The 144,179-nt window shown below is 44.1% G+C and overlaps 6 protein-coding genes across 9 annotated transcripts; 1 reads left to right on the top strand and 5 right to left on the bottom strand.

The window, feature by feature from the left end:
- Window positions 1–385: 385 nt before the first annotated feature.
- On the bottom strand, window positions 386–2,930 carry irf2bp2a (interferon regulatory factor 2 binding protein 2a). The gene is made up of 2 exons (XM_080849501.1): window positions 1,876–2,930; window positions 386–1,494 (listed from the first exon to the last, which is right to left on the bottom strand). The coding sequence occupies exons 1-2, from the start codon at window positions 2,696–2,698 to the stop codon at window positions 779–781; spliced, it is 1,539 nt and encodes a 512-aa protein (XP_080705627.1). The 5' UTR covers window positions 2,699–2,930; the 3' UTR covers window positions 386–778.
- A 35,134-nt stretch (window positions 2,931–38,064) lies between these two features.
- tomm20a (translocase of outer mitochondrial membrane 20) lies at window positions 38,065–42,326 on the bottom strand. The gene is made up of 6 exons (XM_080849511.1): window positions 42,143–42,326; window positions 41,335–41,381; window positions 41,094–41,175; window positions 39,992–40,134; window positions 39,106–39,160; window positions 38,065–38,820 (listed from the first exon to the last, which is right to left on the bottom strand). Exons 1-5 carry the CDS (start codon window positions 42,264–42,266, stop codon window positions 39,116–39,118), a joined length of 441 nt encoding a protein of 146 aa, XP_080705637.1. The 5' UTR covers window positions 42,267–42,326; the 3' UTR covers window positions 38,065–38,820; window positions 39,106–39,115.
- Window positions 42,327–43,256: 930 nt separating this feature from the next.
- On the bottom strand, window positions 43,257–87,144 carry arid4b (AT-rich interaction domain 4B). 4 transcript variants are annotated; one of them, XM_080849034.1, is made up of 24 exons: window positions 87,006–87,144; window positions 84,566–84,627; window positions 72,924–73,034; window positions 66,650–66,715; window positions 66,090–66,180; window positions 65,479–65,558; window positions 65,116–65,207; window positions 63,120–63,261; window positions 62,021–62,100; window positions 59,960–60,036; window positions 58,839–58,987; window positions 56,441–56,513; window positions 55,888–55,982; window positions 55,676–55,773; window positions 54,597–54,822; window positions 53,713–53,978; window positions 51,249–51,431; window positions 50,267–50,351; window positions 50,019–50,166; window positions 48,424–49,731; window positions 48,113–48,223; window positions 47,236–47,457; window positions 46,729–46,875; window positions 43,257–46,001 (listed from the first exon to the last, which is right to left on the bottom strand). In XM_080849034.1, the coding sequence occupies exons 2-24, from the start codon at window positions 84,569–84,571 to the stop codon at window positions 45,859–45,861; spliced, it is 3,999 nt and encodes a 1,332-aa protein (XP_080705160.1). In that variant the 5' UTR covers window positions 84,572–84,627; window positions 87,006–87,144; the 3' UTR covers window positions 43,257–45,858. The 4 variants fall into 4 exon arrangements, with proteins under 4 accessions (XP_080705160.1, XP_080705161.1, XP_080705162.1 ...); XM_080849035.1 differs by having other exon boundaries at window positions 43,257–45,998; XM_080849036.1 differs by having other exon boundaries at window positions 47,347–47,457.
- A 469-nt stretch (window positions 87,145–87,613) lies between these two features.
- ggps1 (geranylgeranyl diphosphate synthase 1) lies at window positions 87,614–118,645 on the top strand. The gene is made up of 4 exons (XM_080848363.1): window positions 87,614–87,879; window positions 90,451–90,558; window positions 98,876–98,946; window positions 117,456–118,645. Exons 2-4 carry the CDS (start codon window positions 90,486–90,488, stop codon window positions 118,248–118,250), a joined length of 939 nt encoding a protein of 312 aa, XP_080704489.1. The 5' UTR covers window positions 87,614–87,879; window positions 90,451–90,485; the 3' UTR covers window positions 118,251–118,645.
- An 8,207-nt stretch (window positions 118,646–126,852) lies between these two features.
- Window positions 126,853–135,027, bottom strand: b3galnt2 (beta-1,3-N-acetylgalactosaminyltransferase 2). The gene is made up of 12 exons (XM_080849507.1): window positions 134,844–135,027; window positions 133,941–134,064; window positions 133,324–133,424; window positions 131,415–131,611; window positions 130,389–130,484; window positions 129,433–129,543; window positions 129,218–129,296; window positions 128,704–128,887; window positions 128,235–128,360; window positions 127,726–127,885; window positions 127,485–127,541; window positions 126,853–127,121 (listed from the first exon to the last, which is right to left on the bottom strand). Exons 1-12 carry the CDS (start codon window positions 134,947–134,949, stop codon window positions 126,981–126,983), a joined length of 1,482 nt encoding a protein of 493 aa, XP_080705633.1. The 5' UTR covers window positions 134,950–135,027; the 3' UTR covers window positions 126,853–126,980.
- A 3,416-nt stretch (window positions 135,028–138,443) lies between these two features.
- Window positions 138,444–143,729, bottom strand: gng4 (G protein subunit gamma 4; the record flags this gene model as incomplete). Its single annotated transcript, XM_080848911.1, has 2 exons — window positions 138,444–138,572; window positions 143,631–143,729. 2 exons carry the CDS (start codon window positions 143,727–143,729, stop codon window positions 138,444–138,446), a joined length of 228 nt encoding a protein of 75 aa, XP_080705037.1.
- Between the last annotated feature and the right edge of the window lie 450 nt (window positions 143,730–144,179).

Here is a 144,179-nt window from a genome sequence, read left to right as displayed (position 1 = left end):
ATCTGAACAGACACAGCATGATGTAACGTTAAATTATTCAGATGCATGTTTTACTGTACACAATCCATTATAATATAATCCAATTTTGTTGATACAGGGCATCCACGTAATGGTTGGTGAGATTGTTTTTCGTAACAGGCAACACGGTGTAATCTATCTCACGATGCATCGAATAAGACAGGCATGGTGTTGAATATTATAAGTCAACGACTGTACTATAGTCTCCAGCTGACAACCTGGCTGTGTATTGCCTCCCAAATATGTGGATAACGTGCGTCAGGTTTTACAGTTCCACGTCGGTTTGCAGGTCGCCTTGAACAACGTCAGGCTACTAATCCTCGACAAAAAAGCAAGCACAGACAGCAAATTAATACAAGATCAGAAATTGTATTTGGCAATTTTTAAACAAGTGCATACAAGTACAGCTAGAAGCATTTCAGTTTCGCCAAGTGCTCGTAGAGTTGCATTAGTCACATTCTACGTTTAACAGGAACTGCCACCAGACCTAAAAGTACATCAAGAAATTGTTAAACATCGACAGAGGAACGTAGTCCATTATAATGAGTACATACCTTTATCTTCAAAAATATAGAAACACAATGTATTCAAAAAAATCAAAAAATTATACAGCCATGTTTACGAAGTATACACTTCCCTTGTGTCCAATATGTACAAGTCCGTTAGTTTCAGTTTGGATGGTATGTATGGGATATTCATATTTATATATTTATATAGGTTCATACTTTTTCGTATTTCAAAAAAAGATCATATGGTAAAATCAAGGGTCCCTTTCCTTTTTTACTTTCACATCCCCTGCAAGGATGGTGGCTATTTCACCTTGCATGAAAGCCCACGGTACGTTCGAGCCCACCAGTGGACATTTCTCCCCGCTTGGGCAATAAACTTCGCCCGTGGCTCCTTGCTGTTTAATGCTTTCCCGGGAGCACGGGAAGCAGAACTTATGAGAGGGCACCGACGGGCACTGGACGAAGTGCGTGTCCTCCAACCGCTCGTGACACAGCGTGCAGCAGAGGGGTATGCTGCTGGGCACGGAAGAGTCCGGAATGCTTTGAGGATGCCCCTGGTCTATGCCTGGCACATGGGGTGTTCCCGCGCCTGAACCGTCTCTCTGAGGCAGTCTCCTTTGGTTCATGGATGACGGCGAGAGCGGGCTGTTGCTGTTCCTGCGGGTGGTGGAGTGAACTTGGTTGGCGTCCTTCGGCGAGCTGTTTCCCCCTGCGTTATCCGCCGCCAGAATGAGCGCAGCCATCGGAGACTGGCCGTTCTGCCCAGCCTCAGGCGGAGTGGTACGGGAGTGTGGTGATATTGTAGACGGCTGCGAGCCGAAGCTTGGCGGTGGCCCTTGGGGCATCTTCATAGCGTCTGAAGGGGGTGGTAGCCATTGCTGGCCGTCTCCGTTGTGCTTCACGGTTGTGCCCTCATCAGGTTCCGGTGAAGCCTTTCTCTTCATGCTTCTGGGATGTTTCCCCCTGTCTGTGGGATAGACAGGGTTAATGTGTGCGTGTGACAGATGCATAATACAAACAATAACAACAACACTACTTAAAATATACGTGCAAAATAAGTTACAGCAAATTGCAATTGCAACACGTTACGTTATTTTGACCAATTACACAATCTATTCACATCTAATAGAGCTGCATTCACAAGAAAATGCGCCACATGCAAAAGTAGGCTAGAGTTGGCTTTGATCAGCGGAAATATCTGCTGGCACTTTTGATGCCGGGCAGCTGACTCATGATGGTCTCGGCTCATTCAAATGAGAATCTGAATGCAAAGTAAGTGCACCCAACGTCAGATAGTTTAGTCTACTTATGCAATCACATGTTTAGGTTTCTATAAGTATTTCTGTACCTGATTTGGAAGCTGTGGCGCCAGTGTCGTAACCCATCGCCCTTTGTTGCATGACCGTGTGGTCTTTCTTGAACCTGTTGTCGAAAGGGTGAAGACCCATAATATCCCTCACTGTCTTGCCCTTGATCCAGTCATCCGCGCGGTTCTTATGGCTCTCGCTGATGTCTGGCGTCAGGCTGTCAGGTCTGTGCTTGTCTTTCACTTCCCTCTCGTGTTCCGTGCTCGACACAGAAGCTGGTCGCTTGCCGCTGAGCTCGCTGGCGTTAGCCGCTGTTAACGCGGAGGGAAGTCCCATCTGCCCTGGTCTGCCATTGATAGCGTGCACTGGGTTCATGCTCCCATTCACTAAAGGCACTAGATTCGGGGGGACAGCGCTAGTCCTACGAGGGTTAGGACTCTGTCGGTTCAGCTCCGGTGGATCGTCCGGTTTAGGGAATCCATTAGGGACAGGAATGCCATTTGCTTGTCTCCCGGACTGATACTCGGGTCCCAGCCTAGGCGGGCGGTCAGAGAGAGGGTAGCGATCCAGAGGCTGTGGGGGTCGCGAGCCGGAATCTCCTGCCGAATGGTTGATTGACTGAATCTCCTTTCCCGAGTGCTGTGGTTTGCCCGGACCCGGAGACCTACCCTCCTGAAAGCCATGAGCCCTCTTAAGTTGCCGAGCGGTCTCAATCACAAACTCGATTCGATCTGCTCCTTCGTAGTTGACACATCCCCTGCAGACGGGTTCGGTAAAATCCCAAATCATAGCCCACGGCATGCGGGGCAAGTCACATAAATAACATGACTGCCTTCTAGAAGCAGCAACCGCCGCAGACGACATCTCTCTCGCGAAAAACTGAGGAAAATGTCTTCCCAAAACGTCCGTGAATCTACCTCCGTTCCTGAGAAACTAAATACTACAAGTTCCGTTTCAACAGAGCCGTCCTGTGCAGAGAACAGAAACAACAATTAAGTCACAAACAGAACTTCATGGCAGTGTGTACTTTACTACGGCGCGCCTCTATCTATCTCCCTCACTCACTACTACTCGGCTAGCTCAATGTGGAGCAGTGACGTCATCGTCGAACACTAACTTGTGGTTCCAGCTCCAATTCTATTTACTTGATTCTTCGACAGCCCCCTGTTAGCGCATGCTCTGTCAGTTTGCCTCTGCCTCCCTTTTCATTGAATCATTTGAACTGCTGCCAGGACCACGATCAGCTACCTCCGACCGATGTAGAAAAAGCTTGTGTAGGGACTGGATGCGGCGACTTTCTGTCGGAAAAGCTTTTTGTAAGCCTTTTTTCCGTTAGGTTTGATGTACGAATTTAATCTCAAATGTGTTGTTTGGGTAACCATTAGGCTACCTCCCCAGGGAATGGAAAGGGTGAGCTTTTTTATTTGTTGTATTGATTAGAGTTTGTATTAAGAGATGAAACCTGCCAAGTTGTTTTGGGATGTACAACATCTTTCGTAGTGGTGCTGATTTAGCCTACCTAGGCACAGCACGAAGACGTTTAGAGGCAAGCAGTATTCTCGGGATTTTTTTTCGTTATAGTAGGCTAATGCAAACAAAATAGGACGTAGCACATGTCTCGTTTTTAAAGGATATTGGATTGTTGCTTGCAATCGAAACGCTGCACTTCCGATTTTTTAATCCCAAGATTCAGACATCAAAGAGTTAATGCTCCCTGTGGCGTCACCAACACCCTCCTGTTCTCCACGCATGCTCACTAAGTATTCGACTGTAAGTAATTGGCACTTTGAACCTAGTTTAGCATATCCACATTCCAGTCAGTACGGTAGTGCCGCGTCAGACATCATACTGCCCTGAGCTATGTTGTGAAAATCGGCCTTGGTTACCAACCATATGCATGACCCCTAATTTGTCTTACAGCATGCTTACATGAGGAATGTTGGTTGTCTGATTCATAGGATTGTTCATACACGCATCATTATTTCACAGACTAGCATAACTCATTCTTTCATTACACACACTGTCGTTATTCCTTAATGCAGTCCTGTTTCGTACAATAATGTAGGCTATCGAATCGATCGGAAATCCGAGATAATGCATAAAATCCGTCTACCCTAACATTGTCCTACGTCTGCTGACGTTGAAAGAATTGAATATGGGCCAAAATAAAATTGCAGACCAACAGGAAAAGTCGGCAGCCAATCTGATATTTCAATACAGCCTGAAAAGGCAACAACTGTCTACGTAATTTTGACAAGGAACATCTTTAGTTAGCCATAAAAATAAATTATCTTGGTTGGTGCTATGGTAGGCTAGGTCACTCAGCTATTTGTAATGGCCTAAAAAGTCAAAAGTGCAACTCGCTCACTGGTATAGCTTACTTTAACGTGCGCGTCGAATTAAAGTAATGTTTGGGAATAGACCCACAAAGAGTTTTCCACAACACCCTCTTACACTGGACTTCTTCCAGATGCCTTGCCATGTGTCTCCTCGGGTGAGGCCATTCGTCTGAAATCTTTACACAAAAAGCTGTATATGTTTGTACAAGCCATCGTGACGTTCGAAAGAGGAAGCAAGATGTTTAGTCACGCACCCGCAACCCTACCTCGCCCGCCCAACGAACAACAGAGCCCTTGGCACACAGCCAAAGACGATGATCATGCGCATTTGCTGCCTGGCGAAAACAATCTCTTCTCTTAGAAGTGATACAGATTGTTGCCTGTCTATTTTGAACACACTGAAACTACATCTCGACTCCAAAGATATTTTTGCAGCCATTTGATTTGTACGAACAGCCTGAAAACACCGTTTTGATTAGTTGTAGCCTCATTTTGTGCTGTATCCTATTTCCTCGTTCCTAAGTCAGAGGCTAATTTATTGCTAAACCTATTTCAAAAGGTTGCATTTCGGTGTATCATACCTGTTAGATTATGTTTACGACCAAGAGATGTTGGCTACATCGTTCATCACTTTGCAAATTACATTAACCTTGCGTCTTTTAAATGTGCATGATTATTTTAGCAAGGCAGTTCAGGTTCTGATGTAAGACTGGATTATTACGAATGTTTAACACAATCGAGGGCTTTAAGCGGTTAAAACCAATTAAGTTGCCTGTCAGATGGGGATATCCTCTCCATTCCTAACCTTACAAGGCCAGACTAGTCTGTAGATCTAACTCCTTCAGTGACAAAGCAGAAATACCAACTGAAATATGCAATGACACTGTCTGTCAAACAAGATATATGGCGTGCCGCATAAAATGACAAATGAAGACACATGACAACACTGCTGTGTGCGTGTGAAAAACAGTATCCGGGCTTGGTCTACGCGTTCCCCTTAAAACAGTTTTTTTTCACAGAATCGCCGTTGGAGTCGATATATTGAGAATTGCTCTATACATGTCTTTGACCAAGAGTGATATGCCTACTTGCTAAGCACAGTAGCCTATTTCACAAGCGCACCCCAAGACAAAAATGTAAACACAACCCGTCTAGTGTAGTGGAACGTAGGCACGTAGGCCTATAACAATGAAAGGCTGTTGCATTCAACTACTCGGACAAGAAGACAACCGATGGATGAGGCAACAGCAGGAAAGGGTAATGCCGTGCGCGGGGGCCCTGCCACTTAATAAACTGACATTTTTGTACGACTGCCTTCTGAGCGTGCTAAATTTTAGATCGCGGCGCGCCATGTTTTATTCATGACCACCCTTCATCACACATTCCCTCTGAAGTTTTTTTGCATAGGCAGCGCAGCGCTCCAGACCTTATCTTTTGTTTATACCGTCGTTCTCGGGGGCGCACAAGTTTCTGCAGTTATATAACACTCGTTGCAGATATGCATGACGCGTAGGCTACTATTTTTGCACACAGTTAAGAGGGTTTTTTATTTCTAAATATTTTATATGAGTGTAGTATTTATCATTCGCATCAAATATTTTAAGGGGGCAATTATACAGTCTATTATTTTCACTGTTTGCATTTGGATTTATGGCTTTAAATCAGAATGTGACTAAACAAACCGCGCAAACATTTGCCCTTTTTGAATAGTAGCCTACATTATACCAGTGCACACTGAAATTAAAGCCTTGGTGTCCAAAAGTTACTTGTTTGTGTATTTTTTTGATTGTGGATTGCAGTGTTATTTTCTAGTCTATGGTGGCAACTCAGTGACATTGTGTGTTCTTCCCGCTAAGCGCCAGCGGCACAGACAGTCTGTAATAAAGCTTTCCCTCTTCTTGATTGGCTGTGATATTCACAGGAAAAGGTAACCATGGTAACTGCGTGCTTACCAGGATACCCCAAGTGACAAGCAACATCCTGTTTATAGTGTTGCAGTGTTTCTTTTCTTGCGTAACTAGTCTTGATAGAGAAACGTCGAATCACTTTAGATATGTTAAAGTTGTTATTATAGATAACGTATCATAACATGTTTATGCTTTAGCTCGATTGAATATTGATCCACTCCAAAGTCAAGTGTACCTTGTGAGCAAACCATTTCTGTGTTTTTGTTTTTCATTTATATTTAATTACTCCTGTTATCATGATTATTTTTTATGTAACAGAAAGGCAATTATATTAACATTTTAAGAAATGCAAAAAAGTACTTATTACCTTCAAAAGAGAAATTGAGTTACTACGAAAAAATAACCTCCCTTTATGAATTATAGGCTATTTAATAAATGCTTTGCACTATGGAAAAGATATTTTCCACAGTTTCTGTGTCATAATTATAAAATGGTGGAGTTCAGGTAAAATGGAGGGTTTGCGAGGGAGCAGAAATCTGTGCTGGGAGGCTGGAATCTGGGGGCTGGAGGCTGCAGAGGTGATGTCATTGGAGCAGAGCAGAGCCGAGGAGAGCAGCCCAGAGAAAAACAAGCCTCTCTCTCTGTTCAGATCCTCTTTGCAGTCCCAGCAGGGAGGTGGGGGTGGTGGAGGGCGGGGGCTGGCAGGCAGCCACGCTAGGGGCTGCTGGGAAACGGTAAAAGATGCCAAGCAGGCCCCGCCGCCAACATTAGAGGCTCACATCTTTGTTCTCAGAAACCTGGTGTGCTGCCAAAGGCCTCATTTCAGCTCCACAGCATGATTACACTGGATGTAGGCCAACTCCTGAGAGCTCACTCTTCCCCCTCCCTCCCACCCTCTCTCTTTCTCTTTCTCCTCTCCTCTCCCTGTCTCTCTGCTCCCTGCCTTTGCACCCTCCCTTCTCTGTCTTGCCTTCAAAGGCTCTCTGCCAAACATGCAGCTAGTTGCCATGGCTACAGTGAGTGGAATATTACACACAAAAAAGTAAGTAATGAGTCAGGCATGGGTCCAGATGTGCAACTAAGTATATATCTATTTAAAAAATGGGAAAGCACTACCCTTACAAAAACAACATCTGAGGAGGAAGTGTTCCCGGTAGAAGAAGAAAAAGGAACTGGATAATCTTTTGACTGTCACCCTGACCAACAGCTAGACAAAGGGAGTGTTTGAGTAGATCATGTGGCATGCAAACCTTATCAGGCTTGGCTTGCTTTGTAGTGCTGGGACGTTGAAAAACACGAAGTGATGTGGTTTCCTGTCAAAAAACCCTAACAGTCATCTCAGAATACAGTATGCAAGGCAGGCAGGAAGTTACCATTCACAAGCGTATTAGAATATGTGTGGTGAAGGGGTGTGACTGACGTATTCTACAGGAAAGTCCTGTCTAAACTGAAAATTAGTCTGTAGGAGTATCAGCAGCAAGGCTAAAGGGGGGCCGATGACAGATTTACAGAGGCAGTGTTCAAGAATATAAAAATAGATGCAAAAGACATGACAGTGGTCATGGTCAGTGAAATATAACACAAGTTTATTAAAATAAATAAGAAAATGGCTTTAAAGTAACCACAGTCATTTTCATATGGACCATTAAAGATTGGACCTTTCTTCTTCAGGGTATCAGTGGAGGTCAAAATGGTCTGTTTGACCACAAGATTTTCTTAATTTTCTCTTTTAAAGTTTCTCAAGGTAGCCCCCACAGACATTAGGTTGTTATCTGCTGTGGATCACTTAAAATCTGCTGACCAAAGCTACAAAACTACTACTGTAATTCTTTACAGACCATGCATAAATACACTAAGCAATGATTCTGGAACGGTGACACCACTGTGTTGCCATAACATTCTGGATTTTCATGCAGTTGCAATGAAATATAGTTGTGAGGTAATACATTTACATCTGCATTACAGCTCTCAAGGAAACCTGTGCAAGCTTCATCAAATCACCACAGTGGCTGACAATAAATTACAGTTGGCTGTTATTCAAGCAATTTGTGGTTTAACACATCTTTTTTCGAGTTTGTAGTGCTTGAGATACTCTTTGATGAATTTCTGTCATAATGTCCTTACACTAAAATTATTTTTAGGTGACTTATCAGCATGGCTTTTGAAAAATGCTAAAAATAGAAAGACTCAGCATCTCCTAGAGAGCATGCCTGGAATTCATTTAACGGTTTCCGATTAAAAAATAAATAAAAACTTCAGATGACTCAACCCCACCAAAACACACATTATCTAATGTCTGTGACATGCAAACTAAGTACATAAGGCGGCCTACATAAATGCATGCCATATTAAGTGTCTGGGGTTGTGTTGAAAATCATTTCCTGCCACCAGACTGGGGAAGTTAAATATACCCGAGCAGGCTGAGCTTTCACACCGCAGAGGGCAGGTGTGAGAGAGAAGATGACATACACACTCATGCAAATGAGTTGTGGGTGGTAGTCTCATATTTGCACTTTCGTTTCTCGTTTAAGTGGGTCGTCCTCAGCCCAGACACTCAACAGCCGACTCCGCCATTTATTGCTGGCCCAAGGGGACATTTTGTACCATGGATTCCTGCAATATATAGCTCTGAACTAGCCATTGTGGGCTACACATTGAAAGTGTCTGAGTACATACAGAGTCAGACCCCTAAAGGTAACACTGTATTTGGATTGTCCACCTTCAGAGACTTTACAGATGGCTTGAAATTCAAGATCAGTTTCTCTAATTGTTTATTCATGAACATCATCTTAATCAAACCCAACCGCTAACCTTAACCATAAATTGCAGCTAACAGTTTCACCTGATAGTTTGTTTATAACATGAGCTTCTGTAATAGTCAATAGGGGGCTTTAAATTACCTGTATTTACAATAAGTATCACAGCCAGAGAACACACAGAGCACTCAAATGTTGGTGCTGCTCTTTTGACATTTAAAAACAGAATATTCTGGTGTTTATTACCTATACACCAATGTATCTGTTTATTACCTGTACACAGATACTCTGAAAGGTTGCTGACCATGATGACATGAAAAACCTAAGAATAGACAGAATTAAAGTGATTGGGACAGCCGGGTGATACTAATCTCCTAGTCTGAATGAAATGGATTACAGACATAGATTTCCGGACAGAGAGGGGAGAGATAAGAGAGGCTGCTATATCTGAGACAGGGAGAAAATGGACTTATGGATTCTGAGCGCTGCTGTTGAGGATTGTGCTGGGTTTGATGACAACAAGATCTGGACAAGTCCCAAGATCCGTGGTCACATCTCTTATTGCATAGTGTATCCGTCGACTTTCACAGTTGGTGTAATTACTCTGTGATGCGTGGAAACAGACAATCTCTCACACCAAAGTCCAACCCACACATTGCCATCTTTAATCACTGCCTTGTTTTGCTAGTTGCATGCCAAATAGGCTGTGGCATACATTTCCCCCTGTTTGAAAGTGCTCTGTTTCAGTGGAGGGGTCATGAGGTGAGGGCAGCAGTTTGTTATCAGCCTCTCTGCTTCCAGCACACTCTGGTCTAAACGGCTCGACTGCATGGCCTGTAACATTCAACTCTGAGCTGGCAGAGGAGGAAACACACAGAGAGAAAGAGGTAAAGAGAAAGACAGAGAGGAAAAAAGAGAGAGAGCGAGAGCGAAAAGGACACCGGGGCTGTCCCCATGGCAAAGGATATGGCTCTCATCCTTGTCTGTCTACGCTTCACACAGACACTCACTCGCTCACTCTCTCACACTCTCCCTCACTCACTCACTCTCTCACTCCCGAACTTCAAAGCACAGATTTGGGAGATGGATTTTTTTTCAGCAGTGGCAATGGAATTAGTTTGCGAGGGGAGAACTTGAAAGGGAGTCATATGGTGTCTGCTGCACACTCGAGGGCACAGAGAATGTAATCCCCTTCTCTGCGGATGCTCTGTGGCCCGGCAGTCTGCCTCACTGTCAATGTTACGCCTCTGATGATATTTATTTATCATATTTTCAAGCAAATTCCTTTCATCCCCATAATTTCCGAGCTTGCAAGGAAGAAAGTCAAAGTTATAATTTCTGGCATGCACCAAACAGGAAAAATAATCAAAAGAAATAGAGCAGGCTGTATCTTTGAAGGGGCATCAAATATATTTCAGGCAAGAAAAACATGGTATTTTTGCTAAACATGACTGGAATATATTTATGCGTTTTATTCCTGTCAAAATCCTGTCACAGATATAACAGAAAGGTCTATCATTTTAAAGGAAACTAAAACGACATCATTGGTTAATGTATGAACAGGGAAAAAATAATCATCAAAAAAGGTTTCTTGGAAACAGGAAGCACAACATTGTGTTTACCATGTAGCAAAAACATGTTGACACTCTGTAAATCAATTGTAGTGTCATAAACATGATCAAAAGGTTTTATACCTCTATAAATGTTAATGTTCAATATGACTTTATTACTTCAACTGTGCAGTTTCTCAGTTAATAACACATCACTTTGTTTACCAGAGGAGCAGATCTATTCATATTACGGCCAACTGACATTGTGAAATTGCTGCACAGATTCTCTCTCTTTGACAACACAATGCAAATACTGGTTAAACCATTATCTGAGCAGTAAAGTGGGCATCAGTGCTTGTGTACACCCATTGTTACTCATGATATTGCTTCATGTCTATGAGGCTCCCTTTGAAATCGCCCTCATAATCCATGTCAGGTTCACGGTTCAGCGTAGTGTTAACTACATGGATTGGACCTGACAGGTCAGGCAGTGGAGGGAGAGCTCAGCGCATTCATGGCATGTTCCAGATTTTTCCACTCGTATAAATGATGTGAGCTGAGCTGAACTGAAGTGAACTGGCGAGGCCTTGGTGAATCCACATAGCTCAGAGCTTTGATCCCAGCAGAAACTCGACAGAGTGCTTAGTAATAGTTGGGTTTGACCTGCCAGCTGAACGGGAGCCTGTTTTTTCTCTCTCGCTTGCATGCAGTTAGATGTAATAAGGTAAGTATTTGCATATAATAAGACCAGCACTTAGCATAGTCTACCCCCCCCCCCCCCCCCTTCCAGTTTCTCTAACAAGGACATTACCTATCATTGATGACAAAGATGAATAGGTCGACCTTGGTAAGAACAAATCAGCAGTAGCTATGAGCGGAGTGGGAGGGTGTGAAGCTATTTGGTGTAGAAGGGTGGGTGGAGCCAGACATCCTTGAGGTGGATATTGTGTTTAGCCTGACTGGATGCGTTGGCCATGCCCAGGGCCAGACTGAAAGGTCATCAGAGGACTGCCACCAAAGGACAGGCCTCCAGCACCTCATTGTTACACATCCACACATGCACCTGCACACACACACACACACACACACACACACGCAAACATAAAGAAACACACACCCATGCATATGTACACACAGATACATGTACACAGACAAACACATACACACACATATACATGCACACATAAGGACATGCACACCAATGCATATGTACATACAGACACGCACACACAACCTTCCCATGTCCCGTGGTCTGATTACACTTCCACCCATGTCCTTCTATGACTCCTGAGCGCAGTCTTTAATTCCTTTATCACTTTTTTTTTCTCTCCTTCTTCCTCTCAATTCTTCTCCTCCTCGTCATTTTCTTTTGGAGAGCCCTTGGGGAGAATGCTGTTGCCTAACAACAGGGTGAACAAAGTTCAGTCCACGGCCCGGCAGCCTGGCGGATCTCCCATGAGTCAGTTCACAGTTTCCAGGGAGGGAGAGGCAGAGCCAGGATAAATAGGAGCTTTTGTTTGCCATTGTTTTAGAGTTTCTGCATGGTGTATCGATTACGGGCGATGCATAAAAAAGCTGGCGGAACGTACTGAGAATGGGGTGAACTCAGCACATAATAGAGACACAATATGAATTCAGGAAGAGCATTTTGGAAACCTGGTAAATACAATTGTGTGGTAGCATGCCATTAGGCCACCATGTGGTTTAAATTAAACGTATGCCAACGTGCTTCATTTGCAATAAATGCTAAATACATGCAGATGAATGCTGGCTGGATGTTCCCATGCTGAACACTCAATGAGGATTTGTGGGAAAAAAGAAAACAACAACAATTAAAAACAAGTCTCTCTCTCTCTCTCTTGCTCGCTCTCTCTTTCTCTCTCACACCACCAGCGTTTGTGTGTCAAAGGATCGCCTGAGGGGTGGAACGAAGCCTCGACACACATGGCCGCACAGGGCTTCAGTATCAACAAAGTTAAATATTTACCACGCCTTCGCTCAAGTTTACAGAGCAAGTCACCAGATTCGCCGCACAACTGTGCCAGTTTATCTAACCCACTCGACGTGAGCCTTTTGCCCTTCGCCGTGAAGGACACAGAGGCGAACAAAGGACACCTTGTATCACCACCCTTCACTGGCGAGGACCAGCCACACCCTGCATTGCTGCCAAAGTCAGAGAGATAGAGTGGAAGGAAGCAGAAGGAGGTGGTGGTGGAGGAGGAGGAGGAGGAGGAGGAGGTGGTGTTAGACAGATCACCAACACTATACAGCAGATCTCTATCAGGCGAGGCAGTGCAGTGAAGAGTTCAAGAGAAGTTCAACTTCAAATCCATTATTCATGTGACCTAGATGCACCTTTGTGTACTGAAGTAGCTTATCCGGCTCTCAGGGTGATGAAAGTATGAGAGTGCAACTGGGGGGGGTTCCAGCATGGTGATTTGCTCAGTTGACATATCCAATAGAGGAATAATTAGTCTGAACCTTAACTGATTGGTTGTGTGACCTCCTCTTCAAGGAAATGGTGCACTACAGAAATACTGCTCATTTTATATCATAGATTATAACGCAGTAGGTTACATTGCAGCTGGACATTTCCCCACGATTTATGTCTTATTACATGTTCACATTCCGTAGAGAGAGAGAGAGAGAGTCAGCCTCTAATGTCGCCCGCGGCCTGTTAATGTGAAGTGTGCTGTCCTAGTTTAAGGTCTCTCATTTCCTTGTTTAACTATTCCAGGACAGGCTAACTGAAAAGAGATAAGAGTAGCAAAGAGGCGCCAACGAGCTACCTCAAGATTTCCTGGCTTACATACAGGGACGGGTTCTCTCTCTCTTACTCTCTCTCCCTCTCTCTCACACACACACACACACACACACACACACACACACACACACACACACGTGGGAAGACATTCTGAACAGAAACACACAATGACTGACAAAACACTGTGGGAGCTGCTAAATGTCACCAAATGCTGACACTGATTGGGCCGTTAATGAGTGAAGGAAACCCCCTTTAAAACTGACAAAACTGGGTTGTTTTGAGTTCCCCCATATCTGAAAGATTTATCAGATTTTGTGACCACTTCCCGTGGGGCCAGTTGTCATGCGCATCTCTTGGCGTCGGTTAATCTGAGTTGAAACCTTGCCAAAGTTTTGATATTCTTCTGTTCGTGTGTTTGTTTTGAATGTCAAGTCAATCTCAAGACTGCATGGCAAGCAAATTCTGCATTTCACACAAGCAGCAGTCACACTGTAGGTCATTTGTAATGTAAGTTTCTGTGCAGTGAGAGCACGTGGTGTTGCACAGAGGGGGAAAAAGTGGGCCAGCCCTGGAGAGACACGTGATCATGTACAGGGAAGTCCAGAACAAAAATCCCCACCCTTTTCACCGCAGGCCATGTCAGCAACAGTTGACCTCATGGAAACCTAGCTTTGTGATCGTGCAAACATGCAAACCAGCACATTCCCCCTCCCCCTCAGACACACACACACACACACACACACACACACACACACACACACACACACACACACACACACACAACACAATGTGTCAGAGGCTTTCAATGGGCTTGTTTGGAGAGGAAGATAAATACAGAGTGCTGTATGGATACAATGCAAACAAGAGGTTGGGTCAAACATGCACAGAGACTCGCATACTGTCATGGCACATTCACTCACCCCAAACTCTCTTTCTCTCTCTCTCCCTCACACACACACACACACACACACACACACACACACACACACACACACACAAAGATGTTCTCACAAATATCCACCACACACACACACAGACACAAAGATCAACAGACTTGTGCATGAAAGCATCTAGCGTAAGGTGATTCAGACCCGGTGGCTGGGTCAGTCACTCAGGCCCCTGCTGAGTCAGCAGTCCTGGCAGGGCTGGCTTATTGCTGCCTGACTGAAAAAAAGAGAAGGTGCTGGTGCTGGTGGTGATGATGAGGACAGAAAATGGGTGTGAAATGGATCACAGCCCGCCCAGTCACACCACGCCACGCTGCAAACAGTGAGCCTGGTGTCCTTGGAACACAAGACCAGACCAAAAGCGAAGGAGGGATCCCAGGGGAGAAAGAGAGAGAGAGAGAGAAATATTAGCCACCTTTATTGAGTTACTCTCATCTGATAGAGCCGGGGTGTGGCACAGTGTCTAAAAGGACACACACTGTCCTTTGTTCCAGATAATGTAGTTTGCTCTATGTGGGTCTCGTCATCACATGATTTGCAATTCCCTCTCTCCTTATTCTCATTTATTTTTCCAGGCTTCCTGTATGCGTCCGTCAGCACATAGATCCCTGTTTTTGATATGTGAGCGTGTAGGTTATGGCTGTGAATATGTGAGGTTGATCGGTTCCCTTTAGGAGACTGTCACTGGGACTCCTGCTTCCCAGAAACATAACACCACTATGGCCGCCCATTATCAGCTCACTGCTGTGACTCTCCTGCAGCGCCAATTCACATTTCCCAAAACGTCCAGTCAGCGTCCGGGAACCCAACCATCTCCCCCCAACTCACACCCACACACACACACACACACAGACGGACACACGTGTCCATGCGAACCACAAATACTTAGACAGACACACACATACACACACACTGACAGACAGACATGCACACAGATGCGTACACTCAAACACTCATACACAGACAGACACACACACACAGACAGTAATACGCACACACACACCTCTCTGTCTCTCAGTGTCCCAGGGAACCAGAGCAGACGAGAGAAAGATGCCCCGCCAGATTCACAGCCGATCAGATGACCAGAAAGCGAGGGGCCAGAATATGCAGCAGTGCCGCGGCACTGGTGTTCTTTTACAGGCGAACAGACGCCGGGAGCAGCCGCTTTAAATGTTAAAGCACAGAGACCGCGGCGCACAGATGAGCGGGGAAATACGAGAGGCCCCTGGAAAGAAATAGAGAAAGTGAGAGAAAGAAAGAAAAAAAAAAAGTCTGACCGTGGACAAAAGCTTTTAAGTGATGGAGAGCCTGTTTGTCGGTAGAATAGAGGGCTGGGCCGAAGAAGTCCTCTGAAGTGGTCTTAAACAATTCCCCCAAACATCTTCTCCCATAACTCCAGCCTGGGAGACACCTACTTTTAATAAAAGGACGTTCCATTGTTTATACCTTTGGGGGGGTGGGCATGGCATGCAGTTATTTTCTTCCATCATTTTGACAAGCCTGACTGAATACACAACATGACCAGGGATCCACCCCGGCAACCCTAAAATTCCAATAAACTGAGGAATTCTGATGCTCTCATTCAGAAGCACCACAGGTTATTAACTCCCTTCATCAACTCTTTGTGAAGGCATCTGAAAAGGAGTTCAAAAGTCAACAATATGGTATACAATATAGTGTACAATGATCTGCCCCCAACCCCCCCAAAGAGGAAATTGTTGCTTGGCATACGCTCCTGTCTAGCACGCAAATTCCTTCACGAGCTCTGCGAGGTCATTCAGTTTATCAGAGCCCTCCCCCTCCAAGTGCCCCATGGCTGCTCATGAATAAGCTGACGTGTGACGGCTTTGTTCTCCCCGTGGATTTTTAAATCTAAGTCAAACAGAGCACAAGGGAATGCACTGACCCCCCTCCCCCCCCCCACCCCCACCCCCACCAACTCAGCCTCTACCCCCTATAAATACACAGTGTGAGCTGTGCGTGGAACACCACAGATAAGCGCTGCGCTGTGCTATGAGGGCTGGAATGTCCTGGCTGTGGTGAGCAGAAAGGGGAAAGTCCCCTCTGTTTCTGCACCTCCACGCCTCTGAAGATGAATGGTGGCAGCTGTGGCTATGGCAACCTCACACACTTACACACTCACATACACTTACAGTACATACTTACACAAACACACACACACACACACACACACACACACACACACACACACACGAGGCCCCATGTGGAAAACATCTCCATCCTTCCTTCATGCTCTCTCTCAGTGCGGGCACATGATGGCAGCACTTCGATCCCATTCAATTCTCTCCATGGGGTCTCCATGGGGGGTTAACTGCTCTATCTCTAAGCACATGGCAGTGACACAACTAGTTCTTGGCCATGTCAGTTCAAATCAAATGCGGAATGTTTACATCTGCTACCATTGATTATACAGTAAATACGTTGTGAAATGAAACAAAAACACACCACAGTTAAATTTGTATTAGTATTGATTGATTCACATCGATATGAAAGGATTACATGCTAACAACTGGTGAAAAAGTAATATGAAAATATTTGTTCACTGAATTAGCGCATTCTGTCCCAAACAGTTGCGTTGCAGTTTATAAGTTTCAGTTTCGCTTTCAGTATTTCAACGTGAATGAGAGGGAGCACAAGAACTGAGCGTCTAGCAGCGATTATCATATCATAGACATATATTATGCATGTATATGTCTGTGGGCACGATCTCAAGCACGTGCAAAAGTTGTTGTTGTCCAATTTCAATCTAGTTTCGAGAGACACATGCGCGCCCAGTCCAATTCCCAGCGGAATCGAATCGTGTGTCCAGGGGTTTACATCGGAGTCCAGTCGGACTCAAGCTGGACACAATGAATCTAGTTCTGGGGAGTCACATGTGTCCAATATCCAATTTAAATCGGACTGAAATCGGAAATTGGACGCATGTGTCCACACTGTCTGTTTCTCTCTCTCTGGGTGTCTCTTTCTAATTCTATCTATCGTTCTCACTTGCCCTCAGCCCCCCCACATGCCCTGTCCTTATGACTCGCTGCTGAAGGGCAGATGGCGTCAGGCAGTGAACCCCACCCCCACCCCCACCAACCACACACACACACACACACACACACACACACACACCATTCCTGAGCAGACACAGGGCTCTCTGAGTTCAAGAGGAAACCTGAGGGGGGAGCAGAAGCATGGAGCGAGTCAGAGCTGATCTGAGCATGCTCAGTGGAGGTGAGCTGGCGTGCCATGGCTGCTTGCAGGAGAGAAGAGGAGAGGAGAGGAGAGGAGCACTCCCATCTGCTTATGTAGAGAGATGCCCCCCTGGGCCCTTTTCCATTCAGTCTAGTGAGCAGCCAGATCGATGTACACTGCACTCACACACACACAAGCACACACACACTCACACACACACACACACACACACACACACACACATATATACATTAGCACATACAGTCATATGCACAATCACTCTGACACACCCTCCATGCCTACAGTCTTGCAGGATCTCCCCGACCACATTCTGTTCACATGCACAAACGTGGCTTATAGACATGCACTGAGCAGCCTATGGCCTACATTCACACATGGCCACATAAATAAACCCCCCCCCCCCCCACACACACACACACACACGCCCGCACACTCATACAGTGCAAGGCCGATGAGTAACATGGTGACTTATTAGTCATGAAAAACACTTCCCTTCCCCCTCCCCGACCTGCTGAGAGGCATTTAAAGGGAAAGTCTGCTTCTTGCACGCTAGCTAACTGAAAGTACAGTGTCTGTGTGTGTGTCTGTGTGTGTGTGTGTGTCTGTGTGTGTTTGTGTGTTTGTGTGTTTTAGGGTGGGGGTAAGCTAGATAAGTGTGTGTGTCTGTATGTGTAAGTGTGTGAATGTCCGTGACCCTCTCATCTGAAGGCGCGTGTGTGTGAGATTTAAATAGAAAAAAATAATGTTTGTGTGTGTGTCTCTGTGTATGCATGTGTAAGTGAATTTTATGTGTGTAAGTGTGTGTGTATGTGTGTCTATGATCCTCTCATCTGAAGGCACTCTTCAGTCACGCACCTGCGCCACATTCCTTCTCTGTTTATTTTTATACTCGCTGCAAGGTGAAACCCACAGTCAAGATGGTGTGCAAACGGGGTCATCGTGCCAAGAGCACGCAACACACACACACGCCCCTGCGCGCGCACACACACACACACACGTACACACACACACACACACACAGCAGTCTTTAAAAAGCATTTTTCTATTTTCTATAACATTTTCCATGTTTTCTATCACTTTTATCGCGGCACCTCACCCACCCTCCCACTTCAGCCAATGTGCTAGTGCTAACATGGCGTCCGTTGGTCAATCTGGATTGTTCTTGTCTTTGTCACTGTTAACAAACCGTTTATCATTCCTGCCCGTCGGTCTGCGAGAACTTACCAAACAAGGGCATTTCCCTGAACAGGACTTGACAACCATGAAGCATCTCAAATGCAAACCCCTTGTTCAAACTCCTGTTCATGAATTATTTAGGACCACGACGTGTGTTTTTCCTCCCTTTGATTGCTTAGTCTCTAATTGGACGTTTTATTTGCACGAGCACGTCTGTGCCATCTAATATGGAAATGGGTCCTCTTTGATAATTGACTGCGGCCTGTTTTAATCAGCCTGGGTCTTGAGAACCGGGTGTTCAGGAGCTGCAGGGAAAACAAAGACCGCTGTCTACCAAACCCTGCTAAAGTTACCTCACTGAAGAGGTGGTCTGAATGGCACTCTTGTGAATCTCTCAATGCCTCGTAGGTGCTTTTCTAGCCATCTGAAGGGGCCTTGCATCGTGAGCTCTTGGTGATTATGACTTAGTCACAGCATTGGCCCAGAGAGCAAAAAAAAACAGGAAGACAGTCACAAGAGTTTGGTTCCCATTCAATGTGACTTAAATGTGGGTCGCTTCTGGAAGACAACACAACAGAGGGGTGAGTAGACAGGGGCTGGAAAAAATACCCCCCCCCCCCCCCCCCCCATGTATACGAGAATATTTTTGGACTAGTCGGGGGAGATCAGCGAAACTGATGGCATCTAATGGCAAGGACAGGACTTCTATTAAGCTTGCTCTTTCTTTCTCTCCCTCTCTCCTACACACTCCCTCTCTCTCTCTCTCTCTCTCTCTCACACACACACACACACACAGCCTTGTCTTGTCCTTTTTATGCCTTTGCTTCTTTCTATTGCTTTTCTGTCCTTTCTTGTCCTTCATTTGCACTGGCACAGTAAAGGTACGATAGAGGTGAGTCCAATGCTCCATCCCTACCAATAATATAAGCCAGTTAAAGTAATGAGTGGTTTGCATAGGGTCTGTATAAAGGCACCATGTCATTTCCTCTGATGGTTTAAAACATCCTTCTAAATCATTTGTCTGTACATCCCCCTTCCTCTGAGCCACTGATGAGTGCACTAATAGATAATGACCACCATTACATACCATTAGCTAGGGCATATTTTTTCATTGACATTGAATGGGTCTTCACAAGGCTTTGACATGAAAATTGAAATATCAATTTCAATGTGCAACACAGTGCAAACATGCATGATGAATTACTTTCTCTTTTCAGCACATTTCAGCAGAAAATTAGCCAAAAGCTGAATCTGCTTGATATGAAAGTAGAAAGCGAATGCTCTCAACGCAGAAGGAGACCAAAGATAAATGTAATATACTCTAGGTGGTGACATAGAATTCACATTTATTTACCATTTTGAATGTTACTAAGTCTTCTTGCAACTCCATATCTGTGTGTTCTTGGATAAGATGTGTACATCCAATCACTGTGGCCTTTGTGGCTCTTTCGGTCCACAAGCCTTACATTCTGGATTGATGGGGGTTTGTGTGTGGTGGGGAGAGGCTCTGATGGATGGGCATAGAGATTAGTTTAACCTGACACCGTTTAAATGGCAAAGAAGATGGAGCAGGCATGGGGATAAGATTGCACTGATTACTGATATTCCAAAGTCTGTGGAACAACAGCACAGTTTCCTCCCAAACATCTCATCCATCAGCCAATCACGTATGACTAAGAATGACGTTAAAAATAACTTTATACAGCTCTATGGAAAAAATCTCAGAGTGTATGCTTTACTCTGAAAAGCTGCTGCTGTGGCTGTGTTAAAAGACAATGTTCGAGGCTTTCCATGAGCTTTGCGAGCCTGTCGCTGCCGATGGCGAAGCTCCATGTCGAAGGCTGGATGTTCCAGGCAAACAGGGGCCGTGTGGGCGGGCAGCTGCCCAATGTAACTGGGCCGGGTGTAACGTGTGATAGCATTGACGTCAGAGGGAGCGGGTTAAGTGGAGGGGAGTCCCTGAGGCAAACAGACCCTTGAGAAAGCCAGAGCTGCACTTGGTTTCTATGTGAGGGAAAAGTGCAAATGCTGGCCCTGATTCTGATCCGCAGGCCTTTCCTCTGTTCCAAACACAACAGAGACACATCGCCAGAGACCAGATAGAAAACCAGAGGAGTCACTGAGCAAAGAGGCTGCTGATAGAACTATTCATTGACCAAGATCAATAGGTGACTTTATATGCATATTAATTGATATTTCTGTACAAAGCTAAAAAGATAACCCCAGCATGTTTTCATACGCCTCCACTCCATGATCCCTAAGGATGGCAGGCACAAGGTTAACAGTTTTCAGCTTTGCATTACAAGCTCCATTTTGGCAGACACAATCATGACAGCGCAAGTATATGATTGCATGCATATAAGCACAATTTTGCGATGCTCCCCGTCGTTAGGACAGAAAACTATTACATGTATTAGCCTGCCGAGAGAGAGAGCAAGTTTGAATTTGCTGTAGTGAGACCAGCTGCGTCTGTGAATACCAATGAAGACGCTGCTCCTCTCTCAAGCAGGACTGGTAAACCGCGCCCCTCGCCTTAACTTAACTTTTGAATGAGTCAGTGGAGAAGTACTCCCACCCCAACATCCTCCCTCTTCCCTCCAATGGCAACCCAGCATGTGCTCACAGCTCATGTCCTTAACATCATAGCCTATCTGTGAAGCAACAGATGGTAAAAAGAATGACCTCTGATATTCTAAATTAAATCAGACACTAGTTTAAGGTCTGACTATAAGGTCAGTCTGCAGGTAGTCTTTCCATTACAGGAACCATCCTGAAACTTTGCTCATATATAGGTCACAGTGTGGCCTTCTGTGGAAAATCTGATGATTCCACCACACTACCACACTCCTTTCAACTTAGTTTCAGAGTTGGGAACCTGAGGGTTGGACCTGTGTCAGAAAAAGAGGACTGAAAGGCAAGTGGTTGGGTGTGTGTGTGTGTTTGTGTGTGTGTGTGTGCATCAAGAGGAAGGTTCACAGAGAATGAGGGGAGTGTGTGTGTATGTGTGTGTGTGTGTATGTGTATGTATAAGTGTTTGTGTGTGTGTGTGTGTGTGTGAGTGTGTGTGTGAGTGTTTGTGTGTATGTATGAGTGTTTGTGTTTGTGTGTGTGTATGTATGAGTGAGTGTTTGTGTGTGCGTGTGGGTGGTTGCATCAAGAGGAGGGTTCACAGAGAAAGAGGGGTGTGTGTGTGTGTGTATGTATGTGTGTGTGTGCGTGTGCGTGCATGCATGAAGAGGAGGGTTCACAGAGAAAGAGGGGAGTGTGTGTGTGTGTGTAGGCATCAAGAGGAGGGTTCACAGAGAAAGAGGGGAGTGTGTGTGCGTGTGTGTGTGTGTGTGCTTGTGTGTGTGTGTGTGTGTGTGCATCAAGAGGAGGGTTCACAGAGAAAGAGGGGAGTGTGTGTGTCTGCGTGTGTTCCCGCAGAAACAGAAAGGTCACAGTTTAAGCTGATAAATCAGGAGGCCGTCCGGGGCTGCTTCCAGGCCATGCCAGTCAGCTGATGCCTGCAGCTGTGTTGGGAACATCAATTTAAGCCTTGTTCAGCTTCTCCTCCCTCTCCCTTACTTTAGCCCCCACCGTTCCTTCACTCCTCCCTCTCCCTTGCTTCTCTCTCTCCCTCCCTCTGCTCTTTCTCTCCCCCTCTCTGCTGATTTATGAAAGTAGGGCATCTGCCCATAACTGCTGCATCAAAGCACATGGTTGGAGACTCCGGCAGCAGCAGAGGCACTGAGGGGCTCTGTTTACATCAGCCCAGCCCAGCCCAGCACGGCCCAGACGACAGTGCCGCATTGCACAATCGCCAAAGGCAACCACAGTTATATAAAGCCTGGATTCTGTTTGCACTTTATTCTCCACCCTCCACCCTCCCACTCCCTCCTCTCATCTCTACTCGTTTAGACGAACCAAGGCCGTGGCAGACTTGTGTACTACTGAAGAAAGATTTGTGTGCGTCTTTCTCGTGGTGATCGGCGTCCTATTTAGCCGAGCACTGGCAGCCTGCACTGGTCTGGCATCCCAACAGCCTCCTTATTGAAACTCAAACTGTTCTTTTTCGGTTCAAGAGGGTTGCGCATGTGCACACTGTGTTACTCACTCAACCACAGTTGGCAAGCATTTTTGAGGACAGACAGGTCATAATAAGCAAACCCTGAGCTATTTGCTGGCCGCAACCTTTAATTCACAAATATTATTCAGTTATACATGAATAAAACCAGATCGGATTCCATGATCAACTCCGGGGGGGGGGGGGCAGCATATCATTTCTACCTCAGGTTTCAAAAGGCCGGGAGTATTTCAGTCGGCAAAACCATCTGCATAAAATCCCAGATAAGACAGGAAGAATTTAGAGAACATGCAGGTTAAAGTGTTACACTGAGCCGTTATCCATATTGTTAGTGTGTCTTATCAGTTAAGTCATATCAGGCTAACTCCGTCATAGATAATGATGAGGTCAGAAATGTCATTGACCTGAATAACACATTACTCATGAAACATTCTTGAACAGACGCCAAAGACAAATGCATTGTCACAAGGGGTGTATGTTCTGCACAAGTTGTCTTAACCTAATCCTTTCCCTATCCTACACAAACAAAATGCCATTTGCAGGTTGACTGCAAAGAAGTATTACATGTCAACATATCAACATCATGGCCCCAGAGATAACCCGAGCCCACATACACCCGCTGACCTCAAATACTTTTCAGAGTAACATCCATCGCTGAAGGCCAGAGGAGCCCTCTTTGGTCAGGTCAGAGTTCAGGGAAGGAGCACTGCAATCTGCCCGGGCAGGTGTCATTGCTCAATTAGCTTTCTCTACTGTCAGATGGGGGAAAGATGGCCGGCACTGTAATGGTGCTCCTGTTTGGCATGCTGCGTGTCGGTGTCTTTCTCGCTGTATTTGTTTTGCCAGCCTCATCCAAAGTGAACTAGACCAGAGGCTCTTTGTGCTCTGCCCACGGTGATTACTATTCAGAGTCATAAAGGAGAGGAGAGAAATAAGAAGATCAGAGATGCGCTCGCCTTCAATCCTCTGCCTTCCATAAATGTATTCTTGCCTGGAGGAAGGCTTTTTTTCTTGTTGTTTTTCCTTTCTCTTCTTTTTTTGTACACCTCGCACAACCTCAGCGTACATGCCAACAATCTAGCCACACTCTATGTGCACACACACACACACACACACACACACACACACACGCACACACACACACACACACCGCCTCCACCTCTGATTTGCCTGGCCTCATAACTCTGTGGTTACTTGGCAACGTGCTTCTAGTCAGGATCGCCCTGCAGACACACAGCATTTATACTAGAAAATTGATGCATTACTCATTGCTAACTGTGCTACTCTATTCATGAGTTTAATCCCACACTGACAATAAAAGGCTTTTATATCTCACTGTTATCTAACTAAACAGGTCAATAACATTAAGTGTATAACTTAAAAAAAAAGCCTGTGGCCATTACAACTCCTTGGATGTGCCTTGCAGCTATACAGGCCCAGCTACAGTCACCAGTTTCCGACAAGACAAATGTACTCTTCGGTTTTTAAGATGTAAGTAATTCTATAGTAGTAATACACAACCTTTTCAAGGTGGAGGGATTATAGTTCTGATATGCAAGTAATGACATGGAGTTTAAATTGAGGTCATGTGCATGAGATTAAAGAGCAGCATCATGGGCAGATATAAAGAAACCCTCAATCAAAGTAAAGCGCTATACATCACTCTACAACTGAAATCAGGCTGATATAGCCTCTGGTTTCAGCAGGCAGCCGATTTGCTTTAAATGAAAAAAAAATCGAGAACATCTCCACTCCCCATGCCGCTTGGCTGCTCTGTTGTGGTTGTCATGGTGACGTGAGCCCCATCAGCAGAGAGATCAATGGGTTCCATGCTGAATGAGGCACAGGGCAACTCTGCTTCCAGTCCACGTCTCTCTGGCTCGACGTTGGCACATCAATTATTCAGATCCCACTCCTGCCCACAACTCTGAGTGGAAGAGAGAGAAAAAAAAACCTAAATTCTCGGGAACTGCACAACACAGAAGAGCCAAAAAAAAGCCAGAGAGCCAGCCCCTCCATTTCTCATGTTTTGAGTAAGTTGTTTCAGTTGAGTACATCAGTGAGTAATGAGAGATTTGTTGTTGTAGAGTACCTCACCCCACTACAGGGAGAGACAGAGGGTGGACGGGGACCACAAAGGGCACAGTGCATTCTGGGAGAACCCAAAGGACTGTATAAAAAGATCCTGGTGAGGTCATTTCCTGAGTCTTTTCACCTCTCTCTCATCTCACTGTTCCTTTTCAGTTAATCGATGGGAAGACACGGAGGGTGAAATTGACAGCACACAATGACATCAGAGGGAGCTGGTCAATAATATACTGACTGACCTGTAGCACAGAGAGGGATGAAGGTTGGTGGAAGCACACAGACTGAGAAATTGGAAAATGTGATGTGTTAGTGGCAGGTGTTTTTCCTCGGAAATGGAAAATGCCTCTTAGTCTTCATTTGCATGTGGTATTTTGGACAGTGATCTATACAATAGAAAAGCTGAGAAAATGACTCTCTACCAAACAGCACAACAACTTCTGCAGAACCACAGACAGTCAAGTGCTTTCCTCTTCCAGGAACAAGCTCACTGAAATACAGGAAAATAATTTTTAAAAACGAACAAAAATAACTAAGAGGATGTGATTTCGAGTGCTGAAATGGTGCCGGCTGGATATATGATGTCATCATGGGCAGCTCATCTCCAAGGAATTACATCATTGGCTCGTTTTACTTGGCCTCCCTCAAAGCTGGGAAAGCTCTTAAAAGATGACAAGCTGCTGGTCTGGGGAGCCACAGAGAGAGAGAGAGAGAGAGAGAGAGAGAGAGAGAGGGAGGAGGTGGAGGGCTCTAATTCTCAGGAGCACATCCCCATGGCAGCAGAGAGGTTGTGAGCTTTCAGGGCGATTACTTAGCCACAACTGCACGCTTGGTGCTTTATTTTCCACCCCAGCAGAAGATTAACTCCCATCTCTCCCACCATTTTTATTTCATCGCCATAAGAGGCTTGGCCGCCTTAGACGGTTCTCGTGTTGTTTCTGCTGTTTCCATGCGCCCCCCACCACCCTGCTCGCAAACCTGAAATGACCCATTGTGGCCACCATAATAAAGCTGTTTTTAATTACACCATGCATTTTTCATTTGATGTGCAACAGGCTTATTCCGAGCATTCAAAGGGCAAAACAAGTCTTGTTATTATGGATGCTGAATATTGACAATGGCTACTTTCGGAGGGAGATCAGATGAGATGCTGACCAGGATAATGATGTATTTATTAGCTGTGCTGCTCAGTGAATGTAAATGCATTGTGCCGATGTGGGGTGTTTGCCAGACTGCCGAGGATCAAAAGTGCAACGTCAGACCTCTCACACTAAGCTCCCACCTCCGACGAGCACAACAACCTAATTAAGGGGAAACCAAATTTCATTTTTAAGCTTCAGAGCCCCTAGTATGAAATAGAGACATCAAAAGGCTTTTTATATGCAAATGCATTCAGTACTATAGTTTTGGAAATGAACAAAACAGCCCATGTCACGATCTGGCAACATAATTATCATTAGGATAGCTGCAGATGCCTTTGATAATGAAGGTGAAATTCAAGGTGTGTGCAAATGAATTGGACCATCAATATGGAACATTTGTTTTCGTTACCCATACAGTCTTTGAAAGCAACAAAACACACACAAACACATACAAAACACACACACACACACTCACATACACAACACACACACACACACACACTCACATACACACTCCACACTAACACACACATTCAGAACGGTATAGGAATACTTTTGCCATTTGTTCACTAAATCCTTTCATCATGCTGACCTTAAAAACCTTAAGCCTGTCCATTCACAATTCAGTCAGAATCCTGTGACATCCAAAAGGAAAGGGAACATATGTCTTACAGTATTCGCGTGTATGCATATGATTCTCTTTGTGTGTGTGTGTTTGTGTTTGTGATTCATAGGGCTACCAAAGGTTATCCAGAAGTCACAACACAGATAAGGGACAGTCATCTGGTGCTGCACATCAGCAGATCAAGCCCTGAAGCACGCACAGCCAGATTGCAGCATCGCTTAAAGTAGTTTTTAGAGAAAATTTAGTTTTTTTTCCATTCAGGCAGATTCATTCTAAATGCACATACCATACATTGTCATGCATGGTCACCAAGGGGTTAATAAGAGCTTAGTGCCCTTGGCTGAATTACTTGCTAGGCTGGCTGGGAATGGTACCGTTTTAACATCATCCAGTGTTCATATTTGTGGCTTACTTGTTGCACACAAGCATCAGGTTCTTTACTCCTCAGGTTGGCCCGGTTCCGGAAAGATCCACTGCACCAGCCTGCTGCTCTCTGGGTTAGTAGGACGGTTTTGGAGATGTTCTGGGGACAGCAATCTAACAGCTAACTAGCTTTAGCTTGGGTCACATGTACCACTTAGGCCAATGGCATCAGTTCGACCATCACCCAACATTCTCCTCAAGTTACAGCAGAAATTCTTGTAGTACAGAAGAGCTGATTCTTTGAGCCTTGAGAACATGTGCTTAGCATGGCTCCGTCCGCCTATTGCTCTCAGATCAGTTTTCACTAAGATTATAGTCTGGGAACCCTTTTCCCAGAGGGGGTAGCTAAATGCGATGACGTTGAAGTGAAGCATTTGTTTTGATATGTAGTTTCAACAATGGCAGCAGTGCTAGAACTAGATGAAGCATGCAAACAGTAGTAGCAATGTTTGCAAACGAAGAGTTGAAGCCGGAACAAGAAGAATCTGTGAATTTATTCATCAAGGGCAAAGATATTGTTTCCTTCCTATCAACAGGGTTTGGGGAAAGGCTAACACATCAGCTTGCGCCATTAATGGCAAAGTAGGAGGTATAATACCGGTCAATGCCATTAACGGCTAGCCAAAATTAACCTGAAGTCTATGCCCATAAGGATGCAATGACTGGAAACAATTCCCAATGGAACGTGGTCAGACATACGTTCAGGGTACTGATCCTCGTCTCCCACAGGATTCCATTCAAACAGAACAGCCTCTCCTTCAAGACGCCACAACTGTTAGGCGGTTTTACCCAAAGATTGAAATCTCCCCTTTTTTAGAACATCTCTGAGTCTTTCCTGCATCTGGGCTCTTACATCTGAAAGAGGGAGAGAGAAAGTGTGTGCGAGAGAGAATGAAGATAAACAAGAGAGGGGGGGGGGGAGATGGAGAAAGAGAGAGAGAGAGAGTGAGCAGGAAAGGGAAAAGGAAGTTGGCCTAAGAGACGATGATCATCTTAGGTGATAATCTACTGTTACTGAGAATGCACACCAGTTTTGGCAGTGCATTACTGCAATAAAAGAAACGTTCCAAAACTCAGAGCTAAGAGGTCAGTATTCACTAAGGTAAATACTTTCAAGTAAAGTGATGGCAGAGAGTATTTTAGTTTTCCACTGCATAAAGAGCATGAATTATGGAGTGACATCAAAGAAATGTTGATGTATTGGTGTTTCAAGGGGGTGAATTTTGGGGTGTGTGTGTGTTTTCATGCATTTCAGTAGCTAAAGAGTTCCCCTCCCAAGTCAGTGTTTCTCTGAGGTTGTCTTTCCCCCTGATAAACTGCATAGAGGCAAATCTAATTAACAACAACAAAAAAAACATACAAAACACAAATATGCCAAATTATTTCATAGAATTTACAGTCTTTAAACAGTCTTTATATTACCTCCATGAGGCTGTTTCCAAAGAGACCGTCCAGACTAATGGCTGACACTGGGGTTGCTGATGCTATGTGTTGTGTGCAGGGTGCCTCGTGCCGAACGGCCCTTGAGGAAAACAACACAGACCCTAGCAGCTTTGAAGAATACCTAGAGATACGCTCCTTCCACTGCACCTATCCACACTCCAACCACACTCACTCACTCACAGCCTAAAATTAGCCCTCTACTCAGGGCGAGGAAAAACGGATGAGCGGATGGTGCGCGCTATTGTGCGACTGCCAGTGCGCTCTTTTTACTCTTCCCAGAATAAAAGGTGCCTACACAAGATGCCTTGCCCTGGAGCAGTGTTTACTTTGTAGATGGGCCATTGAATATTGTGTGGGCTTGACTTGAGTGTGGAGAGATCTATGTGCTCGCCCACTTCCTTTGGGTTTGTTAGGTGGACTGGGAAAAAAAATAACATTAGTTTAGTGGGTTTCATCAGAAACATGGCTGATCTGTGCACACAACATCATTTTTCGTCACGTAACACAAACACCACCAGAACGCACAACAAATTTGACGTCCCTCTGAGTTAGTTACTGAAGGCTCCTGCAGGCAGTGAAAGCAAAACGGGAATTTGCACGATCCAGTGAAATCCCTCCCAGCACAAGTCAGCCCTGAATGTGTTAGAACATTCACACATTTCCAAAAGCCATCAACAGGAGGCCCCCAGAGGAGTACAGTGTTTCCACCACTGTCTCACACGGAGTGTGTGAGACGTGAATGAGACGTAAATGAGACGTGAATGAAACGCTCCAGCCCTGCTCTTCTCGGCTGTCAGCAGCGAGGCCGCATTTGCATGCCTTCCCAGACGTGGAAGCGATCTCTGAGAAGAGCCCAATCCCTAGACCAATCAGGTTGTTTTTCATCTCCCCTGGCGACTCACTGGCCCTTGGGTGTGTGTGTGTGTGTGTGTGTGTGTGTGTGTGTGTGTGTGTGGGGATAAATATGCATGGGCGTGCCAATCAAGCGGCCCAACAATAGCTTGGCATGGTTGCTGAGGCACGGCCCCCCGAAACCACAACGCCCGCATTCATCTGCTAACAATCATCCATTCATGCATCCAGCGGGCCTCCGCCTCGCCCTGGTCACCCAAGTCTGACTGCCTCAATGGAGGCCTGCAACCCGACACTGCCGTGCCCTCCGTCACATGGCCCTGGGTCTTTCACTCCCGGACACAAACGAGGAGGCAAGAGGGAGGGATCCGTTTTCCACAGAGCACCCTGTCCACCCTGTAGAGCTCGCAGAAGGATGACCCTCATTGAAAGGATGCATTAGAACAGGCTGAATGGAATCTGAAACCGTCCCCGTACAGTACCGCTCTATTTTCCACGTTCCGCCCATTTTTAAATATGCTAGCCTACTATAAAGCAAATGAGAGGAGCATGTAGCACTGAGAATGGCTTCAGAGTGGTATTATTCTTCCCAACACAGCCATTAAACAGGGTAGCACCGAAAAGCTCGAAGGATGCATTCCATTTCTGCCGTAATCTTTTTTCAATCGCTCTCTCATTTGCTCTTTTGGTAAGCTCAGCCCCTCTCTCTCTCTCTCTCCTGCTTGAGCTCTTCCTGTTTCTAGGCTGTTTTGTCACTGGCAGCAGCAGCGGCTGAAGTACACACACACACAGACAGACACACGCGGCTTGACTAGCTCAAGCTGAAACACACACACACACACACACACACACACACACACACACACACACACACACACACACACACACACACACACACACACACACACACACACACACACACACACACACACGTGAACACACACGGCATGGCTAGCCTGGGACTGGCACTTGCTCCGTCTCATACATTATTTACATCCTCCCCCCCCCCCCCCCCCCTCCCCCTTGGGCTCCTCTCCTCTGCTCTGCTCAGCTCTTAGCTGGGCCTTGTACACACGCCCAGCTCAATAGAACCAGGCTGAGTAGAAATAACACCCCGACTGATGGGGGTTGGGGTAGGGGGAGCGAGCGAGCGAGCGAGGCTGAGGGCTGGGGTGGGTTGAGCCTTGGCAGGATAAAAATACAGTCTGGCTGCAGAGCGGAGAGGCCAGAGCTGGTGTGAGTGTGTGTATGTGTGGGTGAGTGTGTGGGTTTATATTTGTCTCTGTGTGCACATGTATGTGTGAGTGCATCTGTGTGCATGTGCGTATGCATGTGAATGTGTATATACTATGTGAGTGTGTGGGTGGGTTTATATATGTGTGTGTGTGCATGTATGTGTGTGTGCATTTGTGCATGCATGTGAGTGTGTGGCTGCGTATGCGTATGGACGGGTGGCAGAGGGGAGGGGTGTGAGTGCGTGTGTGTGTGTAATGGGTAATGCAGTGCAAGGGCGTGACAATGGGAAAACTCGCCGAGGCCCGGCCTCTCCATTAATCCCCCCTGACACGTCTCCCAGGGGCCAGGATTTGTTACAAGTCAATGCCAGAGACCTACAGTATGCAAAACAAGCCTGTCTGTCTGTCTCATGATTTCAAAGCCAGCGCGAGCATGCAGGGCACAGCACCACCCCCGAGACAGGAAGGCAGCCATGAGAAAAAAACACACACACAAACTGCGTATTTAACCCATTACTCACTCACCCCCGTTCCTCGTCCTTCTCCCTAACCCCGAGGAGAGGAGCAGGAGCCCATTAGAAGAAAAGAACAACAAGGCAGTACTGATGTGTGATGACAAGGTTACAAATGCTGAACTTCATTTCATCTGGCTCTTCACAGGAGAGAGGATGATAAAAAAAGCACTTTTAACTCCGTACCTCCAGGCATCTTTCCTTCACTTCTGTCTGCGTTGGGAGGGAAAACCACATCTGCTACAGTGCATACTTGAATGTACAACCGTGTTACGACACATTACTGTACATCTGACAAGGCGCCTAAAAAGGAGGAAGGCGACTAGAAAAATAAATCACTTTAATTGCGACTCGATACACGTCATTGAAGCGGTACTAGAAAATGAAATATTAGAATATGGGTTATTTGAATAATGAAACTTTCATGCCTTTCATGCTTAAACAATAATAAAACAGAAAATAACTGTAGTCTGCAAGGGCACTAAAAAATGTGGTTTCAGCAACTGAATATATTGATGCCGAAGAGAGGAATTGTGTGGAGTGTGACTGACACTGATGTATTTTGGAAAAACATAAACAAAAGGAACTTGCACAGACAGGCCCATATGGGCGCCAGTGCGGATCAGACTGCAGGCAGAGGGTTAACTTCCACAGGAGAGGCTCAGCGACGAGCGAGCTGCCAATGGTGCATTACCTCCACAGTGCATCCAGATCCGCCAGGATTTGTAGCCTGCACTGGATTCACGTGATTGGCTCCCCTGCTGCCCCCCCCCGTCCCCCCGTCCCACCACCAACCCCTCCCTTCCCAGCAGCCCCCCCCAACCACCATCCGCCTCTTTTTCCACCCATCCTCTTTGAGAGGGAAAATGGGTCACATGTATGGCAGTTAGTACTCTGAGCACGTACAGCCAGCTTTATTTTTAGGACGTGCCAGAGAATTTTCTCTCCCTCCCTCCCACTCATCCCCACACCACCACCACCACCACCACCCCCCCTCTCTTACACACACACACACACACACACCCTATCCCCGATGCATGACACGGGGCTTAAGTTTGCCTGCGTAATTAAATCCCTCTACTGCTGCAGCAGAGGACAGCCATTATTATTAGCACTGCTTTGACACGGCTCGTATTTCCTCTGCCTCTCTGCAGGCATGACAGTGCTGGGTTATTTTAACTCCCTGCGTCCTCGCAAGCAGGCTCACCACTCTCAAGCTCCTCTCTCCGCCCATGGCGGCTTCACCTTGGCTTACGCAGTCTGCTGAGCACGGGGATGGTGGCTGTGCTGACTCGGTGCCAGGGACGAGAGACAGAAAGAGAGAGAATGAGAAAGAGAGAGGAGCAGGCACACACTCCACATTCTACCTCGTTTTGACTGTTTTTTTCTCTCTCTTTCACTTAAACCCCCCGTTTGCGGTTGCTAGGTGGCAGATGTTCCTGCGGGCCGGTGCTATTTATGTAGTGGAAGGTTTTGTCCCAACCCAGTGATCAGTGGGGTTATTCCGAGCAGCTGCATTCCAGAGAGGGGGAACAGAGTCAGGGTTGGGAGGGTGTAGAAACTCTGGCCTCCATTTTCTCTCTCTCTCTCTCTCTCTCTCTCCCGGCACTCCGGTTTCATCCGCACCATTGTTCTCTGCAAACGAGACAGAGCGAGCTCCCGCAGTTTAACAGTTTGAAGCTCGAGAGCATAATGCTTCACAAGGCACACCGGCTTTACCAAACAAACAGGCCGATACTCTCCACATGCAGGAAAGAACAGCCACGTGAACCATGCTCTGCATCTAGACTGAATAATGTATTATTAAAGAAGCACTGACCAAAAGAACTATCTTTGAAAAGATTGATATTGGTGTTGTTCATATGCTTACAAATCACTAGGAGAGCGCAGATGCAATTCTCTCAGCACTCACAGAGATGGTCAGACGCGATTGTTTTCCAGAGTATGTTTCTTAAAAACACCATAGATTTCTGCCCTGTTGAGAGAGCATAAAGTTCAAGAGTATTGCTCTTGATTTGCGCCATCTTAATACCCCCTACTGTAGCCTTTGAGATTTTATTGAATCTTAGCAACACAGAAGTTCTGAATTTGAAGGCTACCATCATGTTTTCAAAGAGCCATTTGGCCATGAGAAATTCACTGGATCAACAGTGCCCCCTACTGAAAGAAACAAAACAAACATTTACACACAAACAACAATGAAACACAACTTTTCTCTTATCCGACTCCCATATCTCATGAAAAGTAAATGATCCCCTGAAATATAATCTATTGCATTATTACTCAGGATGAAAAGATTGGGGCAGTGGACTGATGAGCACAGCTCTCACTGCTCGTGGTTAATGCCTTCTGTTTGAGTCAAAGGTCATTTCGCATTCAAATCAGTAATTGACACATTGACTCAGTGTCTCAGCTCCCAGCGTGGTAGTACATGATTAATGTAGCACCTCTACTGTTGCCATTTCCTGTCCTACACTCTCAGTGCATTCAGTGATTCTCCTGGACTGCCATTGCCACAGCTGCTCACTCATGCGAGAGGACTTCGATCGGGGCACAGTGTCAGTGAGACAGTGAGCGTCCATTTTATCTACAAGCTGAATGCCCTGCAGCAGTGACTGTGCCCTGAACTCTCTGGCTTGTCTCTGTGACTATTTTTTTTTTTAAACGCCCTCTCTTTGCTCATCTTTAACCAAGAGGGCTTTGACTTTGAGACTAATTTAGCAGCTCACATTGAGGAAGAGGTCGGGTCTCTGAAACACAGAGCTAGGAACAGGAGAGGAAGCAAGAGGAGAGTTCTGGGGGGGAGGAGGAGGTGGAGGAGGGAGTGGAGGAGGAGGGATGGGGGTGGCTGAGAGACAGAACAGTCTCTTTGGGGAGCTGAGGAGGCCGGGCCAGTCGCCTTCCATGACCCCTTCTGGACAGAGTACGACTGTGCTCGGCAGCTGCGGAGGGAGGGACCGGGGTGCAGGATGTTTATTTACCAAGGAAACAGGCAGCCGCACACATACACACACACACACACACACACTAGCGGGATTTGGCGCAGGGCTCCCTGCTCGCGTCCAGATGCACATGCCAACAGCTCCGACCAGAGCTCCAGGCTCCAGCTCCACCCTGACCCCAAACACAGTCACTAGCATTCCCCTCGGCCCCCTCTCAGACCACAGACACACACACACACACACACACAAATATGCACATGTACACAGTCAGACACAAACATGCACAAAATATCCCTACAGTCCTTCATGGCGATTTCCACACATTCCATCCAAACAGAACACACACTGATACACATGCACTGTGAGCGAGATAGAGAGAGGCAGAGAGAGAGAGAGAGAGGGAGGGAGTGAAAGAAAAAGCAAACAGCTCTGGTATGAGTGCATGAGTTCATGGAAAATACAGTCTGTCATTTCGTTTTGACTCGACGTTCCGGGCTGCTGTTCAATTTTCATATTTCATTCTTATTGTTGGGTAGGACTTTCCAGTTCCTCTGGCCTGGCTGCTGCTGCCAAAGACCAGTAATCATAAAAAAAAGATAGTTGCAGGCATGGATAAAAATAATTAGACCTCGATTTGTCGTCCAACAGGGAATCTTCCAGGCCAGCACACAGAGTACATTACCCTTGGAAAACTTCACAGGGCAGCATAATATACCCTCCTGTCTGACATACATATTCAGGCCCTTGAGTTTAAACACAAAGGGGGAGAGGGGGGTGAGGGGTAGCAGGTAAAATTGGCAGCTCCTCATACAAGCCCAGCAGCCTCCTGTCAACCTTCTTTATCCACAACAACAAGCTAGGCACCACTCTTGGGGGATTCCAAGCTGTTGCCATGGTGACCCTGATCTGTTTTATTTGTTGTTTGCCCCCCCCCCCCCCCCCCCCCCCTCCCCCAGAGATGGAGAGACATGCTGCAATGCTCCTGAGCATCTGATAGAAGGGAGGGGGGGGGGGGGGGGGGGAGAATGCTGACTCATCACACTTTTTTGACAATGATCCAGAAAAATAAGCGTGGCTGCTGAAATATTCATGCTTCGTCTGGCAGACACATTGGCTGCAAATTTATAGCCAAAAGACATGCCCTTGAGGTGGGGTTTTCAGAAGCCAAGGTAGCTTTTAGCGGTTTCAACTACCTTACAGACCCCTTAATGTGCGGGCATAAATCCAACACCTATACTATATATCACTCTTTTATGGCGCTGGTGCAGAAGCAGGAATGTGCTTGAGATCCATGCAAATGCATATTCCATCGGATCAGACTTCTCTTTGTTATGGGCTTCCTAACTGGCTTTATGTTGGCAAGTGTAAACTGCACCGCTGGTGTCTGGCAGCGTACTCAACACCACATCCATGATGTGAAGTTGATACTGAGGAAGTATCCACCCTTGGACCTCTGACAGAGACGGTGTTCAATAGCAACTCGCTCTCTGCTTGAACTTCCGAGGCATCCCGTTGGGTTGTAACCCAATCCGTACGTGCACATGACTGTCTGTGCACAGAAAAGTTCTCTCAGGAAACAGATTTTCCATTCTTCTCCCCCTCTCTTTTCCTCACCTCATTTCATTCCATTCCTCTGTCTTCCAGGCCATCTGGCATACACTGTGCCAGGCTGAAGGTCTCAAATGTCAGTTTGTCTGCTGTAACGTAACTGGTGTGTCCTCAGAAAATTAAAACAACTCGGGTATGTCTCTGTGTATGTGTGTGTACATCTGTGTGGATGTACTTGTAAGTGTGTGTTTCTCTGGACGTGTTTGAAGGTGTGCATGCCTGTGTTTGTGTGTCTGTGTCTGCAGGCAACGACACGTGTGTGTGTGTGTGTGTGTGGGTGTGTGGAGGGGCTTATTATGGTATGAGTCATCTGTTCAGAGGGTTTGTCATCCAGCAGCCGTCTCGCTCTGGCTGATATTCCATCTCTCTGACCCTCTCTGTGTTAGTTGCTGCCGTTGCACCTCTCCCGGAGCTAATGACAAAGCTTTTGTGCCGCGTGACAGAGCACGCTCAAGCTCCACACGCCCTCTCTGATTCGCTCACCACAACCACTGTGTGTGTGTGTCTGTGATTACCTCCGAGCTGTCTGACTGTCTGAGCGGCTTAGCAAAGCCCCACTGCTGGGACGGCGGGTCAGTGGAGGACACTGGGGCAGACGACACTGCAGTGAAAATGTGATGCCGTGACGATCCTCACAGTCACCCAATGAGTGTGCGTGCTGAAAGCAATAAAAGAGTTCAATAAAGCATACAATAACAAAAACAATAACAAACATTTGAACCATGTACTTGGCAATGAAAGGCCCAAATACTAGGTGAATTGAGAGAGAAAATGCTTGCACCAAGCGAATGGATGGTAATTTGTACTGATTCAGACTGATGGCCAAGCAGGAGCTGGTTTGCAGCAGTGAGAGCGTTCAGTGTTTCCTCCATGCAGGGCTTTAAACACAGCCAACTGTAATAGGCACGTCTCCCCACTCCCCCTACCGACTATGCCATTCCAGGAAAGTCTGAGTGCAGCTGGCCTGGAAGGCTGGATCTTATTCATTTCCCCTTCAGTGGTTTCTTGCTGAGCAGGGCTCTGCACCACTGTCCCCTGTGTGCCAAAGTCTGTGTTAGCAACAGCACCAGCCGCTCCAAAATACATACATCAGCCCTCTGGAAGCACTTGGGTCTGGGGGAAGGAGATGGTAGCATATTGGCCTCCCTTTAACTAAGCAGGGTAAGTGGGAGGAATGGAATGCTGAGAGGGAATGAATCCTGTGCCTCTCCACTCAGTTGGAGTGTAGCCCACTGTACTCACCTTGGTCAAAGAAAATATTATTTTATTGAACAGTTCTGCTGTAGAGAAAACGTATTAAGAGCTAACAGATGCTAGTAGTTATGTTCTCTATGTTGTAAATTATAACGTGCAAAAGCTTTGGTTGAAATGAGGCCTGATATGAAACAAAACCAAAGGCCTGGTTTCATTTATTTTATCCAGCTGTCTCCTGCTAAATAGTTAGAATAACATTTCACCACCTGAACAGAATACTGAAAACCATGTCTGCGAAAACCGGTACACGGAGTGTAAGCCTAAATGTTCAAAACAACTCAGTTCCTCTGCATGACAAGTAAATGTATATTACGCTTACTTATAATGATATAATAATTAATATTTTTCTTGTTAGAACTACATTTCTAGAGTGGGTTTATCACTTATCCATTTTCTCCACTCCTTCAATTCTCTATTTTATAAGTCTAGATCTAACGTGTGATACTGCTGCCATCCAGTGGTTGTTCCGATGACCTTCTGCGATCTACTCACCAGTTCACGAGGCTGTTTCACTTTCAGATGTCAGATGAGATAAGCAAAGGTAAAGGGAATTATGTTGTCCACTATATCGACAATTTTTGTAAATGAAAACCACAGCAATATTACATTTGAAAGACTTTGCAGAACATTAGTAGTGTCAGCGTCTTAATCAGGCCTACTGTCAGTGCCAAACCGGTCTGACTAGGGGGTAGAGGCTACAGCAACAGCATAAGATTTTATTCAACCATACACTTTCAAGCTGAAAATGCCACTCAGGTTGCTTCTGTGGGCTACTGCTTGTTTTGTTCCATCTAGTTGACCGCAAGCAAAACCTTTATTAAATTGGCTTTTGACAAAGATAATCTTAAACCACATGGTGATCTTCCTGTATGGTTTAGCTACGGGCGCCATGTGAACTTAACTCTTATATTAAACTCCCGAGTCAGTTCAACGTTTTCGGTTCAACACTTTGAAGGTTTACATTGTTAAATGTGATATATATTTGTTAAAAAGTATATTGCGCCCACTTTTATTCGAGTTATCACGCGCTTACCTGCCGTCGAGGAACAATACATTTCCCAGGCACTAGTGACCGTTTGTTTAATCTATGGACTGGATCCACACGCGTGGTCGGTATCAGTCCGCGAACGTAAATGACTACAAGCTGCTCATCTACTTCCATTATGTTCCCCACTGGAGAACCCATTAGTGATTATGCAATTCCTAAAATGTTTCGGTTCCCCTAAACTATCAAAAAAACATGAATATCTAACTAAAAATGACGAGTCATACATGCTCGCAAAATGGGTCGAGTATTTAGTTCGTTGTCGGAACTTAGAGCCGACAACACTGTGAAACACTCAACACCAAATTCACCTAGGCCAATGAGTTTTATTGGGACCATAGACTGTAGTGTCTGGACAAGGTTAAAACAAGGTCACAACATAAGAATGTCAGTAGTTTCTATTGTTAATTGGGATACTCACCCAATATAGCCAAAAGCAACTTAAAATCTAGGTAGATTCCAAAACCACCTGTGGTAGACTGTCAATCATACCATACAACTGTGCAGTTTATGAACAAGCAAGGACTGGAAAATTACCTCAATCATACAAGAGTGCACTGAGAAAAGCACACACTTGGAGCTATGACTGCATAGCAGGCTAAGGAATACACTTTGTTGAGGAAATAAACAGACTTGAAATCCTATGTTTCAGTTTTTATCAAGGCTTCATCTTTCACGGTGGCTGCTTTGATTATGACAGGATCACCATCAATGGCATAGGGTGATGGAGAACACTTAAGTCTTGTGACTTTATATTAATAATAAAAAAAATATATGCACAAAGTGCTAAATACATTTGCTTGCTAAATCTCAACAAGACAACAAAAGTAAATTAACAAAATGACAGGATTACATGGAAACATTTCAATGTCTCTGACATCAAGGTGGCCTCTTGGTCTCGGAGCCCTACACCATCGGTTGTCAGTGCAGAAGTAATAGGACAGGAAGGAAGGAAAGATCACGAACGGCCATCTTGTTTCGGTCCACATCAAGCAGAAACACACACACACACACACACACACACACACACACTTTCACATTTCCACAATCACTCAATGTCGTCCTCTGCCAAACTTTGAGCAGTGACTCTCAGCTAAAATTACAAGAGAAAAAAGGCTGTTAGGATCTTACACATTCATGCACAGGCTACAGAAAATACATTGTCTTTAGGAAATATGTTCTAGAGGTGAAATAGTAGAGAGCCACTGCAACAAGGCCCTCCACTTTGAAAGTTCTAGAGTTGATCTTGCATTCTTGCTTATCCCAAAAGCTACACGCAGCAAACGGGGGGTTTTGAAGATTGCGGACAACTTTTGTTTTGCCTATTGTATACATCACACATTCAAGTGAGATACTTGCACACGCACACACCACTTACATTTCCACTCTCACTCAATGTCATCCTCTTCCAAACTCTGAGCAGTTACTATCCGCTGAAATTACAGGAGAAAATGGCTGTTAGGATCTTACACATTCATGCCCACGCTACAGAAAATACATTGTCTTTAGGAAATATGTTTTAGAGGTGAAATAGTAGAGAGCCACTGCAACAAGACCCTCCACTTTGAAAGTTCTAGAGTTGATCTTGCATTCTTGCTTATCCCAAAAGCTACACACAGCAAACGGGGGGTTTTGAAGAATGCAGGCAACTTTTGTTTTGCCTTTGTATACATCTCACGTTTAAATCAGAGACAGCAAATTTACAAAACTAAGACATCCAGAAAGCAAACCACCACCACCACCACTGAGGCACCCCCTTAACTCTAACCAAATTGTCTTGCTCTTATAGCGCAACCTTCAGTGGCTGTGATAAAATTGTTCCTCATCACCATAACAATTAAGTACTAATAGACATTAGGCTGTCTATACTGTGGGATGCTGCTGTAGTCTCTCCACCTGATATATTTGCAGATACCCTCTGCCTACCCATCCCCAACCACACAGCATTGCATTAATTCTACCCTGCTTGTGATACAACCACATACTCTGTGATAGCCCATTTACCCATAATGTGAATAATTGCAACCATCAACATTGTTTTTTTTGTTTAATTGCTCTACTTACCCTTGTAATAGTAACTGTATGAGCACATTGTTTACCCATAACGTTGTTCTACAATACTTTAAGGCTTTCCCCATCTGATCCACTATCAATTTTGTACACATCATGCGCATACCATCTTATATTTGTGTGCATGTATTGTGTACATTTATCACTTTCAACAGCCTCCAGAGCCCTATCCCTGTGTGACCGATGACACTCACCTGGCTAATGGTGGGTAGTTTGGTGAGAAGCATCTGGAAGACAGGGGGAGGCAGGGTTTGCTGCAGCACCTGCAGAAGCTGCTGCGGCTGCCCGCAGACTGCAATGGCATTGGTCAGGTGATCAACACCTTTCTCATAATCTCCTGAAAAGGTGAGACAAGAAAATCATTAGTCAAGCAACACCTGTTGTGGTGGAATCTTCTCTGTGTGTGTGTATTTGTGTTGATACTGATCGTTAAAGCTAGTCTCAACCGTGTTTATAAATTGGAATAATAGTTAGCAGTTACTTTGAGCAGTTACTATCTGCTGAAATTACAACAGAAAAAGGCTGTTAGGATCTTACACATTCATGCTCACGCTACAGAAAATACATTGTCTTAGGAAATATGTTCTAGAGGTGAAATAGTAGAGAGCCACTGCAACAAGACCCTCCACTTTGAAAGTTCTAGAGTTGATCTTGCATTCTTGCTTATCCCAAAAGCTACACACAGCAAACGGGAGGTTTTGAAGAATGCGGACAACATTTGTTTTGCCTTTGTATACATCTCACGTTTAAATCAGAGACAGCAAATTTACAAAACTAAGACATCCAGAAAGCAAACCACCACCACTGAGGCACCCCCTAAACTCTCCAGCTAACCAAATTGTCTCACTTTTATAGCGCAACCTTTGTCCGCAAATGCCAATGGCACTCATAACATAGGTGCTCATCACCATAACCATTAAGTACTAATAAACATTAGGCTGTCTCTGCTGTGGGATGCTGCTGTAGTCTCTCCACCAGATCTATTTGCACCCTCTGCCTATGCCTCCACTGTAAGAATAGAATTTGTGGAGGGACATATAGCCAGACATACAAAGTCATCACTGCTGGAAGCACCAGTGTTTTTCATACAGCAGTTACAGGCTGGCTACATGACAATAGCATTAACGTTTACACACAAGGAGGAAAGCCCAGCATAAAAATTAGCAGCCTGGTTATCAACATTCCACTGGGTTGATGGGTTCATGAAGCCTCATGAAGCTATGCTGACCCAGCAGATGTGTTTTCATGCTCTTCACAGCCCAGCTGGTACAACTGTCTGAACCCTGGTGGACTCACCTTGTGCCAGCAGCTCCTCTCCCAGCTGGATCTCCTCCAGGAAGAACTTCTGCACTGCCTCAGCATCCTTCAAATCAGGCAACTGGGAAACCGACAGAACAGGTTCAGTACTGACTCAGCAGAGCTATACACACTCAAGAGCTACTGGGGGAAAATGGCAAATACCACGCTACCTTTTACAGGTCCAACATGAGCATAAGCTTGGTAGAGAAAGCTTCGAACAGGCTGAATCATAACTCACCTTGGCAAGTCCAGTTTTCTCTTTAGAACATTTCTGGTTCTTCCTTCCTAAAATGAGACAGTAGTCAAATGCAGAGCTCAGATTTAATTATACAATTTGTGATAATATTTAAACGCGCACGTGTCAAATAATTGTAATGTTAGATAAGAGAACTGGTATGGCGACTGGGTAATTTCCGGAATAAAGGTCCAAGGTTACCCTGACTTCGGTACTTGCAACAAGGAAATAAGTTCCCGTTCAACTAATTTAAGTATCTTATCAAACTAGGTTGCATCTTCAGACGTAGAACTGGTAAATACCTCTTTCCTACCATTTATTTTTCAGACAAGTTAAATAACGTCTACACGTTGGATACACAAATTAGCTGCTTCGTAACAGCAACGTCGTGGTACGTTTCACTGTTTTTGCTTGCTTTTGTCGAGCTTAAGGCCAATTAGCTATATGCAATACTAACACATCCATCAGTCAACGTTATTCAACTACATACAAAAGTGTAACATTACTAATGAGCTACTTTGATCCAATGCTAACTAGCATGCCAACCGCTAAGTGACTAGCCGTTAGCATTCCAACACCAATCAAACATGAACGTTACACATCCACATCCCACGACGCTCGTCGTAATTTAACCAAATCTTACGTTAAGCACAAGTATAACGGGACATGTCACATCTTTTTGAACATGCATGCGAGGTTAAGTTAACTGTTTTATCACTATGTTGCAAAAAGCTCTAGCTTATCGGTGCATGCTCACTGATGTTAGCCCATGCTAATTTTGATATAGCATTAGTAACCAGCTAGGACTCACGTTCAAGCAGCCTTTTTTTGAAGTTTGGATCACTCCTTCGTTTTCTGTCGAAATAGATACAGTACCCAATGATCACGGCCCCGCAGACACCAGCCGCAAGCGTACTAGACTTGCTGCCCATCATCTCCAGCCAACGTTAGAGGGCTTATAAGAATCCTTGAGCCAAGTCAGAATTTGGGGCCAAATGCTAAAGCCTCCATGGAGAACACCACATGACACAGGGACGAGGGTGGAAGGACCCATTCATGACGAAAAAAAGTGTCCTCTTAGGTGCCTGATTGAATTAGGTGTCCTCTCTAGTGCCTGATTGTTGAAAGAACATCTTTGTAGGGCTATCTGAAAATTCTGCAGTATTACTAAGAGCAAAACGACATTAATTCAAGGGATTCCTTTTCTTTTGACAATAATAATCAGATCAAGATAGTGGAGTCTCACAGCCAGTCTACCTGTTTTAACTTTAAAAGTCCCCATAACCCTCAAAATATCAGTGACACTCCAAGAGATCGGAATTAGAACACTTTCCTGTTGGAGTCAGAGTTCTAAAATATCCAACACGGCTCAACCTGATGAGTTCAAATTCTTACCAGCCCACAATCCTACAATGGTGCTGTCGACTCTTCATGGCAATATGCCCCAGTGACCATAACCTACCTACAACTTCAGTGTGTCCGTCTGGGCAGCTGTACCACAGTTTGGGCCCCAATCTGCAACCAAAGATCTGGTCTGAATGGGAGAGGTCTTGATAGTCCCCACAGCAGCTCATGAGGCAAAGGTATGCTGTGCCGTTATAGACAAGAGGGTGTAGTGTTTCATGATTATCATACGGTATTAAGCAAAGTTCTGGGCTAGAGCATCCTGACCCATCAAGCCCTGTTTCTTTGCCACAGTCCACAGATTACTACCAAGTGGTCTTCGCGTCGTGCCTAACAACTCCCCTTACTGGTTCTAAAATCAGCGCAAACCACGGCCTCTCGGGGCTTATTGCTTAATTAGAACTTTATGTTCACAATGTTTTTATCAGTATGTATGTGCAAGATACTTTAACTGTTTGTTTGATTATATTTGATACATTTTCAAAGCAGTCATTTAAGTTCACAAACTATGGCATTTATTTCAAACAGAGGCTTCCTTTTTGCTTACATTTGTACAATAAATTACACAATGTCCATCGTCTGCTGCGCCTAATAAATACTATAGAGCTTTCTTATAAGTTTGACCATTTTCTTTCTTCTCTCGCTTTCTCTCTCATCCTCTCAGACCATATTTTTGCAAAGATCCATAAAACTTTACAACCCATGTACAGATTTGAAAATACTTTTCAAACCACGATAAAACACAAAGGGCATCTAGTACAAGCACAACTAATCTAACAGAAGAAAAAAAAAAAGAAAAAAATCAGAAACTCAAAAAGCATGTGTTGCTGCAATAGTATGAAACCCTACGTATGAACAGAATTGGAACTCACATTATGGTAAGAACAAAATTAACACAAGAAATAAAAGACAGACAAAGAGAAGAAGAAAGAAAGAAAAATTAAGAAACAAACAAACCAACAAAGAAACATGCTTTTACCTTCAGAATGTACACAGCAACTACAGTTGAAACAGTAAAACTGCCTGTACAGAAAAGTACATGGTACAAGATATTAAATAGCTTGACTTAAAACACACTTCTCAATATACAAATGTATAACAAAGGCATACAATTACATACAAGTGCCAGACGGAACAGACCTTCAGGCTATGGTACAACAGGGAGTCTATACAAAGGAAACATTGAAGATTTCTTCAGTGATCTTTCACCTACCTATGAATCATTCATCATAGATCCACACTTAGAACATTGTAACCCTTTTCCTGGTCAGAAATTGCAAACCGTAACTAAGGGGAGGAGTCTTTTCTTTGTTTTTGGAAAGGCAACACATTTGAATTATGGACCACATTCTAAGAGAGCACTACTATTTGGACTAACCCATACTGGTTGCCAAGGTTCTAGGGGGAGGCTTTATGTGACCAGGAGCTGTGGCAGGACCTCTGCACTCATTACATGACAGACTCTTATTCCTAATTATTTCCAATTACCCCCCCAACTCAGGCAGAGAAGAAAAATAAGGTAACAGACTGTAGTAGGGATTACAAAAGACATCACGTGTTGGATCACATCATACTTTCAGTATGTCAATCAGACCTTGCAATCAGGAGTTCCATTCATACATTTCACTTTTTCCACTGTTGTGAATTTTAGGCCACAAAGTTCTCCCTTTGACATTAAAATCTGATGCAGTTATGAAGAAGTGCTTTTCCAGTGGGTTATGCAAACATGGAGTGTCAGAGGGTATGACTCAAACCGACAACAGAAAAGGAAAGGGGAAAGAAAGGAAGACACGAAAGAAAAGGCTACATGTGGAATTGACCAGACGATCAACAGTAATCATCTAATTAAGGACAATACTAATAAATCTGTCACTTCTGTCATTGCACATCCAAATACTGCCACATTATGGTTGAGCCCCTTTGTTTAGGGCTATGTAAATATTCAGTAGTAAGAAACATTTAAATCGGCTGCCAAAGATGTTGATTTTCGTATTACTCCGCTGTCTATGATCGTCTTCAGGCTCTAGCCTGGTCAATCGTTCATGCCCAGTTACTTCAGTCTTTTGTAAACAAGACAAACATGTCTTAATAATCTGAAGGGCATACAGGATCAGTACAGGGCGGCACATTAGGTGAGGGGGACTGTGTATAAGGTCTTCATAAGGCTCATTTAAGCATTAAATGACACCCCAAACATTAACTGACATTCATAAGGCATTGTTCCAATTGACACAATCGTAATTTTGTTACAGGAATGAACATTCCAGTTCATGCTGTAGTAATGGCATGGTCAATAGTTACAAGTAGCACCATTTAACTCTTAGAAAGGCATTATGAAGGCCATATACATGACCCTTCACTGATAGGTCATCCAAACCATTTAAACTCCTTCGCATCGTTTCCTCAAAGTGCCCAAAGAGAGGGACCTACAAGGCACTACAGCTCTGCTCAATATCCATCCACTTATTGGCTGTCAGTGAATTACCCCCCTGCTACCTGCTTGTCGTTTCCCCAAACAACTGGATGATGTGACTCAACTTTTTACAGTCACTGCTACTGAAATGGAGTTTTGCTCCTCTAAAACTGTTTCTGTTGGCTTTTGATTTCTGTGGATGTGGTTGTGCATATTACATTATACACAAGAGGAGAGGCTAACGTGACAAAAAAAAACATATGTTACTTCAAGGGTGCTGCTGCACTGAACTTCTGAATGGGTTATGATTATAAAGGCCCCTCTGTAGACAGTGCTGGCGGGCCAATTCCTTGCTCCAAACACTCAATGGACATAATTATTGCTTAAAAAGAACATTTCTGAACAACAACAACAAAACAAAAAAAAACAGCTTTGTACTTTTTTTTACTCCTGGTTTTCACCCCCACATGTCTGCCTTTGAATAAAAGTGCACTTAAGTGCAATTAGCTTGCCGAGGAAACAGTTGTCGATAGAAAATAGTGCTTGTTCAGGTTTTTTTTTCTTCTCGATTCCGGTCAGTTTGTTGTGCCCCCAGCATTTGTGTGGGTTGTGTGGGTCTGTCCTGTTTGTCCTGTTGGGGAGGGCAAGGCAGGGGTAGTGCCCCTGTGCTGGTTAAGTGCTCAGAGCGCTCGCCATCTCCTCACTTCCTGTCACCTGCACTCCACTGACACGCCAGAGTTCTGTGCCGAGCTGGAGACAGTGGGCTCAGCCAAGGTCAGCATGACAGCTGCTGTCAGCGAGCTGGAGGACGGAGAGGAGGAGGAAGACGACGATGAGGCAGCCGCTGTACCTGCTGAAGAAGGGGGGGGGGGGGGGGGTCACAGTTCCTCGTTACAACCAGTCCAACCAGCCAATCAAAACAGAGATCATATATCCTTTTCGCGCCTATGACCTCAGTCTGACCAGGGTTATTTGATCAAGCTGTAACCCATGTTTAGTGTTTTCAGACCAAGCCAAGTGTGGTTAGAGTCAAGGTTATATTAAGATACTTGTACAGCTTTGTGCCAATGTTTGATAGTACTTCTTCCAAGTAAACACTGAAGTTTAAATTCAAGCTTCACTGCATCTTCTTTGAGGAGTTTTAAGGCTTCTTTTAAGGTATCTTTTGTAATCTGGACGTACAGTTTTGTTAATGCATTATTTGAGTGACTGAGTTACTATTTTGTTATCAACAATGTAACCCGTAGCAACCCCAAGTCATGCCATTCTTACCAAAATCAACCTGTGTCCAACCCTTGTTCGACCCAGGTTGAGGCAAATAAGCCAAGTTGAGTCAATAAATTGAGACTTAGCCATAGTACCCTTTCATACAAAAACATCAACACAGACTTAAACCTGGTTGAACGTATGAAAGTCCTCTGTTACAAACAGTCCAAGCAGTGGATCAAAACATAAATACTACAGAGCTGCTAGTTTAGATTCAAAGTTCTTTAAAGCACCAAGTGTTAAAGTCAGACAGTGGACCCAGTTTCTCTCTCCTTTTGAAAGCACTACGTTTTTAAGTCATAGAGTGGACTCACTTTCTCGCTCCTTTTTCTTCATGCGCTTTCGTCGCCGGTCAATGGAGGCCACTTCCGATTTGAGTGAGAGATAATGATTCCTGATGTCTTGCAGCTTCTCCTGAAGGAATGATATCTTTTCCAAGCTGTTCATCTTCTCTAGGTCAGCTGCATGGGAAAAAATAAACGCCATCTAATCAATTTGGAAAATCCGATATAGATCTCCTTTTCTTAATGACACTGATTATACTAATGTTAATACTTAGAACTCCTTGGTCCCCATTTCTCACTTGAACTTCATTTCACACGTGAAACTGCAGAAAAAGCCCTCATCCACACCTCTATAAACTAAACTGTGGCTTTTCTATTGATTCCATTTCAGCACATTCTTTGTGTGCTGAATAGGTTTTGAGGTCTGTTTTGACAATACAAAACATATATTGTCATATCAACTGTATCTCTACATCCACAGCTAACTATCAGGACAGTGGATATACATCAGTGTTACGGGGTGTCCGTTCCACTCACACATCTGAAAGCTCCACTTGTAAACACGTGCAGCCCGGCCTTGGTGCTCCCGGTGGTGTGTGGGCTCGCTGTCCCCATGCTTGTACTTGTGGCCCGATGGGGGGGTCCTACCTGGGCACTTGGGAGAGATGGCTGGCTTCAGGTCCGACGTGTTGTGTTTGGTGGTGGGAGATTTCGACGCGCTCTCACTGACCGACTGGTCCTCACTGTCACTGCTGTGGGCTGAAGAGCAGTGAGAGAATTCGGTGACTTTCAAGTCCTACTAGACCTTAAAAAGGTACAATCCACGATTCTGGTGGAACGTTGTTGATATTTGAGTAATGTATTGATGTTCTGGAATAGTGTATGACATGCCAAGACTGTGTATGCACAAAGGAGATTTTTTTTTTATCTGACAGCTGTAGGACTGTAGGGAGAAATTGCTGAATTTGATAATGTTTATTGGAGTAGAATTGCGGAATGCACCTTGAAATAAAAGATTGTATGTCACATAGTATTATTAGCTACGTTTTGAATTATGTATATCTAACACTTTTAACACCATAAGTCTGAAAGATCATGTGACACACTTGTAAATTGATAACACCTGATAACATTTCTTTATTTGAAGCAGGGAGCCCAGAGCAGCCCTCTGTAACTGCTGGTGGTTAATCTACCCGTAAGGGCCTTTTTTACAAACCAGAGGCTCATTATGCTGCTCACCTCCATGCAAATCTGATCATTATCTTGCTGATAGAGAGGGAGAAAAAGCAAGCAGCTGGTGCCAGACATGGCCACAGAGCCAACAGCATCCCACATTGCACCCTGTCACTGGAGCCAGAAGGCTTCCCAGACTACCAGAGATTACACAGACAGCCACCCAGGGGCACGTGTTTACCTGCTTTCCGGCTCTTCTTAGGATGCAGGCCCAGGCTCTTGTGGCTTCTCTTGTGTTTCTTTGACATCACGCCGCCTTGGGATTCTTTGTGTCGTTTCTGAGTGGCCGATGCTGCCATTCAAAAAAGATGAAAGGACACGATAAAACATGCTGAGACGATAGTTACGCTTTTGTGTTACAAAAGACTTCTAACTAAATTGGACTACACAGCACATTTCTTGACAAGGGTAGAAGCCAGGTTTTGTTCATGCATTTCAATTCAGTTCAGTTCAAAGCACTATGAGTGTCTGCCTTATATCCGCCATCCTTACCTTTGGATTTCTGCTCGCTCTCCTGTTGACTGCTGTTGCTGAGCTCCAGGCTGCAGTTGCTGTTGCTGTTGCAGGAGAGGCTGGTGTCAAACGCTTTCGAGGGGGAACCAGCCCTCTCCTCCTGGGGGGTCATCCCAGCCCTCTCCTCATGGGGTGTCATCTCCTGCGATTCCCCACCCAGGCTCTCTACCTCTACCGTGCTGCTGTCCGACTCGCTGCGGCCCAGCCGTCCCTCCTCCATCTGCGGCCCTGCCGGTGAGGGCACTGCGGGGGAGCCCGAGGCTGGGGTGGCATGGGCCTGGGCGGGGGCCATGGGGCTGCTGCAGGCTGGTGTCCGACCTGAGTTCTCCATGGCGCCTCCGCCAGCGCCGCCGCTGTTCAGGGCGGGGGACTCGGGGGTGGTGGGTGGCGTGTTGAGGACGGAGTTGCTGCCGCTGCTGCTGGGGTACTCCTGCATCTTGTCCTCCTCCATCAGCTCCTCCTCGGCTGGCTCGTCTTCCTCCGTGTGTTCAGCCTCAGCTCGGGGCTCCTCTGGCGTCGCCACTGCCGGCGGAGGGGAGCTCTGGGCCTCCGTGTCCGAGTCCGAGAACAGCTCCTTCAGGGTCTTCTTGGGCCATTGAGCCTGTATGCTGGACCACACGTCCTTCTGGCCTTTGGTTCGGCAGCCCGCTTGCCGCTCCTCTGCGCCCCCTGCCGCCACCTTAGCTCTTTTGTCGGGGATCTCCCAGAAGGCAGAGGAGGATCGACCACCTTTTGACTTCTCCTTCAAGCCATTGTACTTCTTGGCAGGCGAGCCTTTGGCTTTCGGATGCCCCCTTGGCTCCTCCTTGGCCGTGGGTTCCGTAGGGGGGGGGCCCTCATCCTCCGAGCTACTGCTGGAGGCCTCTCCCTGCTCCTGTCCGTCCCCTGCAGTCCTCTCCTCTTGCTTTTTGGGTGAGCCACCAGGCAGCCAGTCTCCAGCCCTGGTGCTCCTGGATTTGTTCTTGGCCTGACTCTTTGGCGTACGATCCGCCGCACACTCAGCCTTTCTCTTACGTGGGCCACTTTCCCCCTCGGGCTCGAATTGCGCCCGGCGCTTGCCTGGTTCCGAGCCTTCCTGACAGCTTGCTTCTTGGCCATTGCCTTTGGCCGGTGAGACTTTAAAGCCATCTGATGGGGGCCCGCCCTCCCAGCACTCAAGTGGGTGAGGCGGCTCGGAGGAGTTCCCTTTACGGTGACTTCCGCGGCTTCCCACAGGACTGTCTACTCCATCATGCTCAGCCTCATCCTCCTCCTCCCTCTCACTATCATCCGTTGAGCTCTCAGAACCTGAGAGAGCAAAGACACCAGATGGGGTGAAAAACTATCAGTTAATCTCTATGCATTTGCTGAATCTCATAACAGCAAGTTACAAAAGCCAAATAAGCATTATTACTGTGTGACTAGGATATGTGCCAAGTGTCATATACAGCTGATATACCTTAAGGAATAGCGTTTAAGGCTTAAGCACTATTAAACTGTGGCTATGTAGCAATCCGAACAGGAGCTAGACTTGCCTTTAAGGCCATTGAGAATGGATTTGATTTCGCTGGACTTGACTGGAGTTTGTGGGTTACCTTTGGCATCACAGTCCTCCATCTTTGTGAAAACATCACTCCCAGCATTAGGTTTGGAGGATCGGCTGAGGCGGTTATTCTTAGAGGGCGACAGGTCATCTTTGTCACCTAGTCTCTCTATTCTGTCTTTCTCTTTTTCTGCTTTGTTCTGAAGAAAAAGAAAAGAAAAAAAGAATCAATGATCAAATACCCATCTTGATAGCTTAATCTTTGGTGGAAGAAAATGTAAGATGATGCACACAACCTACCTTTATTTTTTTACGATGCTTGATTTTAGAAACATTCTTGTTGGCTGGGCGCAAAATCTTGTCCGCTTTGACCCATTCGTCATACCTGATCGGGAAAAGAACAATGATCAACACTTTACATCACCAGCAGTTGCCAGAGGATTTACAAGGAACACACTAACAGTTGAAGCTACACAGAGACCACAGCGGTTCAGTCGCACACACACTCCAGATCCAAACCGAAATGTCACACAGAAAGCTTCTTTATTGCCAGAAAGCCCTACCTTAAGGGTGAAAATGGGATTAGAGCATATTTCCATCACAACAAGACAGCAAATAATAATCAAAAAACTAAATAAAAAGAATAGATACTTCTTCTTACTGGTTTGAAAAGCCCACAAATATCACAAAATACATCTACGTCATCCCTAAAATTTAACCAACAGACAAACAAGGCCGTTACAGTCCATTCAACTACACTTGAAGAGCTTGCAAAGTGCTTTCACAGCTAGAGGGTGATCTTTCCCTGAGAGTCCTGTGTCCTGCCTACACTAAAGAAACATCAGGGAGAACTGCTCTACACAACAGCACCACAGCAACACTGAGACAGGCATCATCACAGAGACAGAGACATGAGTAGGGGCCCCAAGCATGACCGAGACACATTATTGTCTCACTGTAGGTCCTGGCGGGGGAGATCAAGCCGCCAGCACTTAAATGTCACTTCATTTTCATTCATTCATTTTCTGTTTCAACCACTAGATGGCCACAATGCAATCTCATAGGGGGATAAAAATCATCGAAAAAACAGATCTGGAGGTAGGACTTATGGAAATAGCAATGATCAGGGAGATGTTTTTCTGGTTTGTAATTGACATCCATGGGGGCAGGGGAAACCCTTTTAAAAGGCATTTCCTCGTGTTTATTTTTTTTGTTTGTATTTTTTTTGGCGTGTTCACAAATGAAATAGGCAAGAGGCACGAATCCCCAGGTCCTGCCTTACCTGACGTTCCAGCCACAGTAGTGCACCAGGTAGAGCACCTCTCCCCCCTCCAGGTCTGACTCTTTCACAGTGGCTTCGTACGTCTTCAGATTGCGGCCTCGCCCATACCTCACCTGTACCTTCATCCCAGGAGGGTAACACTCAAACTCCTCCCCTTCCTCCCCCTCCTGACTGCTGTCAGCCCTGCAAGAAAGACAATTCAGCACTTTCCTAGCCCTAGTCCTCCCACAGAACACCACAAACCACCACCGTCACCACCACAAACTACAACCACCCGTCCCTCCCACCCAATGTCTCACCCCAGGCTTGCTCCCTAGCTCCCTAAGTCCTTCCATTGCTTCCTGCCCCCCCTCCCCCCCACCCACCCACCTACCTACCTACCTACCTATCTACCTACCTACCTACCTACCTACCTACCTATCCATTTTTTAAATGCTCAAGAGGTCACAAAGGGGTCATCAACCTACTATCTGACCTTTCCTCTCTGTCCTCGCTACACACACACGTGACCACACACACCCCACTCCCAAAAACTGGACTTTACACACTTTAAAAGGACACCTGATGGTGGTTGAAGAACTGTAAAAGTAGATTACCGGGATAATCTAGCATGAACATTTGTATGGCTATCATTTCATTTCATTCTGGTGTCCTAGATTTAGTCAATAGCTTACTAACCAATGTTTACAGATCTCATATAATACTGTTGCCTACGGTTAGGAATCTCTTTATCTCTTCTCCCTCTCAGAGTCCTTGTACATGATCAGGTTTTGGTTTGTTTGACCACTAAAGTCCACTACTATTGGCTTGCTGCAGGCGGAGAGTATGGGGGGGGGGGCTGGTTGGCACAGAGTAGGTCGGCACAGCAAAGCACAGCACAGCAGTTCAGGCCACTACACAGTGATGTTAGACAGCAGCACAGTGAGAGAGGCTAGAAGTTTCTAGAGGCCGCAATCTGAGCTTCACACACAGTGCGATAAAAGGTACCATGGCCGGTTCCTCGCGCATATCACAAACACTTGCACAAAGGCGGTTGATGCTGTCCCTGACACTACTTCTACCCTGTGAGGTTGGCTGGAGTTGAGAATGACCACTGCGAGTGTAGGTGCTAGGCAGGACCCAGGATCCAAGCTTATCGATTGCTGGCATAAATGAAGACGCTTAAAACAGGGAAAGCAGAGATCTACCACTGAAATGTCAAGTCACTCAGTGTCACACACTGTAATTCACGGGTGTCAGTTACAGCTACGAATGGGAAAAGTTGTCATGGCAAGTGACTGAAAACTAATGATTAAACCAACACAACACTTAAAAAAACAGACGAAACAATGATATCTTCACACACATGGAAGAAAATTTTTAGTTTAAGTCTAAACTCTAAAGCGCAAGAGAGACAAAGGACAACAAACATTTAAAACTCAAAGAGTAACCACGTTGCCTCGCCTCAGTAGCAGTCTTACTAAATGAACGGCCTCCTAAAAATGCAGTACTGAAAAATACACCGCATGGTATTCATGCTAGCTCAACAACAAAAACAACAGCAGCAGCAACAACAACCACAACAACAACAGCAACAGCAGCAATAGCAACTGATATCTGTGTAACAACCAGCGTTTTATTAGGCCTGACAAAAGATAACGAAATGAGGTGCCAAAAAAATAAAATATTTTGTTCACTGCAGAAAAAAAAAAAAAAACTCATCATGTCAAGTCTCATCATGTTTCAAAATTAATTTCACAAAACTATACACTAGAGTGGTAGACACCACTGCAGTGTTAAAGAAAGCCAACACCTTTAGTCAAATCACCAACATGAAGCCCCCTTCAAGACCTGTTGCCAAATCCAGACTACGGAGCAAAACGTAGAGCGTTAGAGACAACTGCTTTACTGCCAGCCAAAAAAAAACAGAAAAGCTGCAAGCAGGGAGCTTTGGGGAATGCCTCCACAGAGGAGGAGAGAGAAAAGCAGCAGCAGTATTTCAACAGGTTTCACATCTATGCTGCCTTTTCTGTTCTAAAGGCAAGAGGAGAAATAAAAGAGAAAGAGAGATAGAGAGAGAAAGAGAGGCTAGGAGTGAGAGGAGAGTGAAGTAAGGGATGGGTAGCAGAGAGAGAGAGAGAGAGAGAGAGAAATTGCACACGAGGAGCTCTGCAAAACATGCAGTTTAAGTAAAAGCCGTCATGCTTTGGCTCCCCGAGGTGTTCGAGCCGAGCGGGGCAGCCATGCAGATGACTGGAGGACTGAGGGGACGCAGTCTCTCCCACGGAGTACACAGCCACACACAAAGGGTTCCAAGGTTTAAAAATGCAGCCCAGTGAAACAGTACTCCTCTCTCTTTTGCTCTCTCGCTCGCTCTGGCTCTCCATTTCTCTCTTTCTCTCTTAGAGGGCCCACAGAGCCATGCACTGCACACAATGTGGAAGGTTCCCTAAAGGGGATCCTGCAAACGCACTAGTCCACCTACCCGGATAGGTCCTTGTTTTCCGAGTCCATGTAGGGTTCCATCTTCACGTCATCTCCCTCCTCCGCAGCGTCAGTCTTAAGCTGGTGCCCGCCTTCATCATTACAATCCATCTCCTCTTCATCGTCGTCTTCATGGTCATCATCATCATCATCCTCGTCCTCCTCCTCCTCATCATCATCATCATCATCATTAGCGGTAGCTCTGTGGTTGCTTTCGTCTTCCTTCTCGGCGCTTTGGTTTGGATCTCCGGATTCGGCATTCTCCTCCTGTCAGGGTTAAGGCAAGTGACACAAGTAATGAGGGTCGGCTGAGCCATATGTCTTTGTTTTTAATGGCTAGAAAATGTAACCACATCATTTGATCTCTCCACACAAATCCATGTTGCTTTGTGCAGCAGTGTGTGTGTGTGTGGGTGTGTGTCTGTGTGGGGGGGGGGGGGGGGGGGTTCTCTTCATTGTAAGTCAATTAGTCTTAATGCTATGTCAGCACCTGTGGCTATTTCATTGCAAAAAGGGTATTGTAAGATCTATAGAAATAAATACTTAAAATAAATAAATAGATAATGTTACATAACTTAATAAATAACTATACAAGCCCTCTCGACATTGTCTGATCTCAGGGTAAACATAAGGAGTGACGTTAACATCACTTGAAAGGGCCATTAAACAAAACATCTCTGTCAGGTGTAAACTCTGACAGTGATATGAATCAGAGCAGGAAATGCTGCTTTTGTGATGCTGCGCACTCAGAGCTAACGAAGCTCACTGTTGCCCATCACTCATAAGGGTGAGACCAGACGAAAGGCCTGGGGCCTCTGTGAAGGGAGACGGGTGGAGATGCGGACGGCCAAAGGGGGGATGGAGAGAAGGCAATCAGTCACTCACCTTGATGGCAGGCTGGGAGCTGCTGGGCTCTCCCTCTTTGACCATCTTTTGCTCCTCCCCGGGGATGTGTGTTGCCGGGGTAATACTCCTGGCCCCTGCTCCTGCTCCTCCCCCTTCCACCTTCCCCTCTCCCTTGGCACCTGGCTTCTCTGTGGACTTTAGGGGGAGGTCCATCCGAAAGGTGATCCCCGTGGAGGTGCAGTACTCCTCAAAGCCATTCAAGTACCTGACAAGCAACACCGAGAAGCAGGCTGTTAAGCGCACACACCACATAAACACACACTATTTATATAATAATACAAATCAGTGGTACTGTAGTACAGTAGTATTAAGTCAACCTCCACAGGTATTAACACAGATAGACATGAACTAGCTAATGTTGCCTAAGTAAGGGTGCTGGTCAGCCATACAATGCTCTACATGATCAGCAGTACCTTACAAGGCCAACAAATACATCCATAAATACAGACTTAAAGTAACTATGTAACATTGCTCTAGGGCTAATGAGGTTAGGTGTGGCCAGGGGAGAACTAGCTCAGACACACACAGACACACACAGAAACACAAACAGACACGCATACACAAACACACAAACAGACACACATACACAAACACACAAACAGACACACACACACACACAGACAGTAGGTGTTCCCTGAGGACTGGATGCAGAAGTGGTCCTCAGATAATCATTTGGCCAGTGACAAGCTCCTCTAGCTATTTTGAGACCTGTGGTTGAAAACACATTGCCACTCACTGAGCTGACAACAGCTAATGAGCATATCACTGTTAGCGTCAGTGTGTGTGAGTGAGAGAGTGTGTGAGAGTAAGTGTCTGGGAGTGTGTCTGTGAGTTTGTGTGTGTGCGTGCGTGTCCGAGAGAGAGGCAGAGTGTGCCTCAGAAATTGTGGGACCAAAAACGATGCTCACTGCTCCACAAATAGCAGGGGAGTTAAAATAACAGACAAGGGTTCAATAATCCTGAATTACGGGTACTGAAAGTGCTTTCCTACACCACCATTGTAAGTTTTCCTGGATGTGTTGTGTTGTGTGTCAGGTGTAGCTCGGGTATCTACGTACTTCCTGTAAGCACATTTCACGTTGTAACCAGCGGCAGAGTTGAGCACGGGGATCCCCAGGTTCTGGTACACCTGCTTCCAGACAGACCCGCTGTCAATCTGCAAGACAGACAAACAGACAGCAGGAGAGACCGGAAAGGTTTAGAGGTCAAAGCTTTGTCACGGAAGGGAAGACAGAATATGGATTAGATGGTAGCAGAGAGAACGTCTTACCTTGTCAAAACCTCCCAGTTTGTGCACAAGCCTGAAGAGCTTGAAAAGGTTGAGGTTTCTGTAGCCGAGGACTGGCCTCTTGTTGATGGGCGTCCCTGTGGGCGACACACGAGTGATTAGTGAATACCACCCAATTATATCTGTGGAGGCGCAACATCCTAAGATATCCTAGTTCTTCAAAATGGAGACTTCATTCTGCTTTCATTGCACTTCACTAAGCTCAGGGCATCCCATCCTTTAGTCATACTGGTGATGAAGGTAATGTGTTACTCACAGACCCAAATATAACTGTAGTTACATTCCTACACTTTTTATTTCTTTAAGTAGTATTTATTGTTACACTAGGTCTCTATTGCTCGTAGCTTGATCCTTTGTACGTCTCTTTGGATAAAAGCGTCTGCTAAATGACAAAATGTAATGCAAATTAGTGAGACATTATTCCTGTCTGTCAATACTGAATACAACAACCATGAAAAGCCCATCTATGGCCTATAAGCGTACAGGGTTGGTGGAATATCTTTTATGCCAGGCCAGGGGAGTAGTGAAGACTCACCTCGATCCTCCATAAACTTGTACAATTGCTGGAGAAAACTCTCTCTCTCCTCCGGGAACGGCTCCACCTCCTCCTGCAGAGATGAGGCGAGAAAAACTAAATAAGAGCGCTGTTGGAGCCAACACATGCAGAGCTGTCCCGTCATTCATCTTAAGAAAAACTAACAAGTTAGGATGCTGGGGAAATGGAGGCAGACAGTGGTACAATACAATCTCAGTAAGAGATGTAACCAAATACAGCCTCTGGCGAAGGCAGACGGGGGGATTCATACTCTTTCTGTGATTGAACGAGTTGTGATTGTGATTGAACACAAAGGCATCGTGGTGCCCGAGGTAAGAACTGTAATCAATATTGTAATGACTGTGTTGAACTTTATCGCTCAACCCTTCCAAGGAGTTGGCACAATAGCTCCTGGACCTAAAACACATTTTCACACACTAACCAAACTAGCTTTTTTTAAGGCCTTACAAATGGCTTCAGTTCTGTTTACCGTCTCTGATTGAAAAACTTTCCATCAAGATACAACATCCGTCACAGAGTGCAATTAAGGGATGTGATTTTATGGGAGGTAATAATGCCGTCAACACACACACACACACACACACACACACATGTATATAAAAGGCAGCAATGAAGGTTCCTAGCTGACAACTGTTTCAGTTCATAAATAAATAACAATTGCCAGTATTACTAAACATATCCTTTTTCTCTCTCTCTCTCTCTCTCTCTCTCTCTCTCAATATATATATATATATATATATATATATATATATATATATATATATATATATATATATTTCATCTGTGTGTGTGCAGGTTGCAAGTTGCAGGCAGTGTATGTTGCACTGCAAAGAGTGCTATAACAGATCTCGGGTGTGACATGCAGCTATCCTCACTCACCAGAACTAAAAAAGAAAAATTACGACTGATATATCCATAAGTACACTACCAAACTAAATAACAAATGCCAGTATTACTAAACATATCTTCTCCCTTTCTCTTTCTCTCTCTCTCCTTCCATACCATACCATATTGCTTATGCCTATAATAACACTGATAAAATAATAACTGATAAGCCATATTGCCTACTGTTAAATCTACTACCCAAATGTATCTCCCTATCTGTTTCTGAAATTGATGTCTACTAACATAACTGTTCTCTCTCCCTTTATAGCATGTTCCAATCGCTGATGAAAGCGGAACTATTACTCCTCACCCCAACCACTCCGCATCTACACACATGGACAGCTCTTTCCCTTTTCTCTCCCTACTAATCAGGACTATCTCCGCTATGGGACGCTGCTGTAGTCTCTCCACCTGGTCTACCTGGAGAAACCCTCGGCCAATCGCACCCACCGCCACTGCATTGCCGTACACCTACTCTACCCAATACCCTATGCTAGCATTTATATACAATTTACATTATTGCCACCACTGAAATGTTTCTCTGTCCCTACATCCCTTACCCCTGTAACAGTAACCCTATTGGTACAGTAATCTGGTCTTGCCTGTATCATGTGTTTACCACCGGATGTCTGTATACTTACTATGTCCAGCGACCAAATGCTGGCTGTGTATAACCCCTGTTGCTTACTTTCCCTTTCTGCCACACAACCCTCCCCATTCCCCCCTTCCCACCTTCCTGTCTCCACCCGGCCGACCTCAAGCAGATGGGTCCCCCCTTATGTGCCGTGGTTCTGCCTAAGGTTTCTTCCTGCCTAACAGGGAGTTTTTCCTTGCCCCTGTTGCCATTGTGCATGCACTAAGGGGGTTTAGGCTCTGGGCTCTGTTAAGCGCCTAGAGGCAATTGTATTGTTATGGCGCTATACAAATAAAATTGAATTGAATTGAATAAATACACTTATCATGTGGCAATAAATATACGCAATATATTTATTTATATAAGTATATAAATAGAAATAATGTGCAGAATGGGCAGCTGATATAATATTGAATACATAATTGAAAATTACTTTTGACTTAACTTTTCTAAAATAAAATCACTGTAATCTGTGTCTCCCATGAGCAAACAGTTCGCTGGGATGTATCCTACAATTCAGCTGAATTTTCATAAAGCATGATGATGTACTCAGAGACCAGTTATCTATAAGTGAAAATCTAAATAGAGGCCAGCTGTCAGATGCTCCCTGGCTTCAGAAATCCCAGTACCTAACGTGTGGAAATGTGATTAAACCTAATGTGTCTGAATGTTTGACCACACACACACGGAAACCTAACCAATGAAGTGGAAGTGACAGCGATGACCTACTTTCCAGTTGTGATAAAAAGTACGGACTGCAGGCAATGTGTAATTCAAACAGGCTATGCGGCATCATTTAAAAACTGAATTACAGGCATAAGCCTCTGTGTGTGTGTACAGTATGTATGTTGATATTACCTCTTCCTCTTCACTACTGCCTTCTTCATCCTGCTCCTCCTCCTCCTCATCTTCATCGTCCTCGCTGCTGGAGCTCTCGTCCTTCACCTCTGTCCTCCAGGTGGGGGGAACGGTGGCGTTTCGTTTGAAGTCCCAAGCGGCATCAAGAGCTGCAACACACATACAGCAGGTGATGTCTTCACAAACAAGCTAAGTGGCCGCATTCCTGCACTGACATGACACTGACTTACTTGAACTGTAATAACTGCTATTTGTGAGATTTGAAATGGTGAAAACATTTTTTTTTACTAGATTGATAAACAAATAGTCTACAACTTCAGAGCAAAGGTCATGTAAAATGTGAATTTAGCAGTAAAACAATACTTTAAAATCCTGAAGAGTATTTCAAGGTAAGAGCATTATAATGATTTCATGCGTTTCCCTGAATGCATTTTAATTGCATCCTCCAACAGTCCAATCCCTTCTGCCTTTTTCACAGTCCGATTCCAATTCGAGACTTTCAAAGCAGTCTCATGCCCAGGGTGCATAGCCTGAGCCCGGCGCCATAAAAACAGCCAAAAATACAATGCTGTTGACGGCGGATATTATGAATACTGTGAGTGGCCCAGGATGAGGGAGGAGTACATGACAGACGAGAGTGCGGTGCTGTTCTTACACCAGAACAGAACACACTCAGAGGAGCCGCTGTCCTTTCACAGCATCTCTCTACCGAGCAGCACACATGTTCCACAGCCTCCCACAAACACAGCAGGCTCCTGCGCGCTGCCGCCGCACCTCATGAATCTGATCACCTCGCCCGTTCACCCGTGCCCCCACAAGATACGGAACGACCTTTCAAGATCACGGACTCATTGCTTGATCTTCATATGAAAGGGTGCTGGTGATCTCTCGGTTTTCGATACGAATAAACAAGTACGGTATGTTGTGTGTTGAAGTATGGTAGAGGTTGTGATGAGGGAGACACATGTCTGTTATCTGATGTCTGTTTATGTTCTAAAAGGTAACGCCATGAGACAGAGATAGAAAGTAATCAAATGGAGATTTTCCCAGTGCATGCACAGCCTCCAGAACAGTGGTTTTAATGCCTTCTGTCACGGATGTGCCCTGATCACTGTGCTTACCTGCTTTGAGTGCTGCGTCTGCCTTTGGTGCCGACTCCCCGTCCAGTTCTTGCACATCCTTCCGTAAAACCGTGGTGCTGCAAGACGACAATAAAAAAAACAAAAAAACAAACAAAGTCAAAACAAATAACTTACTTTTATTCAAAACATATTGCCTAGCAAGATATTGCCTGGCTGTACAAGAGAGCAGAAGTAAACAGCAGGCCTGCCATATTACAGCTCAGCCACAGGTCTTATGTGTGGAGGAAAGGAGGGAGAGATTTGTGCCTGGCTCGCTAGAGTGAATCACTGGTAGTTGAAAAAACACTCACGTCTGGCTAAGAATGGTATTTACCGTATACATCTTCACAACAAGTAATACTTATTACGAGACTTTAGATTTTGATGTATGAGAAACAGTTAAAATGGGAAAAATGGCCAAACTCCAACTTTCTGGCTTCAAAGACCTATCTATGTACATTAGCTCTGCTTCTGATCGATTCTGTGAGCAGGTCACATTCAGGTCACGAGCATGCATCATTCAGAAAAAAAACCAGACTTAGAATTTGGTATTTGGACTAAAAATAAAATAAAATGTGGACCAAATATTATGGGCCAATTAAGAGCCCTATTAGAATATTTTTGTAGTTACCAATGTCTTGAAAAACAGACCACAGAATGAGAATTTCAAGCGTGCATTTCACTTAAATTACAGTATTTACAGACGCATCTGATTTATTTACTGTTTCAGTTCTCCTTTAGTGGGCTCTGCCTTAGAGCCAATGCATGCAGAGGTCACTACATGGTCCCATTGATTAATTAATGCCTCACATAACAAGAAGCAGGCGTGGGTTTTAAATGTTTTATTCCGATCCATTTTGCCCTCAAGAAAACATAATAATTGTCATAACAGATGTATATCTGAGCATGTCCGTGGCCACCTGATGGTTCCGCAGTGGTTCCAAAGAACTTTTCTCTAAATGAACCCGGCGACTCCACAGGTACAATGGCCCCAGCTGCGCTGGTAAGAAATCCATCTCTCCAGGGTCTATGCTCAGTAACAACATGAAATTACAGCCTCTATTTCCCGCCTCCTTACTCCCTCACCCCCACTGCTCTGGAAGATCCTGGTTTGAACACTACAGTGCAGTTCTCCGACTGCTGGGTGCTTGTTTTTGTGAGGGAGTTTCAATCAGACAGTACGACGCCATAAAACACTTGACACGCCGTGACACTTGACAAGTAGAGGTGTGGTATACCGTGTGTTCGGTTCCATTACAGGGAGCAAATGAAGAAACCGCAAGGTACGAGATGCAACTGACGAGATGCAACAGCAAGGTATGGGTGTACCAAGACATGAATTAAAAATCATCTGCTCCCATGTATACTTGTTTACAAAGGGCGAAGGGGTTTGTTTAGCTGGGCTCGTTTGAAACAGGCAGCCTCTCTGCAGAGCCAGCACACTTTTTATTTTGCAAACCAGCTGCTTTTGTTTCATCTCGTTAGCTAAGGTGTCAAAAGCATCTCGGCTGGCTAAACTTCCGCTGGCCTGGTCAAGAGGGGGTGTATGTGTGTGTTTGTGTATGTGTGTGTTTGTGTTTGTGTTTGTGTGTGTGTGTGTGTGTGTGTGTGTGTGTGTGTGTGTGTGTGTGTGTGTGTGTGTGTGTGTGTGTGTGTGTGTGTGTGTGTGTGTGTGTGTGTGTGTGTGTGGGGGTGGCTTACAAATACCTATATCTACTAAGACAGCATTCCACAATGCACAAACAACAAAAAGTATTCACTCCCCCCTTCCAATTTCCAAGGCAAACACCTCTCGAGCATCTTTAAAAACAGCCCAGTATATGGTCCAAGTGAGAGAAGAGAGAGCACGTTAGGTCAGTCAGAAGGCAAGGAAGTTATGCTCTTCCTCCCCACACAGCTCATAGAAGCGTGACTAGAATCCCTGTGCTGAACTATTATTCTCGGCAAAAAGATTCGGTAGACAGAGATTATTTGAGAGCAGTTTCTTCCTGTGCAAGACCTGGTTTGCCTGGTTGAGACTAAGAAGATTGGAGTACAAGAGTGTTTAAGAGAAGGACTTACAACTTTCCATCCTTGAAGGAACGGACGAAAATGGTGTCCTTCTTCAATGCCACATCTTCATGGCAGTCTGGAGTAATGACCTTATTATAGAAAGGATAAGGAGATGATGGGGGGGGGGGGGGTGGATGGAACAGAAAAAAGTTTAATATCAGGAAATATGCAGCACAGCATGATTAATTTATATAATCATACCCACAGAACAAAATAATATCCAATTAGAGTCCCAAATCTAGTGAGTGACAGATAGCACTGTCTCTCTCTCTAAAAGCCCCAGATGGCCAAGTGTACGGATATGTAATTCAGCTGATTATCACAGGGGTGGGAGTTATGAACTCGTCATATACAACCCCCTTATCAAGGCAGAGCATTGAAGTGTGTGAAGGAACAGTACAATACAAATCACTTCTCCCGCATGTACAGGCTAGTGACACTCCCCACAGGTCTACACACAGCATCGATGATTAATCCCAATCCCCACATACACAATTATATTTAATTGTTTATCTGAGAAATATAGAGAAAAACATACACAATCATTTGCGTTCCCTCATGCCCTCATTAGCTGTGTGTGTAATGAAGACACTCTCCAGCCCGCCCACCCCCCCTGTATCACTGGCCTATACTACAGGGTTGACGTCAGTCGAAAAGCCCCTGCCCACCCCCCCCCCCCACTCGGAACTCTCCGCTATGATTATGTCACAAGGCAACACGGTAACCAATCGGGTGCTTTGTTGTCACGCAGCTGTTGCACAGATCGGCCATGGGGAGGCGACAGAGAGCACATATCCCGGGCATGCCAAGAACAACAACCTGGAGGTGGAGTCACGCTGATTTCACCGAAACAAATAAAGGGACAGAGTCATGGCTTTCCATCGTCCCTGTTGCACTTTGGCTTAAAACTGTTTACACTGTCTAGATCTCAAAGTTTTAACAGCCATTACGGCTAATTCAAAATGAAACGGCACCCTTGAAAAGCCATCCCTAGAGCAAGAATCTTGTGCTGTGCTTGGCAACATTATACTTACTGTCATTTTAAATTCATGACATTGAGAAAGAGAGTAAACTTGCTTCTTAACCACTGAAGTTGACATTGACTCACCAGGGCAGGGTACCATGACGTCTTCTTTTTGTCCCCTGTGGCCCCCACTTCCACACACACCACCTTGCCAAACAGGTCATCATTCTGTCGCTGGTCACCCTCTTCTTCCTCACTGGACGACGATGACGACTCCTCTTCTTGACTGACAAAACACATGACAAATACAAAAATTCAGTAAAAAGAACTACAAAAAACCAATACCATCCCACGCCCCCTTACCCCTGAACAAAGAATATTTTGTTTCCAGAGTTAACTGAGAAGGCGTGTACATGTGAAGACAACACGCACTCCCAAACACACACACTCTAAACATGGTTTTCCATTTCAGACCAAACCATGCCCAATGAATTCATTCCTGTACACTCCTGTTTCTGGTCATGTAGTGGGCACTGCTGCACAGCCCTGTGTCTGTGTGAGCGGGAGCTTCAGACCGGGAGGCAAGCGGCTCACACTTCTTGAGTACTCCCTGTGTTTTACAGCGAAGGATAATGGCTAATTAAGGTCCATCCGCTGATAAGTCCGCTCACTTGCTCCTGTTCGATATGCTGTGTGCCTCACTGGCCTGCTTCAGTTATAATGCAGAGTTCTTTCATCCCCCTCTCTCTCTCGTCAATGACCCTCTCACTATGCCCACTCTCCAATTAATTTAGGTCATCATCGTCTGTGACCAACTACCTGTTTATCACCAAGACAAGCATCTTTCTCAGCCTCAGTATCTTCATTCAGTTAAAGAAAACAAACAAACACCTTCACCTTTTAGGTTCTAGTCGACAGGGTTATATTCTTAAAAAAAAAACAGAAGCTGAAACTGAAAAGAGCTTCACAAGTAGACACACTGGAGTTATCAGAAATTCCACTTTAAAAATGGCACAGTGACTGCTGAAGTAAAAACCCCTATGGGACTACTGAGTGTCTGGGATTAACTAGCTCGTCTCTAGGCTAGATAACTGCCCCACTTGTTCCAATACCACCGGGAACACTCCACTTCAAGCTTGAATCTCAATCATTTTGGAATACTAATAATGAAGACAAAAACATTGATTTTTCTGTGAATATCATCATGGGGATATACCACATTCCACGGCAGAAAGTGTCCAAGTTATCCAATCAGAGCCCAATTTCACATGGCCTCCAGCTCCCATCTGGATAGTTCCTTTCCCGTGGGGGCCGGTGTTGGGATCAACGCTTCGCTCAGACACAATATTCCAGGTGAAAAGTGATTTTGGGCCTGCTCTGGGCTGCACAATGTGTTGTCTGTTTTCAGAGCAGGCCCTCGCTACCTCGACTATGACTCCCAGCCCCACTCCTAAACCATACACTCAAATAGGGTTGCATGATCTACCAGCCAGTGCCATTGGAGAGAAATAGCATTGGGGATACCAGGTCCTTCACCAAGGGTCTATGGGGTGATGGGAGAGGCTTTAATTTAAAAAGAACTTTTAAAACATGTTTGAGATTTGCCAACATCAGTCACTTTTTAAAGCTACCACTTTTTGAAGTAGGTTTTTATAGCAAACTAGTTTAATTTATCTTAATGGTATTAAGTCATGTGAACCGCCAAAAGGTACCTGTCACTCCTCCTTGCTGCCCTGGCTATGCACTATGTAATTCTGTGGTCACAGACGGACTTACCCATGGAAATTTAAGAATAGCGTTCACAGCACGACATTTCCAAATATCAGCTAACTATCTTATCAGAGCCAACTGTGCTGTTGCTGTGTTTTCCAGTTTTTTTTGCATGGCTTTTAGGCAGTTAGCTGGCTAGTTTTAGAACTTCTTACTGCTACTTTAATACTGTTGGTGTTATAAATATTATGGTCAGAAATCCTTTTATTCCTCAAACAACTATAGGATAAATGTAATGGTCAATCCTTATACTCCTTATATTGCTAATTTGTTTTTTAGAATACTTCAACATCAAGGCTACTTGAACAAACCGTAGAAAAGCTACTGGCAGAGCTCGAGTGGTGGGTGGGCTTTGCTGAGCCATACTCACACTGGATTGGATCGTCGCCCCCTGTTGCTCTTTTTCCCAATGACTGGTGTCCCAAAGTGCTCTGGGTTAGTGAGTGGGAGCCTGTCCAGCGTCTGCATGGAGAAAAGCAGAGCAGAGGGATTACATATTAATCCTGCGGAATGACATGGTGAGCTAGCTAGACCTCATGGTGCTCAATCAACTAGAGCACGAAATGTCTCTAAAAAGAGTAAGCTTCACATTTGGGGGTTAGCAAAGGACATACACACACAAATATATACAAGTACATCTTGTCAGCTTGCTCTAAAATGGTAAAACACGTGAGGTGGAAGAAAATAGACACAGTAAGGACAACAAGCAGGCGAAGCAACACAAAGGACTTGCCTCACTCTCTGCAAAGTGGCGTGCTCCTTTCAGGCAGAGCGAGGAGCGCCTAAGGGTCTTCTCATCACCGTCATCGAACACTGCAGGAAAAAAAAGAAGCTTAGCCTGTGTTGCCTATCTCACTTTCTCTCTCTCTGTCTATTTCTATCTCTCTATCTCCCCCTTTCCTCACTCTCCCTCCCTTATCTCTCTCTTCCTCTTTCTCTGTCTCCCTCTCTCTCTGTCTCCCTGACACACACATATATAGACAAGCACAAACATACCCTTCTCCAGCATTATCTAAAACACTTCCCTATCTCTTATGAAAGAAGTCAGCAGTATGCACTACAACCACCCACTGCATTCACGGATTCTATCATAACAAATTCAGTGTGCTTCCCAAATGCAGAGCAAGCATAAACGACTGGCCCATCCCAAACACTTGTTTAAAAAACAAACAAAAAACAAAAGCATCCATTTTCCAACAATTATGATAAATAAAATGCAAACCATTTCAGAACAAGGATGGGGACACTTTTGTCCTGGAAGAACAAACACAACCACGACAAACAATTGCAAAGTCATGGCTAACTACTGAAACTGAATTCACAGGTTCTCTTATCAGCCCTTACCAACAGTGTACAGGCTTGCATCAGTCAGCTTGTTGATGGTGGCTTCTTGGTAAACTCCATCTTGGTTTTTCACCTCAACCACAGCACCCACCTGAAAGCCAAAGATTACATATGGGTTTCTCTGAGCACATTGTGTTTTTTCTGTTTTTCTTACTGAAAATGGAAGATTGTAGTGGCACTTGCTTGACAGAGTATAAGACAGACAACTAAAGCATAGAAGAATAATGTTTAAAAAAAACAATAGTTAATCGGAGCTGAAGAGATGACGACCTTCTGCTACTGTCGATACCAGAGTCTACTGATCTCTGAGCAGCTACGTACTGTGACGGTAGCCATAAATACTTACTGAAGAACCCTGGGCTTTTATGAAGGACCAGTGTTCATTTTACTGATTAGAACATCTTGCAATGCTTATTTCAAACTCTAGTTTCAGTTTCAGTGTGCTTCAATGTCTGCTCTATGTTCACGGCAAGTGCTTGAAGTACTATTCCTGTCACTTCAGCAATGTCGCAGCTCAGAACACGTTTAAACAGCCTTACAGCAAAAACAGCGACACATACCTTCAGAAGTCCTCTGATGTGTTCATCGTGAACCTCTGCTGTTGATGCGTCTGGCTTGAAGGTCACCTGGAGAGAGAGGAGTGGGGGCGAGAGGTTAGAGAATCAGTAACCAGAGGAAACAAACAGACTCCTCATTGGCCACCTCTGTCGAGCTTTCCAGCCCTTGTGTCTGGCCTCCAGTGTGGGGGATGGGGATCTGCGATGGAGAGTGAGGGCAGGCAACAGACACCTAGCCCACAGGAGGTGTTTATTAGGGATGATTATGCATGAACTTCCACTTAATGGAAGAGGGGGGTGTTCGTTCAGGAAGCCCTGATCTTTCAGGCTGGACAACTTGCTAATGCTGGCACAGTTGGTGGAAAGTATGTGGCTCAATTAAATGGAATACACCCTGTCTTTTAGAAAACAAAAAAACAAACGATTCCTAACTTCCCATACAGGCACAGTAAACCTGAGAGTGAATATCACCCTCCCTGCCTATTGGGTCCATCTACGACTCCATAATCTACACTGCTGACATTATCTGTGCCATGCACATGTCCAGTTTTCCACTTCCTCTTGCTCCAAACGCAGAGACAATGGAACGTGGTGTCTGATAATATCTTGTGGACGTGTGCATTTCAAAACCTGGTAATGCAGGGTCCTTCTGCATTATGTCATGGAAGTCTCCAAATGGGTGTGGGGATAGTCTGACAGTAAGAGCCAGGATTGGCCTTTATAATCCAGGTCAAAGAAGCAACAACAGCAGGGGGAAAAAAAAATAGTTGTACAGTAGGAGTGAGTCGGGTCAGGACAACTGTGCATTCCTGCCTGCAGTGCGTTCCATTCTGCTGCCATAGTGCAGCCTTAGGGCTACAGGAGGGCCCTGACTCGTATGACACACCAGTGGTGAAGTGCACCCTTAGCCAAGTGTTGAATGCAAGCCCTGGCTGAAAGGGAAAATAACTACGAGCAACACTAGTGACCACTGCAAGAGGCACCGGGGAGGGAGGACAAACCGTTTCTGTGACTCCAAATGTGAAAGTGAAATCTAAGGTTCAGATGCTAAGTGAGAGAGTTTGGTTGATTCTGTTGTAAATCTAGCCAGCATATGGCAAAGCCAGAAGTGAACGTCTGGCCAGTGAAATATGCACCCTCTATCCGCAGATGAAAGTGAGCCTCAGTAGAATGGTCCAGTGAGAGCGGTCTGACACTGACACCAACAATAACAGCTGGTCTCAGTTTAGCCAAATATAATATGACTACGCAGAGGGGGGAACACTGGGTGCTTAGTATTTGTAGGCATAATTTGTCTTAATGTGGTGTGAACACAATTTTGAATGAAAAATTAATGCAACACTAATTAGGTTCTGTTAAACTGTAAATATTCCAGCATGTGATAGCATGTGTAATCATGCATAACAATATCAGGACATTTTTGGTGTTAGATGGAAAAAAGTCTGATAAGCACACGCAGGAGTACACAAAAATGGTCATGTGACTTTACAATCACACCACCTTATCAGATAAGCACTGAAAATACAAAAAAGTGTACATACTCCGTAGAGTTAAGTAATCTGTATGTTTAAGGATTTGTTTATGTTTAAGGATTTGTCTATGTTTACCTCTACAGAAGCAAAAAAAACACAGTACCAGGGTGGAAAATCTAGGGAATTTCCGGTTTGCTTTGGAGAACCCCCTACATAAACATAAGAGCTTTTTATAAATTAGCACTCAGCATCAAAGATGGATAAAAGACTTAAAGAAGGATTAATGACTGCAACAGGCAATTAAATAATCAGCAGGATGCCTTCAGGACCACATACGTGCAGCAAACCCACACTACATCCACACTAGATCTATGACACGGAGGAACCCCCTACCTTTACATCCACACTTGATCTAAGACATGGAGGAACCCCCTACTTTTACATCCACACTAGACCTCCACATGGAGGAACCCCCTACCTTTACATCCCCACTAGATCTATGACATGGAGGAACCCACTGAACACCTAAAGGTTGGCCAACACACAGTTAAATTGTTCTGCTGGTCCTCTCTTTTCTTGCTGGTGCTATTTCATTCACATGTAAGACCGAAGTAAGACATAGTGAATTGTAAGTGTGATTACCTGCTAATCCTTTTAACAAGGCCAGTCAAGCCACTGGGAATTTGGTGGTGTGTGGTCAATTATTTAAGTAGTATCCGTATACTGTATATATACCAGTATACCTTACTTAAATGTAGGGCTTTATAAGGATGAGACAATACTGTTATTTACCATTATAGTTTGATGTTGCATAACATAACCTGTTTTTTCCGTAAAGCCATGGCAGTGTTTGCTCCTCTCTCTCCTTCAGACTCTCCCTCTGCCTCTGCAGTCCCTCTAGACCCCATAGTGACCAACTATGGCAGTTCTATATTTCACTTTAATGACACACTGACAGCCAGAATGTCAAGTTGTAAACGGAATTGACTTAAATTTATACATCTAGATGCAAATATAAGTCATACTGTATTGAGTTATATAAGTAAATATATGTATAACTATTTTGATGAATTGTCAAGTCTTTAAGAGGTGTTACCTCTGCAAGTTACCAATATGAAAATTTTGAGGTTCTGTTTGGCATTAAACAGTGCACAGTATCCTGCCACGTCTGTTAACCATATGCCTACAATTTGTATCTTTTGACACAGTTTTCCTCTTCTCCGACTGTAACTGTCTCTCTTATAATATCTCAACCATCACCAAAATATCGTACCACTATTAATGCAGTTCAATCACAATTCAAAACAATATCACAACAATAACCAATAAATGTCTCATCATTAAAAACATCTGATGCTTATCTTTTAAATCAACCTGAACTTGCAATTTTAGCACAATCTTAGATAGATTTAGGTAAGTGTTTCAATATCCCCATGGTTTTCTCAAAATTCCCAGGAACCTGAAGTAGTCTATGGCGGCAGTGTATCACAAACAAATGGCACGCAATTCACAAATACAAGATGAAACAATGTTCCCAAATGTAAACGTTATTATTTACAGACTAATGAAGGTGCATTTACAAAGCGCTTGCCATTTGTGAACATCCCTGAATTTATTTTGGTCCATATCGCCCAGACCTACTTAACTGTGAAGAAATATACTGGATATTGATTGTTGGTGTAACTCTGCACATCACTAAGTTGATTTTTTGATGGCAGAGTCACATAACAACTGTGTCATCCACAACATTACCATAACAGGGGGTGTGAAGGGAGTTATGAGGTTTAATCTTCAACAGAAGGTGTTCTTAAGAGATCATAACAATTTAAACAAGCAATTCAGTCTTTAAAAATGAGTAATTAAATCTTTGAAACCTTAGAATTCATGAATGTTGAAAAGCAATTAAATGCACCACTGCCTTTAGCTCTGATTAGTCATGTCGGATAAGACTACTTCTGCCCAAGCACATGAATCACTCCAGACACAAGTAAACCAGTGCAGTCTGAAATCTTGTGCTACTTACAGAAACCCAGACACATTAGCAGTGGTATAGCTGTCTGCATCAGAATGTATGTGTCAATGCACGGGAATGTCCTCTCTCAGCTTGTGTCCACCTGCGGTATTAAGTTGCGCAGCAGGTGGCAGCTTGTGGACACAAAGGCTGTGCCGGATCAATGGGCTTGCCGTAGAGGAGCGGGGCTTTAAAAAAAGGAAAAAAAACCAAGACGCCTGACACCACGCTTTGACGTTCCAGCTGAGGGCTCAGGTGATGAGCTGCAGGACAGCCTCAACGCTTGGCTGAGCGTCACACCACACCGCACTCAGCCACCGGGCACGGTTACACATGCTGCAGGGCTTTTCCAGGCAGGGACGGGCCTCTTTTACATAGCATTAGACAGTGTAAAGGGCTGGGATGGGCCTGCGCTGCTGTTGCTGCTGCAACACTTCCATCAGTGTCTGTAAAGTAGCGTCGCACAGCACATAGTAATAATAATTCCCCTCAAACACAGGGCCACCGCTCTCTAAGGAGACACTAGCCGTAATAGCTCTCCAAACAGGAAGAGAGACAGGAGCGAGAGAGAGAGAGAGGGTGGTAGGGAGGGTGGGAGAGAGAGAAAGAGGGAGGGAGAGAGAAAGAGAGAGTGAGAGTGAGCAAGAGAGAGAGCGAGAGTCATCAACACTATTCATCCAAGGGAGATTGGATGGCAAGGAATGGAAAGCCTTGCAGTTATTTAGTCTTGTAAAAAGTGCTCTGTAGGGAGAGAGACCCAGAGAACAAGCTGCCCAGAGCCAATGATGTCATTGGTGCTACGATGATAAGAATTTGATTAGGTCCTTCAGCAGGGGTCCTGGTTTTTAGCTAGATTGCCTAATCCTATTTCTAACAGGACCACATCAGTTACACAGAGGAGGGGAGGGAGACACTGGAGGAAGGAGAAAGGAGGAATCGAGGGAGTGTTGGTGTGACAGTGAGGAGGTGGAAGGAGAGGAGCACCAGCTTCTACTCCAGACCTTATATAAACCTGGGGTTATAAAGCACACACGCATTTTTTTGGAGAAGAACTAACTTGAGGATGAAAAAGAGGCTAAACAGAATTTGCATTAAAACATAAATAAATAAAAATATCCAGCTGATGTAAAAACAAAGCAATATGAATGTGGAAACGCGAGCAGTCGGCTGCTTTGATCTTATTTTTAAAACCACACAGAGTAGAGCAGCACCATATGGCACTACCCGTTTGTTAAGCTTGCAGTAAAAAAGATTAATACACCAAACCACTGAAGTGGAATTCATTAGGTGGGAATATTCAAAATCACAACAACCCATGACTAATTGCTATAATCCTCTATTTGTGTAACACCAAGTACGCTTTTGCTGCAGTTATTCTGTTCCATGTCTACTTTGATCACCGCTATTCTGTGTCAACCCATAAAGCAATCAGTTTGCAAAATGGACATCTTATTCTACAGCACTTGACACGATTTACCAGTTTAAATTAGCCACATCTTTTAATAAATATCAAAGAGAGCAGTATTGCTCTCTGTGCTAAGAGACAAGCAGAGCACGGCCTGCTGCCGATGGTCTGTCTGCCTGCCTTTATGAAATATCCTGCAATTATCTTCAAGTGTTTTCAATTCCAAACAGCACAGTTATCCAGAAATGTCCATTGTTCACATGCTAACATGCATTTGTGTCTGAAAGGATATCGCCTGCATACACAGGCCCATTTCTCTTGGGCGCCCATCCACTGAAGGGTCAAAAAAAGAGCACAAACTTGAGGCTAGTGGCCTGTGTCTGCAGAGAGCACAGAACTCCTAGAATAGTGCAGAGGGTGGGAAAAATCAGAAAGCTAAGGATAGCAGGACAGCCTCAATTTCTCCAAACCTCTTTAAATCTCTCTTCACATCTCTTCCTTTATTTCTTCTTTTAGACTCAACACCTATCATACCAAGCCCAACAGCTGGAGACCTTAAGAGTACCTGCGCCTGAGTGAAACCCTGCCAAGAACCTCTCTGTTTGGCCAGTGTGGACGATGCCTCGCTCAGATTACTTAAGGCTTTAGCAGACTGTGGAAATATGTTTCTATCCTGAGGTCATTAGCCATTTGACTGTGGAACAGACTAAGGCTTCTCGGGTGGAACTGTGTTAATAATACAATACATCAATAAGTCTCAGTCACTTGAGCAAATGAGCCAGTCAGCATCAATATGGAGAGCTGGCTCCTAATAACCCTTCACAGCAAGAACTCGATGAGTAGATCGAGCCATATTACATGCAAGGCTAATACGACCGCAAAGCCGACGGTAAAAGCAGATTCAATGTCAGACTCTCTCCAGACTAGTTTAAAGAACCATTTAGGGATGTTTCCTGCGTTTCCGTATTATTTGAAAGGCCTGAGTTTCCCCCATGCAACTTAATGCTACAATCTACAATTGGCTAAATAAACCACTCCAGTAAGACATCATTGTCATGGATGTGCAAATCTATTATTCCTTTAGAAGCAGTCAGCTTTGGGCCTTTTTAACAGACAGCAAGGCACATGGGAAGCATTTGTGTGATTCTTATTCAAACAATAACAATTAGGAAAAATGCTAATAATGCTGAAATGTAAACAAACAAACAAACCCACACACACGATTAAGTTGCCTCTGCATTTCCCAGTCTGCTAACAAACAGGGATTCTAGCTCTAATTAACACAAAGATATCCTGGCATGGTGGTATCCATCATTGTCTACTCCTTACTGAAGGCTTGGTGTTCTGCCCGGTTGAGATAACCAACAGTCTCCCAGGAGTGCTGCTTACCTTTGCCTTGACCAGTCGCTTGGCAGTCTTGATCTTCGCCTCACAGAAAGCCCCTCTGTACTTGGCGCTCACATCTGTGCCCACCGTCAGATACGGCGGCTCCTCCAGGGTCTGCGAGAAGAACAAAGGTAAGGGTGAGTAAAAAAGAAAGAGTGAAAGTAAAGGGTAAGTGAGAGAGCGAGTGAATTACACTCACAGAAGACACTTAAAATGGCAGAGACCTCTGGAGCCAACAGCATGTCTCTGTCGGTACAAAGACTGTGCCAAATGGCAGGGGGATACATCACTTTGTAGCCACTTTTAATACCACATGAGTTTAGTCGGCCATCTTTAATCTAAGATTGAAAACGAGTGTCTGACATTGCGTGGCATGTACATTGTGACATTAATGTTCGAAACTTGCAAATGAGTCCCTAGTTCAGTTGACTGACTGTTCCTAACAGGCTTCCTGTACCGGAGGTGGGTGGCAATTTATGCTGTTAAACTGCCTGTGTAGATAAATACTGCCCTACGAACAAAATTAAACCGTGCAGGGTCATTCCCATTACATTCGTAACCCTGACCCTCAGTGTGATCTATGCCGTTCCTCTCCCTGTTAGCATGAGATGGACAGAGCCCACACACACTTATCATGATCTCCCCGCTTGGCAGCAATGGACAGTGAGAGCAGAGCTAGAAAGGCCACTTGGTCTAAGTGACCAAGGCACCCTTCCTGAAGCCAGCGAGGGCAACATTAGCCGTCTAAAGATACGGATGTCACCTGTCACCTCTGAAAGCATTTACCACATGTATGTCACAGCGGTTTTCACCCACGATGTCAGCTAGGCTTTGTGCAGTTATTTAGAGAGGAGTGTTGCATTAAAAACTGATTCGATGCTGGGAGGCACACTACATTAGTCTAGTGCTGGAGACTGTTCTCATACATATCTTCTAGTGAGTAAGGTTTTCCCTGACTCCAAAGATAGTTTCAGGGTTTGGCTTACATATTTGAACAAATAGCTCATCTCCCTGTTAAGGAATATTGTGAGGGCTGTACATGATTGGCTGTGATGAGTTTTGCTGATCAGATGATTGCAAGTAGGATGAGCGGAGAGGATGAAGGAGCTTTGGTTGATATCACTCAAACTGGCCCTACCGCCTTCCCTTGCCTATACACAAGCATCAGGACAGTCAGTAATCACGAGGAAACTGGGTTCACCATGAGCATTCAAGATAAAACAAACAGTTCATTTTATTGCAGTGAACACCGAAGGGACTAATGGCATCAAACTTATAAATATATTTAGTCATAATCAGCACAAGCCATTTGGATACACTCTGACATGTTCTGTGATTTTGAGCCATCTAAATCTACACAACGGCAGGTCTGAAGTCACTGTGGCAAAGGAAGTCTTGTGGCAATGTGGCAAAGGAAGCGCTCTTCAGCATCAATACAGGATACTCACATTTTAAATGCCTAGCTTGCTCTTTTAGAATCTACTTCCCAAAGAGCTCTACACGATTGCCTCGTTTCCCTGGCAACATAGAATCAGAGCACAACCACAGAGGCAGGGTGGCGATAATGAAACATGATGCTCCAAAGTACTCAGCTCTTCTGTCCTTTTCCAGAAGATAATGACAATCTAATCCAAGTTTCTCAGACTATAAGTGCTTTGAAATTCTGTCCTGGGAATCTTGTTAGACTGTGCACTGGATTTTACCAAGTGGAATTAATGGATGCTGATGTTCGCGCTCAAGACTGACAGGTCCTGGAAAATCAAACTTGAACATCCGGCTTCAGAATTCCTTTGGGTTCTTTGGCTCTCACAAGGTACATAAACTAAACCGAACAAAATGACACTCGACAAAAAATCATTTTCACTTTGTGTGATTGACTTTAAGAGGGAGAAATGTGTCAATGTCAGATCTCAATTGACCTCTTGGTTAAACAACATTAAAAAAAATCAGATACCAAAGCCTAAACTACTACTGTTCAATGCTGATCGATGAAACTGTCAATCAATAAAGACAGCAATTAACATTGCAGGCCAAGTCAGTATGATTTTCCCTTCAACACTTCAAGCACCAACACATTTTTCCAGGACCTTTCATCCCCAGGAGGGTTCATCCATATGTAATGGCATACCGTCTACTTTCTAAAATCGCTTTTCAACTAGAAATATATCTTTGAAGTCTTAAAAATGTGAAATGAATGAATAACTTTTTTCGAAGATGGATATTGACAATGGAGGGTTCTGTGTTCCTCTGCACAAGAGCGATGGCCTAGGGCCTCCCCCTGCCATGTTAAATGCAGTTCTCTCCGGCGAGGCATTGACCAGTACAAGCAGCTTCAGTCTCCCCTCCTTAGCTGAGCTGGCAGCAGGCAGCAGGCCCCGGCTGCTGGGCTGCCCTTTCACATCCTGTGGTTCTCAGCTTGACAGGCCATCAGCTGGCCATGGCACAGATGTTCATTAACATCACACACGAGAACAAACGGCCCTGACAAACCTGCTCCTCTGCTAGTGCCATCACTGCCCTTTCCGCCAGACCCACCAACAAACCACCAAAACAACCCAGGATCAGGACCACCCATGCACCCACCCATGCACCCACACACACACACACACACACACACACACACACACACACACACACACACACACACACACACACACAAATAACAAACCACAGCGCAACTAAACAAACCCCTAACACTCCTAATTACAAACAGACATCAGGGACAAAATCATCCGTTTGAGCATCATGCAGAGCAAGGCCATGGGTATCTGTGTCTGAGATATTTTTCACATTATAATGAGGCCAGTCCAGACATCTTCAGAGGGGGGGAGAGTATCTCAACCAACAACAATCAAATTGAAAAGTATCCAGACCAAAAAAACAAACAAACAATATAATACAACAAAATATTGTTGTACGGTGTAGCAGCAATTTCATCCTCTGAGTCCTCGAAGCAATCAGTCTTTCAATTCTTCTTTCAGTCATGTAATCAAATTATGCCCATACTCAAATGAGCAGACTTACTTTTGAATACAATATAATCAACAAATGCCAGACACAACAAGCACAATAATAATCCGGTGATGTAGAACAGAATGGAATTTGGCAACAGGCCACAGTCTAAAGTTTAGACTCTAAACCAACAGTCCACACAGAAAAACACAAATCTTTGTGTGTTTAGATTTACAAATTACATCCAATGATTGTGTTTCTGTTTTGTATCACAAGGTAGGGAAAGCATCCGCTTTACCTCAATCTATGTTATTAGTGCTACAAGCCACTGGTGCCTCTTAATTACACCGCGGCTGTTTTGCATAGGATATATATGCAAATATTTGGTACTCTGTTGTTGACATTAGCTTCTTAGCCATGGTTAATCATCGTGCTCTTGTGTGTTTGAATTTTAGAGTCTTTGATTGAACATCCACTTACAAAAACATGAGTGATTAATGAAGACAATGAGATGACCAATTTACTTCTTTCCATTATGCTTTTAGTGATTAAATACAAGTACCAGCCTTTGCTTTAGCTTGAATGCATTATATGGCTACCGTCCACAATGTGACATTTCTCAATTAATAAAGTGGAAGAAACCCAATCACTTTGGGTCAAACTTTGATAGATATTTTAGGACTACCGCTGAAACGTATACACAAACATGTACAATCTTTTGCAGACACTTGCTTAGTAATACCTTTCCAGTGTCCAATTAACCAGTTTAAGTCCAGAGGGCCAAAAGCTTTTAAGAAATATTATTCTGTCTCTCCCTGTCTCAACACCATTTTCACGGATAGCTGTTTGAGTATGGATCTGTTTGGTCATCCACCCAAACAGTGCTCACAATAGTGAAAGTGAAATTCAATCTTAGTGAAAGAGGAATGACCACACGGTCTTTAGTGTGGTTCTGATGGCATGCTGAAGTTTATCACTCATTGTTCAATTGTTATTATTGTTTTTTTCTACTGAGAAAATAAAAGTGCAATAAATATGTTTGCACATTATCCTTCTGGAAGTTGGTTTCCATTCAACTGACAATCACGGTGTCATGATGTAATTTCCTGTTAAAACCCGTTTTCTCTGAGATTGACTAAAATGAGCAGAATATGTTGTGAGCTGACAATTGGCCAGTTTATTATAATTGCTATTTCTGGGCTAACTGCCACGGCTCATATTATTTGCCATAGACAATAGCACAGAAATGAAGATAGCCTAAGCGCCCTTGCACTGATAATTATCAATGTTAGGATTTTGTCTCCTTCTGAGAATATTTTTGGGGTATTGAGGAAATATTCAAGAAAACTGCGATTTAAGTTGCCTACCTATAAAAAATAAAAATACATTAATAATTAGGCCTAGCTAGATACAAATACTCTGTAGTCCTAAAACAATATATACAGTCATCAAATCACTTCATAATATCGATGCTTTGATCCCTAGTCAAAGCTGGAAACTATGATTAGAGAAAGACTCACAGAAAACCAAACCATAAGTTCCTTGTTTTTTCGTTCTCTTGCATGTCATTTTTCCCTTCCTACTGGAGCAAGGGTGGTCTGCGGGAGCTTTACAGAGAGCCCTGGCTTTAGAGGGGGTATCCTGAGAGATAGGGCAGCCAGGCCAACAAATCTGGACAGTACTGGCATGATAACAGAGCAAGTGATGGATCTGCCCTCTGGCTAGGCAGACAGAGCTGTCAAGGCCTCTAATGAGGTACAAGGGAAGACGTGAACACAACCACCCCCCTCCCCCTCCCTCCCCTCCCCCCCTCACGCACACACAAAACCAGTCAGCTAGATTCCAACCAGCCTGGGTTAAGCCACTGCTCATATGTGAGCGGGTCAAAACTAAGAGGAGCCTCTCTCCCAGTCCATTTTGATCCTTGAAGAATCGATCGATAAATCCTTAGGATGAGAGACACCTCCTAAAACCCATTCATTCATAGGCTTTTGGAACGTTTGTTCTGAACCAATGACTGCTACTCTGCTGGGTAGGGGGGTTGAGTTCATGTCAGGTCATTTCACTTGAGAGGTCATTTGAAATGCTTTTTAACTGGAAGGATTATTACCAGTTATAGTCCTATAGTCTTTCCATTTTCCTTGGGATGCGAATGTACTGTTTCCATGAACCAACATTTATTTCAGTTTTTATGGTTCCAGGAGTTGTGTAGTTTATACAATATGCATAATGTTCTTCCCACAGGGTCAAAGGTAAGTAACACAAGTATGCATTGGGGTCACACACACACACACACACACACACACACACACACACACACACACACACACACACACACACACACACACACACACACACACACACACACACACACACACACACACACACACACACACACACACACACACCACACACACACACACACACACACACACACACACACACACACACACAGAGCCTTTCCAAGAAAAGAGGCTAAACTCTGACATGTCAACAGTAGAGCTGGATGCAATATTGCTCTCGTTTTGTCTTGTGTTATAAATCCAGCGCACCCATTTCCTTTTGAGCGGTGTGCTTTCGCTGTTCCCTATACGCCCAAACTCACTTTCAGCCAGGTTGTGGCATGTTTAGTATAGCTTGAGCCAAGATGATGGAAAGAGGTCATTGGTCAATAAAACTAAATGGTAAAACCAATTCAGCTGTAATCACAGCCACGAGTATATCTTTTACCACCCCCATGAATACACGTGTCATATTGCTTTTATACAACAGTTCTACTACCGACTACCTGAGTTTTAAAGACACCCGATTCTGTTTTCTTTTGTTTACTTTGATTTTGTTTATTTATTCTCGGCCCCCAAATATAGTTCCAACCTGTGTTTTTCGGGGTCAAGCGTTGCCAATTAATGAATATGGACACTCTCTAGCCAGGTTTAGTCAGAGAGGCATAATAATTTGTACAGTCACCTACACTTACATGTTACTTTGTACAATCCTCCTAGGCTCCTACCCCCTAAAATATCCACCTGCCATACTACTCTCTTGCTTTGAATTAATGGAATGATGTTAAAATACATCAAACACGGAGTGATTACTAGTGGTGAAGTGAGGTTGTTCCAGGATATCCTCATTCATGGAATGCCTTGTTCAATAAATGCATGATGTTTCCAAAGTCAATGAGTAATCCTGTTAAATAATCATGATCTCAATACTGACCAAAATGATCGTGATTATGAATTTCACCATAATCAAGCAGCCCTAAAATGTAAATGTTAATATACTCTAGCACTTGTAGACCCAAAAATAATATTATGAACATTAAACATTTGCATATTAAGTCTTCTTTAAAGTAGATAACATACATTTCAAGTAATGTAATATTATAAAGTCCAGAAACACTGTAGCATCTAACAATAAAATATCTTGAGCAATACAAATGATGGGTGGACTTTCTAGCTCTCTGTAACTTGGAAGAGGGGCTACAGAGAGAAAAAAATCAGTATTGCAACGTGAAGTCCACAAAGTGTTTCCAAAAATGCGCTAGTATTCTCTAGATATTTCGGCCCAAAGTTCTCTCACAAAGGGACAGAGCTGCAAGTGCATGGAAGCGGAACTCCTCCAGCCAGTGCAGAAACCGAAGCGATTGAGGACTTCAGGAACTACGGGTAATAAGACACTTCAGCCTTAATGAGCCTGAAATCTCCAGTGTCTTGCCAATACTCTCCTGTCAAAACATAGCTGGGGGAACAGAGAATGCCATGCTGGCCATAAATTCAAGTATGACATACACACAAAACTATCAAGTTTTTTTTTTCATAGGGTGAAAATAATGGCTCATTGACTGTTTTTAAAGCTCTTCGATTCACCTACCTCTGTTGAGGTGGAAAATCTTTCCCAGACCCTGTGCGGCCTGATTAAACACACATGTGTTTTGTTCAACTCAACAAAATGCACCCGAGAGAGGTGTGGAGAAAACACCTTTTGTGCGTTGTTCTGCTTACCTATTGAATAAGAAAGAGTTGACAGGAACTCTATGTCTCAAATCATTTCTGGGTTTTTTTACCAGACAAGCAGACATTTGTGTGATTCAGTAAACGTTAGCACGAAATACAATGTCACAATTTTTGTTTAAAAGCCCCCAGGCGGTAAATAATAAAAAATACAAAAATAATAAATGCAATTAGGTCATTCAGCATCTTTTTGGTTGTGGAAAAACAGCTTCCAGCAGAACTACAGCTCTTTTCCAGATGCAATCAACTTCAATGGCACATCTTGCTACAAGATCCATCAAAATGTAATTGTTGAGGCTGACCCAAACTCTATGGTGGATTAAAACACTAACTGCATAATGTACTTCTGTAAAATAGATAATTACATCCTACAATATCATAGTGATGAAAGTAAGAGATTAATATCATAACATAACTTTCTTTCCTTCTTACTTGATATCACTGGTGTGGTCTACTTGGCCTTGTTGCTCTTTGTCTTACAGAATGCTCAGTACTAGTAATGATTGAGCTGACAAACCTGTGTGCTTCAAGAGAATGCAAATAAGACAATATCTCTGTAGCAGACTATGCTGAATGTGTAGGTGGTGTGCACGATAATTTAATTCCCAACCGAGATTCCCAATACGACAGCCATCGTTAGTTTCTCTTTTCATAGCTCACAAAGTAATAGCAGCAGAGTAAACTGACAGCCGTTTTGTCAGATCTCCAAGGATTGCCTTAGCAGGCTTTGCAAATTAATGTGTTAACATCAGCCAACCACAATTTTCAAATATATAGACACACAGATCAAAGCAGTCTGGGCTGACCAAGCTCAGGTAGCAAAAGTTGTATAGTATTTATTGAGGAGGTGAAAGACAAAACAGCAAGCAGCCAGAATTATTATCTGTCTGAGTGGTGGAAGAGTGGATGTCCAGTGTACAGAATCAGAAATATTGTGGACCCCCCAAATTATCGCCCTACTACACAGGAAATTTAGCCATCCATGTGAGGATTGCCATATCAATACAGAGAGACTTTGCCACAACTACAGAAGAACAGTGTTTGGTTGGTCCATTAATCCACAGTTTAGCTGCGTTTAGCCTGCCTCTGGCTCCCACATCAAACACACTGATTAAAGGCAACTCGAGGCCAGACAGCTTCCTTTAAGCAACAATGAAATATGTGTCAAACAATCCACCACGAATTTGCGGGAAACACCACAGTCTGCTCCTGGCCATTTCTCACCCACTATAATGACAACACAGTGTTCTTGCATAATCTTCTCTGTGTATGGTCCCAATGCAGCACATGATCCCCCTTCTCAAACTACGACAAAGCGGAGATGAGTTGAAACACAGAGAGAAGATAAAAAGAATCGCTGCTCTGCGCTCTCTCTCATATCCTCTCGCTAACCCGGCCGGATGTCCTCACACGGTTCAGCTGTGGGTCAAAGCGCTCCTCTGGCCAATCGTGACAGGATCAGTCACTGAAGGCTGGCACACTGTGCCCACTTAATAGGCTGTGCGTGTCAATCATCACTGGAGAATAAAGTGTGTGCTTGGGTCTGAGACCTGCAGCTGCAGGCATGGCGACGTGCCTGAGGAAGGTCTTGTCACAAACAGAAGAGCCCCTGCACAAGTCAGAGTCAAACCTGGGTGATCACATCGGTCCAGTGTGGTTCATTAGGCACTTAACACATGTACAGCGCTGGGAGCTGGAGCGATTTAATCTGCTACGATAATCACTCTGGATATTTAAAGTTACTCATTAATGGCGACGCTTTCGTATTGGAGGGATAATAAACACAGCTGGCCGCCGGGAAAGCACCGCCCGACACACACAGCGTACACACACTTGCCTTACTCAGCCAACTCTTACCAGCCTAACATTCTCTCCAGACTAAAGGTGATCCTGTCTCAGCCTAATAACTATGTAATTACAATCGTCAGCTCGTTCCTGATGCAGAGTTTTTCCTTTCGCGTCCTACAGCTGTGAAAAAACAAAAACTGTTACCAACCTTTCAGGCTACATTCCTTGACAACAGGACTGAATCAAGTATCGACCCTCCATCACGGTTAACAATGAAACTGATTGTTTGCCAAACAAAGGAACACGGAAGGGGGATGTTGGAGAAAATTAAGCTTTTCCCAAGCTCACACGCTGTAAAATAATCCCACTTTGAATCCACTCTTTGTCCTGGCCTCTCGTCACTGCACCTCTCTGTCCAATAGTATTGCGGCTCTGGTTTAAATATGTGAACACATTTCCATTACCACCTTGTGGCCAACACACAAACATATTTTAATATTTTTTGGGTGAAAAATAAAACACAAAACATCCAGAGCCACTCAAACCTGCTGGAACAGAAACAGGTGCTGGTCAGATGGAAATTTAATTTTCTCTCAAACAGAAACCCTGGCCTATGCGAGCAGGAAGCCACATTTTTGCTTGTTTCATTTCCACCTGATTGTCCTGAATAAGACAAACGCACGGAGGAGATCAGAGAGCGAGAGAGAGAGAGCGGCCAGAAACAGATGGCACGATGACTAGAGTGTCTCATCACGAGCTGAGTGAGTGATCTCAGAGCCTGACTGACTGTACTGCATTAATGATCTATGCACTATCTACAAGGTTTCCACACCTCTCACTTTCTGAAGAACCGGGGTGTTTTATTCCTGTCATCAAATGACACTTTCTAATCATCATGGTCTCTAACTGAACTAGCAATCACTGGTTCTTCACAGTAATGTATTGCAACAACATTTCATGTTTGAGGAAGTAAACCTCAAATCAGTGGTCATATTTTTTACAATAATGCATTGCAACAGTGTTTAATGTTTGATGTCAAATGCATCTCAAAGTACAGACCAGAGGCAACAAAACTGTCTATGAAAGAGAGGTGTGCCACTGACTCCATTCTTCTTTCAGTGACACTGTTCTTTTTGATTACCTCCTTTACCCTACTGACAATAACTACTCGGCTATCCTGACAACTATGACTAAGTTGCGTGGAATAAAACGAAGCCTTTTGCTATGCACAGAACCTTAATGTTGTAATTCAAAAAACACATGGATGGAAAATTCAAGAATATTTTTATTTCACAACCAGCCGGCAGAGTTGGCATGTAAATGAAGCCATTTCACAGTACGGGTGCATTGTGAACGCAACTTACGCTTTAATCAATGGCAAAGGCAGCACAGCCACAATAAATCTCTCCTCGCCAAGATGAGAGCACACTGCACATAGAGGGGGCCGTCGCTGTGCAATATTTTTGCCGGTTTCCATGAGCACTGACTAATGTCACTGGTGAGAAACTGCGGCAGCAAACAAGCTTGACAACCACATGGGTTTCATTAGCTTCCAATGGAGATTGGACAAATCTTGACGGGTGAAATTATACTGGCTGTCAGTGTGAATTAACAGAGAGGGGAGCTGGCCTGATATCCCTTTATTACATATGCGTCTTGAAATGGCCTAAGCTTTATCGGGCTACTTTGGATGCGAGGCACCTGTGGCTTGCTGTTTTATGGGTTGTCAACATGATAACTATCCAGAAAGGTCACAACTTCGACATCATTCTATGTTTAGCATAGTTTTTCACAATTAAGGGGCACAATACAAAAATGAACACTATCAGAACAACACATCTAAGATCAACTATTCCCTTGTTCTCACATGTCACTCCTGTGGCCAATGGGACACATCCAGTGGGCAATAGCCCAGCACTCAGTTACCATGGAGACAAGGCAAAGCCTTTCACTGTCACATTCCAAGTCGCCTACTTTGTGGGAGACACAATGGTTCTAACTTTGCCAACTTCTTCAAGACAGTGGGAGCAATTGGACAACTTTGGTTGTAATTAATGAGGATGAAGCTCTTCCACTAGACAAAAAGCATTCCATCAAATCAATCAATAACCAATACAACTTTGCATCCATGCCTTGTCTGCATCTAGTACAAAATCGTGTCTTGGCATTTCTGACAAAGGAATGAGGCACTATTTCTCAATACTGTCTTAACTTATCTCAAGTAAAACAAAGATGGACTTAAATATTAAATGATTTGTTTTAAGCCCTGCATTGATTACCCCATACTATTACCCACTACACCTCTAGACCCCTAAGGTCCCTTAACCTAACATCCTAAGGGAACTTCTGTGGCTTTATTGATACCTAAATCCCATTAGGACACCCCCCCTTTTCATCGATCTGTGTCCAAATAAGGTCCACATGGGGTTTGACATACGTCATGTGCATTATGTCCTATTCTTTCATCTTATGGTTTATGTACTGTAGTCATTGTTTATCTTAAGGTTGTATTTAGTAAACTTTGCTGGGGGGTATATCAGGAAACATAATAGAGTTGCCTTGAGGCGGTCAGTTGCTACAAGTTAGACAGTCTACTCCTACAAAATAAAGTAATACTCCAAAAAAATCGTGGTACATTTGGGCAAACGTCTATTAACTACCATAACAAACTTTACTGCATTTAAATTGTATAGACTACCTGAGTTTTTTTTATTATTATTCTCTGAATACAATATACAATATTCGATATTCAATTGGCTTCTTATCAGGACAAGAGATAAGTCAACAGAGAATATCATTTTGTATTTTAAACCATATCTTACGGGACAATTTTTATAAACCATCAACTGAATGGACCACGTGATAGCAAGCAAATTCAGGTTTCAGGGGACTCACCTTCATCTCCGCAAGAGGCCTCGCTGGTCCGCTTCAGTGGCCGCTGTGTTATGAACCAGTAGCTGCAAACAACATGTATAAGCATAAGCGACATGTCCTGTATGTTATACAACCAGTATTGCAAACAATCAGACTAGTGGCACATCCTTCACTGCACAACAACTTGGTCGATGCGACAAAATAATCTTTTAAAAACAGGGCGAGGCTGGTTTGTATTATGAAAATATAGGATATTTGTTTCAGATGCAGTATAATAACATTACGATAACTCATCAGTGCATTCTTTCAGCTCCTCGACGCGCAGTAGTGAAACGGAGAATAGGAGAATACAATCGTTTTCCTGGTAGACAGCACAGCACCGCGGGGGTTGACTTTAAACGGTCGTTGACAACGTCCGCCCTACGATTTTTCTACCGTGAATTTGATGTTTCCATTCTGTGACAATCGAACAGACTTTCGCCAAGTTAAGAGCGTTTAGGTACAGGCTGATCAGATGAATGAGAGAACATTTTCAGCCGTTTATGTAATGATCTCGTGTGGCTCCGGTCTCAACGTGATTTATTTTGCCATGAGAGCATACGGCAAGTTCATCCCAGTTATCCACAAAAGAAAGTTAAACTTATTATTTACATGTTCGTGTAAATATGACAGACCATGCAGAGGGTATCGATAGAGAGACGGAATCAATTTCTTTGAACTTCATCAAAGTCAACGACGAAGATTTAATACAGTAGCCGTGCAAGGGAGCAGGTTAGCGTAATGTCTACTGCGCTACAGCATTCGATGACGCCATTTCTGTGCCACACAGCACAGACACATTACTATTCCATATGAGGATAAAATAAGCAAAACACACAAACAAACATTGTCGAACCATTCTAAACGCTACAGATTACAAACCATGTATCTAAGGACAAAGAAAACCTTCCAGTCAAGAAAGTAATGTTTGCTATCGTTGTTGGGTTTGTTCTAGGCTATCTCGTCAAGTGGGACGACACATAGTTTCTCACTGTAGCCCTCAGCGGGTGAATAAAAGCCCAATGACATGAACAATCCATTAATTCATAAAATAGACCGACATATATCTGACCAAATTGTGAGACATTAAGACACTTACGCAGTAGACCATTTGCAGGCGGATATAATATCAACGGAGGGCATAATTCTCCGTCTACGAGGAAAGGCTCTGATACAAACTGCTGATGGTTGAGACAGACTACATCGGGTGCTTCACACAATGGAAAAGCTGTCAACCCCAACGAACAAGGTCAAGCTGAACAAAGTCGCTCGAAACCCCGCACAAAGAAAACGATACCGCAATTATGTTAGATTACTGGAGAGCTTCAGAATGTCGTCTGCTAGATGCTAGTAACAAGCTTGCTATATTTCTTCCGACGAGTCTACTGTTACAATGTCACCCTCGACAATTGTCGGGCTATATTCTCTGTGACAGTGGTTCACAGAAATAGCTTAACATTTTTCGACTGGCATTAAAGGTTGCATGTCAAATTCTGGGCTAGAGAAAGGTCGCGTACAGCAAAATGCTTCAATATGGCTCAACATTGCTAACTGGTACAACTGAAGGAAAACTGCTTATGTTAACTAACGTTACAGGCTCAACAAGCCAGCCATTTCAGTTCGCTCTTGTAGGCTTGTCGTTATTGTAGGTTACATGACTACGCTGGAACAGAGGAAGTAAGCCCCGAATTTCCAGAAAAGACGGTGATAGAGTACGCTGAATTATGCACAGGCACACAGCGCGGTCGAAAATACAGTTCGAACAATATATCATCACGCGCTGAATCATTTCAGAATCTCTACAATGAGCGAGTTCTTTTGGGTGCTTACTTGATTCAGGCAAGCACAGCACAAATGCAAGATTCGATCGACCCATGAAACTCCAGACATGCACATGCTGTTTTCCAGAGTTGTAGTCCCAGCATTAATTCGAAATACTCTCTCAATCACAATATAGTGCACAAAGCCTTACGTAAGGGCTACCCAACAAGGCAGCATTACCCCATCATTTGGTCTATTTGGTGGCGAGGATCGCTGTTTAGTTTTAGCAAATTCCAACACAACCTTTGCTGTTTTATTGCCAATATACTTCGCCAAAACAATACATAACACGGATGGATAATGGGCCACGAAGAACGGTGCTCCTTTAACGAGCAGAAACAACCTTGCAAAAACGAAAATCGTGTAACGTTACTGCTTAAGTAAACAAGGTTGATGACAATACACGAATGCCTCCGGTTTTTAAACAACATTTTGATGTCTTTTTGTATTTCAGCCTTTCGATGTTGCGACAAACGTCTGCAAACTATCACTGTTAATCGATTTGCCTTTACTTCTACAAGGCGATAAAACATTAAACCATTTCTAACACGTAGCCTACTTAGCGTAAAACCTCAAAGTATGAGGTTATAAACAACCTTACCTTGATAGTCTGTCCAACTGAGACACTGAGCTCTGAGTAATCCGTTATGAAAAAAATCAGAAATAATCCATTAGATCTCAAAGGTTTGTCGCTCGACGTCAGAAAATGTTTAGACGAAGTCCGCAAGACCTCAGTCGGCTCTGAGATGTGATTCCGACAAAGTCTCTCCCCACTCAGGTTCTCTTTCTCTATGATCCCACTCTTTGGGCTGAAACTGACTGACAGATACACAAATCCACCCACGGAACAAACCTTGTTCAGTCATTGGACTAAAGCTTTGAGTGTCGGCCTTTTGGCTCCTTGCATTGGTCAATCTTAGACCGTTTGCCGTTACTTTTTTCATTGTGTTCTGGCGATATCGCTGTCATCGTTTCTGGGATGTGTATTTTTTTAGGTAGGTATTTACATTCATTTCAGAGTTGAACCATATGATATGAAGCTTAGTATCGAAACTTCAACTCCCATAAACCGCTGCGCGAGGAGCAAGAGAGAAAACAGAACGCCATTCCTGTCATCCCCTGCCCCACCTACTTGTGCGCGCTTGCTCCGTAGAGCGGCCATGGCGTATTTAACTTGCTGTGTTGCGGATGAGGAGGAGGATACGAGGTCTGGCTGTGAGGCAGAGCGCATCGAATGAGTTCGCGTTCTTTTCTTGAGTTATTGCTAACAATCAGTTTTCGAAGGCCGTTCAGAGCACTTTAATATCTACAGACTTATTATTTTGATCAGTATTTAGGACATATCTATGACATTATTGGATGAGTCCAGTTATGAAGCGCAAGCTAACGAGCTAATGTTAGCAAGGAAATCAAGAAAAAACGTTGGATAGCGGAAGTGCTGAAGTACCCGGATTTCAATTTGCCTGATACTGAAGGTGGGTGGGGTGGAGTGGAGTGTTTACAACAAGCAGTCACCTCTTGTGAATTTTTTTTTGGTAAGGTTACTGGTGAAACAAGGATATTTTGTACAACAGAGTGCTGCTACTGCCCATAAAAACCCTTACATTAGCGTCACACATGTATACCTAACATTTTAGCATTGGCTATAGTGACTTGTCTTTGAGAGGTAGGCCTATTTGTTAGTTTTTTCTAAAGAGACAGCTTTAATGTTCAGCAGGTGAAGCATCTAGGATACTATATCCACACTGGCATCTCTCCAGCATTTCTTCTGGTGTCCTCAAAGTAATGATTTATTGATTAATGTAGAAGTCTTGAGTTGTAGATGGACATTGAGGAGTTTAACATCAGTTTGAAGTCAATTAGAGTTAGATATGCTGGCTTTTTTCTTCTGCCATGGTTGTGTGTCATATAGTCTGTGCCCAATTTGATGTAAAAGGTAACGCTGTGCTCTTGAATTGCATCAACTTTTCCCAGAATATTTTTTCTGTGGTAAAGTCAAGTGAATTGGACATTAGTTCTATCTAAGTGTTCTATCTCTGTGTGTTTATGGGTACAGAGTGTACATCACTGCGGTGTGCCCACACATATCATAAGACATTCCCTCTTACATATCCTTTTTACATATAAAGCACCATTATAAAAATGTTATTGTTTAGTTTAGTTATTTCTTGGTGTTCCTTGCATAGGACATTTATGAACATTATAACTTCTGAAGCCATTGGTCTGTGGCAGTAGAATGGCCACAACACTCACTCTTCACAAGCATAGTGTAGTCTAGTCTAGATGTTGGTTATAACGGCACTCTGTGTGTGCCCTTGTGCTTTATTTGCGGATCCAAATGATATGTGTCCAATTTAACACAGTGTCTGTTCTTCAGCCATATTCTTGATTCCCATCCCCAAAGTGGACATATTGTATTCAGTATTGCGGAGACAGAAAGAAGAACATTCTTCAAGCAACAATTTGCCACTTCTTGAGGTGTATGTTATGGGCAGCTGGTTTTGGTAGTATTTCCAAATTCATTTTTATGGTAGGCGATGTGGTCTGGTCCACGGAAGTGCCGATAAACACACTTGTTGTTCCCAATAGCCCTCCCACCACGTGAAAAAGCCTTCACAGCATGACATCGTCAATCTTACTGCTGCTTTAAGGACTATTTTTAGAGAGAGTGGGTTGGAGTGTTGTCATAGTGTAGTATTTTTGCCATTCCGATCGCTCCTGTCATAGCTCTTAGCCAAGTGTCTTCATCTAATGTCATGTGTACTGCTAGACTTTATGACAACATCTCATAAGTTTTGACTAAGGAGCTAAAATTAACGTAAAATAAGCCATTAGGTTTCTTATGATATTGTTTGTTGTGAAATCTGCCAAAAGTATAGAAAGGGGAATGACACTAACCAGAGTGAACAAGCAGCTCTCTTTGGAATTGTATTAATTATTCTCCTTAAGGACATATCTCCGTTCTGTGGGAGAACCATGTATTTGTAAGGTACATTTGAGAGCGGTCCTCTGGTAAGGCCATTTCCACACAAGTTGTTATGTGGGAAGAGGGCTAGTATTATGGGTCTCCGGGGGAGTGGGAACTGAGATGAGTGGTGTGTGTTTTAAAAGGTGTTAAATTATAGCAGTTAAAGGCTGCAAAGAGGCCACATTGCCTCAGGCTAACGAGGCACTGTACTGAGGTTACTCATCAACATGCATTATTTTAGATCCCCTTACCTTTTGTTTGATGTTCTTTTTCCAGACCTTTTGAATACACAGTAAACAAGGCTCGTCATCAAATGCCTCTCTGTTTCACATCATTCTAAGACTCCATAACCACCATGTCATGTCATGGCTTGACACCTCTGAAGGATTGTTTGTATTGCGTTAGGTTTACTCCGGCGGAAGCTATGTTATTTTCCACATTTTTAGTCAGACACTGACTTCCCAGCTGGAATCGCATCCGACAGGGATGGTATGAGGATTTGATTGGGTGTGTGCAGATGTCAAAATGTAAGCAACCAGGCCTCAAACAAGAATGAAATCCTGGTAGCATGTTTGATTCAGAGGAACACTTTTATAAGTCTCTAACCCCAGCGCTTTCTTTTAGCGCATCCTTTTGCTCATACATTTTCATTATTCCCTTTGAAGTTGGGTGGGAAACCATCTCTTTATGTTTATTTGATGACTGTAGGGTTTGTTTGAGCCATCAGCTACTGTTATCCTCCTCTGCGCTTGTTAGCCCACAGTAGCAAAAAAGAGTCGAGCTTGTCATACACAGCAGATTTGATAGGCACTCCACAGCAAAAAATGCACCGATATGAAAGCAAACGAAATGCACATTGAGCAACCTGCCAAAAAATAATTGCTTGTGTCTGCCTGTGTCAATGTGTCCCGCTATTTCCAGCAGGGAAGAGAGTGCATATTTCTGTGCTTTTATTTCAGATCAGTAGAGCAAGCTCTTTCATTTGTTAAGAACACACATTAATATTCAGTCTTCGTCCCTTTTATGTCTCCCTGTTTCTGCCTCCTCCCTGCCTTCCCCCATCCTGGACCCCCATCAGGCTGTAGGTTTATTGATTCTTGGAAAGTACAAGGAATGGATCGGGACAAAGGAGCTACAACTGAGCGGATTCTTTTAGAGCCCTACCAGTATTTGCTTCAGCTGCCAGGTGAGGCCTTTTTATTTTACAATGTACATTCTGCTAAAGCCAGGGAAACACCTCAAGATAAACACAACAAGGAACACGGGCGCTTTGATTTTAAATGTGTAGACTTCAATAACACTAGTATTTCAAGGAATAACTCCTCTCAATACAAGGCTTTGTTTATCTCAGCAGTGGAGCATTCCACACACGTAGCAGAGGAGGATCAGTGTAACATGAGAAGCAGTACTGAAACAGGAAGTACAGAACAGGAAGTGTCATAGGAGAATTGGTTGTCTGTCAGTCTTTTCCCCCATTCAAGATGTGTAGCTGTGACAGGGGTGTTTCATGACGAAAGGAGGTCAAGCCATGATATTCAGCAGTTTTTGCATTTCATTGTTGAACTGAATCAGCTTGATTTTCCAATCCTATCGTCTTTCTTTTATTCTGTCTGTGCAAGCTTTGTTTACTATTTGTACACCAAATCCCCTTGGTAACAAGGTGAAGTGAAAAACAAATGGTGCCCCAGAATTGTAGTGAAAGCATAAATTCCTCCAAGCTCCTCCAAGCAGTGAGATGTGGAATTGCACAATAGATGACAATAGTCACATTCCATGGCGCGAGGTCAAATTAGGCTACGTGTGTGGGAGATTCTTTTTGAGCTGTTGTGACTTGAAGTTATTCGGTGTGTTCTCAGTTCATCTCACTCTAACCTAAACTTGCAATTTGATTTGAAACAACTCAATATCTGTAATTGTCATTTGTATAATCATACACTTTTTCTTTTGGCTACTAATATAAAGGACAATTTTGGTGTTTGTTAACTTTCCATCTCATCAGCAACATTGATGGCAAACTGTGTAATAACTTTTGAATAGCAAGTTAGGGCAGCCGTGCCCTACTGGTCAGGGTGTCAGGCCGGAAACCGTAGGGTGGCCGGTTCGATCCCCGACCAGTAGGAAAAATGTGGGCGGGGTAAGTGGTAGAGCACTGCTCTCCCATGCCCACATCCATGGCTGAAGTGCCCTTGAGCAAGGCACCTAACCCTGATCACTGCTCCCCGGGCGCCGCCAATGGCAGCCCACTGCTCCGGGTTAGTGTTACTTCACTTCACTGTGTATGTGTGTGTCATAGAGATGCGCGGTTGGCGGTTGCACCCGCGGACTCCGCGGTTAAACCGCGGATCGGGCAGGTGACGTGACAAAAAATAATATTTTAATTAAATTCGGGCGGGTGGCGGTTTACCCAACGAAATTCAAAATATCTACACATTGTTAAATGTTGTTACCTACATCCAAGCACATTTTTAAATAATCAAATTTTCATCAGGCAGTAAATTGGCCTAGTTCCGTGTATGCGATACAAAGCAAACAAAGGAAGCAAAAAAGTTCAAATTAAGTGACGATCCCTATCATGTCGTGTCTCTTTGCAACGCCGCAAACCTGCAAGCTATGAGTCAGCTGTCAGTATTGGAAGAAGCCTTAACGTGTCGTAGATGAAACTGCCTGGGTTATTTTGTTTCGTTAGGCTATTAGTTATATTTTAAAACAGCCAGTCATTGTAGCCTACCACTCGTGGAATAAGGAATTTCAAAGAGATGATGGAGTGATTTGACTCAGAAGTGACATGGGGCATTTGCAGCGCGAGATGTTCAGAACAAGTTAAACTTCTAGCTCAGTAACATCACCAGCTAAGAAAGAAGGTAAGAAAAATAGTCGGAAAACTTTGTTTTGCAAGGCAAGCAGGCAAGTGTTGGGGTTGTTACAGTATAAAGCCTACAATGCGGTGAAATTTCGGAATTAGGCTAACAGACTCGGCGTTTCCTTCTAAACTAAAAACAAGGCTATATTACCATATTAAAATGGTGTACCAAATTGCGTTTTATTACAATGATAAAAAAGTGTAGGCCTACTAGCCTATGGTAAGGTCAGGTTTGCCGATGTGCTTGGCTATTTTAAAGTTTCTCCCTGTGCATCGATCGGAGACAGACGTCATTTCACTGATAATATTCTGGGGATAGGCTACAACATAGCCAATAGGCTTCATACTAGGGGCTTTATCCTTTAAATATCTTTGCGGCATTGGATCAGTCTCCTTTCAAGAACAGCCAAGAACTTTCTAGCCTCGCGTCAGCAGCGCCTATACCTAAAAACAACAGGCGGATGGCGGGCGGGTGCGGTTTTGAAAATTGGTCAAAAAAATTGGTGCGGATGGATAGCGGACGGATCATGCGTTTTGTGATGCGGTTGCGGATGAAATAATAGCCCATCCGCGCATCTCTAGTGTGTCACTTCCCTGGATGGGTTCAGAGTGTGTGTGTCTACACCACCTCTGCCATAGAGAGGACTTTCACTTCACTTTCAAGTGTAGTATTGAGATACATGTCTATCCAGGAGGCACAGAATGGACAGAAACATGTATGTGAAACACTCACAAAAAAAATACTAAACAAGGCAAGAGGAAACATTCTGACTAAACTTCAAATAATCTTTAAGAAAGATAATAATCCTGTCAAAACACAGCTCCCAACCCCTAACTGTTTTGGGTTAAACAGGACCTAAGTTTTCATTCATTTTAAGTGAAAGTGATCATACATTGGAACTGTACTCAAGGCATTCTGATTTTCAGGGCACATTATTGGTAAAGTACAGCTAGAACTAAAGTCACAACTGTAAACTTTCAAGTAATGCAAGCATTAATGTAATGTATTTGGTGTTGGTGTAATGCATTTAGATTAAAACAAAGGCAAAGTTGTGAATGTTTGTTGATGACGGCCAAATGTATTTTTACACTGATGTACAGTATAGTTTCAGAAAGGAAGGTTAATATAGTGCTTTTATCTTTCTTATTCTTTTATAAGCTCTTATTTTTTTGTCTGAGTGCCCCTGAGCGGTTCAAAAATGTATTTTGTGTGTACAGAACAGGAACCTTGAGGTGAAAGTGCCCAAGGAGAGAAATCTATATTTAGACAGGTTATGCAGTCTGTCTCTTTCAAAGCATGTTTTCCAAAGGGCTGTATCAGGATTCCAATGTTGTATATCTATGTGGAGCAGCATACCACACCACTGAGAGAGACGAGGTTTGGCACAGTGACTCAAAACCTCCTTATTCCGTGCTAAGTATTGCATAGATGATTGATTAATTCGAGGGGGAACAACTTCCTTCACATTTTTAATAATCTACCTGACCTCACCAGAAGCTATTTCACATCCACAAATTGAATGTAAAGTTAGAATTAAATAATCAAAACTATGCATAATGGAAAATAAATGTCTGTATTGAGGGATCTGACGGTTCCTGCGCAGCATACCGATACCAAGGGTGATGTGCAGCAGTTCCTCCTGTCTCTAAGAATCCTGCTGACTGTGAGAACTTGGCCACATTTGTGTACCTACAGGGCGGATTAGGCTACATGATGTCAAAGAGGAAGCACATTTCCGTGTCATCTTACTAGTCATGCAACTGCCGTTGAAAATGTTGGAACAGGTGCGACTTTTGTATGCATTATAGCAGACGGCTTGTAGATTGTGTAAAAAGCTGAGCAGACAGTCGCACAGGCCTTTCATGAGGTAGAGGAGGTTATGATTAATTTACCCTTTGGCTTTCAGCAGGTTTGATAAGCTAGCTGTTGCCATTTATGTTTGACCTACTGTTTTTTCAGTCTTGGTGATGTGTAGCTATTAACAGGGAAAGCAGTTCCTGCTGTTATATCTATTTACTTGTATTTATTTGTTAGTTTGTTTGTTTAAGACTGCTGATTTGTTGTGCTGATAAGATGGCAACGCTAATGGACATTGCATCAGATCATAAGCCCCTTCATTTCCTCATAGCTTCTATAGCCTGTAGCGTTACCTTACTTGCTCTGGTCTTCAGAATCTGTAGTGTTACTTTACTGCAAGGCCACTGTGCTATTGCTACATCAGTTTTCGCCAGGATCATAGTCTGGAAACCCTTGTCACAAGATGAATTGCTGAACCATTCTGAAGTCAAGGTCCAATCAGCGACCAGTGGGGGTGGCTTAGTGCAATGAGCGTTTATTTGAAGTAAAGCGTTTGTTTGAAATGTAGTCACAACAATGATGCAGGTGCCCGAGCAAGACGAAGCTAGAAGTAGCAATCCCATAGTGGTCAGTGCAGAGTGGTTAACAGCTGGTCCAGTGGTTTCAAAATTAAACTGAAGTCTGTGCCTATTAGGATGCAACAACTGGAAACAATCCCAAATGAACCGTGGCCAGACCCTATTCATGAAGTGAGTTTGGGGCTGGTTATACCGGGCTAATCACCTGCCACAGGAGGAAGTTAATCTCTCTCTCTCGCTCTCTCGTTCTCTTCCTCTTTCTCTCTCAGATCTGTCTGTCTATCAATTATAACTCACATTCCTATATCTGTACTAAAACTAATTAAAAAAACTCTAAGTGCATTACATACAATTATGTGAGCAAGAAATCAAATCTAACCGCTTATCAGAAATTTACAAAACCCTAAACAGAAATATTAATGTCTATCACTATATCTAATTAACAGTCAAGACAGGCAAAAACGACACTGACACAATACAGAAGAAGTGACCACAACCTACAAAGAGATACTGTGTACAATCAACTGCATACGACTCCGTATTGAGGCTTATCTTATGCAGTTGATTGTACACAGTATCAGGAATGTGAGTTACGATGTTGATGTAATTTTTGTTTGATATTTGATATAAGAGGGCGTTCTCTTTGATATGGGAAACCAAACCAAAATAACCAAACTTTAGAGGCTCTTTTGTTGATGTCAAGGAGAAGAGGGAACCTCCTCAGCTCCGAGAGGCAGGCCAGGTTGGAGGATGTTCTTTGTATGTTCAAGATGTCTTTACAGAGTTGTAGGTGAAGGAGTTCTGCTGGGCTTTTGTCCCACTGTCTATTCAGGACCATGCAATGGTCCCCAGCTCTCACTACTGTGAAAGGAAATAGGTTCTATTGTGGAATCAAATATTTTAAGCCAAAATGTAGTTGGTTGGTTGAATTTCTAAAGATTTTTTTATACATATGATATAGAAGTATGTCCTTCGTGCCTTGTCAGACAGGTTTTTCAATGCTAGATTCAGTCATGCTAAACCTTCCCAATGATGTTATCGCAAGTCCTAAGTAGTTATATTGTAAACTTCTGCTGGTCCTATTTAGAAGATGAAACTAGACCCATGTCCTCTACAAACAGAAGGCATTAAATGTCTGTGCTGTCGAGTACAAGTGCAGGACCTGTAGACTGATTGATTGATTGCTACAGTTAGATTATTGATGAATATGTTGAAGTGCATTGGACTTAGGGTGCAACCCTGCATAACTCCTCTAACCTGTTTTTTTTTAACCACTACAAATCTTTAGGAGATCAGCATTGAAGTTTTGGTAGCCAAGGGAGAAGGGAGGTTAGGATCACCTTAGCTGTTGGTACTGTGTGAGGGTTTTCATTGCAACATGACTTTCGGCCATTCCAACATTTCTCATTTCCTGCTGTGAAGTCTTTATTTCCTGTGTGGATGAAGATGAGTGTGTGGCCTCTTTTAAGACCTCAAGCAGCTCCAGTGTGCTAATTGTGGTTTAGAACCGCCGTTTTATTGTTCTGTTTCTTTGGAGTGAGATGGTTTGTATTAAGGAATTTCCCGCTCGAATCAGTAGGACCATTTCTGGATTCTTTTGGTCATACAAATGTCTTTTGTGCTGGAGTCTCTCTATTGTGTTACACGCCTTCCTGTTTTGGAGTCTGATCACAGATGTCTTGTTTTGGAGCAGAGGTCCATTTATCCCTGAATGATGTTGTTTCGCTGCCGTTCGTTTGTGGGGGTTGCATGGTACTGAGTACTGCGAGGGATGGCTGAAGAGGGATGTGGTGCTGGAACATTATCATCGGACTTTGCCGAGCTCTCTCTCAGCCCTTCCCTCAGCTCTTCCCTCAGCTCTTCCCTCAGCCCTTCCCTCAGCCCTTCCCTCAGCCCTTCCCTCAGCCCTTCCCTCAGCCCTTCCCTCAGCTCTTCCCTCAGCTCTTCCCTCAGCTGTTCCCTCAGTGCTTGAAGGTCCCTCTGGAGCTCCTCGACATGTCTGAGGTTCGCGTCTCTGGGGCGATGCATCTCTGTCTGCAAAGAGAGTATTTACTTTCTTCCTGGTCCCTCATTGTGCATCTAATTCTAAGTGCTTTGAACAGTCCCATTATGATGTACATTTCTGGTGATCTTAAATTTGTTGGTTTGTCTCCCTTTGCTAACATTTTTATATGTGTGGCACAGGACTGTATGCCAAGCCTCTGGACCTCCTGGTAAAAAATAAGTCACATTTCACCTGAGTTCCTGCAATTAGTTTTAAGCCGGCAGTGAGGGTCTCTGGCATTAACCTCTTTAAAGTATGTATTTTCTCTTTTCCTTTATTGATTTAACATTTTCCAGGAATTGAATTTCAAGTGTGGTTGTTGTTAATTGATGTACTTTCTCAATTACTGATTGACAGTAAAGGTAATTTGGCAGCATTCATTGTTAAATAAAAAAAAAGGAACTTCAATTTCAAATCTGAATGTTTCTTCCTCTGGTTAAGTATTGCTTGTTCTTTTTATGAGGTTAGCTTCTGTTTAATTCATTGTTTGTCTGATTTCAAAAGGATTGCCAAAGGATGTTCTTTGCAGTCAAGCAATCTAGTTTCAGAGCTTCATTGCCATTTAATGATCCGGTGTTTCTTTTGATCAAGTTCTCTCCCACAGCTGAGCTTGTATTCATTTTTCTAGCTGAGAAGGCACGACTATGAAGGTTTAGATTTCTCTAAATATGCCAGTGATTTGCCTTTCTGGTCTAGTTACTGAACTTAGGGGTGTGAAACTAAGTAGCAAACAGCAAGTCAGCCATCATTGAGCCACCTTGTTTATGATGACTTTCTTTGCGTTACTTCTTCATGCATTCTTTTCCATTCCAAACAAAAGAATCATTTGTCACTGGGAGCAGTTTGTTCTCCAGCAGTTTGCAACATGCATCTTGTTTGTATACACAGTGTGACTTATACAGACACCATAATTGGAAAACATAAGCAGGTAATATGTTTTAGGACTTATTTGGTGTTGTGCTAGTTCATTACATTTTCAAAGAAACGCATATAAGAAAGTCCACAGGGGTTGAACCTTGACCGCATGTTTCACATGCACTGATGGCTACATGTTCCCACTAGACTGACAAGAGTATAACCTCACTTGTCTCCTCCTCTCAGGATCTGAGTTTAAATGCCTGCTCCTGCAGAGACTGGGCCCACCTCCAACTAGCCATGCAGTGCTTGAAGGGATATTTTAATTTCTGGTGTTTATCTTGCTCCCGTTGAGCTTGTCAGCCTTGAGCCGGGGTCTGCTCTCCGAACCTCTCTGACACGGACCAATCCAGGAGGGTAGAGGCTGTTGGTCCTGGCCAAGTCAGTACCTTTTTTCTGGAGCAACTTTTAACGATTTCCTTTGTGACAGTGGTGGGTGGGTAGGGAAGTGTTTGCAGGATGGTGGAGGGACAGCTTTTCACTTGGGTTAGGCTTTTTTCGGGACAGCACTAGAGGGGAAATCCAGAAAAGAACCGTAGAAGTGGAAAAACAAAAAGCTGGTTACAAAAAATGAATGGTACAGATTTCTCCTGCGGAATACAGCCATACAAATCATTGTAAGACTGTGGATTGGGGCTGGGTAGATGGCTAGAAAAGAAGATCATTGGCTCCAACGAAAGACCAAAAATAAAGCCTCGCGTGTAAGTGGAGGCGAAGAACAGAAGCAACTAGGAGGGAAATATGCTGCACTCTTTTGAATGGATATAAGAGGAACTGCCTCCTCTCTGCCACTCCCACCCCCTCCCCTTCCCTCGTGTCCTTGCTCCTGGTTTGATCAGAACAGAGACTCACTGTGGAGAGGAAGTGAAAATGAAAGTTGCTGCTCTCTGATGAGGAGGGATTTCACAGGATTAAGTAGCGGGTGCATCTCAGATGCCACGATCAGTGGTCTATTTGACCTCAGTGGCTGATAGATTAATTTACCTGTCAGGTGGATCTCACAAATGTGAAGGTGCCCATGTCTACATCTGCTAGTGAAAGCCTTCCATAATTGAAAACTTAAGATATTTTACATTCCAGAGGTGTGACCACTTTTAGGTTGTTATGGCCTAGGTGGTGAGAATTTTTTTATTTTTTTTTAACTCATATGCTTCTCTCCTTTTTGTCTTAAGGAGTTGTTGTCCTTTCTTGTAAATACTTAATGTTCTGCACACATTTCACATTTGCAACGAGGATGTGTTTTTAGTTAAAATCACTGTCAGTGCCAATTATGGTAATAGTTTCTTTTTTTTTCTTTTTTTTTTTCAGGAAAACAGGTGCGATCCAAATTGTCCCAAGCTTTTAACCACTGGCTCAATGTACCAGAGGATAAACTTCAGGTAACAGCTTATATTTTTCACTCCTTAAATGTCAGTTTTTAACCACCATCTTGAGCATATGTTCAGCATACACACCAATAACAGCTGATGCCTTCCTGTCATGACTACAACCGTACAAGTGGAGCCAACTGTGCATAAAGGTTAAATGTTAAACAGTTAGCTATTAAATAGTTAGCTGATTGAAAGAGATTGGATCCGCCCGTTTTGCAATAAGCTTAATGCTGTGCCTTTAAAGTTGTGGAATAATGTGCCTTTGTGTAGGTAGTTCTACACTGAAAAGATTATCAGGCAGTTCTTTAGTATTCTCATGATGATGTGTAAAGTCAGGGATCCTTGGAGGTATTCCAAGTATGTTGTATTCCAAGTATCAAAACCATAATGCTCTTCTTTCAGGAGGTTTACCACTTGAGTTAATTTACCCAGGTTTGTCACTAAACCACATACTGGGAATACATACTGGAGTACTCAAGCACTGTAGTGCTCTCTCAGTTGGTTAATGCTAAGGCTACGTCCACACAACAACAGAGTTTTTTGGAAATTATGTTTTGTCTTTGTCATGTGGAGGTAAATCTTTTTGAAAACGCAATGTTTTGAGGGCTCATATGCGTGGATGTAATGGTAGCCAGCGGGTACAGTGCTGTGCAGTGAGTAAACCTCACTCCCCAACATTTAAGAGATGTCCTAGCGTCGATTTTAGCCTCCTTACTTGCACGCCTGCCCCCCAATGTCCGGCATTGTGTGTCCGAGTCAGGTGTTTTTCAAGCCCGAAAATGCCTCTGGCGTGTGGGCGGAAGGCCAAAACGCAACAAAACTTCTCAGTTTTTCGCCAAAAAATCCTTTTCACTGCATTCGTGTGGACACCACCAGGGGTGGTGTAATGATACAGGTCTTTTTCAACGTGGCAAAGGTACTGCGAGCAGTGCAGATTACTTTGAGTAATGTCTACAGGATAACACTTGAGCTGATGTTTGGGATCTTTCAGAGTTTGTAGTGTCTATTCTTTTAGCATACTATTGTGTTTCTGAGTTGTGAATAAGGATTTCCTTTGGTTCATTTTTGTCAGATGTTCTTTGTTTTAAGTAGCCTATTTAATGTTGAATATCATTGGTATTTACTATAAAGGTGGATCACAAGTTTTGTAAACATAACTGTCGAGCTCCATTGCCCTGACTGGGTGTCTTAGAATTGTAGTTGTTACTCACACTTGGCTCCAGCTGTGGTACGATGTTTGCGCTTCATTAGCTTAGCGTTGCGTGTACCATGCTAATGGATTCTTAGGCGACAATTTTTCTGTCATGATAACAATTAACCATTTCTAATTGACTGGGAATCTCTCAGTCAAGCACAATTAACATTCTATGAGACTCCTCTTCATCATCGCATTGTAAATCACGGGGCATCGTGATCATTCTAGACAAGTAATCCATAAACCAGTGCAACCCAGCACATTCCATGTTTTTGTTTTTATGACAGCCCTGTGTAAAGTTTTCATTTCCTGATTTAGTGAGGCTGGGTTCTCATTTGGATTCAGGAAGGAGACGAGGATTTTTTTCTCTCCTCTCACTGTGGCCTTCTCTTCTCTCTGTCTGAATGTTAAACTGCCCTTGCGGAACATTCTGGGAAAAGACTCTGATGAGGTCCAGATGTTATTGGGGAGGGCACTTTCACATTCTTTGTACTCTGAATGCTCTGTGACTACAGTGCCTGTAGGTGTGGACTTGTGTGATCAACGCCCTGTGGTGACACACACAAACACACACACACACACACACACACATGAATACACACGCACATACACGCATTCATGCACACAGATTAGAGATATAGATGAGAGAAGAGAGTAGGCACATTGGTGAGTGAAGCAAAAGTGACCTTTTCCATAGATCATGTTAACACATGCTGTAAGAGAAAGACGCCACCATTAAAGCAGCCTCCCCTTTCCCTCAGGTTTACACCCTGCAGGCTTGGAGGCTTAATGCCAGGCATGCTGAAGAAGGCTACAAATGTAGTGAGCTGCATGTTCTTAAAGAGAATGCTTAAGAGGCAGGGGAAACTGACTTCATTGTTGTGATGCTTTCTGTCATAATCCTTATACATCATACCGAGTCGTGTCGGATGCCAAGAGTCTTGAAACATTTTCAAAAGTAATTAACAGTCTATTTTATGATTGTTAATTATTTGAGCAAAAGTTTTTTTTGTTTGTTTTGAGTGCATTTTTTTAAGCAAGTAAAATGCATCGTCCCAATACATCGGAATATATTTCAGAATAGAAATTGATTGAAAAATCTGGGTAAATCATGACTCAAGAATCATGCGCAATATCAAAACAATGGCAAAGGCAAAGCAAAAAGACGCACACGCTGCATGCACTTTATTTGTGTCATACACACACACAACCCTAGGCTATACATGCTTTTTCTCTCGCCACTCTTCCTCTGTCCTGTTGTCATCTTGAGGAGGGGGAAAAATCAATGCAAATAGGTTTTGGCACTTCACCATCCCATCATGGTCCATTTGCAGAAGCCTGCTGTCCAAATTGAGTTTTAGTCCTGATGCAGTCGTGTTGCGTTACCAGGAAGAAAGGACTACATGCACCTCTCCAGAACACACAATGCCCCTGAGGACTCTGTGCAGTCAGTGAAGGACATTAACATGGACTATTCCCAGTGTCAAAACCCTGTAGTTTGCAAAGATGGCCGACGGTTCTTTCATCAATAGACTACTGTGCAAGACTAAATGTTCTGGCAGCTTCACAAAACTATAGGCATTGGTTTATTTACACTGTCAACTGGTCACACAGCTTCAGGATGAAGTGCCCTCTATTTAAACAATCAATCAAATTAGCCTTGTTTGTTTATATATTTGTACGTTTACCTTCCCACTTCATGACCTTTTGAGATTATCAAGACACATGTATGCCTCAGTAAATGTGCAGTGCAGTCAAATAATGCCCCTTTTGTGGATCTTGATTTTGTGGATTTTGATTGTGGACCTAGCCTACATTTAGCACGGCCAGATATACACATTTGTGTTTGGTTTGGCAGACTTCCTCAGCGCTAGGACCCACACTTTGAAAAGGAAGAAAATGACTCTAGAACTAGCCTGCATCATTACATCAATCATCACAATCATTCCTCTTAAAATGTGGCCTGGTGTTCTCTTGTACTCAAGTGTTTAAATGTCTTATATCATGTTAGGCTTGGCTTGCTTATCCAGCCTCTTTCTGTCTGCGTTTGCTTACTTTTTACTGGATATTTGAAAAAGAGACTAATGTTGTATTCATATACAACATGGCACTGGATCTTTCCTGGTTGAAGAGGCTGTTGCCTAATGGGACACATTTGGAGCACTCTTGGATGTCATCTCTTGTGTCCCTCTTTGAAAGGGAAGAGCCTAGGGAGTCGAACCTAAATAATCACTGTCATGTTCAATGTAGCCTCCCGGGTTATTTAATAACTTCAGTAATGCACTTAGCTGGCTTGGCTTGATTGCTTAGAGCATGCCGGCAAAAAAACCTGTGGCCCCAGTGTTCAGAGATGACGCTACACTAATCCCTTCGTTCGTAAATCAGCTGATCAGCCTGCCTTCTTCCCCATGCTAAATTGCTAAGCCTGTCACATCACATTAGGCTTTTTGCTCAACAGGTCTCCCTTTGTCCTGAATATTTCATTAAACATTTCCAGAAAGGGAAAGTATGCAATTCCTAACAGTGTTTTTCAGCACTGAAGACAGGCGCTTTTCTCTTGGGGCAGGCAGAGGCTGACAAAAATAATCGAGACTCCCCTGTGGTATGTGGCTGCCTTCTCAGGTTTAGGCTTCTACATGTTTCTCACTTTGAAGTTCAAAGCAATTATCTGTTCCAGCAAAATTAAACTAAACTATTTTAGGTGTAAGGGCAGCCAGAATGTTACCAATGATAGAAAAGACTGGAAGATTTTTTTGTGTATGAAAATTATGGGACAGTAGAATGCATTGAAGTGGTATTGTTAGCCTGACGATGTCATACTCATAATTCTAGTCAGAATATGAGTCTGATACTGCTCCATTGAGCTGTGATTATGGGGCGTGTTTCAACGAACTAGGAAAGAAAATGCCCCTTCGCTCAATTGGATACCTAGAACCAATCAGAGCAACGTAGTATGACCATCTGATACATTCAACTATTACCAGAATGAATGCGCTGTCAATATCTGTGAGATTTGCATACTCACGTTATACTTATTAGCAGCGAGGCTAGATAGCTACTATGTGTTTCAATGGATTTTTGGTCTAAGCGTTAGCAATAACCTAACAATACATGTCTAGAGAGCTTCAGTTAAGCCCTACAATACTCTACAACATTCGTGTTGCACATACACAACTAACCGAGTCAATGTAGGCATAAAAAAGTCGAGTAGATAGCTTAATTCACATACAATATTTCCCACTAACAGGCTCCCGAGACGCCGCCATCTTGGTACGATTTCGAATCTACCGTAAATTCAACTCAAGCCATCTGTCCATCATCGTATAAAGCCCGCCCTGACAATTTGATTGGCTGGCATGTTTTCGACGGGGAATAATTTCTCCCCAACGGAGCAGTGCCAGACCGAACTTCCAGACCAAAACAAATTGTGGGCGGGGTTCGGTCTGGTATCCAGGCTAATATATTGTGGGAAAATACAATGAATCTAACATTAAACATTAAATTACCTACAGTATTACCAAACCATGTATAAGCCAGTTGTTCGTTGTAATGACATAGCACACAAGGATTTATATGATTGGTTAATGGATGAACAGATTATTAATACAATAAACAGTAATCTTAAATGTTACAATTATCAGTCAAACTGAAGGTAAGACATAAACCAAATGGATAAGAACAACTGTAAGTAACAACTCAGTAAACAAGTTGAATGGCAAATGCACTTAAATATACTTAAATGCCCAAAGAAACCTGATAAACCTGAATGCATGAGATGGAAAGAACAAGAAGTGGAGAACAGGGAAGAGAGGATCCTCAGGCTGCTGGTTTGCTTTAGCACAGTCTGTTCATAGGCAGACTGCAGGGCCGGATGCCGTCTTACACCTAGTACTTTCCATGCGGTCTGCATAACACAGACGACTAGTTCTAACTTCAATCACAGAGAGATTACCTTACCAAGCTGTGATGACGTGATCTCAGAGCCTAATAAAAGGCCTGATAAAAGGACACTATAAACCTCTGATCAACATCATGAACTCTTGAGTTGCCTCAAAAAGTGCAGGCGTTGATGGTTTCTGCAGCAAACTATGAACATGAGTACTGTAGGTCAGTGTGCTATCAATAAAAACACGAAGCCATTTGTACGAGGAGATCCGTGAGATGGTTTCATCATGGATGAACACAGGCTACCACCATGCAGTTATCATCACCCCATGCTACAAATCTTTGTATTTCTGAATAAAACCTTTAAATGAAGCTGTCCTTTTCCATTAAACCGAAGATGACTTTATCATCTGAGAATGTAATGGTGTAGTTATAAGGGTTCTGGCTCCTACACTCATTAGTGTACAAAGTGAAAAAAGGACGGGTAAATTAACAAACCCCTATGGAGTCCTGTGTTCAAGGTTTGGGGTGCAGGCAGAATACAATTAACACTGATGGTTGCTTGCAGTTGGTCAAGAACCAGTGGTACCATCTAATAATTTGGGGTTTGGCATTTCAGCTCATCCAGCTTCCTAACTAATAGAGCTTGCTGTACAGTGTTAAAAACTGAACTAAAATCTACAAATAAAAGATGTATTGTACATAAGAAGAAGCTTCCTCGAAGTGCATGGATTTAAAATGTACCATGGCTGTGATGGCATTGTCTGTGCCTCTATTACCCCGGTAGGCAAACTGATAAGGATCCGGTAAACAGTTCTACTTTCAATACGCTTATAAGGATTTTCTAAAAACATTTCATGACAACAGAAGGCAAAGCAACTCGTCAGTGGTCGTTACTTTCCTTACGGCACGTTTTTTTTAAGAACAGGAGTAACAATAGAATTTTTCCAGACGGAAGACGCAATATGCAAGTCCAAAGACTTCTGGTAGATGGGGCACCAGGCCTCTGCCAAGTCTTCACTGAAACCCATGGAGGCCTTGCCCTTCCATCTTTGGACCGTCAGTTGCAGGTAATATTAGCCTGACGATGTGATATTTCAAGTCAGAATATGAGTCTGATGCTGAGCCATTGGGCTGTGATTATGGGGCGTGTTTCAACGAACCAGGAAAAAAAATGCCTCTTCGCTCAATTGGATACCTACAACTAATCAGAGCAACATAGTATGACCATCTGATACATTAAAACTTTTACCGGATCCCGTAAGAAGGACGGCAAAAACATATTTTCGATCGGCAAATGCCTTGATCGCGTTTCTCTGTTCCTCTTTCAAAATGAATGCGCTGTCAATATCTGTGAGATATGCCTGCTCACATACTTATTAGCAGCAAGGCTATAGCTAGCTACTATTTGTTTCAATGAGTTTTTTGTCTAAGCGTTAGCAATAACCTATCAATAATGGTCTAGAGCGCTTCAGTTAAGACCTACAATCCTTGGCAACATTCGTGTTGCACATACACAACTAACCGAGTCAATGTAGACATAAAAAAGTCGTGAAGATAGGTTAAATCATATAAAATATGTCCCACTAAGATCCCGAGACGGCGCCATCTTTGTTCGATGTATAATCTATCTATCTAATCAACTCAATCGTTGGTTGGTCATCTGTCCATCAACGTATAAAGCCCGCCCTTACAATTTGATTGGTCAGATCACTTTTCCGAGAACTTGAATCTCTCCCAACTAGCTCAAGTCCAGACTGAATCTCCAAGACCAAAAATTTTGTGGGCGGAGTTCAGGCTGGTATCCAGGCTAAGGTAATGTATCTAGAGACACTTTTTGTTCTTGTGAGAAATCTGCTGTTTCAAACCTTGCTTAAAGGTCATTTAGTTCATTGGCCTTCACAGCCTGGTTTAAAACACTTAGAGAGGTTTTAACTGGAACCATGTTTGCCATAGATTGAATTATATCCCACTGTTTTTAGTGTGTTTCAGATATCTCCTTCTTTTCCTTTCCAGCCTTCCTTCATTTGAAGTTGTCTCCTGAATATCCCTCTTTTTCACAAAGTCTCCACTGTTAAATGCATTTTTTTTTCAAACTATGCACTTTGTAATTTCTTTAGAAATATAGTCTTATATAGTTATTTTCTTCTGAGTTAGGACTTTGTCTCTGCAGAATTTAATATAGTCTGTAATGGTGACTGTTGCCTCTTCTAAGTCCAAGCTGTGAGAGATCCCAGTCGTTACAAGAAAAGCAACCTTTCAGACCTTTCAATGGCGACATTGTCTCAGACATACTACAGTTTTTACTCGTGGTTTACTGCTGTTAAGCAGGGACTTGGAGGTGAGAATTAAATAAACAACATAATGGTCAGAGCTGACTAGTGGGGGCTAGCCTTAGCTGTGTAAGCGTCTTTAATGTTGCCGTAATATTTATTGAGAAGCTTTCCAGGGCATCAAGCATGTCGGGCACATTCCCCTGTAGCCAGGTATTTGTACTTGTATTCAGTGAATACAAGCTGGCACGGATCTCTCGATACTCGTGTTGGATTCAGGGAAAAGGCATGGCAGAGAATCATGGAGGGTAGAGGTGTCCTGTTTGCTCTTCCGGGTAGTCGCTGTCTCTCCCCTCCATGTTGTCCTCTCTTCCGCGGTCGCACCTGTTCACTCGGGATCTGAGCCTTTGCAGTCTGTAGCCTTTGTAGTCTGTAGCCTCTGCAGTTTGTAGCCTCTGTAGCAGGTTAGCGGTTGGGGTGGAGCAAGAGCAAGAGCAAGAGCAATAGCAAGAGTAAGAGTAAAAGAGCAAAAGTCAGGACCAGAGAGTGAATGTTACAAAATGCCTGTTTGTTTTTTGGACCCTCTGCCACAAACCAATACTAATGCCCTTTTGCCCAACTAAGCCCTTGATTGGTCCTGAGCTGGCGAGGAGAGAGGTGTCATTGAGGCTGATATGTATCAAAACTAAAGTGAGACTCTAGTCAAAAACAGAGTTGTGTGCAGATACTTTAGATTGTCATGAATACGATTTCCATTAAAATGATCAGACTACAGCCCATTTTGTAAGGATACATTTAAGATTAAATGTGAATGTTACATGCATACACAATGCAGTAACTGGCTTCTCCTTCACAGCAGGTGGTGTGACCTATTTCTCCAGATGTGTAGAACCTTTGGGGTTGCTACCTAAAATGGCATCCACATGACAAGTGTTTTGATAAAAAAAAAATTCTTCTGGGTTTTCAAAAAGATTTGTATCTGTACAATCCACGTCTACACGCAAACGCATAAATGGCTAGGACTTTCTAAAATCACATTTCTTGCGTAAACTATGCTGCATTTTAAAGCCTACAACTAATTGAGACTACGGTATTATCAAAGCAATAACACTATGATATACAGTACTGTGCAAAAGTTTTAGGCAGGTGTGAAAAAATGCTGTAAACTAAGAATGCTTTCAAAAATGGAAGTGTTAACAGTTTATTTTCATCAATTCTTCATAAATTAACAAAATGCATTGAAGGAACAGAAGAAAATTCTAAATTAAATCAATATTTGGTGTGACCACCCTTTGCCTTCAAAATAGCATCAATTCTTCCAGATACACTTGCGCAGTTTTTGAAGGAACACGGCTGGTAAATTGTTCCAAACATCTTAGAGAACTAACCACAGATCTTCTGTGGATGTAGGCTTCCTAAAATTCTTCTGTCTCTTCATGTAAACCCAGACAGACTCGATGATGTAGAGATTAGGGCTCTGTGGGAGTCATACCATCACTTGCAGGACTTTCTGTTCTTCTTTATGCTGAAGATAGTTGTTAATGACATTGGCTGTATGTTTGGGGTTATGTTCCTGCTGCAGAATACATTTGGTGCCAATCATACGCCTCCCTGATGGTATTGCATGATGGATTAGTATCTGCCTGTATTTCTCAGCATTGAGGACACCATTCATCCTGACCAAATCTCCAACTCCACTTGCAGAAATGCAGCCCCAAACTGGAAAGGAACCTCTACCATGCTTCACTGTTGCCTGCAGACTCTCATTATTGTACCTCTCTCCAGCCTCCAGCGAACAAACTGCCTTCTTCTACAGCCAAATATTTCTAATTTTGACTCATCAGTCCAGAGCACCTTCTGCCATGTTTCTGCACCCTAGTTTCTATGTTTACGTGCTTAGTTCAGTCACTTGGCCTTGTTTCCTTGTCGGGGTAGAGCTTTTTGGCTGCAACTCTTCCATGAAGACCACTTCTGGCCAGACTTCCCCGGACATTAAATGTCTGTACCTGGGTACCACTGGTTTCTGCCAGTTCTGAGCTGATGCCACTGCTTGAAATCTTCCGATTTCGAAGGTAAATAAGCTTGATGTGTTTTTCATCAGCTGCATTAAGTTTCCTTGGCTGAACACTGCGTCTACGATCCTCAACGTCTTCTTCAAAAGAGCTGGAACTGCACATTTTGAAACCCCTGTCTGCTTTGAAATCTTTGTCTGGGAGAGACCCTGCTGATGCAGTATAACTACGTTGTGTCTTGTTGCTGTGCTCAGTCTTACCATGTAAATGGATAAAAAATAAACATTTATTGTTTACATTTTTCAAAGCATTCTTAGTTCATAGCATTTTTTCACACCTGCCTAAAACTTTTGCACAGTACTGTAAATCCTATATATTGTTTATTTTTCATGGTGAAACATGGTTTCGGTGAACAGAATTCCAGAGTGAAGTGAACCTACCCTGCTTAAAGTTGCTAGCATTTAGCTGGGGTGACCATATTTGAGTTTGAGAAAAAGAGGACACTTTGTCGGGGGATGGGGCGTGGTAGTGTATAGCACGTATTGGTTTGGACACCTCCTTAACATCCTCAGTTGAGAGATTAGAGAGAAGTCCTATGTTAAATCGCCATTTGACTCTGGTCAAAGAATCTAAATTAATCATTGTAATCATAAATGAATCATTAAAAGCAACAGGTAGGCAGAGTTATTGCTGAGAAGAGTTCAAACTCGGTGTGTCAAAGTCTCATTTTTAAAAATTATTAGTTCACACTCAGTTCTGAGTGAGTTCATAAAAATGTATTGTGCAGTTCATAACCTGGTTATAAAAGAGCTTCTTTGGTTCTTATAAAATGTTCCTTCTACAAGAGATCAAGAGCAAATGAACACATATTCTTAGTCCTTTTAAATTATACTACACTAACCTTTAACAATATTGTACACACTTACTTGCCAGTCAGGATAAACGTGTGATATTTGCTAATATCTGCCATTTATTTGGTACCTGGAATGATGCTTGCCACGACAAATGGATTAGCCGTAAATTCCTGAAATCTCAGTTGCTGTTTTAAATGTATATACGTTCTCATGTTTTGGGTATGATTCGATGGAAACACTGTTAAAGACCCACCCCCTCAGTTCTGCGCCATTATTCTCTGTCTTCTAACGGTTTAATGGGGGAGAGAGAAAGAGGACCCTCTACCTTTCTGTAGTCACATAGAGGATGTGAAAAAGGGCCAATGTTTTTTTTCGTCTGTCCTTTCTTCCACCCCCCACCTCCCTTTAACCCAGCTCTTATCTTTATGTGTATATTAACTGCATTAGTATGTTGATATTTGAATTTGTCGAAGGAGGGGAAAAAAAAATGGAAATGATTGTGTAGGAAAGTTAACATGATTATATCGGGGCACCCTGCTGTGAAACTTAAAAAAGGGCAACGTGTTGGTGTGCTCTCCTTAATGTCGCTGCCACTAATTGGTCGCTGTAGGCCATGGACTACTTTATTTGTTGCCTGCTCCACCGATGGCAGACGCTGTTTTGTGTGTGTGTGTGTGTGTGTGTGTGTGTGTGGGATGCGTCTGTCTGCAGCCCACGGGCTGTGCCAGTCTGAAGGAGGTCACAGGGGTTGAGTTCTATGGAAGTCCACTCGCCAGCATAGCCTGTGTGCCAAACTCTGATCCCCCCTGCACCCACACACCCTCTCCAAAATCATCATTACTCAAGCAGTTCACTTTCATTCCACTCTTGTTTTCATTTCTCACTCCTCTCGTCTCTCCGCTTCCCATTTCTCTCTCTTTCGTTCCTCTCCCACAGTTTCACTCTCTGTCTCCCTCCCTCCCTCCCTGCCTCTCTCTCGCTCTCCCTCTCTCTCTTTCTCTCTGCGGCAGCGGCGGCGTTTTTATCTGGCTGTAAACTCCAGCTGAACCCGTCGCCGCGGTAGCAGAAACAGCAGCGTGGTCATTAGGCTGGGGGTTTGCCGACGAGCTCCCCGCAAACACACACACACACACACACACACACACACAGACCCCACCTCAAGACCCCACCTCACGCTAGTCTGCCATCAATCACCTCTCATCGCAGCCCATGCCACATCACTGCTTTGCCTTTGGTTAGCTAACGACCCCACACATCATTATCATACAGTTATGCAGCCAACGAGGAAGCATGGGAGGATATGAGAAAATGTCCTCTGCAGGAAAATTGGACCACATCCAAAAGCTGAGCTAAGCTAGGGCTTGACTGTGGCCGTCTGTAGCAGCACCAACCCCCTGTGGTGTTCCTGTGGCTCAACTGGTAGAACAAGGTGCTAACAACACCCAGATCATAGGTTCACTACCCAGCACACATCCTGATCAAAATGTTGAACTAGACTTAAAAAGCTGAAGGAATAAACTATTATCCAGACCTTTCCAGTCCTGGGATGTGTCACACACAGTAACACAGCCGTGTTGGCTTCATGAGCTGCCTAGGGAGAGGAGGGGAGAAGGCATTAGACGACAGAAGAGAATAATTGCTGCACGTGGTTCAGGTTCTGGCAGAGTGGGGCTGGCTGATTGTGAGTGACAGCAGCGGTGTGGGGCTGGGAGCCGGCGGTCGGGGTGCCTGCAGGGAACATGGAATGGAGACGAGGGATGAGAGGAGAAGGTGGGGGGAGGAGGAGATGATGGCCGCTGCTGATCCCGGTAAATCCCTTATCCTCCCCCTATCCTGTCTTCTGAATGGGCTTCATGAATTGGTGTCTGCTCCCTCTCTCGGTCCTCAAGTCATCTCTCCCTCCCCCCCTCGGTCTGTGTTTATAGGTTGCCATGGCTGGCCTGTGGTTTTGCTGTTTGTGAGAACAAGTGTGTGAGTTCTTCTGTGTGTGTGTGTGTGTGTGTGTGTGTGTGTGTGTGTGTGTGTGTGTGTTGCTGTGCATGTAAACGTCCTCACATTCTGTGTGCGCTGCCTCTGTTAGTCCAGCTGAGCCACACACTCTCTTTGTCTATCCAGGCCAGTGGCCAGACAAGTTTAGGAAGACGTCCCTCAGCTAAGATTGTGTGTGTGTATGCATGTTTGTGCGTGTGTGTGTGTGTGTGCGTGCGTGTGTGAATGTATGCGTGTGTGCCTGTGTGCATTCACCTCAGACTCGTTCTTAAGGTACAGACACTAAGTGGAGAGACTTTACTTTGTTCTCCTGAGGGAATCATTTGTCCCACTTTTCACATCCACGGTGCAGTAGAATCGTTAGAGCTGAGAGCCATTCCTGCAGAGCAGGGGGAAGAGAGAGAGATAGAGAGAGTGAAAGAGACGAGGAGAGGGGGAGGGAGAGAGAATGGAAAGCATGGAAAATAGATTGAGAGAGAGAGGATGGATAGCATGGAAAGGGAGGGAGAGAGGATGGAGAGCAGGGAGAGAGAGAGAGAAACATGGAAAGGGAGGGAGAGAGGATGGAGAGCAGAGAGACTTCCTTGTAGAAGGCAGAAGCACCCACACATCATAATAATCCTCCACCTCCTCCTCCTCATCATTTGCATGTAAACAGGAGTCCTCGGCCTGGAGGCCCCTGGTGTCAGCTTGTGCCGCTTCCCCCGTATTAGCTTTCATGAGGGTATGAATTAGGTCCAGTGACTGAGTGAGAGCAGGTGAGTGGATTTTGTCGGCGTAAACGGATTCAGGCGCTCCCCCCGGATCCTAGCGCGGCTGCAGACACCAGTCCACGCCTGGCTTCACCATGCCTCGAGGCCAGGCTCTGTGGCGCTCTCCTCAGACCTGCTTTATGTGGGATGTCACTCCTCTGTTTTCTCCTCCTCTCCCGTTGTTCCTCCAGGCACTTCCTGTCTTCCTATCCAGTGTTTGTTTATATTGCCTCTTAACGCCTCGGCTTTTCAGAATCGACTCTATTCTAGCAACAATTACGATGCCTCACTTTTTATGGTGTGGATGCCAAAACAAATCAGCAGTCTCTCTCTTTCTCTCTCTCTCCCTCCATCTCCCTCTCTCTCTCTCTTTTTCTTTCTCTCTCTCTCTTCCCCCCTTTCCATCATCTGTCAGAATTTCACCATAAAATCATTGGCACTCCCAGCTGTCATAAGTAATATTAGAATTGAGAGCATGATGCCTTATGTTTACTGAAGATCACACTCTCTGCACTGGAGCCTTGCCTGTGTAATGTGTATTCTCAAGCGAGGCAGCCATAGACATGCAGACTACTAGATGCTGCTGCTTCAGCTGCTGACTGGCTAATGGAGGCTGTGTGTGCGTGTGTGTGCGAGTGTGTGCGTTTGTTTGTGTGCGTGTATGTGCGTGTGTGTGTGCGTGTGTGTGCGTGTGTGTGTGTGCGTGTGTGTGTGTGTGTCTGTGTAGAGCAGGGCGAGCACAAAGGCAGCTTCAGTTTGCTGGGCGTGGGGCCAAGGCCTGAAAGTTCAGGCGTTTATCCTCCAAACACAACCTTTCCTCCGGCACGGTCCCACCCCTCCACCAGCCTGGCACACACACACACACACACACACACACACTCACACACACTCAGAGACTTACTCACACACCAAACACAGAGACTCACTCTCAGTGAGCGAGTCTATCCTTCTAGGCGTGCAGCACCACACCACTACTACATCGCCTTCCCCAGTGCCTCTTACCACAGCCCAGCTGATGAGGTTTTTATCTGTCTAACTACAGGAAATCCACGCTCACACACTTTTTCCTACTGACTGCTGGATGTGCACTGACTGCTGACTGTGTGTGTGTGTGTGTGTGTGTGTGTGTGTGTGTGTGTGTGTGTGTGTGTGTGTGTGTTTGTCTTTCTCTGGGCTGTAAATTGACACTGCAGCCCCCTGGCAGTGAAAGCACGCCATTGCATCACTCTGCTCTCTCTCTCTCTCTCGCTCTCTCTCTCTCTCTCTGTGGGCTCTCAGAAAGTGACTTGTGATTCGTGTGTGAGAGGGAATGTTAAGGTTTTACTGGGCACTTTTGAAAAGGGAAGTGAATGTTTTAAGAGATTGTAATTCCTGCCTGCCGCATGTAGCAAGTGGCCAGTTACAGCACAGCCAATCCAGTCTGAAGCCACCATAAGGAGCAGTAATTGGATTAAAATTGTCCTGACCTGATTGCTGAGATGAAGCGAAGGAGACTGCCTCTCACCCCCTCTTTTGTACTCTCTCTCTCTCTCTCTGTCTCCTACAAACATACATACACACTCACTCTCACTCTGTCTCACTCTGTCTCGGCCACTCTCTTTCTTTCTTTCTTTCTTTCTATTTTTCTTTCTTTCTTTTTCTCTCATCAGACTCAGGAGCAAAGACTTTTTAAAGATCAGTTTCCTCCTCTCTCTGCGCTCTGTTTCACTACTCCTAATCCAGTTATTGAGACAGCTCTACACACACACACACACACACACACACACACACACACACACACACACACACACACTTTTCACACTAGCCTGCACTATCTGACATTTGGACTGCTGACCTTGTTTGCTGTGGAGAAATTCTAACCCCAAACACAGGGCTGCCCCGACCTCTCCGTGTGTGTGTGTGTGTGTGTGTTTGTGTCTGTGTGTGTGAGTGTCAAATGAGGGCATGTTCAGCTTGCTGACACAGCAGAGTTCCCATCCACCCCTCCCCCTAGCTGCTCAGCTGTTTTACTAATCTCAGGCATGAGTAAGGCAGGGCAGGGGGGCATGGTGAAGGAGCCTTGAGCACCAGTGTCACCCCTAATTACTGTAACAAGTTACTACGTTTCCCAGCATCCTCCTCCCCATCCCTCCCACCCCCCTTCTTACCAGTCTGTCCCCTACATATGCTACCATTCAAAGGAAGGAGCCTGTCGAGCAGCCCTGGCTGCGCATATGCCTGTGTGACGGACCGAGCCTCGGTTGCCGTCTAAATGAGTGGGTTTGGCCCGAAAGCTCAGAGACAGAGTGAGGGTTCAGATTAAAGCTTTATTAGGCTTCAAAATATTCTTGAGAACTGCTTGGCCTCTCAATAGGCAGAGGACAAAAAGCAGCAGTCTCTCCAGTAACGGTCCTGTTCAGCCTCTCAATAGGCAGAGGACAAAAATCAGCAGTATCAAAACACTATTAATAAACATGCTAAGCCTCTAAATGGGGAAGAGGACACAATGCAGCATTACATACATCAATTAAAATACCTGCTAAGCCTCTAAATGGGGTAGAGGTCAACTATCAGCAGTCACAAAAAGGTCCACATACAAGACTAGACTAGACTAACCGAACTAGACAGAACAATGAACATATATACACCTGGCGGCCAGCACCATTTTTACACACGGGGGGGAAGACACAAACACTAAACAAAACACAATGACAAGACGGAGCCAAGACACGAACATAGTATTCCTTCACAATTATAAACCACATAATTCACTATGTAATAAATAATGTCTCAAAAGGATGTAAACCTAACCACTTTATCCAGGTGGTCTGGCCCATACCATTGTTTGTGTCCCCTCTGCCAGTCTAGGCAATAAGCAATCACCCCTCAGGTGGATCCAATTGCAATCAGTCGTATGAGTGTCCGTGTGTGCGTGTGTGTGCGATCCATGTCTGTTGGGGTGCGCTAGTGGTTGGAGAGATGGGGAGAAGTGCGATTTCATGTGCGGTCGCACCACGACCGTCACACACCCCCCCACCTCTGGTCTCACGCTGGTAAGCGGGAGAGGAATTCGCAGTGGCAATATTCTGTCTTCCATCTGAACTCCTGCTGTGCCGCCTCTTGCACCAGTCCATCCTCTCTGGTCTGCTGCAGTGAGAGATGGGCCCGGACCATGGCTCGCCTCCTGCGGGTAGACATCTTCAGCCCCACGGGTCAATTCCGGCTCTTTGCCAGTTTCTCCTCCTTCTCCTCGGAGGGTTTCTGCTGCTGCCGGTTCCTCAGGCAGCCCTGCTCCTGTCTTTTTAAGTCCCCATCCTCTGAAACAAGGGAACTCCACAAAAACAGGATGCAGAAAAAAAAAATACTGCCAACTATGCTCAAAAAAAAAATATATTATAGCCACCCACTCCTGTCCTGTAGACCAAATCCCACCACTGCCACCAATTGTGACGGACCGAGCCTCGGTTGCCGTCTAAATGAGTGGGTTTGGCCCGAAAGCTCAGAGACAGAGTGAGGGTTCAGATTAAAGCTTTATTAGGCTTCAAAATATTCTTGAGAACTGCTTGGCCTCTCAATAGGCAGAGGACAAAAAGCAGCAGTCTCTCCAGTAACGGTCCTGTTCAGCCTCTCAATAGGCAGAGGACAAAAATCAGCAGTATCAAAACACTATTAATAAACATGCTAAGCCTCTAAATGGGGAAGAGGACACAATGCAGCATTACATACATCAATTAAAATACCTGCTAAGCCTCTAAATGGGGTAGAGGTCAACTATCAGCAGTCACAAAAAGGTCCACATACAAGACTAGACTAGACTAACCGAACTAGACAGAACAATGAACATATATACACCTGGCGGCCAGCACCATTTTTACACACGGGGGGGAAGACACAAACACTAAACAAAACACAATGACAAGACGGAGCCAAGACACGAACATAGTATTCCTTCACAATTATAAACCACATAATTCACTATGTAATAAATAATGTCTCAAAAGGATGTAAACCTAACCACTTTATCCAGGTGGTCTGGCCCATACCATTGTTTGTGTCCCCTCTGCCAGTCTAGGCAATAAGCAATCACCCCTCAGGTGGATCCAATTGCAATCAGTCGTATGAGTGTCCGTGTGTGCGTGTGTGTGCGATCCATGTCTGTTGGGGTGCGCTAGTGGTTGGAGAGATGGGGAGAAGTGCGATTTCATGTGCGGTCGCACCACGACCGTCACAGCCTGCTGGATGTTGCCTGCAGTCTGCAGTCTGCAGCAGGACCAGGCAGACAGTGCCAGGCCGTGTGTCTGTGCACGAGCGTGGGATTCACCACGGGTGGACGAGAGCATTAGCCAGCTGTCAGCAGTTTGAGGCCTTTGCCTGGATCATTAGCTTCATGGCATGTATCATGAGCGCTCACACCGGTCCAGTTAAACAGGTGCAACAATCTAACTCGGCCTCAGGAGTTCCATCACCATGCAGAATGTTGATGTGACTAGCAAGGGGAGAGAGCCGGCGCTACCCCACCCGGCCTCAAAACCGGGGCTACGGGGTAACAAGCCTCCACCCTGCCGGCAACGCCAAAGTGCCAGGCTAATCTGGTATGGCAGTCAGAGCGTGTAATCAATTCTAGTGATGCCACTCTGTCACAGTAGCCCTGATTTGACCTCACACATCTACTCAAGCTCTTCTGAGAATGAGAAGCGGGTGTGTTGGAGGGGATTTATGTGTGGTTAACCCATATAGATGGGTGGGTTGTCAGCTGCAGTATTGCTTGAAATAATCTGAAAAGTGTCTGTTTCATGTGCCTGGATTCTGATTTCTGTGTTTACTTGGCTGTTGCAATGAATGGTGGTGGTGAGTGCGCCCCCTTGTGTCCGCATGCTGTTACTGCAAGGCTCGGGCCACTTGCAGAGGGACTACTGAGCTGAAGCTCTCTGGCCCCTCGCCTGCCTACACTGAGCAGGAAATGCCTGGGACTCTGCAGGGCAGGGTTTGACACTTAACAACACACACACACACACATATGCTCACACAGCACCATGGCACTCCCTCTCTCACATGGTGAACCATTCCACAGATGCAGCGCAAATGCAGCGCTGCCCTCTACTGAGTATATCCTGAAGCACACCACAGTACAGCACAGCAGGATCACTGAGTTTGTATGATGATATTGTGTTAAAGAGCTCACCTTAGACTTATTGTCCTGCTGATAATATTTACTCTATTCATCCCTGAATCAGAGGCATCAGAATCATGTTTGAGTGTTCATGGTTGGGGGAGACTATGCTTTCCTGCATGGAACTGAAGATAATGCTCAACCAGATTTGCGAGTTGTGCATCATATACCTCTGTGTATGTGAATCAATTATTTTTATATCTAAACGTGGTTGCAGTGTGGATGGTTGGTCCCTTGTCATTAATCAGTGCCTTGCTACCATAACTCATAGTAGGTAAAGGACATGATGCTTGAAGGCTAAATAGGCTGGACTTCCTGCAGTTCCTAAATTGGTTCTCTGTACTCTTTTAAATGAGTGTTGTGTTTGAATTTTTTTTTAAGTTGTTGACGAATGTTGTTCTCCCCTCAGGTGATCATTGAGGTGACGGAGATGCTTCATAATGCCAGCCTGCTCATCGACGACATCGAGGACAGCTCCAAGCTCCGACGCGGTTTCCCAGTGGCGCACAGCATCTACGGCGTGCCGTCCGTCATCAACTCGGCCAACTACGTCTACTTCCTGGGCCTGGAGAAGGTGCTGATGCTGGAGAACCCGGAGGCGGTGCGCGTCTTCACCCGCCAGCTGCTGGAGCTGCACCGCGGCCAGGGTCTGGACATCCACTGGCGCGACACCTACACCTGCCCCACGGAGGAGGAGTACCGTTCCATGGTGCTCCAGAAGACGGGCGGCCTCTTCGGCCTGGCCGTGGGTCTCATGCAGCTGTTCTCCGAGTGGCGGTGCGACCTCAAGCCCCTGCTGAACACGCTGGGCCTCTACTTCCAGATCCGGGACGACTACGCAAACCTGGCGTCGCGAGAGTACTGCGAGAACAAGAGCTTCTGCGAGGACCTGACCGAGGGCAAGTTCTCGTTCCCGACCATCCACGCCATCTGGTCGATGCCCGAGAGCCGACAGGTGCAGAACATCCTGCGCCAGCGCACCGAGAACATGGACATCAAGCGCTACTGCGTGGACTACCTGGAGAAGGTGGGCTCCTTCGCCTACACGCGCCAGACCCTGCGCGACCTGGAGGTTGAGGCCTACCAACTCATACGCGACCTGGGTGGGAACCCTGAGCTGGAGGGCCTGGTGGAGCACCTCAGCCATCTCTATAAGGAGGCTGAGCCCACGAGCAGCAACAGCAGCAACAGCAACAAGGCTTAGCAGCGAGCAGAACAGACAGTGGGGTGCTGACCTGTGGCATTGCAGACATGTACTCCTATTGTGTTACTGTTAGTGCTTAAAGTTCTGTCACTGACTGTAGGGGCATTCAGACCAGCTCAATCAGTGGCCTGACCTATGACCTATGACACGACAGACATGTACTCCCTGCAGGTGTTTATTGCTTTAAGTTGTCAATGTCGTTGACTTCCTGTTTAATATCACTTTGTTTGTACTGTTATTTTGCTGTCTACAAGAACAAAGGTGGGGTGTCTACTATAACTATTGATCATAAACAATTCCTAAACAGGAATTCCCAAGAGTTAAATCCCGACCCCAAATGGGACTAAGCTCCCATTACCATATCAGCAAATGTTGTGATGTTGTGTTGGTTATACTTCACTGCTATTGTGGCTGTTCCTCTCCTAGCAGGATGGTTAAGTAGAGAATATTTTACCAGAACAACGCAGGATGTCTGCGTATAAAATTTGGGAGTTGGGAGTGAAAACTGCAGTGCTTTCATTCTTCAAAGCTCACCGCTGAACCTCGTCTGAACTTCCCTTGGTTGTTCTCAAGGTCCGAAGCGAGTCATTTCTCCCTTCCTGCCTCCCTTTTTTGATTTTTCTTTCTGTTTCTAAAGACTGTTCTGTGCCATGACTAGTAGCCAGAGAGTGCCCGCCGACTCGGATTTCAGCTTCGAGACAACAGATACTTGAACAGTCCCACTCCCAGTTCCCTTTCAAAGAGTCGATGCAGAAAGAGAATCAGAGTGGCTGTGAAGCACTGCCGAGCCTTACATTGTGTCTGTGTTGATACGACTGGGGGGGGGGGGGGGGGGGTTCACCCCGCTTGTGTGGATGGATGCTGGTGTTGGACTACAGTAATGGAACTCTTAATAATTACTGTAGTCAGTGCTGTAGTGCCTCCGCTCTGGAAATGCTCTGTGACCGGGATCTTGAGCCTCTTCCACTGAGACGGAAAACTGACCTCAATATGTCTAGTTTGTCACACGAAAATGCTCCAATGTGAAGTTGCAGTGTATATTTTTCAGGGACTCTTCTGTCCGGTTGTGTATTTGTATCTTTTGCTACCCAACTGTTTCACCTCATTCATACTCCTGTAATCTGAAAAAAAAATACACTTATGTTACAACGGCCACTCCTAACATCAACAGGAAGGGATACTGAGTGTTCCTGCATGTACTGTCTCGGAAGAGTATGTGGTTATATAAGTTATATTAGTTCTCAATAAAAACTCCACGAACCATCTGAAATGAAAGCTTCTGGTGTGCAGTCAGACTCATTTCACGTAATCAGGTGAACTACCAGACCAGTGTCAATGGATCAAAAGGCGGAAAATGATGTTAGTTATCACTTTATTTGGAGGCACTGTGTGATGAGATGTTCACTTGTAGACTTGTAGCAACATTCAACACCACCATCTTTTTCATGTAGCAGCCCTTTCCGGATTGTGAGATGTTGGCAGTCAACCTTTCTCTAATTCCTTGCTGTCCTGATTGCTTCCAAAGATGCACCCTGCTGACGTAAGTAAGGCAATATCTGCCTGAGCGACTACCTGCTGCGCTCAACCCTTACTGTGCATCTCTCTGTTTCGCTAGGGGAAAGTGCAACAGGGTTTTTTCTACCAAGCAGATCCACTGTGTTGGACAAGATGGCAGAGCTGTTCTATTTGACACCAGGTTAGTTGTGAAGGTTCTTGTGTGAATCTGGCAATTTACATTACAGTTCTGTGTAAATATGCTTGCACCTAGGGGTGAAGACACTGACACTGCAGAAATCTTGCATTGTCAACCTGTTTTTATATTATAATTAAAAAATTATAATTTAACTGTAGGGCTTTGCATAATTAGCAGTGTAGCAGTGAACAAGCTAAAGGATGAAGAACACCCTTGTTGTTTGACCAAAACATGTTAGCACCTTAATTTAAATGGACATAATGGCAGTTGAACTCCTTAACTAGGAGTCAGTTCAGAAATACTACAAGAAATGGGTAGTCATAGTGTTTCAGTTGATTTTCAAGTCATGAATAATTTAAACATTACAAATCCCTTAAACGTGTCTTACTGCTAGACTATACCTCAGGTCAGTGTTGTTAGAGATTCATGGTCTGGAAACGCTGCAGAGTAGCCACTTCCATCAGTATTTTATCAATGCCTATAAAGTCATAAAGAGGACAGGGTCTTTGGTGTTAATCATCCATCGCAACATCCCACGAAAACCTTCATTCTATTTAGTGTTTCACAACATAAGTAAAGAACATGGTTTAAAAGGAAATCAATTGGTACTTTATAATGTAATTTGTAATATGGTTTACTGACTGCCCGCATTAGGCTACTATCTGTAGTGTTCTTGAAGAGTTCATGAGATGCTAATAGAATGCATGTTTACATTGTTGTGCTAAACATGTTGCGGTCTGGCCTGGAAATCACTGATAATGAGGAGGCAAATGTGTTTACGTTATCAAGCTCTGCAGGGTGTTGGAGCACAACTTTAATGAAGCGTAATCCTCAAAGTCGGCTCTCTCTGTGGACTTGCCGTATGTGGGGCACGCACTCACAGCTTTGAGTTCATTCATAACCAAACAGCAAATCTCATCCATTTGCTTAGCATGGTGTTTCTTTCTTTCTCTCTTCGTTTTTTTAACCCAAGTGTTACACAAGCCATCACCCCTCTGCTGAATTTGTCATCTAGCCACTCTTCCTGTAAACCCTGCATGGAGCCCACATCAATTAATGACCATGTTGCCATGGGAACAACAGCACAGCACAGGAACCTGGTGCTGAGAGTGGTGTGTCACTTATTTGCTCTAGTGTGGCACTCTATTGAAACTGAGAGCAGTTTATTATTTCAGCATCATATTTTTAGACACTTTATACATGTGCAGGCGTCGACATTTCAGTTATGTCCTTTAAAGGCACAGTACATATACTGTACTATTATATGATTTACATATTTGTTTTTTCTCTCTTAGCCTACTAAATCAATGCACTTTTAAAACCAGTATCTTCATCTCAAGGCAGTTAACCTTTTTTCAGTGAACCTTTCTCCTCATTTAATTTTCATCAGACATGTATTCAATTTCTTTCTCATTTTTCAGGCCCCTAAAATATAACCGAAGCTATTACTAAAACGCATCATACAGATACAAAAGATGCATGCGCTGTTCCGTCAGAATTTCGTCTTTCTCGCTGTGCTTTAACGTTATGTAGGCCTATACATACTGTTCTCACCTATGGAACTGTTACTGGAACACCGACTGCTCATGCAGCCTTGAACTGTGTGTACTTCTCTCTTGACACAGGTGTGTGTGTGTAGGAGACTGAGCACACCTCCCCCGCATGAAGTACACACATCATTGTACCCAAAGGATTTCCTTTACCTACAGCCTGCGTGCTGTACGTATTCTTTACCGCCAAGCCAAGGCGTCTATTCCAACCACTGTTGGAATGAAAGACTCTCATTCACTGATTGTAATATCTGTCAGTCACAGTATTCAGACTCATTTCATACGGCATGAATCTCATAAATACAGGGAAAGATGAAATGGTCAACATGAACCAGGGTGCGTTTGATAATGTGTATTATACAAGTATCATAGGATTTAAAAGAAATACAAGGTAGAGCTCAATCTCTAAATAGTGTATTTACCCAGCTTACCCTCATTTTCACCCTTGTCCAGTTATGAATCTTTAATGAGTAAAATCACACTAGCATCACAGCATAAATAATTCATTGTATTAGAGGTTAGCTTCTTCCTAAAAGTGAGACGTTCAGAACCCTGTATACACAAGAGGGATTTGGTGATCAACTGCAGAAAATGGCATTTCAATGAACAACCAGTTCTGCTCTCTGTGTTTAAAGTATTACATTTTTGGCTGCAGATGGGTCAAGGAAAGCATCAAAAATCAATCAAAATGTCATCTCACAGTGAGCCCTCTGTCTGATTGGAAATCAACCGTTAGGTGGAGCAAGCTCACTGTTGTGGAGTTGCAGTTGTGGCTGTGTGAGCATAGCACTCCGCACAGTGCAAGGTCAACGTGAGCAGCCTCAAACAATATCTCTCACAACAGACTCAATGAAGCCACAGGGCACAGGCATTTGAAAGCAAGCTTCAGAATCTCTGAGCAAATGCCACGGCAGACCAGTCACTGCCAGAGGACAACAGGAGGTCCATAGGTTGGTTTCATTAATTTACAACCTTAGAGTTGCAAGAAGGCCATGGTTTTCTTCAGTGTTATTGTAAAATATTTCCTTAAGCTCAGAAATCTAGGGTTAGCTAACTTTTCAGTGAGCTAACTAGATAATACATATATAATAATAGCCTTTGTATCGTCTGATTCTAGATCGTTTCATACTGGAACTCAGGCTTTTAAAGGTCCAGTCCTCAATTATAATCTCATACACTTTTTGTCAAATTCAGTGAATTTCTCTTCATGGTCTTCCAGCTCAGTATGCGCACTTAAAAATATCCCCGGTGTTCAGATTGAGTCGTACACAATTCCAGCGAATCAACACGCTGCGTACGGCACACAGAGGGGAGTTGTGTTGATTGGCTGTCGAGCTAAAACATACCTTTCACCAGGCTCGATGGTTGCACCTTTAAAAGCATCACATACCTTTCACCAGGCTCGATGGTTGCACCTTTAAAAGCATCTTGTGTACAAGCAATTAATTATAATACCCACATTGTGCCTTTGCAAATACAAAACTGCTATCTTTCTGATCCAAGTTTTCCTTTATCCATGATTCCATTCCCTTAGCCCCATGAGAAGAGCATCACTTCATATTTTTTTACAACATTCCCAAACTACATCAGGCAATAAACACAACCTTTGATGTCAAGCAACTGCTGACACCGAATAATAATCAGAATTAAATATAGCCGTTGCTGGGAAGGGGTGCTACAAATACCCTAGTCACCCCAGACATAGTGTTGCACAGCTACCCTTTGCATATATAAAGAAAAATATAACATTAAACCAAAAATTACAAAGGAAGCAAAATGATGTTTTTTTTTACATCAAATATGTGTAGGTTAAAATGGATTATAAAGATGATATTGGAGCGCACTTTAATTTATGAAGCAATTGGCAACATGCTAGCAGCACTAAGATCGTGGGGTCAACACCCATGGGTTTATCATCTCAGTGCTGTAGTGCTGCTGCACAGACTGTTTCACTCGGATCTAGCATCTAGCATGCATTCCTCCTGTTTATTTGGCATATATGTACAGCTACTGTGTACCCTACCTACAGCCAAGAAAGCTGCAAGAAGCATCTATGGTTATTGATTTGAACTCTTTACACACTGATGAGCTGTGAAAGCCCTGCTACCGTGTCCCTGATGGAGAGAGATAAGTCTCTCATATGAAAGTGTTTTATTAGAACCGTGCACCTTATACATGCCCTCTCTGGCTCATCTATACCAGCTATACCTTCTTCTCCTCCTTTCTTCTTCTTTTCTATGCCTTTTACTCTCTCTTCTCTCTCCCTCCAACCTTCTTCAGCATCCCCTAGGCTTCAGATGGGCTTACTCTCTGAGACGGATTCTGCTCAAGGGTCCGTCCTGTTAATACTGAGTTATTTCCTGATCACCGTCGTTGCCTATGCTTTTGGCGTCATGAATTCGAACTTTGGGCACAGAAAAAGGCTCTGAGACAATGTCCATTCATAGTAGTGGTTGCTGAATAAGTAAAATTGAATTGATTGTTCTTGAGACCCACCCTGTTGCCCCAGGGATCATTTATCAACCTGACTCACCGACTCTCGGACCGGGTTTATGTCTAACAGACTTACAAATGCAGGTCCTCTCCCCTGTTGCAGTATCCTTTCTTTCCTTGACCTTCACACAGTAGTAAGATGCTGAAGGGGACGCATTGACAACCTTTCAAGAGGAAGAATACATATACTAGCTTTTACTGCAAACATACTGAGTAGGAATCTGTTGGCTGATCCTAAGCAAGCCAGTCATTTTATTGAGTAAAAAGTAGTGCTGATGCAAAACTCCCAGAGCCTTTCAAAATGCAATTGCTCATGCTAGGCCAGTGTCTACGTATCTTGTGCAAGCATCAGATATTTCGCAGTCAAGGGTTTGTGAAAATGAGAATAAAGGAGTAGTTTTCCCACACTTAAAATTATGCTGGATTTACCCCCTAATTGAGTCCTACTCAGTATGTTTGCAGTAAAAGCTAGTATACCGGTATGTATTCTTCCTTTTGAAAGGTTGTCAATGCATCCCTTTCAGCATCTCACTACTTTGTGAAGGTCAAGGAAGGAAAGGATACTGCAACAGGGGAGAGGACCCGCTTTTGCAAGTCTGTAAGAAATAAACCCGGTGGAGTCATTTTGCCTGTAAATTTAGATTTTTTTTGCCATGCCAACAGCCTCATCAACCCTAGGAGTTGGGCCTAGGGAGTTTCTGTTAAGCATTACATCCCAGCATCGAGATCCATGATCAGGACATGCACCCTTACTTAGATATGCTACTGTACATTGCTCTTTTGTTAGTTGTTGATGGATTGTTGTTAATATAAATTATTATAAGGTGTTAATGTATTCATTTCCATACAACACCAGAATTGATGTGTTTCATCTCAATAGTCATATTATTTAGTTTACAGCTCAAAACCACATTTTTTTTGTGATCAAATAGCTCAAAACCACATTTAAGTGTGCACCTCTTTTAGGTGGAATGATGTGTCCATATAAAAACTGAACTATTTGGAAAATATTGTGTTTGGTATGCTATGCTGTGGGAAAACTGAAAACTGTGTGAGATTTAAAGGGATGTAGAAATCGCAGCATTCCCATTTGGACACAAGGTCTAATAATATCCCTCTCTCACGAATCTACAAGCCTCTGCTTCTTTCAATGCACACTGCACAGCATCATGAATAAATGATTTCCTCTTTTTGGAGGGCGAGGCTGAGTGGCATCGGGAACCTCGAAAAATGTTCTCTAAGCATCAAGGATTCGGGAAATTTGACTGAGGCGGCATTAATGTCAGTCAGTCGAAGGGTGGCAGATTTATCGCCCTTGAGTGAGGGAAGCGTGTCGGCAGCCCTATTAGTTCTGAGGTGTTGAACGACAGAGATAAGCTCGTCTTGGCCCTCCTGTCAGCCTCTCGGTTTGGCACAGGCTTCCTTCCAGCCCCACCACGACATTTATCTGCCAGTGTCTCGGACAGGTCGGAGCCCTAGACACCAATATAAGGACTCGCAGGTGGGTCATAAAAAGATAATTGATTTGTGGAGGTGGACACATATGCCGCCTGAAGTAACAAGTTTATATAGAATAGGCTACCAATGGGGTATTACCACATTGAGGCTGAAGTCACTGTGAATTCAGTATGCAACATATAGGTTACATGACAAAACAAACTGCCATCCCATGTATAGTATGCCTATTCTTTCATTTAATCTTTGGCTACAGTGATGCCATCATAACGCTTACTTTGCGATAAACAAATAATTCTGACTCCACTACATGTTTGTGAAGGTGTTCCATGTTCATATGCAGCACTTGAGATTTTATACGATCAGCAGAGATCAAAGAGACTCGGATCTCTTTCTTGGTGAAGAAAAAAAACTTTATTGATTAGAAGAACTGACAGCTCGCACAGCATGGGCACAGAATCCTCTATCTGCTGACAGTGTTCCCATGCATGGCACCCAGCCGAGAGAGCAAAGGCAGGAGACAAGCCCACAACTACACCAAACGCGGTTAAAAAACGTTGCATACATAATTGATTTATTTTTCTTCTTTTTTTCCCCCCAGATGAAATATGTGATGTGATACAAGATGGACTGAGCTGTAACACAATTACAGGTGCTTCTAATGCTTCTTTCATATATATTTTAACCACAGATGACTATGCTGTGCTACTTCTGTTGTATAACCAATCCATTAAGTAAGCCTCACAGTTCGAGCCGGTCTATTTCATTATGTCCATAAACACGGAGAAAGCCTTGCAAATTTGTCAGCAGCTCTCATATTTATTCTCTGTAAAAAATGTGTGGTGGCTTCTAAGTAATTTGCTACCCTCTCGTTATGTCTGGAGCGGTGGAATAGGGCTGTGTAATTGTCAATTTTGGAAACCGGAGGCTTTCGGAGACGAGACAGGCTGAAGAAATCCAATTTTAGTTCTCAGTCGCTTAAAGTTAGCATCAAACAAACACATAAGACCACACTAAGAGGATAGGAGAGTGGCTCAGTAACTTCACAAATGTAGTGTTTCCTTTCTTTTCAGACGTGATGTGACACTTCTAGAAATAGCCGAATGAGCAGACATGTAGCAGAAAGAAGACTTAACAAATAGAAAAAGAGGAAGAGTCAAGTCAAAGTGCAGCCAGGGATTCAGACTGAAAGCTGTTAACATTCGTGCAATACAGATAAACCTTTCACTCTCACAGCCACCCATCTCCGGATCCTTTGAACCCTCGTCTTTGTCCTACAAAAATAATTATGTCTTTAAACGTTGAGCGAGCCGACAGCGGTGACGGGTGAAAAGTAGCACCCTGCATCCCGACCTGCAATCTCTCTCAATCGAGCCGTTCCACTTGGCTGCTCTAAGAACTTGCCCTCGTTTTTTCCAGTGCACACAGAACCTTCTAGCAAGAGGAGAACAGCTGGTCGTCTCAGGTCGTGTTCCACAGTGAAGCAGAGTGAAAGAGGTGTCTGTGGCGGCGGGGTGGTAGATGTTGGGGTGGGGGGGCTCAGTGGTAGCCCCAGGGACATCCACAGGGGTCTCCGCAGGCCCGCTTGCGATCCCAGAGGGAGCGCAGCTCTTCGGCTGTATGCTGGGGGGAGGACAGCATGTCCACATAGCACTCCTTCTCACAGAGCCAACCGGAGTCCTGATCAGGGCCAGGGAGAACAGAACAGCACAGAACAGAACAGCACAGCCATGATCCACTCATCAAGGGTAGGGGAGTTATTCATCATTCATCACCTATTCCATTGGGCAACAGGATGTGTGTGTGCCTAATGTGTCAAATATTTTTCAGTTAACTAGAATCCCTGCACACCATACTATAAGTAATATTATATTCCACCCAATTCAACATCATTAAATTTCACTTGTCGCCAAACTAATTATCTTGAATGGTGAAAAGATAGAGTTTGAACAAAGGAACATTTAAATCCATGATTTTGGATTTGTGATAGTGTAGGACAGAGTGCAGATAGAGTGTGGGGAACTGTGCTGTAATGCATTTTACCTGGTATTTACGAGGGCCGACAGCAGCCATCCATATACCCATGCTCACATCTTCCCCCTGAAACAGTGCACACACGCACACACACACACACAAACACACACAAACACACACACAGTGCTTTTAGGACATTGCCCTTGGTTCAGTTAGTTGCTTCCCATTTGCTCATCTGAACTCATTTGTCAAAAGCATCAGCTGTCCGCGCCGAGTGCCCAGCTAGGCTTGAAGTGGGAACACAGTGTACCTGATAGGCTTTGAGCGTCCCCGCATTGCTGGCCAGCCATTCCACCAGGTCTCTGGAGACCACGTACCCAGAGCCACAGGCGAAGGCTGGGTACGCCGGGCTGGCATACTCCAGCTCCTGCCACTTCCCCGTGCGGTCCACTGCCCAGCTCTGACGGAAACTGTGAGCAAGGACAGAGCAGAGGAGAGAATTAATGTGAGGGGAAGACCCTGCAAACCCTGCCAAACACTGAAAAAGCAGTGTGTAAAGTCTGTAACGTCTTTCATGCCAACACTTCTAAAAAATGGCTCAGCTGGATCCACTGGTGTATAGAGCACATTTCTACAGGCTGAAATGACTCAGCAAAGACCTGTTGGTGTCTAAGATGTGGGCTACTCAATGGGACAGGATGATACAGTACACAGCTGTGTGTGTGTGTGTGTGTGTGTGTGTGTGTGTGTGTGTGTGTGTGTGTGTGTGTGTGTTTCACAGTCTTAGGACCCATCTTAAGAGACAGTCAGTGTACTTACTTTCCCCACCAAAAGTTGTTTCGTTTTAGGCCCTTGTGGTCAATCTTCATTAATACAGCGTCTACATCGATGTAACAATCATCATCTGTCTTCAGGAGGAGACTGAAGTCAGCGTTTCCCACCGACCTATCACAAGAGGGAGTTTTCAGCGTTAATTAAAAAATCTCACCCCAGATCCTCTGCTTTTCCCAAAGTGGATTTACTGTCTAATTCCAACCTGAGGGTAGGCAAGACAGAGAGAAACAGAGAAACAGAGAAAGAGAGAGAGGGAGAGGGGGAGAGAGGGAGAGAGAGAGAGAGCGAGAGAGAGAGAGAGAGAAAGAGAGAGAGAGAGAGAGAGAAAGAGAGAGAGAGAGGGAGAGCGCAAGAGAGACGTGATAGGAAGTAGACTTAATGTACTAAAAAAAGTTTAAAAAGACACACTACAATGAAGTGTTGTAGCACTCTATTAGAGCCGAGTGGGGCTCACCACTTGTAGAACTGCAGCAGTTTGGAAGGCACGTTCCTGTAGGTGTCCACCACGTCCACAAACACCAGGTCCCCATGCTGCTGGCTCTCCTGCTCCAGCGCCGTGTCCTCCGCCCTCACCGTGTCCAGGTGGGAGCGCAGACGAGCAGGGCGGCCCCGCAGCAGCTCAGAAAGGGCCTCAGAGTCTGGGGGGGATGTGTGTGTGTGTGTGTGTGTGTGTGTGTGTGTGTGTGTGTGTGTGGAGGAGGAAGGGTGTCAGAGAAGGAGAGCAAGTTTGAGGAGGGTGGAAAAATGACAGACAGAGTCAGAAAGGGACAGATTAGAGGGGGAGGAAGAAAGAGATGGGGAGGAAAAAGAAGGACGAGACAAGAAGATAAAGAGGGGAAGCCGCAGGTGTCTTCAAGAGAGATAAAATGCACCATACTTTAGGGATGCAAAACGACTCGTACTAAGGTATGAAAAATATGGTTTCTTTGCACAGGTAGGCAAATCATTAAATATTAGTGAACCCCTACCATACACCGAGAAAGTGAAGCCTCCAGCCAGTCCTGGGAATCCAAGAGCACTTCTGTGAGGTAAGGTACCCTCCTCAATCTGCAGTACAGCACACAAAACTAACTCAGCAGATTTTCCACCTCACCCAGAATCTCTAATAAGGCTTGCTTTTAAGTCACAATAATAACTAGTACAGAAACAAAGAAAAGCACTGTGTCTGTATTCAGATACTTACAGAGCCTAGTCTGAGGACCCCCCCGCCATCGTTGAGCTGGACTCTGGACACATTGACTATGGTCAAGCCAGGCAGATCTTGACTCTCCCACAGTAGAATGCCCTCAAAGTCCTGTGTGGATCAGAACTTAATGTGATATAGCCTTCCAATTACTTGATGACTGAACTATTTATTTTGGGCTTCGGAAGATAAAAAATGAATCCTTATTTACTAGAACGCATAGGAGTAAGATAAAAATTATAACTGATAGTTTTTAGGTTTTTTTTAGCAAACATTTTCAGTAGCTTTAAGAGTGTGTAGCGCGTGGATGATGCAGTACACTCCATCTCTAGTTTTAGTCCTTTGACATGCACGACTCCGGCAAGGTTACATTTCTACAAAATACAGATACAGAATGTGCAGCGCTCAATAACTAATGTAATCACTGCCCTGGAAGGACATTATGTCAAAATGAGTGATACATTTTGGACTTGGTTAAAAACGTTAAAAAAAACAACAATGTAATGCATAACGATAATAATATCTTTACCGATAAAGTAATACTTTATTAGTAATACTTTTTGAAATGATGGTGAAAGAATAGTATGCGAGAGTTTATCGTTTCTAAACAGATCATTTGTCAGTCTTCACTTTGTGGTTCATATGATCTACCTTAAAATGCCTTAAAAATCTCAATAATATTATTATCTATGGTGTTGTTATAGTATTATAACAATATCAGTTAAGGCACAGTTAGTCCAAGGGAAGAGTTTTGGGTTGTTATATTATTGGGGATTTTTTTTGCATGGTTGGATGCAACAGCATGCTTTTGTTGCCCCTCAAATGATGGCTTTGATGAAAGCTAAAATGTCTAACAAATGAGTGTAAATAGGCTTCGGTGGTGGTGTTAACATAATGGCACTCATTCAGTCAGTTTGGTTTCAAAGCACAGGTGTTGGCTCTCTCGTCAGGTTCACCTTGGGCAGGATGAACTGTTCCACAGGCTTGTAGCACACTCTATTCACGCACGTTCCTGGACTGGCGGTGTTGAACCTGGCCGTGACCACCGCCTCCTGCACAGCGGGCACACAAAAGCTGAAGGTAAGCACTCACGGTCTGTGCCAGGCACCTCTGTCTGATGCTACCCAATCCTAGCTGTGGGAAAATAATTAACCCCTTACTAAAATCCTCCTGCCACAAGTGCATTAGACTAATCATTTAAACTGACAGTAGTTAATTGTCAATCATCTTGTTTCCTGTGATGACTGGGAAATGAATTTGACATTTGTGGCTGATCATCTTAAAGAGTACACACTCCCTTCTCAAGGGGGAGCGGATTGTTGATTTTAACCTCGGGCTGTAATATAAAATGCAATCCATTCTGCTGTTGGAATGAAAGGTTACGTTTCAAAGACACAATCCACAGAAACAGACGGTTTTTCTCTCCTTCAAATCACACCCACATTAATGCTTTATAAATGAGCTGGCAGGCGTGTTACCACAGCGGTCCACGGCTCAGCCTTGAAGACCATTTCTATAACTTGGACAAGTAGCACATGTGAGTGGGCTCTTTCCCAGAGCACAAATACTGTTTCTCTTTGACCTTCAAACACACACAGATGATTATTACAAAGCACGTACTTTGCAAGAGACTTAAAGGCACAGTCTGCGATTCTGGCAAAAGGTTGTTGATCTTTTAGCTCAACAGCCAATCAAATTACACCCCCTCCCTTTCGTGCTCCTGAACCAATGTGTTGATTGGCTGGAATAGTGTATGGCTTGGTCTGAGCCCCTGTATCTGTTTCCTATTTACAGAGCCAGGACTGTGTATGAACACCTGCTTGTTTTTGAGGGCTAACACAGAACAGACAGCTAGAGGACCATGAGGAGCAATTTGATGCTTTTGACAAAAACTGTATTGGATTAGAATTGCAGACTGGACCTTTAACCCAACGAGAGGCGTCGTCGTTTTTTTTTCTCCATTTCTCCCTGTTGCTCCCTACCTCCTGGTCCACCTGGAAGAGCTTGACGGTGACGTTGCCACGGAACTCCTGGCGCGGGCTGTTGGTGAACACGCCCAGCTGCGTGATGACCACCGGGTGCCACACCTTGAAGTCCAGGCTGACGGCGGAGATGTCCGCGGCGGGGGTGAGGGCCGAGGCCTCGGGCACGCTCAGTATCGCCATCTCCTCCCCTGCCGCTGGGGGAGACCACATCAGTTCAGCTCCAGTTAGCAAACACTCCGCACGCGCTCTTCTATATCCCACTCACCCCACTCTGCCGTCAGCATCCTAACATGGGGATTATACTGCTGACAAGCACTTTCACTGCGGAGTGGGGATTACAAGATGGCTGTGGGAAGGTAGCTGTGAGACTCATGAAGAAAATATCAAGACGGGAAAGATAATGACATAGAGAAGAGCGTACAAAAAAGGGCAGATATCTCACACTGATGGAAACATTTCCAGCATGCCTCCGCATAACTGTAATCAGCAGTCAGCAGTTTGCTTCCAAGTCTTGGGAATGAGGAGTCCATGGGGGGTTAGGGGTGGTTGGATGGGTCTAGGGGAGGGCGCATACAAACTCACCAGTGAAATTTTCAGTTGTCTGCTCTCGGAGATCTTAATTGGAAAAGGGCCGTTTATTACCCGAGAGATCAATAAGATGTACGAGGCAGTTAAAAGAAATGTGGGAATTGGGCTTCTCATTTTACCACTGGTGAGCTGCTCCCTTAACTCTCCTCAATGCAGCCGACAAAAGCCAATTAGGCACAGAGGAGGTTGGGCGTAGCAAATGTCTGTGTTTTTTTTATTTTTACCACATCACTTTTGCTGCGGGTGACAGGAGATTGAGGCCCTTTTAGCGTTGTTGTACACAGCTGGCTAATTTAAGTAACCATGTCTGAGGTTAAGTCAGTGGGGTGATTCAAAATAATAATAAAAAAAACAAGAATGTCAACACAATACTGCCTTTCATTCCAGATGAAAATCAACACTCTGATGTCCACTTAGCCAAAATATAACAACAACAAAAAACCTGCAACCAACACCCAGCGTTAAAAATGTAACTGTGTTTAAAATACAGCTTTTAGAATGACTCACTCTATCGTGCATAAAGCAATTGATGAGATGGTTTCCACCCCTCTCCCCTCTCACTCAAACTTTCTGAAGGCAATCAAGAATGCACTTTGAGTCATTAGCATGGACTGCCGTAGGGAAAAGCTAGGGAAAAGGCTGAACAAAGTGACTGCAAAGTAAAGGATTGGCCTTGATGCCCCTTTGATAGACCACTTTAGATTTTGTAACTGTTTTTGGTAAGGCATAAAACAAACAATACAAAAAAAAGGGAGGGAAGAGAACATCTTACCAGCCGGAGGCCAAAAGAAAACAAATGAGGGAAACGCACAAACAAGTTTCAAAGTAGTCATTTTTGAGAGGTTCAATTTAAAGCAGAGAACAGCCCCGGTTGAATTACACACCACCAAACAACTAAATGTTGCTAAATTACCGACTTGTTGGAATCAACAACAGCTGCTTGCAAATTGGAGGAAAATGTGAAATTGTAGATTCTGCTAAATCCTTCATTAATTTACATTGATTGATAACATTTCTGTCTTCATAATCCACCACATAATCCACCGTATCTATGACTGCACTCACACAACACCATGGGCAAATAGGAACATACTTTATACTGTTGAAAGGTCTTATGTATAGTACATAATGCTTTACACATCATATAATTATTGAGTTGCTATAAACAAATACTAATCTGAAAGCTCACAGAACAACATACCTGTATATGACAGAATTCTAATTACATTTCAAAAGAATTCAACATTATATTGAGTGATTAGTGTGCCTGGTTGTCTGACAATGGAGTGTCTCGCCTGTATTTATGAACACACTGTACCTTTCTCTGTGAGATTCAACAGGGAGCAGGAGTAAGGATCCTCCCTGTCCTCCTCTGGTATTGGGCAGCCATGTTGCCCAATGATGAACTTGACCTGTACTCTACAGTTCAATAACACCAACAAAGACGAATTGATTGGATGAACCAGTACAGAATACCTTAATAGCCAGCATAATGTAACCAACAGTTGTCTATGTGTGCAGTGCATTATTTGTGAAGTTATCCTGTATTGTAATTATGTTAACTTGTTCACTTTGGAGTAAAAGAGATTGGAATCAAGTGTGGAGATATATAACATTGAAACAGGTCTTAACACTGAAAGTACAATAACGGTAGAGGATGAGAGCTGTAAGCAAGAGGTTTGTATACAAATGTGAATGAGGAACAGGTTAAACAGAGCTCATGTTTGGGTTTCAAAAAGAGAGATCCTCAAGCAGGCTACTCATGCAGCTGTCTCAAAATGGGTAGACAGACATATTTTTTTTTCTTTTTCAGCTCAGCAATGATATGACAGAAGCAACACACAAGATGTGCATGTCATTCAGGAGCCTCTATTTGCACAGGCAGAAATGGCACGGAACCTAGAAACCTAGACACCAGAGATGCCGCATACATACCGATTCTGGAACTGAGGATGTTCCCTGAGGTAACCAGACCAAGTGTCCCTTATTGCCTGCCTGAGGTCATGGTGATGCCTGGCAGATAAAACTCCCACCAACACCTCGTGAGCGGAGGCTTCATCTGACAGAAATACAACAGGTACGATAACAAAGGATGTACCGTTACCAAATGTGAACAAGACATATTGCATTGCTGTTACATTATTGCGTGTGTTAGTTTGAAGTTGGTGATATATTGACAATAATTGCAAACACGCCTTCAGCACGCATTAAGACTATATAGCCAATACCTAGTCAAAGATCATATGGCATTGTTCTTCATTTATGACTTTTGCGCTGATTTCACTGTTCCGACTTACATAGTTATACTGATTTATAGCTGTCAGAAGTCATTGGCTAATACACGAACAGTCTTTAATTGCAAAACTTGTTACTAAATATCGACGACTGTTGCCAGGCAAATCCCTCCGAAAATGATTTGGTTCATATCGTATACTTAAGATAGCCAAGCTATTACTAAATTTAATGGGCAATTATTTAGTGAGTGAATTAATTTCCCAACCTAATGCTCAATGAGAAATAGAGCGAACGATGGTAGCCTTCCTATGCAAAAGCCCAAGAATTGCCGAACGCAACCTACAACCAACATGTAGCCTCCTTCCCCACCCAATACGTGTTTAAATCGTTCATAACACTTAACTTATCATTCTTTAGTAAACAAAAGATTCTGGGAACCCCCTTAACAATCCTCAACTGTTGTAAACTGTGTTTATTTCTTAAAACACTAGCAGAAATATCATTCTCAGGCTCAGCGACAGCCATAAAGCAGACGATCCAGCCTTTCCCGTTAATACTGTTGTGGTATACAAAGTTAAGAAACTGGTGAACAGTTAACTGTACCTGAAACCTTGAAATCCAACAAGAAGGCGGCTCTGTCTGTCACCAGCAAGATATGCACCACAACCGCGACAACACACGGAAGTAAGAACAATCCTAGGCTTAGCATGGACGGACTCCTTCAGAAAAACAGTCGCTTTTAACGGGTTAGACGCAGTGTGCTGTCGCTTGACTGCATTGCATTCCCCCAGCTTTCCATACATTTCGAATGTGACTACTTCATGTCTGATCCTGAATGCGATGAGGGTTGATGACGATTCACATTCAGCCAATGATCTCGAAGGGGCGTGGCCTACAAGGTCTTCTGGGAAATGAAGTATTGTGGGATTCGATAATATTATCTTTATGTGAGTGTGTGCACTATTTCTCATTCAAGATTTCATTCCACTCAGCAGTTTGTATAATATGGTCCCTATTGTTCAGTCGTTGTAATGGTAAAAAAACGGATAAAAAGGGATGATTACCATGTCATACCACCCTATCCTGTTTTAATTCCTAAATCACACTCAATTAAATTTGCATATTAAGTTCTTATTGTCAAATGCTAACGTTTACTCAGGATCATATATCTTCGTAATTCCAAATTGACTGCATGAGTTTAACATCGAATCAGTGGACGTCCGTCCACCACAAGGTGTCTCTATTGTCGGACATTTTTATTCTGTGACATTAACCGTCTTGGTATCCCTACATTACTCTAAGCGTTGATTCTTTTTTATTTCTTCATAGCATTTTTCGTTATTTAAGACATGATAGTACTTAAGCAATAATAAGCATGTCTTTAATGATGAATTTATTCATTTGTACTGCTGCACATTGTCTACACATCCAGACTTCTACAAAAGAAAAGTGCAGATAAGCACCAATAAACCATATACTTAAAAGGCAAGTGTTTTCATCACAAGATTTCTTAATTTTCTAGATTATTAACAGGGATTCAGTACATGCAAATTACTTTTCTGATATATAAAGGTTAACACGTCTCAATAAGATATGAAATCACCCCTCTAGCTCAGGATTATTGAGACGGGTGATGCACACCTCAGAAGGTTTTGCAAAAACGCTGAAAAAGCATTATTTGTGATTCAGGCACCATTCACTTCAGTTCATTAGCCTTTTCAGTGACTTGGGTTAACCAGTTCTGAGGGCTGTGGATATCTTAATAGGTAAAACCTCAAAGGTATGAAAAGTAAATGTATACCAAGATTTAAATTAAACAAGGATATCAAACATGTCAAGCAAAGCATTTGTGAGATCCTCCCAAATCTTCCATTCTGGACAAAAAGAGGATTCAGAGACAACACTTTGATGAGTACACTGCTTAAGAAAAAGTCATTCTCTACCTTATTTATGTAACACTTTAAATTAGCCAACCCTAAGTACAGAAGAAATGACTGAAACACATCACGTGATATTACATCATACTCAGTGATGTGCCTTACATACACAGACTTAAGAATAGAGTGAAACTTTTGTAAAAAAAAAAAAAAAAAAAAGAAGCCCTACGCTAAATCATACCAGTGTAAAGGAAATAATTGACATTGTGCTTGTTTCAAAATAATATTTTTTTTCTCAAAAAGACTGTGAAGTAACAGTGTAGAGGATACGCCGTTGGCACAGTACTTGGCACTGATATCACACTCTATGGTAATCCAGCTTCTTCTGGGGGGGTCAGAGCAGAATGGGGAAACATGCTGGCCTCCGGTTTGGCATTACGATCAAAGGCCTCACAGTTCAGTTTAGTTCAGTTCAGGACAGGCAAAGAAAAAAACTAAAACAAAATCGTGACAAGGAAAGGAAATCAAATCTAGAACAAGAAAAATCCAGCCATCAGAAAACATGCCCAGTAAATATCGTAAGGCAACAGAGAAAGTAAACAACGGAATGAAAAAAGTGGTGAAGACTTAAGGTAAACGAAACGAGCCTGTGATGAAATGCAACTACCAAAGGTGTGTGTATGTTTGTGAGTGTGCGTGTGTTTGTGTGTTTGTGTGTTTGTGTGTGTGTGTGTGTGTGTGTGTGTGTGTGTGTGTGTGTGTGTGTGTGTGTGTAGTCTAAAAGGGTAGCATGAATGTGTCCTCTTATGTCAGTGTTGTGTTGAGAGTGACATGAGAGGTGATGTGGGGGACACGAAATAGTGCGCCCCTGCCACTTTGATAGCTTCTGTGTGGCAGATGGGGCTGACTATGGTTTCATGCCAGTGAAAGTTGTTCCTCCCCCAGCCTAATCTCAACAGATGTACAGTGATTAAATGTTTGGCCATAACAAGGGGGTAAAAGTGTCCGAGCAGTCAACACCACTCCTTTAAGATCTACTCATTCAAATTTACATTTCAATAATTAACCTTTTACATAAAGCTTACAATTCAGTAATGAACTTGGGCAGCCCAAGTGCACATAAAGCAATCAAGCTGGGCCCTGATGATAATGCAGTATTCAAGAGATTCTAAAGTAAAGTACATAATACAAAAACTGAGATAAACCTCCCTTAATCAATAATTGGGGAAAATTTGACTTTTGCATTATATACAGATAAATAATCAGATGTTTAATACCTGACCATTTCTGTCATAAGGCAAACAGTAAATTATAATATTACCATTTAGTTATTTTTTTAAATTTACCAAATGTTTTCATTTCAATGAGCATGTCTGTCAGTGTTTTAACTAATAGTTGAAAGTGGGAAACACATCCAGCTGCGATATTAGAAAATGGAAAATGCTCCAGGTTATTTATACTTCTGAATTTAAGATCAATTAAATAGTAAATAGGTGCAGTGCTCACACAATGATAATCAGTGTTTGGATTGCATTTTTTTTCCTGAGGCATGTTAATGTATAGCAAACAATCAGAAGGATAAAAAACGTGTAATAAAAGAGGGGGACCCATAAGCATCTCATAAGCAGTGAGCAAGGCGGTTCTCTAAATACAAAGCAATAACACATCTATTGAAGGCGCAGAAAGTAGTGTTTGTTGTCAAAAAGCGAAAAATGCTTCTGCGCTTACAATAATGATGTATAACTCTGAAGGCATGATAAATAAAAAACATTCCCCACTGTTACTGTGTGCACTTAATACACTTTGGTCCTCTGATTTTATGCATTTGTTTACATGTCTGGACCTCCTAAATACTCAACAGATGCATAAAAAACACCTCAAACAAAATACCAACATGCATAGGAAACATCTGATCCTGAAAACACAGGAACAACTGTCAACTATTGTCCTTCAGATTTGAGTCATTATTGTAGGTCTAGAAGGATTTCAAATTTTCACAACAAAAACCACTGACTACACCTTTAAAGGAGACATGTGACACTGAAGGGGTTGCCAGATCCACAGCTGACTCCCCCATTCCCAACACCACCCCTCACCCCCTCACCCCCTTTCTCCCTAAACCCCACTCACCCCACCCAACCCCACCTGCAGCCACTTCAGCCAGGGGGGGGCTGACCCAGTCAAGCGCCTGGGCAGCGGCCAGGAAATCTTAAGCCAGCCAGCCGGACGCTGGCAGCAATATGTGTAGTCTCTCCTCTCCTCTCCTCTCCTCTCCTCTCCTCAGGGTGGAGTGTGTGCACGTGGGCCGTGGCGCCCAGCGCCGGCCTCAGAGGATGGTGCAGAAGAACTTTTTCTCCCGGAAGGGGTTCTCTGAGGCAGGGACAGGCACAATGAGCGGGTCCTCTCGTATGTGCGCATCGCAGTAGGCCATCAGGTCAGCGGCCGCCTTGGACACCTACACCAGCACACAGGCAGGAAGATGGTAGTGAGGTTGAGTGTGTATATGTGTGTGTGTATTTGTTTATGTGTCTGTGGGTGTGCATGTGTGTGTGTGTGTGTGTGTGTGTGTGTGTCTGTGTGTGTGTGTGTGTGTGTGTGTGTGTGTGTGTGTGTGTGTGTGTGTGTGTGTGTGTGTGTGTGTGTGTGTGTGCGCGTATGTGTGCGTGTGAGTTTGTGTATATGTGAGTTGTGTTGGTCTTCCACATCAGTTGAACTATTAAGGTGATGATACATCGGGCTGCTTTTTGAAGTACTGTATGGCGCAAGGCAAATACATGACCAGTTCCTAGTGTTCTGATGGGATGATTGCCCACCGATGATTTTCCAGATAAATATTTGTTGCTCAGTATCAATGGAAATGTGCCAGAACAACAACGCTCTGCAACACTGCCTAGCAACATCGCTGAAGAAGTTGCCCTGTGTATCATCACCTTCACGCTGGGTAATTGGGCAGACCTTCTTAACCAAAGCAACCAAAGAAAGCTTGGTATGACAAGAAACACATTCACTTTGTAAACCCAACTGATTTGGGACCAGCAGGTACGTGGAGCAAGGTTAAAACATAGACAGTGAAAGGGTGAACATTTTCTCAGTGCTTCTGTGCCTCGCTAAAAGGATTGCCTTTTCAACGATGCAGCCTGGGCTGTTTTGCATTTTCTGAAAGTATAAACAGACTAAAGTAGCTACACTCTTAAGAGTTTTGGCAGTGCAGAACAAGAGACTACAAGGAGCCAATGGGTTGATCACTGGGCATGGCTGGAAGGCAGCGTGCTGCCCTGGGCAGCTGGAGCAGAGCTGGCTCTCTAGCCCTGGGGTAGGCTGATAACCACCACTCTAAACACAGTAATTAGGGCAAACATTTCCTTCCCAGACACAGGCAAACATACACACCAAGATAAAGACACACATTACAGACCGAACGACACAGAAACATAAATTCGCAATCACCCCCCATGGATATGCAGACACACACTCCTACAAATACACACGAACACACACACATGCACACCCAGCCTTGAAGAAGTATACATGAACATACCCCCGCACACACACTCCTACAAATACACACAAACAGACAGAGAGAGAGAGAAAGAGAGAGAGAGAGAATGTCACAGCGTTCATTCATTTCCCTCATCCCCATGTCTGTGCTACCCCAGGACATGTCTAAAACACTGACCTTCACGACAACTCTCACGTCACAGTTCTACCTCAGTGCACACACCAGTAAAGGCATCAATCATTCAGTGATTCAGTTAGAGTCCATCCATACCCCCCCCCCCCCCACCCCTCCACACACATACACCAACATCTGTGCCCCACCCATACTCCACCCAACACACACCCATGTTACACCCTAGCTACAGTGGGTACTCAGGAGAGCTGCAAGCTTGCAGATGCACGGCCCCGCCAGTGCTCACTCAAGCAGCTCCAGCTCCACCCTGCCTGGCCGCCCGGCAGGCTCTCCGGCAAATCAAGATAAACTAGCGCACACAAACAGACAAGGACAACGCACAGACAGAGGCAGGAGGCGGAGGAGGAGGAGGAGGAGGGAGGGGAGGGGAGGTATTCGAGGTTAAAGTAGCATCTGTGCTCTATAAACGCACACACAGCACAGTCTTAGTAAAAAAAAATCACATCATGAATTATGGATAACACACAGCACAGCATTGGTGCTTCATATTAATTAACCAATTATTCATTCAGATAACAGTCGTTCGTTTGGCTGACTGAACAATGGTCTGTCCGTTCTGCACTCTGCACATGGTACACAGCACATGGCATTATGCTAGCCGCGTCTGCTAAGAAACCTACCATATTTGTGGGCTTATGCGTGGGCATGCAGGATAATTTAGCATGGATTACAGTCGCTTCGTTTACGGATGAGAGGGGCCTGTTGGTCTGGCCGTCTCTGAATGTGTCCGGGCCAAGGTATGGGGCGTTTAGGTGGGGGCTTGCCCAGCGGAGAGGGGCCAGGAGCAGCTGCATGGGAGAAGAGTGGCGGATCACGCCAGCTGCCCCACCCCCTGTGCCGATGACCCACCACATGCACACACCACAGAGGCTCGAGGCTACCAGTGGCTGCTCAGTCAACTCTGCGTTACCCCACGTCACTGCTGTCCCAGGGCCTCAGCGGAGGCAAGAGAGTCACCCAGGCTTTGATGTGTGCCAAGGGAGAGAGGACATGACTGTTAACTGGGAATTAAAATTCAATCACATAAAATGAAATCCACTCAAATAGAGTGAAGAAATAAATAATGTAATTTGGCACTCTCTCCCCAATGAAGACCAATCCAATCATCATGACTCTAAAAAGGCTAAGGCATTTCTAAATCAAAAACTTCAGCACGATGACAGTATCCACAGAAAGCACAAGACTCTCTCAGACTATTCAGCGGTTCATTTAACCACTGAAAAGGGTTTCATTAACTCCAGTCCCAACAATTCATGTTTAAGCATTCACCTCTAAATCCCCCCCCCCCCCCCCCCCCCCATTACCTAAAAAAGTGTGTAAAATACAAGCAAAGACGCCCCCTTGGGAGCTTGAGTCTCACACACACACACACACACACACACACACACACACACATACATACACACACAGACAGACACACACACACACACACACACACACAGACACACACACACACACACACACACACACACACACACACAGACACACACACACACAGACACACACACAGGCACACACACACAGACACACACACACACAGACACACACACTAGCACACAAAGGGGAGAGTGGAAAAGCTGCAGTACTCTGGGGATGAGCACTTGTTATGGCAGCTAAAAGCTAGCGGTGGGGAGTGGTGGCGGTGGGGAGTTGTGCCTGTGTCGTGCTGTGCCTGAGTCGTGCCTGTGTCGGGTGTCATCCATCCCTGGCAGAGGCGAGCCGGTGTAATTACAGCACATAAGACTCTGATGAAGGAGCTGCCCACTAATTAGGACACATCACATTCTAGCCACTGATTGAGGGATTAATGAGGAAAGATCCCTCTCCTCTCCTCTCCTCTCTCCTCCTCCCGACTCCTCTCCTCCTCTCCTCTCCTCTCCTCTCCTCCCAACTTCTCTCCTCCCCACTCCTCTCCTCTCCTCTCCTCTCCTCTCCTCTCATGATACCATCCGCTCCCTGCCTCTGGAGAACACTCCTAATTAGATTTGGAATATGGGTGGTGGATCCTGTACTGTTGCCACATTCCCCACCCCACCACCTCCCTCCCTTACTCCCCTGCAATGAGGGTAAGAGAGAGTTATGTCATGGCAACGCATCAGTTAAGGGCTCTAGCCTACAGGAGGCCAGACGGGGAAGTGTCCTAAACCACAGATGCCCACAGATCAGGTCAGATTCCTGGGTGGGACTGGCTTCAGCTCTCTGCAAGCTCACAAGGAATAAGCACCAAAAGAGCGCTTGAGTGACTGCTTGTACCCCCCCCGCCCCCCCCGCCCCAAACCAACACCTCCCCTCTGCAGTATCTGACTAGAGCTTCCTTTCCTTCAGCTTCAGAGAGACAGACAAAAAGAGACAGAGACAGGAAAAATAGAGAGAGGGAGGCAGAGAGAGAAAGTGAGAGAGCAAGAAAGAGATAGAGTGAGTGAGAGAGAGAGAGAGGCGAAGGGAGTCGGGGGGGGGGGAACCAGAGACAGAGAAAGGTCAGAGGTGGTGAGAGAAGCAGAAATGCAGAGATGAAAGACCAGAAAGGAGAAACTGAAAGAGAAAAAAAGAGAGAAAGGAGGAGGATGATGAGGTGGAGGAGGAGAGGGCGAGATAAAGCTCTGTGTGCTGTAGACACAGACTGGGATGAAAACAGGCTTTGTGCACGGCGAGCGGCTGTGACGCGGGCTGGCAGGCCTGCAGGACAGGTCATAATGCTGGGCACACAGCCCCGGCGCTGGAAGGCAAGCCTTCCCACAGCACATGAGAGCCATCGCGGATCAGATGATCACCACACCGCAGCGGCAGGGGCAGCAGCCAGGGCTGGGACAGGGCCACCCCGAGGACAAGGCAAGACTGGCTCTCACACAAACCTGACGCTCTCTTTTTTTCTCTCTCTCTCTCTCTCTCTCTCTCTCTCTCTCTCTCTCTCTCTCTCTGACTACCTTATTCTGGTTCCTACTGAATGAAAGGGAATAAGTGTGAGTGTGGAGTTCCAGATTCTCAGGGTTAATACAAATAAAAAAATTGATGAAAAAACCCAGACGAAATGAAATGTCTTTTCGCTCGCAGCGCTCAGCAGATTTCAGCTATCACAAAGACAAACACGACACCCAAAGCTCCGCTATCGAGTGACAATGGCATTAATCTACACGTCTCAGCGGGATGAGGCCCAGATGAAAAAGTGCAAGTCAAGATGAGGGGGCTGGGGGTTGATCTCTTTCGGGGAAATGTCTGCCGTCTGCAAAACGATCTTATGCCCCGTCTGCGAGGGAGATTAAAAATAGAGGGAGCGGTGGAGTGGAGAAATATCTCCAGCGAGGTCCCCTCTTTCTCTGTCTTACTTCCTCTTATTTTCTCTCTCTCTCTCTGTCCCTCATCTCCCCTCCAAGGTACAGTACGCCTGTAGCGGTCCATTTAAAGCAGCGCTGCTCCTGCTGGCCATGTTGGATGCTCAGTCTGTGCGTGATGTGATGTCTGACCTGCTCTTTTTCTGAGCCTCTCGTTCTCATGAAATGCTCTGAGATGTGGGATGCTTTGTCCTACAAAGGCGTGTTACCATTGAGTTGTCCACAGTCTCATTGAGATTTCAGGCTGTCTGTTCACTTCAAACAAACAAGAGAATGGATGTATGGCCACTGCGTATACTGTAGTAGTAAAGCAAGTCTGCTGATTATTTAGAAAGTATGACTGAGTTCTTCATTATGTGTTCTTTTTCTATTTTTGAAATGATGGTTAGCATACCATGCGCTATAAAAGGTCATGGAATATGTAAAAGGTCATGGAAACCATATTCATGGTCACGAACCACTGGCTGCAAAACACCAGCATCTGGATATGTACCTTTATCCTGTCCATGCAGGCCTCCATCTTGAGCTGCTCCACAGCTTTCCTGGCCTGAGAGATGCTGGCTGTGCTGTTGTTGGCCATGTTGTCCTTCATGGTGGCTTCCTGCAAGTCGTGAGGAAGACAACAAATGATCCCTTTAGCTTAAAAAGTGATCACAGTCATCCCTGAAGATCTTTAGTCTGTGTTTTTTTTAAACTACTGTAAATGGCCACATTCATAAAGCGCTTTTTCACTCTGAGAGTATTTAAGGCTCTTTGCATTTCTCTACCTCACATCTACCTGGCGACAGTGGAGGCTGACAGACAAAGGTCCTTTGTGAAGGTGTTGGGGTTCGGTGTCTAGTTCCAGGACACTTCCACACACAACAAAGAGGAACCACACTCACACCAGGAACTACCAGTTCCAACATGTCTGTTCTACCTTCTGAGCCACTACCATTGTCCATAATTATGGGCAGTAACACGGAGGCTTGTTCATATTATGTTATGGTGACTCTGAGCCTGACATGGCATACCTTTCTTTTGTACACATATTGGATAGCTG

Source organism: Sprattus sprattus (genome assembly GCF_963457725.1).
Source record: "Sprattus sprattus genome assembly, chromosome: 12".
In the NCBI taxonomy this organism is placed as follows: Eukaryota; Metazoa; Chordata; class Actinopteri; order Clupeiformes; family Clupeidae; genus Sprattus; species Sprattus sprattus.
The sequence above is the reverse complement of the archived record's forward strand: the minus strand, read 5'-3'. Positions and strand labels throughout refer to the sequence as shown.

Coding starts and splice junctions, on each gene's coding strand:
- irf2bp2a (XM_080849501.1), bottom strand. CDS start 2,698: ATGTCGTCTGCGGCGGTTGCTGCTTCTAGAAGGCAGTCATGTTATTTA. Junction 1,495..1,875: donor CGCCACAGCTTCCAAATCAG/GTACAGAAATAC, acceptor TCTATCCCACAG/ACAGGGGGAAACATCCCAGA.
- tomm20a (XM_080849511.1), bottom strand. CDS start 42,266: ATGATGGGCAGCAAGTCTAGTACGCTTGCGGCTGGTGTCTGCGGGGCC. Junction 41,382..42,142: donor CAAAAAAAGGCTGCTTGAAC/GTGAGTCCTAGC, acceptor GTCTCATTTTAG/GAAGGAAGAACCAGAAATGT. Junction 41,176..41,334: donor AGAAAACTGGACTTGCCAAG/GTGAGTTATGAT, acceptor TCGGTTTCCCAG/TTGCCTGATTTGAAGGATGC.
- arid4b (XM_080849034.1), bottom strand. Junction 60,037..62,020: donor TCCTTCAAGGATGGAAAGTT/GTAAGTCCTTCT, acceptor GTCGTCTTGCAG/CACCACGGTTTTACGGAAGG. Junction 50,167..50,266: donor AGCATCGTAAAAAAATAAAG/GTAGGTTGTGTG, acceptor CTTTTTCTTCAG/AACAAAGCAGAAAAAGAGAA.
- ggps1 (XM_080848363.1), top strand. CDS start 90,486: ATGGATCGGGACAAAGGAGCTACAACTGAGCGGATTCTTTTAGAGCCC. Junction 90,559..98,875: donor GTATTTGCTTCAGCTGCCAG/GTGAGGCCTTTT, acceptor TTTTTTTTTCAG/GAAAACAGGTGCGATCCAAA. Junction 98,947..117,455: donor TACCAGAGGATAAACTTCAG/GTAACAGCTTAT, acceptor TTCTCCCCTCAG/GTGATCATTGAGGTGACGGA.
- b3galnt2 (XM_080849507.1), bottom strand. CDS start 134,949: ATGCTAAGCCTAGGATTGTTCTTACTTCCGTGTGTTGTCGCGGTTGTG. Junction 134,065..134,843: donor GTTGGATTTCAAGGTTTCAG/GTACAGTTAACT, acceptor TATTTCTGTCAG/ATGAAGCCTCCGCTCACGAG. Junction 127,542..127,725: donor GGACGCTCAAAGCCTATCAG/GTACACTGTGTT, acceptor GCACTGTTTCAG/GGGGAAGATGTGAGCATGGG.